A 144,179-nucleotide genomic window follows, 5' to 3' on the forward strand; every position below is an offset into this window, starting at 1 on the left:
ATCAGGAATGGTGGACAGAATGAACAGCACCCTCAAAACCACCCCCCAAAATCACTCTGGACACAGGAGTGGTTTGGCCTGACGGCTGGCCACTGATGCTTCACACAGTAAGTGGACAGGGAAACCGAACGACGGAAATTACACAATTTGAAGTGCTAATGGAACGACCCATGCCCACAGCCATCGGACCCCCAAAACTAGCCAATGACACAGCGCTACTCTTAACACAGGAAACTCTCTTGGATTACGTTCAAGCCATTAGTAGAAGGATCACTGTAAACCAAGATTTGCTAAAAGCTGCGATGAACTTGAGTGCTACTTATCGTCCTGCTGGTGGAAACTGAATAAAGATTCGTGCACCTTGTGTCTTTCACTGTGTCTCAAACCTGCATACACACAACATGGGTGCTGAGGAAACAATAAGCACTACAGCTGTTAGATAATAGTGTGGGGGTACAAAAAAAAGCAAACAAAAATAAAGCTGTCATGTCCACACCACGGCACGAACCACTTCACCCCTTTAAACTGGGCACTATGTAATGAGACAGTCCCTGCCGAAAGATTCTTTCTCCCCAAGATAGAAAGGACCACTCTTGGTCTGTCTCACGATCACGACAGCTGTCACGCTCCAAGGGAGACCAGAATGTGACCCAGTGAAAGAGGGCTCCACCTCCACAGAAGGACAACCAAGCAGAACAGGATGCAGCTCCAGACACCACAGAGGGATCCAGCTGCTTGCTGCAACCATCGGGATCATCACTCTTGGTCTGACCTGCACACCACCACTGATCGGTAACAGGGCACACACAGGGCACTTAATCCACCGTGAGCCATGGGTGAGCATTTTCCTTGACATGACCCACATTTGTGCCCAAAGGAAAACCAGACCAGCTGTTGGGTCTGTGCCCGTATTCTTGAACATTCTCACGGGGGCATTCCCCACGGCGCAGTCCCTTTTAACATCGCAGGGATGGCAGAGTTGTGGCTGAAACTGGACATGTCCCAGGGGACACAACGCTCAGTCTGCTAACCTGACCGGCCATTCATGTGCCCTGCTGGAAATCCACAGGATACCACCTCGACAAATTCACAGGATGGTAACGCGCAGCCCAGAACCTCACACATGAACACCCAACCTTGACCATCACTGACACCACCGCACGGGTGTCATGCAGAGAAACCATGTGCCGAACGAGATGCCAGCCATCTGCATGGGTGGCTGGATGGAGCTGGTGCATTAACTCACTGCTCTTGAGCCCTGCAGCACTCTGGTCTGTAGCAGAGTGCAGCATCCTGGATTTACTTGGCCACAACATTTCTGCCCACAATTCAATTTTCAACAATATTTGGACAGAAACCCAAACCTAAGAACATACAATGGCACTTATTTTATCTGCTGCCACAAGGCATACCCCGGCTGGCGTTGTCATGGGCTGGCACGTGGTATGTGGTACCACTCCATTACCACTCCAAGCCGTCTCCCTTCCAGAAGCTTATTTCCACAGAAAACGCACCCTCACTGCCCTAGACGAGATACCGCCCCCTCCCCCCAGGGTTTTTGTGTCCACTTATGAAACTCTGCGCCTCGACATAGAGGCACATCAGCTGGCCACCACGCCAGAGGAGATAACATGCCACGGCTGAAGTGCTTGCCCAGCTGAATGCAGAGGTTGTCGCCATTTGTACTGTCGCCCTACAAGACAGAATGGCCCTGGAATACTAGCTGGTCACAAAAGGGGCACTAGCGTCTTCATTGGCAGAGACTGCTGTACCTACATCCCTGACCCCAGCGAAAATATAACGGACATGACACACCGCTTTCCACGGGCTGCTGCTGTCCCAAATGAACCGGAGTGCCACTGAGACTTGTGGACCTGGGCAACCTCCTGGCTTGGCTCACGGGGCACTGAACTGCTGGAGGAACTGATATCCCGTATTGCGGTTGTGGGTACCATTATCCTGGTCATGGGCCTCCGTATGAGCTCCTGCCGGTTTTGTACAGCACTGTTATACCTGCCCTCCTCACAACCCAGCTTGTACAAATTCACTGGAGTGAGATCGCCTCCCCTGACAAAAATTACCCTCGGTCAGATTCAGACACTGACTACTACCTCTCTGACATCAAATCCCGACCAACTGATAGCCTCCCCGATCCGGGCTACTTTGCACTTTTTCAAAATGCTCTTAACAAAAGAAGGGCGAACTTTGGGAGAAAATCTGCTACACTGTCCACCCATAGCATAACCACATAAAAAACACAGAAGCATGTCGGCAAAACATAGAAATCATGCCTGCCAACACACATTGAACACACCAACAATGCCTCAGTCTTGACCAAAGAGGCGAATATAGAATCCAGACATTATAATCTACTCCCAGACCGGATAATACACTTCTCAAACAGTCTTCACAGTAAGCTCCTAGCCTCGATCATCACTTCAGTCCGAATACCCGAAGCGCAAGCTCGTTTCCCATATAAACTGATGGCACATAAACAAAGAGGCAGACTGAGAGACCCCGGAAGACTTTGCTCCCAGGAGGAACATAATGGATAGAACTGAAAACCAGGAAAACGAACATGTACACATACTCGTGCAGACAGGCAATACTCGAGAAGACATTCTCACCTATTCAAGCAGATGGCTGAAATATCCAATGTCAATTACAAATGAATTATTACTGCCAGACGTTTGTTTAAATTCCATTCAGTTTATTCTTGTTTTAATCGCTATACAATTTTCACCACTGTACTGTTACTGCTTTACAATTATCACCTTTGTGATGTACCCCTATGAAATCTGTCTGCACCCATTACTTATGGGAGAACATTCTGGCAATCTGTGCGGAGAATCAATTCTGTGTCAGCCTGGTCAATTTCTTTTGCACTTTGTCAATTTGCCAGCTTCGTATCTGGTCTCTGATCCATTGGAATGAATTTCTCTGACACCACGTGATCGTGAATGGCTTATGTATTTACCCTGTTATCAGTCTCCCGTGTGGAATTTCGCTGAAACCCATATACAGTACATTATTTTCACTCCCCTCATTTACAAATCTGATCACTTCCTCAAAACATTTAATCAGATCTGTTAGGCATCACCTCCTCGGACAAAACCATGCTGATTCCTTCATCAAATCTTGCCTGGACAAGTAGCAATTAATTCTCTCCTTCAGAGGTTTCTACAAAAGTTTCCCGACCACTCCTGTGAGACTCACTTGGCTGTGATTCCCTGCTTTGCTTCTATCAGTCTTGATAAAAAGTGGAACCCCATTAGTAGTCCCGCAGTCCTCGACGGAACTCCCCTTTGGCCAAAGAGGAATGTGAAACTTTGGTCCGAACCCCTTAAATTGCTCCTTTTTCTCACAGAGCAACGTGAGGTACAACTTCACTCTGAGCTGGGGATTTGTCCACGTTTAAGATTCTCAAAACCTCCAGTATTGTCTCAGTCCCTAGATGAAACTGATCAAGAACCTCTCAGTGTATCGTCCTGCATTCTATACAGATGTCTTCCCACAACAGGACTGTTCGCGAGCTGAATGTGTAAAGTGATTCATCCAGTTATCCTGTTTACAACTATACTCAACTGCACTGTCACACTGGAGGGAACACATGCACGTATTTTAACTGGAAGACTCTGTTTTCAGCCTTTGCGCCTATAAACCCTTTATCTCTGATACCCAATGGCACATTGTTACAGTGAGAAAGCGTTCAAGCGTTCTCGATCTGTAAAAAAAAAAACAGTCACTTGATTTTATCTCCTGCGTGGACTCCAATCCGTTCACATCTGAAATGAGGAATGTTTTTCTCTCTGCTGTTCATCACATCAAGGAGAGAACTGCGGCAGAAATGATTTCTGTCTTCATTGACCTAAGAAGTTGATGCCGATGGGTCACCTTGTAATGGGAACTACCCACAAGAGAACTTTTCAACAGGAACACAGTTCTGTCTTCTGTGCAGGGGATCATTGCACAAGCACAGTATCACTCTTCTACAGGCCATGCACAGTCATTCTTCCTCGAACATTCACAGTATCCGACTCTAACCAGACCAAAACCAGATGGTGCTGGAAAAACTCAGCAGGTTTAGCAGCATCTAAAAAAAGAAATCAGAGTTAACATTTCGATTCCAGTGACCATTCCGCAGAACTGACGATAGCTTGAAAAATGTTAGTCTATCTGCAGAAGATATAGTGGGATTGGGGGGAGGGAAAGGAGTAAACGATAGGTAGGGATAGAGTTCAAATTAAGAGAAGAACAGTTGGACAAATGAATGGATGATGATGTGGCTGGCAGGGTGAATTGCTGTTGATGGAGACTGTTAGTGGCGATCCATATGTAATGTGTTATGGCAGACTACGTGACAACAAGGCCTGGCGTGTGGGATAGGGGGATAGGACATGGGAGAGTTCAGGCTCCCCCCAAAAAATTAAATTGATATGGGGCCTGGAAGGCCAGAATCCCCAAATAGAAACTGAGGTGGTGTGCTTCCAGCATGCGCTGAGGTTCGCTGTAACTCTTGAAGACAGAACTTGGATGTTCTGCAGTGTGGTCACACAGTCCAAACTTCGTCTCACAAAATAGTGAAAACCACATTGCGAGCAGTGATTGTCATAGAGTGTATTGCGTGAAGTGCAGTTCATGTATCGCTTCACCTGGAAGATGTGTTGGGCCATTGGAAATAGAGGAGAGAAGACGTCAATGGATAGGTGACGAGAGACAAGAAGCAAAAGGAGATATTATTAGAGAAATCATGAGGACAAGAAACCTAACAAAAAGCACTTCACCTGAATGCTCATCACATTTGTAACATGATTGAAGAGCTAATGGCATAAATCAACACGAATGAAAATGATTTAGTAGACATTAGAGAGACACGGCAAAAGGATGGCCACGACTGCGAGTTAAATATCCAGGAGTTTGAGATTACTTGGAAGATCAGACTGCAGTGTAAAAATAGGTGGCGTCTCTCTGTTATACAAGGCCGACATCAGGGCAGTGTGAAGAGACACGATAAGTTCGATGGAGAATGAGTTTGAATTAATTTGCGTGGTATCTAGAAATTCTGTGAAGAAAACGTCACTGATAGGTATAGTCTACAGGCCAGCAAATAATAACATCACATTGGGGAATGCAATAAACAAAGAAATGAGCAATGCCTGTAAAAATGGGTCGGCTGTTATCATTAGGGATTTTAATCTACATGTAGCTTGGTCGAAGCAGCTCAGTCACAGTATATTTGAGGAGGAGTTCTTTGAGTGTACCCGTGATAGTTTTCTTAAACAGTATGCAATGGAACCGACGAGAGAGAAAGCAATCCTCGATCTGGTCCTGTGTAAAGGAACAGAAATAATTAATTACCTCATAGTTCGGGATCACAGTATGGCAGAACTTAGAATTCAGACGGGGAGTGTGAAGATAAAATCCAATACCAGGATCCTGTGCATGTTCAGGGGGGCACAACAATGGAACGAGAGAGCACCTGGCTAAAGTCGACTGGAAACAAAGGTTATATGGTGGGAAAGATATCGAACAGTGGAGGACTTCCAAAAAAGAATTTTTTGTACAAGTGCTCAGTAAAGGTATATTCCGGTGAAAAGGAGGGACTGTCAGAAAAGGGGTAATCTGCCCTGCGTGTCTTAGGAAATAAGGGAGGCGATCAAAGCGAAAAAGAAGGCATACAAAGTGGCCAAGAACAGCATGAAACTGAAAGGTTGGGAAAACATTAAAGATAAACATGAGGAAAAATAACTAGCAAAGATTACAAAGACGGATAGCAAAAGTTTCTATAAAAATATAAAACGAAAAAAGAGTGGCTAAAGTAAAGGTTGGCTCTTTCGAGGATGAGAAAGTACATTTAGTTATGCGATGTGATGAAATGGTCGAGGCATTGAACAAGTATTTTGTGTCAGTCTTCACAGTGGAGGATGCGAATAACATGCCAGTAAGTGGCAAAAGACAAATGTAGGTGAGGTCCTGGAAACAAACATGATGACGGAAGAGGTAGTGTTAGGCAAGCTAATGGAGGTGAGGATGGACAAGTCTCCTGGCCGTGTGGGAATGCATCTCAGGGAATTGAAGGAGATGGCGGGAGAAACAGCAAGTGCACTAGTGGCAATTTTCAAATTCACTAGACTGCCTGGCAGTCCCAGCAGATTGGAAAACAGCTAGTGTGACACCACTGTTTAAAAAGGGAGGTGGATAAAAGATTGAGAGTTATTGATCAGTTAGCTTAATTACTGCAGTGAGGATGATGCTTGTGTGCATTATCAAGGAAGAAATAGCAGGACATCTCGATAGAAATTAGACAGATGTAACGTAGGTTCATGAAGGTTCAAGCAGAGATGTTATGTTGCAGCTGTACAAGGTGCTGGTGATGCTATCCTTGGTTTACTTTTGGTCCCCTTACTTGAGAACGGATGTACTGGCACTGGTGGGGGGAGGGGTGCAGAGGAGGTTCACTGGGTTGATTGCGGAGTTGAGGGGGTTGGCTTATAAATAGAGACTACGTGGATTAGGATTATTTTCTTTGGAATTTAGAAAAATGAGGGGGGAATCTCACTGAAACATGAAACATTGATCGGAATAGATTAGAGAGAATTATAAAAGATGCTTCCACTTGTGGGTGAAACTCGGACAAGAGGGAATAGCCACAGGATTAGAGACAGCAGATTCAGGACTGAGTTCAGAAGGACCTTCTTCACCCAGACGGATGTTCATATATGGAATACCGTGCCCAGCGAAGAAGTTGACGCTAGATCACCATTTTTTTAAGATAAGAGTGATACTTCTTTTGAACAATAAAGAAAAAAGGGATACAGTGGAAGAGTGTGTAAGCGGATTTGAGTCTTTAGAAAGATCAGCAATGATGTCATTCAATGGCAGAGCAGGCTTGAAAGGCCGGACAGCCTACTCCTGCTCGGGCTTTTAGGTTCTATGCATTTATGTGTCACAAAAGCAGCTATGCAGGGGGAAGACTCCATGGGGCGTGTTGGGGGAGGTGTTGGGAGTGATGGCACAGTGCAACAGAGTTTCCTGTAGGGAAACAGAAGGCTAATAACATGCTGGCCTTCATAAAAAGAGGAATTGAGTATAGAAGCAAAGAGGTGCTTCTGCAGCTGTACAGGGCCCTGGTGAGACCACACCTGGAGTACTGTGTGCAGTTCTGATCTCCAAATTTGAGGAAAGACATTCTGGCTATTGAGGGAGTGCAGCATAGGTTCACAAGGTCAATTCCTGGAATGGCAGGATTACCTTACACTGAAAGACTGAAGCGACTGGGCTTGTATACGCTTGAGATTAGAAGACTGAGAGGGGATCTGATTGAGACGTATACGATTATGAAAGGATTGGACACTCTGGCAGCAGGAAACATATTTCCGCTGATGGGGGAATGCCGAAACAGAGGACACAGCTTTATAATACGAGGTAGACCATTTAGGACAGAGATGAGGAGAAACTTCTTCAATCAGAGAGTGGTGGCTGCGTGGAATGCTCTGCCCCAGAGGGCAGTGGTGGCCCAGTCTCTGGATTCATTTAAGAAATCGTTGGATAGAGCTCTCAAAGATAGTGGAATCAAGGGTGATGGAGATAATGCAGGCACAGGATAGTGATTAGGAATGATCAGCCATGATTATATTGAATGGCAATGCAGGCTCGAAGGGCTGAATGGCCTACTCCTGCACCTATAGTCAATTGTCTATTGTCTATTGAATGGTCGCTGTGGATGGTGGACAGGGACGGGAGAGGGATATAAGTCTCATGATGGCATCTCGCTAGAGGTGGTCGAAATTTTTTAAAAATCGATGATCACTTAGTCACCACTGTGAATTCATTAGCCAACTTTTATAGGTGCGTAATTAAGAGCTTTATGTCTGGATGTATCACTACCTGGTATGGCATCTGTACCATTCAAGATCGGAGACCGTTACAGCGAGTGATGAACTCGGCCCAGATAATCACAAAGGCCAACCTATTATATGTTTACATATTATTGATACATCTTTGCTACTTAACACTGCGATCTGCTTGTATTGATCGCAAGATAAAGCTTTTCACTGTGCCTCAGTACACGTGACAATAAATTCAATTCAATTCAATTGTGGAGTGTTGACGAAATGGTTATGAGAGTGGTAATTGAAAAGCACAGGTCGCGTTGATATAAACCAACTCCACAGTCACTGACACCAATCTCTTCCTGTCTGATATAAACCAGCCCCGCAGTCACTGACACCAATCTCCCCTTGTCTGATATAAACCAGCTCCACAGTCACTGACGCCAATCTCCCCCTGTCTGATATAAACCAGCCCCGCAGTCACTGACAACAATCTCCCCTTGTCTGATATAAACCAGATCCACAGTCACTGACGCCAATCTCCCCCTGTCTGAATTAAACCAGCCCCACAATCACTGACACCAATATCCCCCTGTCTGATATAAACCAGCACCACAGTCACTGACACCAATCTCCCCTTGTCTGACATAAACCAACCCACAGTCACTGACGCCAATCTCCCCCTGTCTGATATAAACCAGACCCAAAGTCACTGGCGCCAATCTCCCCCTGTCTGATATAAACCAGGCCCACAGTTACTGACACCAATCTCCCCCTGTCTGACATAAACCAGCACCACAGTCACTGACGCCATTCTCCCCCTGTCTTTATAATCCAGCACCAGTCACTGACACCAATCTCCCCCTGTCTGATATACACGAGCCCCTCATTCACTGACACCAATCTCTCCGGATTTCAACCAGTCCCCCAGAGAGTGATACCAAACTCCCCAAGTCCAATTTAAACCATTCCCACAAAATCTTTCACCAATCTACTTTTGTCTGATACAATCCAGCCCCAGTAACTGACACCAATCTCAGCCTGTCTGATATAAACCAGCCCCACAGTCACTGACACCAATCTCCCCCTATCTGATTTTAACCAACCCACAGGGACTGACACCAATCTCCCCCGTTTGATATAAACCAGCCCCACAGTCATGATACCAATCTCCCCTTGTCTGATATAAACCAGCCCACAGTCACTGACGCCAGTCTCCCCCTGTCTGATGTAAACCAGCCCCACAGATACTGACACCAATCTCCCCTTGTCTGATATAAACCAGACGCTCAGACACTGACACCAATCTCCCCCTGTGTGATATAATCCAGACCCACAGACACTGACACCAATTTCCTCCTATCTGATATAAACCAAACCACAGTCACTGACACCAATCTCGCCTTGTCTGATATTAACCAGCCTCACAGTCACTGACACCAATCTCCCCCTGTCTGATATAAACCAGCCCCACAGTCACTGACGCCAATCTTCCCATGTCTGATATAAACCAGCCCCACAGTCACTGACACCAATCTCTCCCTGTCTGATATAATCCGGCCCCACAGTCACTGACGCCAATCTCCCCCGTCTGATATAAACCAACCCACAGTCACCGACACCAATCTGCCCCTGTCTGATATAAAAAATCGCCTCATTCACTGACACCAATCTCTCCTGATAGAAACCAGTCCCCCAGAGACTGATATCAAACTCCCCAAGTCCAATTTTAACCATTCCCACAAAATCTTTCGCCCGTCTCCTCTTGTCTGGCATAAACCAATCTCACAGACATTGACACCAATTTCCCCCTGTCTGATATAATCCAGCCCAACAGTCACTGACACCAATCTCCCCCTGTCTGATATAAACCAGCCCCACAGTCACTGATATCAATCTCCCCCTGTCTGATATGAACCAGCCCTACAGTCACTGACACCAATCTCCCCTTGTCTGATATAAACTAGCCCCACAGTCACTGACACCAATCTCCCCCTGTCGGATATAATGCAGCCCCACAGTCACTGACGCCAATCTCCCCCTGTCTGATATAAACCAACCCACAGTCACTGATACCAATCTCCCCTTGTCTGATATAAACCAACCCACAGTCACTGACACCAATCTCCCCTTGTCTGATATAAACCAGCCCCACAGTCACTGACACCAATCTCCCCCAGTCTGATTTTAACCAACCCACAGGCACTGACACCAATCTCCCCGTCTCATATAAACCAGCCCCACAGTCACTAACGCCAGTCTCCCCCTGTCTGATATAAACCAGCCCCACAGATACTGACACCAATCTCCCCTTGTCTGATATAAACCAGACCCTCAGACACTGACACGAATCTCACCCTGTCTGATATAAACCAACCCCCAGTCACTGACACCCATCTCCCCCTGTCTGATATAATCCAGCCTCACAGTCACTGACACCAATCTCCCCCTGTCTGATATAATCCAGACCCACAGATACTGACACCAATCTCCCCTTGTCTGATATAAACCAGCCCCACAGTCACTGACGCCAATCTCCCCCTGTATGATATAAACCAGCCCCACAGTCACTGACACCAATCTCCTCGGGTCTGACATAAACTTTGATTCCCATTCTTCCTGGTAGGAAATTAGGGCCATGTCTGCAATGTTCAAGTCAGTTAGAATTGTCAGCAAGGATTCATCAACACTTTCTTATCGGAGATTTTAATGTTGGGGAATTTTTCAGACATCAAATTTCAGTTCTTTGCCCAGGGAGCAAGTTCCATTTGAAGCAGAAATTCAATATTAGTTGCACACTAATTGCCTGTGAATTTTTTCTGAATTTGACAGAATGATCACAGAGAGCTGGTTTTAAAGGGTCGCGATACCCTGAAGAAAGCTGTCAGCTACAATGACAAGAATCTTCAACTCTACTCTCGTGATAAGGAAGTAACTTCAGCAGAAACAAATCCTAACTGTAAGAATGTACTTGATTCAATGCTGGATGTCACGAGCAACAGGAGTAATGGAATATTCCAACCTCTGCAGTTACATGTAGACTTGTTCAAAGTTTGTGCGAAGATTTGTAGCTCGGGTGCTCGTTGTTGTGGTTCTGTTTGCCGAGCGGGGAATTTGTCTTGCAAACGTTTCGTCCCCTGTCTAGGTGACATCCTCCGTGCTTGGGAGCCTCTTGTGAAGCGCTTCTGTGCTGTTTCCTCCGGTATTTATAGTGGTTTGTATCTGCCGCTTCCCGTTGTTTGTTCCAGCTGTCCGCTGCAGTGGCCGGTATATTGGGTCCAGGTCGATATGTTTGTTGATAGAGTCTATGGATGAGTGCCATCCCTTTAGGAATTCCCTGGCTGTTCTCTGTTTGGCTTGCCTATAATGGTAGTGTTGTCCAAGTCGAATTCATGTTGCTTGTCATCTGTGTGTGTGGCTACTAAGGATAGCTGGTCGTGTCATTTCGTGGCGAGTTGGTGTTCCACGAAACGACACGACCAGCTATCCTTAGAAACTACCTCTGACGACCCATTTAACCTTTCTCCTAATAACTTAAAACTATGTCTCCTCGTGCCAGTCAATCCTGCCCTATGGAAAAGTCTCTGGCTATTGACTCTATGTATTACTCTCATTACCTTGTATACCTCGATCAGGTCTCCTCTCTTCCTCCTTCTCTCCAGAGAGAAAAGTCTGAGCTTCGTCAATCTCTCTTCATAAGGCGAGCCCTCCATTCCAGGCTGCCCTGGTAAACATTCTTTGCACCCTCTCCAAAGCCTCTGTATCTTTCCTATAGTCGGCCAACCAGAACCAGACACAATATTCTAAGTGTGGTCTCACGAGGGGCTTGTAGAGCTGTAGCAAAACCTCTCGTCTCTTAAACTTGATTCCCCTGTTAATGAAAGCCAAAACACCAACTGCTTTCCTAATAATCCTATCCACTTGGGTGGCATACTTGCGGGAACTATGTACTTGAACTCTGTTCCTCCACACTGCCAAGAATCCGGTCTTTAATCCTGTATTCAGCATTCTAGTTCAAGCTTTCAAATTGCATCATTTCGCATTTATCCAGGTTTAATTCCATCTGCCATTTTTCAGCGCAGCTCTGCATCCTGTTAATGTTGTGCTTCAGCCTGCAATAGCCCTCGATACTATCAACAGCACCTCCAACCTATGTGCCATCTGCAAATTTACTAATCCACCCCTCAATCTCCTCATCCAAGTCATTTATAAAAACTACAAAGAGCAGAGACCCCACTCAAGACTGACCTCCAGGCAGAACTTGCCATCTACAACCACACTCTGCCTTCTGTCAGCTAGCCAATTGTGAATCCAAATAGCCAAATCTACCAAAACTCATACCTCCTGACTTTATGGATGAGCCTACCATGGGGAACCTTATCGAATGCCTTGCTGAAGTCCTTATACATCACATCCACTAGCTCGATCTTCATCAATCTGTCCTGTCACTTCCTCAAAGAACTCAATAGGATTTATTAGGGATGACCTGCCCCTCACAAAGCCATGCTGACTGCCTTTAATCATACTATGCTTTTCCAAATAGTCATAACTTCTATCACTCAGTATTCTTTCCAAAGCCTTGCTGACCACAGACGGAAGACTGGCTGGTCTGTAATTGCCAGGGATTTCCCTATTACCCTTCGTGAAAAGAGGAACAACATTCGCCTCCTAACAATCCTCCTGTCCGACTCCCGTGGAGAGTGAGGATGCAAAGATCTTCACCAGCGGCTTAGCAACCTCCTTTCTTGCTTCCTGGAATAGCCTGGGATAAATCAGGTCTGATCATGGGGACTTATCAATCTTAATGTTTGCCAAAATTTCCAGCTCATCAACTTCATCAATCCTGATCAGTTCAAGCCTGTATCGCAGCTCCTCAAAGTTCTCAGTCACAACAAGGTTCCCCCCCCCCCCCCCCTCCTTAGTGAAAACCAAAGCAAAAAACCTCATTTAGGGCTTCCCCTATCTGCACAGACTCCACGCACAAGTTCCCTATGCTATCCCTGATTGGCCTAACCTTCTCCCTCCTGATCATTCTCTATTCCTCACGTATGTGTAAAATGCCTTTGGATTCCCCCTAATCCTTCTTGCCAAGCCTTTTTCATGCCCTCTCCTGGCTCTCCTCAATCCATTACTGAGCTCCTTTCTAGCAAACCTGTAATCCTCTAATGCTGTGCTAGATCCTTGCCTCCTCCACCTTACGTAAGCTGCCTTCTTCCTTTTGAGGAGAAGCTCCTCTGTTCTCGTTACCCCTTCTTACCCGTCTCAGAGGAACATATTTGTGCATCACTCGCAACAACTGCCCCACATGGCTGCTGTGCCCTTTCTATGGCACAATTGCTCCCAGTCTGTACGTCCCAACTCCTGTCTGATCGCGTCATAATTTCATTTTCCCCAGTTAAAATATTCACTTTTTAAAATGTTTAATGTTCACTTTTAGGATTAAAGAATAAAATTGATATATTTTTTAAAAATAGTGGTATTTGGGAGTCCTCTGTCCCTTTACCAGATTACGAGGCAAGGTGAGTTTTTCTGCGTTTGGTTTAAATTGCAGAAGGGCTCACGGATCTTTTTTCTGTGCTGTCGATCTCTGTAACTCCATGCTGTCCAGGTCCTGTCTGCTGTGGATGGTGCAAAGCTTTTCCGAGGCTGTGCATCTGGTTGTAACATTCTGCTTCCAAGTTCAAAGACCGATAGCATTCAGTTCCTGATTCATTGTGTTGGATCACATTTTGACTGTTTTTGGTTTGGTTTGAGTTTCCATTCTCTGGCCCTCTCCTGATCCCCTGTAAAAGAAGTTTATAAAAGTGATCACTGTCAGGACAGGAGAGAAGTTCAGACCATTTCCAGTATTGGTGAATTATTTGTCCCTGTCATGTTCCCCCCCCCCCACCCCACCCCGAGCTGTGAATGCCTGTCCCCACCCCCCAGAGCTGTGAATGCCTGTCTCCCCCCACCCCCAGAGCTGTGATTACCTGTCCCCCCACCCCGAGCTGTGAATGCCTGTCCCCCCACCCCCCAGAGCTGTGAATACCTATACCCCCAACCCCAGAGCTGTGAATGCCAGTCCCCACCCTCGAACTGTGAATGCCTCCCCCCCACCCGCCCAGAGCTGTGAAATCTGTCCCCCACCTCCCCAGAGCTGTGAATGCCTGTCCCCCCACCGCCGGAGCTGTGAATGCCTGTCCCCTCCCACCCCTAGAGCTGTGAATGAATATCCCACCTCGCCACGAGAGCTGTTAATGCCTGCCCCCCCAGAGCTGTGAATGCCTGTGCCCCCCACCCCCAGAGCTGTGAATACCTGTCCCCCCACCCCCAGAGTTGTGAATGCCTGTCCCCCCTCCCCCAGAGCTGTGAATGCCTGTTCCCCCACCAGAGCTGTGAATGCCTGTCCCCCCTCCCCCAGAGCTGTGAATGCCTGTTCCCCCACCAGAGCTGTGAATGCCTGTCCCCCCTCCCCCAGAGCTGTGAATGCCTGTTCCTCCACCAGAGCTCTGAATGCCTGTCCCCCCTCCCCCAGAGCTGTGAATGCCTGTCCCTCCCCAGACTGTCAATGCCTGTGTCCCTCCCCCAGAGCTGTGAATTCCTGTACCCCCCAGAGCTGTGAATGCCTGTGCTCCTCCCCCCAGAGCTGTGAATGCCTGTGCCCAACGCCCAGAGCTGTGAATGCCTGTCCCTCCCCAGAGCTGTGAATGCCTGTGCCCCTCCCCCCAGAGCTGTGAATGCCTGTTCCCCCCTCCCCCACTGTTGTGAATGCCTGTCACCCCACCCCCAGAGCTGTGAATGCCTGCCCCCCCAGAGCTGTGAATGCCTGTCCCCCCACCCCCAGAGTTGCGAATGCCTGTCCCCCCAGACCTGTGAATGCCTGTCACCCCCTTCCCCAGAGCTGTGAATGTCTGTCCCCCCCCGCAGAGCTGTGAATGTCTGTCCCGTCCTCCCCCAGAGCTGTGAATGCCTGTCCCCCCACCCCCAGAGCTGTGAATGCCTGCCCCCCCCAGAGCTGTGAATGCCTGTCCCCCCACCCCCAGAGTTGCGAATGCCTGTCCCCCCAGACCTGTGAATGCCTGTCACCCCCTCCCCCAGAGCTGTGAATGTCTGTCCCCCCCCCAGAGCTGTGAATGTCTGTCCCGTCCTCCCCCAGAGCTGTGAATGCCAGTCCCCCCACCCCCAGAGCTGTGAATGCCACCCCCCCCAGAGCTGTGAATGCCTGTCTCCCCCCACCACCGGGCTGTGAATGCCGGCCCCCCTATCCCAGAGCTGTGAATGCCTGTCCGCCCCACCCCCAGAGCTGTGAATGCCTGCCCCCCCAGAGCTGTGAATGCCTGTCCCCCCACCACCAGAGTTGCGAATGCCTGTCCCCCCAGACCTGTGAATGCCTGTCTCCCCCACCCCCAGAGCTGTGAATGCCTGTCTCCCCCACCCCCAGAACTGTGAATGCCTGTCTCCCCCACCCCCAGAGCTGTGAATGCCTGTCTCCCTCCCCCAGAGCTGTGAATGCCTGTCTCCCCCACCCCCAGAGCTGTGAATGCCTGTCTCCCCCACCCCCAGAGCTGTGAATGCCTGTCTCCCTCCCCCAGAGCTGTGAATGCCTGTCTCCCCCACCCCCCGGGTCAGTCCCACAGGCCCCGCCCCATCTCCATAGTCTCCATTGTCTCCGTCACTGGGGCCGTAGGGCCCCCCACTCGTTGTGCGTCACCAGTATGACCGCGCATGCGCCTCGTCCCTAACAAAATGGCGGCCACGGCCCAGGTCCCGGGAATTAAACTCAGGGCTGAAACCGTGGGACCCGCTAATACTTATTCGGTTCGCGGGGCCTTTACTGGATATTACCAAGACGGATTGCACCACCTCTCCCACCGCTGGCTCTGTTATTCCTCCGGAACCACCCCCTCCCCGCCATGATCTGGAGACTGAAAAAGGGGCCTTCAGTCAATGTGCGCATGCTCCAATCTGCTCAATCGGCGCCTGCGCACTTGTGTCCTTTGGAGTAGACATCACGCGCCCTCTTCAGGAATGTCCTAGACCTTCATCCTGCAGCCAGGTCTCAGGGAGGACCATTCAGTCAGACTGTGGGCTTCTCTCACTCACTCTCCTTCTCTTTAATTAGCTTCACAGAATATGTGAAGGGGACAGTCTGTGGTCAGGAAACAGAACCAGGTATCATATTAGAATTCGAAAGATTGACTTTTATTTTATGATTGGAATATTGTTCAACTCTGAACTTGTAAGGAGAAAAGATCAAGTGAGGAGAAACTATGCACCTGTCCTGTGTGTGGATGAAATCATCTGAACTGTCAAGATATAATCACAGTCACGCTGGGAGAAAGGATGGGAATATGAGGAAAGTGAAGGAGGATTCAAATCCCCACCTCAACTGGAAAATCATCAATGCACTCACACTGAAGAAAGGCCATTCATCTGCTCCAAGTGTGGGAAGGGATTCACTCAGTCTTCTCAACTGCAGGCAGACCATAGAGTTCACCCAGATCAAAGAACCTTTAAAATCACAAGACTGTGGAAAATGCCATAGAAATTCTGGGCAAATGATGTGCCATTGATGTATTCGAACAGAGGAGAGACCATTCAGGAGTTCTCACTGTGGCATTAAGTTCAGGCAATCATTTCAACTCACTACACACCAGCGAGATCACAATGGGTAGAGGCTGAGAACCTGCTCTGACTGCGGCAAGGCATTCATTCAGCCATCCAGCTGCAGATATATCGCCAAACCCAGACTGTTCCCCTGAGCCGAATCAGAAGGCATTCTGTAGTATATCCTATGTGCAAGAACCGGTGAGTTCACACAAGGGTGAAACCATTTCGTTGCGCTGTGTTTAGGGAGGGATTTACTCACTCTTCTGCCCTATTGGGAGGCCAGTGAGTTCACACTGAGACCAGGCCTTTTAAATGTCCAGACTGTGGGAAGTGCTTTAAAGGTTCCAGGAAACTGATGTTCACCAACATGTTCACAATGATGAGAAACCTTTCGGGGGCTCTCACTGCAGGACCAGGTTCAGTCAATCATCTGACATTAAACATCAGTGAGGTCACACCAGGGAGAGACTATTCACCTGCTCCGTGTGTAAGAAGGATTTGCTCACTCATTCCACCTGCTGAGACATCGACGTGTTCATAACGAACTCCAGCAATGAGATTGTGCTTTTAACCACATCCAGGCCCAAGCCATGTTCACTGAGTCTGTTTCTGCTCAGGTTAATTAACCTGTGTGAGACAGGTTTAATATTTTGGATAAAAGTCAAATAAATTAGTTTTGCATTAGATATATTGAGCCATTTTAGCATCTCTGATGCAAGTTAGTTCCTTTTTGAAGGGATCACCCCCACTGTGGCATTTCACCATTGGCCCTACTGAAGGTTGAAGGTTCATGGATTCAGAACTCCAGAAATGGACTGGAGGACAGTCAAGTTTCAGTATCTAAAGGAATAGCTGGTGAGAAACAAGAGAAAATCTGACTGAAGTCTGGGCTTTCCTTGACAGTGTACATCTAGGGTGAATGATACCTGACTCCGTGATCTGTCTGACATTCAACCAGGTTGGTACAAGATGCGCTCAGTTTCTTCGAGAATACGGACAAATATTCCTCACAACTGAAGGCATTAAATGTAGCCATTAGAGAAGTGGAAAGGTCTTATAAAAAAAATAGTGAATTATTGTTATAGAACTGAACAAAACCGAAATGTTGCTAAAAGAAAAAACAAAATTAAACATTTCTGCCCTACACTGGTCAGGATTAGAAGACAAGTAAGCAAACTGAAACAGGGAGAACCAATTGATGAGTGATAGGGATTGCCATGCAGATGGAGCAAAAGCTATCAGGATTTGGGTAATCCACGATGGAGGATGGGAAACGCTTTGGCTGTAAGAACTGCTCGCTTTTAGGGTATATTAGATGTTGGAAGTGAATTTATCGAATTCCACAAGCAACGATTACTGATTTTAAGCTGCTGCATTGTTTTGGAAGTTTGGGAGAAAAGATCAAAACAATGACACTTTAAAAAGGAGGAAGTGAACAAAGGTAGTGACCACATGGTCAGGGAGAGAGACAGAGAGGGAGAGAGACAGAGACAGAGACAGAGAGAAAGAAACCTACACTGCTGACTGACACAGCAGTGAATCTGCACATTTACTGCCTTTGCTGTTTGAGTTCAAGTGTTTCCGGACATTGGGGTGCGTTGAAGAAAAATTGACAAACAGCAAAATTCACAGCTGACATCCGAAGAAACTATGTTGGAGAGCACACAGCACAGGAGCAGATAAGTGCATGGTTTTTAAGTGTAATATTGCTGTCATTTTTAATAGTGAATGGAGTTGTTTATTTTTTGTTTTTTTATAGATCTGTACTTTGATTAAAATTAAAAAATATGAAACATAGATATTAAGTGAGACTGGATTAGTGTTTTTTTTTAGTGCATAAGACTATGCTATTTTCTGGAGGTTGGTAAGGTACAAAGATGGCCTTGAGTGGAGTGTTGTGCTCTTCCTGTCAGCTGTTGGGGATTCGGGAGAGCTTCCTTAATACTGATGATTATGTCAGCAGTAAGTGTGTTTGGTTCTGAATCGTATCAGATCACATCGATCAGTTGGAGCGGCAGTTTGAGGCAATGAGGAATTTACAGGAGCTAGGGGCATCTGACGGATGGTAGTTTTAAGGAAGGGAGAAAAACCAGGAAAAGTAGGAGAGGGAGGCAGGTAGTGCAGGTGTCTCCTGTGACTAACCCCATCTCAAACAAGTATGTTGTTTTGGAAAATGTAGGGGGTGATTGCCTTTCAGGAGAAAGCAGCATGAACGGCCAGGTTTCTGGGACCGAGACAGGCTGTACTGTAACGAGGGGTATGTCAGGTACCAAGCGATCGATTGTGAGAGGGGACTCTCTAGTCAGAGGCACAGACAGATGTTTCTGCGGCCGACAGCGAGAAATCAGAATGGTGTGTTGTCTCCCTGTTTCCAGGATCAAGGCAGAATATTCTCAAAGGGCAGTGGGACCAGCAACAGGTCACTGTGCACACTGGAACGAATGACACAGGAAGGAAAAAGTATGAGATGCTGAAGAGAGGAGATAGAAAGTTAGGCAGGAATTTTAAAAGGAGGTCCTCGAGGGTAGTAATATCTGGATTACTCCCGATGCTGTGAGCTAGTGAGGCTAGGAATAGGAGGATCGAGCAGATGAACGTCTAGGAAAAAGTGAAGACTGCAGATGTTGGAGATCAGAGTCGAGAACGTGGTGCTGGAAAAACACAACAGGTCAGGCAGCATTTGAGCAGCAGGAGAATCGACATTTTAGGAAAACGTCCTTCATCAGGAATGAGGCTGTGAGCCAAGGAGGTGGAGAGATAAATGGAAGGGGGGGGGTGGGCCTGGGGTAAGATAGCTGAATGTTCATTAGCTGGATGGAGTTGAGGGGAAAGGTGAAAGGTTGGAGGGGAGGGTGGAGTGGATAGGTGGGAAGGAAAATTGACAGGTAGGACAGGTCATGAGGGTGGTGCCAATTGGAAGGTTGGGGCTGGGATTGGAGGGGGGATGTTGAGGGGGAGGAGAAATGAGGAACCTGGTCCAATCCACATTGATAGTGTGTGGTTGCAATGTCCCAAGGCAGAATGTGAGGCATTCTTTCTCCAGGTGTCGGGTGGTTAGGGTTTAGTGATAGAGGCCCAGGACCTGCATGTCCTCGGCAGAGTGGGAGGGGGAGTTGAGAGGTTTTCAGCCACAGGGTGGGTGGGGTTGATTGGTGCGTGTGTCCCAGAGATTTTCCCTGAAGAGCTCAGCAAGTAGGCGACCTGTATCCCCGATGTAAAGGAGACTGCATCTGGATCAACGGATACAGTAAATGACGTGTGGAAGTGCAGCAAAAGCTCTGATGGATGTGGAAGGCTCCTTTGGGGCATTTGGGAAGTGAGAGGGAATTCGGGGCACAGGTTTTGCAATTCCTGTGGTAACAGAGGAAGTTGCCAGGAGGGGAGGGTGGGTTGGTGGGGTATGGAGTGTGGACCTGACAAGGGAGTTGCGGAGGGAATGGTTTTTACAGAAAGCAAATAAGGGTGTGGAGGGAAATATATCTCTGGTGTTGGGGTCCATTTGTAGGTGGCAGAAATGGCAGAGGGTGATGAAATGTATCCGGAGGTTGGTGAGATGGAAGGTGAAGATCAGAGGGATTCTGTCCTTGTTTAGCTGTGGGAGCCGGTGGGTTTGTAGAAGATGTCTGTGTTGAGTCGGTCACTGTTGATGGAGATGGAGAGTCCCAGGTAGGGGAGGGACGGCAGTGTCCAAATGAATGTATAGCTGTGGAGCTGGTGTATGGGAGAAGGGATCACATTTTAAATCACTAGAAGCCCTTCTCGGGTAGGAGTGACCTATACAAGAAGGATGGATTGCACCTGAATTGGAAGGGAATTAGAGGGAGATTGCTGCAGTTGCTTGGGAGGATTTAAAGTAATAAAGTGGGGGTGTGGGACCTAGGGAGATAGTGAGGAAAGAGATCAATCTGAGACTGGTACAGTTGGGAAGAAAAGCAAGTCAAACAGTCAGGGCAGGCAGGGACAAAGCAGAGAACAAGGTAGGACCGATAAATCAAACTGCATTTACATTAATGCAAGGGGCCTAACAGGGAAGGCAGATGAACTCAGGACATGGTTAGGAACATGGGACTGGAATATGAGAGCATTTACAGAAACATGGCTCAGGGATGGATAGAACTGGCAGCTTAATGTTCGAGGATACAAATGCTACAGGAAGGATAGATAAAGAGGCAAGACAGGAGGGGGGAGTGGAGTTTTTCAGAAGGGATAGCATTACAGCTGTACTGAGGAAGATATTTCTGGGAATACATCCAGGAAGTAATTTGGGTGGAAGTAAGAAATAAGAAAGAGATTATTACCTTTTCGAGACTGTACTATAGAGCTCCACAAAGTCAGCGGGAAATTGAGAAACAAATTTGTCAGGAGATCTCGGTTATCTGTAAGAATAATAGGGTGGTTATGGTCGGGGATTTTAACTTTCTAACTGTAGACTGGGACTGCCGTAGTGTTAAGGGTTTCGATAGAGAGGAATTTGATAAGTGTATATAAGAAGTTTTTCTGATTCAGTATGTGGATGAACCTACAAGAGAAGGTGCAAAACTTGACCGACTCTTGGGAAATAAGGCAGGGAAGGTGAGTGACGTGTCAGTGGGAGAGCACTTTGTGGCCAGCAACCAGAATTCTATTAGTTTGAAAATAGTGATGGAAAAGGATAGACAGGATCTAACTGTTAAAATTCTAAATTGGATAAAGGACAATTTTGGCAGTATTAGGTAAGAACTTTGAAAAGGTGATTGGGTGCGGAGTTTTGCAGGTAAAGGAATGGCTGGAAAATGATTAAGTTTTCAAAAATGTGATAATGAGACAGAGTGTTCCTGTTGGGGTGAAAGGCAAGGCTGGTAGGTGTGGGGAATGCTGGATGACTATAAAAATTGAGGGTTTGTTCAATAAAAAGAAAGAAGCATATGTTAGGTATAGACAGAATAGATCGAGTGAATCCTTAGAGTAGAAAGGCAGTAGGAGTATACTTAAAAGGGAAATCATGAGGGCAAAAAGGGGGCATGAGATAGCTTTGGCAAATGGGGTTAAGGAGAATCCAAAATGATTCTACAAATACATTAATGATAAAGGGGTAACTAGGGAGACAATAGGGCCCTTCAAGGATCAGCAAGGCAGCCTGTGTGTAGAACCGCAAGAGATGGGGGAGATACAAACGAAGTATTTGCATCAATGTTTACTGTGGAGAAGGACATGGAAGAGATAGAATGTGGGGAAATAGATAGTGACATCTTGAAAAATGTCCAGATTACAGAGCAGGAGGTGCTGGATGTCTTAAAATACATAAAGGTGGGTAAATCCTCTTGCTGAGATATTTGTATCATCGATAGTCACAGGTGTGGTGCTGGACGACTGGAGGTTGCCAAACGTGGTGCCACTGTTTAAGAAGGGTGTTAAGGACAAGCCAGGGAACTACAGCCCAGTGAGCCTGACCTCAGCGGTGGGCAAGTTGTTGGAAGGAATCCTGAAGGACAGGATGTACATGTATTTGGAAAGGCAAGGATAGTCAGCATGGCTTTGTGCTTGTGAAATCATGTCTCACAAACTTGATTGAGTTTCTTGAATAAGTAACAAAGAGAATTAGTGAGGCAGAGCGATGGACGTGATTTATTTGAACCAAAGTAAGGCATTCGACAAAGTTCCTCATGGGAGACTGGTTAGCAAGGTTAGATCTCATGGAATAAAGGAAGAACAAGCCACTTGGATACAGAACTGGCTTGAAGTTAGAAGACAGAGGGTGGTGGTGGATGTTTGATTATCGGATGGAGGCCTGTGACCAGTGAAGTGCCACAAGGATCAGTGCTGGATCCACTGCTATAAGATTTGGATGTGAGCATAGAAGGTATATGTAGTAAGTTTGCAGATGACACCAAAATTGTACGTGTAATGGACAGCGAAGAAGGTGACCTCAGAGTATAATGGGATCTTGATCAGATGGGCCAATGGGCCAAAGGTTGGTAGATGGAGTTTAATTTAGATAAATGCAAGGTGCTGCATTTTGGAAAGGCAAATCAGGGCTGGGCTTACACACTAAATGGTCATGTCCTGGGGAGTGTTGTTGATCAAAGAAACCTTGGAGTTCATAGTTCCGTGGAAGTGTAGTCCCAGGAAGACAGCATAGTGAAGAAGGCATTGAGTATGCTTCCCTTTGTTGGTCAGAGCATTGAGTATAGGAGTTGGGAGGTCATGTTGCAGCTATACAGGGCAATGGTTAGGCCACTGTTCGAATATTGCGTGCAATTCTGGTTTCCCTCCTAAAGGAAGGGCGCTGTGAAACTTGAAAGGGTTCGGAAAAGATATACAAAGATGTTGCCAGGGTTGGAGGGTTTGAGCGGCAAGGAAAGGCTGAAGAAGCTGCAGCTGTTTTTCCTGGAGCGTCGGTGTCTGAGGGGTGACCTTATAGAGGTTTGGAAAATCATGAGGGGCATAGTTAGGGCAAATAAGGTTTTCTTTGTTTAAAGGAAATGTAACATTGATGTTCCAGGTGTGATTGTTGGATAAACCACTCTGCATTAAGCCAAACTTATTTAAACACTACGGTTGAAACACAAACAAAAGAATGTGGCATTAAGAATAATTAAACGATTGGAAAACATAACCAAGTACTTGCTATAGTAACTTACTCATTTCCTGATCCAATGTTGTAACATCTAATGAACACACCCCTTGGCAAAAAGGTAAATTCAAACTCGTATTCTTACAGGCGGAGGGAACAACATCCAGAGAAATGCCCGAGTGCTCAGTTAGGAATCATTTACTGAAGCTTGCAACCTTCTGACACTCAAAACATCTTGGAATTGCTGCAGCGAGACCAAAACTAGAAGAACCTGAACTGGCCACTCCTTTTCCATTGTTAAGCTGTTTTTAAGAAAAACCTACAGGCACTCTAGACTCTTTGGCACCTCTGCCTTTACAATCCCTCTTCAAAAAAATACAGGCCAAAATAACCTTTTTAAAGTGACAGCATCCTCACACCACCACACACCCCAGTCCCCCTGCCCCCCTGACACACACTCACAAACACACACACACACACACACAGAGTCTCTGTCTCACACACACACAGTCTCTCTCTCTCTCTCACACACACACACACACACATGGTCTTTCCCTCTGTCATGCACAGACATGGTCTTTGTCTGTCTCTCTCTCACACAGGCATGATTTTTCTCTCTCACACACACACATACACACACACACGCACTTGCGCACACACAGGCATGTGTTTCTCTCTCTTTCTCACTCACTCACTCACTCACTCTCAGGCATAGTGTTTCTCTCTTATACACACACACATACGGTCTTTGTCTGTCTGTCTCTCTCTCACACACACAGAGGCATGGTCTTTTTCTCTCTCTCTTTCTCACTAACTCACATACACACTCTCAGGCATAGTGTTTCTCTCTCTCTTACACACACACAGTCTCTTTCTTTCTCTTTCTCTCTCTCTCTCTCTCTCTCTCTCCCTCACACACGCACTCACACACACACGCATGGTCTTTCCCTCTGTCATGCACAGACATGGTCTTTGTTTGTCTGTCTCTCTTTCTCTCACACACACGCCAGCATGATTTCTCTCCCTTTCATGTACACGCAAACACACACATACACACGGTCTTTCTCTCTCTTGCACACACACACACACAGGCATGGTGATTCTCTATCACTCACTCAGTCACACACACACTCTCAGGCATAGTGTTTCTCTCTTATACACACACACATATGGTCTTTCTCTGTCTGTCACCCTCTCTCACACATACACAGAGGCATGGTCTTTTTCTCTCTCTCTTTCTCACTCACTCACACACACACAAACTCTCAGGCATAGTATTTTTCTCTCTCTAACACACACCCACACACGCACGCACAGAGAGAGAGAGAGAGAGATGGTCTTTCTCTCTCTCTGTCTCTCTCTCTCTCTCGATCTCTCTCTCTCTCTCTCTCTCGTTCTCTCGATCTCTCTATCTCTGTCTCTCTCACACAGAATGAACTATTATCTTTTATTCATTTTATGGGTTGTGGGTGTTGCTGGCTGGCCAGCATTTTATGTGTCTCCCTAGTTGCCCTTGAGAAAGTGGGGGTGAGCTGCCGCCCTGAACTACTGTGGTCCACCTGCTGTGGGTTAACCCAAATGCCATTAGGGAGGGAATTCCAGGACTTTGAACGTGACAGTGATGGGACGGCATTATATTTTCAAGTCAGGATGGTGCATGACTTGGGGGGGGGGGGGGGACTTGAAGGTAGTGCAGTTCCCACACATCTGCTGCCCTTGTTCTTCTAGATGGAAGTGGTTGTGGGTTTGGAAGGTGCTGTCTGAGGATCCTCGATGAATTTATGCAGTGCATCATGTAGATAGTAGCAGCAGTGTGTACTGAGCATGTGTGGTGGAGGGAGTATACACTTGTGGAATTGGGCTGCTTTTCCTGGATGGTGTCAAACTTCTTGAGTGTTGCTGGGGTTGCACCCATCCAGGCAAGTTGGGAGTATTCCATCACACTTCCAACTTGTACATTGTAGATGGTAGATAGGCTGCAGTATTCCTTGCTTCTGACCTGCTACTGTAGCTACTGTGTTTGTGGTAAGTGCAGTTGAGTTTCTGGTCAATGATAACCCGCAGGATGTTGACATTATGGGATTCAGTGATGGTAACACCATTGAAAGCCACGGGGCAGTGGTTGGATTGTCTTTTATTTTTGATGGAAATGTTACTTGCCACTTGTCAGCCCACGCCTTGATATTGTCCAGATCTTGTAGCATTTGAACATGGATACCCGAATCTGAGGAGTCGTGAATGGTGAACATAGTGCAATCATTGGCGAACATTCCCACTTCTGACCTTGTGATGGAGGTGAAGGTCATTGATGAAGCAGCTGAAGATGGTCAGGCCGAGGACACTCCCCTGAGGGTCCCCTGCAGAGACGTCCTGGCCCTGAGGTGAATGACCTCCAACAACCACCACCATCTTCCTATGTGTCAGATATGTCTCCAACCATCAGAGAGTTTGCACCCATTGATTCCCGATTTCCGATGGCTCCTTGAAGCCACATTCAATCGAGAGCAGCCTTGATGTCAAGGACTGTCACTCTCACCTTCCCTGAAGCACCCAGCTTGTCGATATTTGAGTCAAGGCTGTAATTAGGTCAGGAGCTGACTGGCCTTGCCAGAACCCAAACTGGGCATCATTGAGCAGCTTATTGCTGAGCAAGTGCTGCTTTATAGCACTGTTCATGATACTTGCCATCACTTTACTTATGATCGAGAATAGACTGATGGGGCGTTAATTGGCTGGGTGGAATTTGTCCTGTTTTCTTTGTGTGTACAGGACATCCCTGGGCAAGTTTCAGCATTGTTGGTTACGTACCCGTGTTGTAAGTTTACTGCAACATTAATAAGAGACAAAGATTATTTCATTTTCTCACTCCCACAATGACCCACAGGTGACTGATGTGCTACCTGCCACACCTCCTTTGTATAAGTCCCTGGTAATGAATTTCTCCCACGTTCCCATCTGCCTGAATGTCTCATCAAGACATCATGTTTAAGTTAGTCACATTTGGGAATGCACTCAGATTCTTCTTCTGTGTTTGCTTTTCAATGCAATTGCTTCAGTTTTTCATCTTTCTGTTGTAACTGATGTAATTTCTCTGAAAAAAAAATCAATTTGTTCTCCATCTGTTCTTGTTTTGTCTGAGCCATTCAATCAAATGTGGGCTCTGATAATTCTGTTTCAACTTGCTTTTCTGTATTCTTTGATTTCTTCTCCTGTTTCAACTGGTGACTTTATGACCTTGTTATCTCTCCGTTAATGTTTTCCAATTCTTTCATGATTCACATAGCAATGATGTTCATTGTATTTTATTTAGAACATGAGATAATCCATCCACAAGAATATTGAATTATTATGCTCTATTAGAATGATGACTGAGTTATTGATTTTCACTGCCCAATTCCAACAGCCGACCTTGTCCCAACAATAGTCTTCACTCCTGACCGAGAAGTCGGTGTTTTGGGCACAAAACTCCATGAAAGGCTTATGCCCGAAACGTTGACTCTCCTACTCCTTGGATATACTGCCTGACCTGCTGTGCTTTTCCAGCACCACACTTTTTGACTCTGATCTGCAGTCCTCACCTTCTCCTTTTCCCTCGGATGTCTGGTCTGGTCTGAAGTAAGCTGAGAGGTACAGATGCACTTGCAAGGAGTTTTGTGGTCCTGGAACATGCAGAGGGAGGAGTGAAAAGGCTGTTGTATGGAGACTTGCAGGGATTGTTGGGTTTAATTGAGATGTGGGCGAGGGTATCCCAGTTGAAATGCTGAGATTTGGAAGTGACATGACAAATTCTTGAATTCTGTGTCCTCTCAAATGGAGAGTTCCTAACTCATCCAACAAGTGTGTCTTGGACATGTCAACAGAATGGAAGCATGTGACGTGTGAATTTACTTCCTGCATGGTGAGATTCCTACAGCCAGGCAGCTAGTGATGGACCAAATGGTCCGCTTCAGGAATGCTGAAGAATGGTATGACAGCCCTGAACATCGACTAGACATGGAGAGAGACCCTATTGGCTGAGAGAAATGAATGGGAAGATTTCCATTGGTTTGACATGAGCTATCAGAGTGACCGGACATCACCTTAGACGCTAACACTAAAGGCATAAATAGACACTATATGAGTGTTAGTGAGAAATTGGTGATAAAAGCTGTCTGTAATGAATTGGTATCTTCGTCAAGCAGCAAAGTTACATTGCAGAGAGGCACGCAATCTGAAATACATCAGAGCACCTTCCAGCAACTGGAGCATGCTGGTGGCCTCTTACAAAGAAAGCAGTTTCAAGGAAATATGATGTGCTTCAAAATGCCACGGACACAGAAATGTACATCCGCGCGAGCGTGACACACACTCATACTCACATTCACACTCACACACACACACACCTACACAGAGACAGACACATAGCCATGGATATGCACAGACATACACACACACACACAAATACAGACACACACAAGCACTCACAGAACAAAATGACATCTTGTGTTAAGAATGAACAAAGCTGCTCCTCAACCATCACACCTTGACTCTTGGGAGGAGCTGTGTCATTGAAATTTGAGAGGTTACGTCTCCTCATTATTTTTCGGGTGGGGTGATGAGTGATATTTTGAGGTAAATGGGAAAGCACTAATAATGTCCACGGTTTTCTCAGGGCAATATCCTCTTAAACATTGAAGATAGGAGCAGGAGAAGGCCACTCAGCCCTTTGAGCCTGCTCTGCCATTCATCATGATCATGGCTCATCATCCAGCTCCTGTTTACTCCCCATGACCTTTGGTCCTATTTGCTCTAAGTACTACATGTAGCTGCGTCTTCAATATATTCAATGCTTTGGCATTAACAAGTTCCTGTGGTAATGAATTCCACAGGCTCATCACTCTTTAGGTGAAGAAATGTTTCCTCATCTCCATCCTACATGATCCACCCCGAATCCTCAGTCTGTGTCCCCTGATTCTGGACACACCCACTATCAGGAGCATCCTCCAGTCAGGTAAACCTTCGCTGTACTCCCTCCAGAGCAAGAGCATCCTTCCTCAGAAAAGGAGACCAAAACTGCACACAGTGTTTGAGGTGTGGCCTCACCAAGGCCCTGTTTAACTGTAACAACGCATCCCTGCTCCTGTACTCGAAACATCTCTCAATGAAGTCAATATAACATTTGCCTTCTTTACTGCCTGCTGCACCTGCATGCGTACCTTCAGCGACTGGTGCACAAGGACATGTGGCCCCTGCAGCACACTCCCCTCTCCCAATTTGCAGCCAGTCAGGTAGTAATCCACCACCTTCCTTTTGTTTCCAAAGTGAATAACCTGACATTTATCGAAAATAAACTGCATCTGCCATTGATTGGCCCGCTCACCCAATCTGTCCAGATCATGCCGTAGGGTCTCTGCATCCTCGTCACAGTTCACACTCCCACCCAACTTGGTATCATCTGCAAACCTTGAGATGTTACATTTTATTCCTTCATCCAAATCATTAATATATATTGTTAATAGCTGGAGTCCCTGTGGCACACCACTAGTTACTGTCTGCCTATTTGACACGTGCCCCTTCAGCCCTCCTCTGTTCCTTCCCTGCCAATCAGTTTTCTATTTATCTCAGTACACTTACCCCAACCCCATATGCTTTAATCCTGTACAATGACCTCTTAAATGGGGCATTGTCAAACGCTTTCTGCAAGTACAAATATACCATATTGACCAGTTCCCCTTTGTCAACTCTGATAGTTACATCTTCACAGAATTCCAATAGATTTGTCAAGCATGATTTCCCCTCCATAACTCCATGCCGACTCTGTTTGATTTTGCCACGGCTTTCTCAATGCTCTGTCATAAAGGGTAAAGGATTTGAGAATTTTCCCCACTACTGATCTGAAGCTTACTGGTCTCGAATTCCCTTTCTCGGTATCTCTCTTTCTGAGTGTTGGAGTGGCAGTAGCTGCCCTCCAATCTACAGGGACTGTACCAAAATCTGAAGAATCCTGGCAACCAAAGCATCCACTATTTCTAGAACCACTTCCTTAAGTGATCTGGGATGCAGATTTATCAGGCCCTGAGGATTTATCAGATTAAATCCCCTCAATTTCCCAGCACCATTTCTCTACTAATATTGACCTCCCTCAGTTCTTCCCTCTCACTAAATCTTGCATTCTCCAGGATTTCTGGTACTTGATTTGTATCTTCGAGTCAGAGAGTCCTAAAGCACAGAGACATGTCGTTTGGCCCAAAGTGGTCCATACTGACCAAATTGTCCACCCATGCTAACCCCATTTCCCTGCATTTGGTCCACATCCATCTAACTCTTTCCTATCCATGTATTTGTCAAAATGCCGTTAAATGTTGTTAACGTACCCACGTCAACCACTTCCGCTGGCAGCTCATTGCATACACGTGCCAGCCTCTGTGTAAACAAATTGGCCCTCAGGTTCCCTTTTGTACTTTTCCCTGCTAATTTATTGCACTCATCATATATGATGGAGTGTCCGTTCCGAGTTTTAACGTCACTCGTCGTTAAACTAATGCCATCTAGTCCTCGATTCCCCAACCCTGGCAAAAAAGACTGAGTGTATGCCTCTCATAATTTTGTACAGTTCTGTAAGGTCCCCTCTCAGTCTCCTAGACTGCCAAGAAAAGAAGTTCTAGCTTGTTCAGTCTCTCCTTACAACTCAGACCACTGAGTGCGAGCAACATCCTTATAAATTTCTTCTGCACTCTTTCCAGTTTAATAACATCCTTCCTCGAGCAAGGTGCCCAATACTGAACACATGCACCAACTGCAGCCTGACCAACCTCCTGTACAACTGTCCTTTTTTGTGAAGACAGAACTAAAGTATGGATTCAGTTGCTCAGCTGTTCCTTTGTCCTTTGTTATATATTTCCCCATTTCTATCTGTAGGGACCTACATTTGTCTTCACCAATCTATTTCTCTTCACGTTCTGTAGAACCTTGTAGTGTCAGTCTTCATGTTCCCTGCAAGCTTACTTCCTTTTTACTGTGTTTTCCCCATCTTAATCAATCCCTTGGTCCTTCTTTGCTGAATTCGAAACTGCTTTCAAACATCAGACCTATTATTCTTCTTGGCCAATCTCTATGCTTCTTCTTTCAATTGGATACTATCTAATTTCCTTTATAAGCCATGGATTGGCCCTGTTACCCATTTTGCTTTTGTACCAGACAGGAATAAATAGTTGTTGCAGTTCCCTCATGATTTCGTTGAATATTTGCCAATGCCTATCTACTGTCGCACCTTTAAGCAACTTCCACTAATCTATCAACGCCAACTCATGCCTTATATACCTTCATAGTTTCCTTTATTAAAATTCAGCACCCTAGTCTCCAAATCAGCTGGCTCACTCTCCATCCTGATAAAAACGCTGTATCATGTCATGGTCACTCTTCCCCAAGGAGTCACACGCAGCTAGATTGGCAATGATTCCCTTCTCATTACACAGTACCCAGTCTCAGATGGCCTGCTCTCTAGTTCATTCCATCCATATGGTGGTTAAGAAAACCATCCCATATGTAGGCCAGGAATTCCCCCAAGTAGACATTGTGGCTAATTTGATTTGTCCAATCTGGATGCAGATTAAAATCACCCATGATCACAGATGTCTCCATATCATTAGCTTGCCTAATTTCCTGTTTAAGGAGAAAGTGAGGACTGCAGATGCTGGAGATCAGAGCTGAAAATGTGTTGCTGGAAAAGCGCAGCAGGTCAGTCAGCATCCAAGGAGCAGGAGAATCGACGTTTCGGGGATGAGCCCTTCTTCAGGAATGAGGAAAGTGTGTCCAGCAGGCTAAGATAAAAGGTAGGGAGGAGGGACTTGGGGAGGGTCGTTGGAAATGCGATAGGTGGAAGGAGGTCAAGGTGAGGGTGATAGGCCGGGGTGGGGGCGGAGAGGTCAGGAAGAAGATTGCAGGTTAGGAAGGCGGTGCTGATTTCGAGGGTTGGGACTGAGACAATGTGGGGGAGGGGAAATGAGGAAACTGGTGAAATCTGAGTTCATCCCTTGTGCTTGGAGGGTTCCTAGGCGGAAGATGAGGGGTTCTTCCTCCAGCTGTCGTGTTGCTATGATCTGGCGATGGAGGAGTCCAAGGACCTGCATGTCCTTGGTGGAGTGGGAGGGGTAGTTGAAGTGTTGAGCCACGGGGTGGTTGGGTTGGTTGGTCCGGGTGTCCCAGAGGTGTTCTCTGAAACGTTCTGCAAGTAGGCAGCTTGTCTCCCCAATATAGAGGAGGCCACATCGGGTACAGCGGATGCAATAGATGATGTGTGTGGAGGTGCAGGTGAATTTGTGGTGGATATGGAAGTATCCCTTGGGGCCTTGGCGGGAAGTAAGGGGGGAGGTGTGGGCGCAGGTTTTGCATTTCTTGCGGTTGCAGGGGAAGGTGCCGGGAGTGGAGGTTGGGTTGGTGGGGGGCGTGGACCTGACAAGGGAGTCACGGAGGGAGTGGTCTTTTCGGAACGCTGATAGGGGAGAGAAGGGAAATATATCCCTGGTGGTGGGGTCCGTTTGGAGGTGGCGGAAATGACGACGGATGATATGATGTATATGGAGGTTGGTGGGGTGGTAGGCGAGGGCCAGTGGGGTTCTGTCCTGGTGGCGATTGGAGCGGCGGGGCTCACGGGCGGAGGAGCGGGAAGTGGAGGAGATGCGGTGGAGGGCATCGTCGAATTTCCTGTTTGATACTATTCCAACATGACCACTGCAGTCTGGGCGTCTCTGTATGACACCCACTAATGTTTTTGTCCCTTGGTATTTCACAGCTCCGCCCACACAAACTCCACATTGTCGAAGCTAATGTCCTAAAAAGAGATAAGCAAAAATACGTGACCAGGAATTGAGATATTTCTGCTCAAATATTGGTCTTGGTTTGATGCTAATTAGCCTTGTCGACTTTCAATGAGTTGCTTCGTAAAATCTGGGGCCGCCAACAGAAGGTGATGAGCTAGAACATTTGTGGAATTGCTTTCTCAGTAAATGAACATAGATACATTTTGTTGAGATTTTCACAGTAGATGACAGTGCTTCTCCAGCAGTTGGAAGTGAGGGCTGATAGTAGATCCTTCACCCAACACCTTCACTCATAAAACGTTAAGGCACACAAAAGATTGACTGAGGCTACTTAGTTTAACATCATTTATTGAAAAATATGGTCGAGTGTTTAAAAAAGGATGTTACAGCAGAAAACTGAGAATGGCTTTCTAAAATGTAAATCTTGCCTGATAAAAGTATCGGAATTCTTGAAGAAAATGGAGGAAACCGTGATTGTAATATGTTTTAATTTTCTGTAGGTATTTGATAGCACTCATGCATAAGATTACTGAATAAGAAAGGAGCCTTGGCTTTGGAGGTACTGTATTAACATGTAGAGAGGATCTTTGAAATGCCAATCAGAAAAGTTTGATTAAGAGTTTTATTTTACAAAATGTCAATCTGTGGAGTACCACATAAATCTGTTCTGGGGACAAAAAAAAAATACAAAGTATTTTGATGACTTAGATGAGGAAAGTGAGTATATTGTAGGCAAGTTTGCGAATGACTCAAAAATTGGAGCAGAGACAAGTGGTGTGTATGACACAAAAAGAAGTTTGTGGAGGGATACAGATAGGACAAGAGAGTGAACAAGGAGCTTTGCATAATAATGTAATGTGGATTAAATAAATGAGAACAAACGTAAACAGTGAAGTTATGCATTTTAACGGGCAAGATAGAGATTGAATTCAGAAATCCAAAGGGAGTCAGCATCTCCGAACCTCAAAAAGTTAGCTTTTAATTTCAACTGTCAATAAGGATGGCAAATGTCATGTTGGGGTTTATTTAAAAACTAATGGAATATTGATATTAGGAACAGTCAGATAGAGCAGCGAATGTGTGGCTGAGGAGCTGCTGCAGGGATTAGGATTCCCATTTTTCAATCACTGGGATCTCTTCAGGGATAGAAATGACCTGCATAAGAGGGAGCTGAATTGGAAGGGGACCGATATTCTTGTGAGGAAATTTGCTAGCAGTATGCTGAAGGTTTTAAACTAGTAAGGGGGATGGTGGGAACCAACAAGATAGTGAGAAAAGAGAAATGTTTGAGGTGAGATGCGGTGAGCAATTCTAGGGGTCAAGGCAGACAACAGTTTGGCAAGAGCGAGGTAAGGCTGCTAAACTGCATTTACTTTGATGCAAGAGGCCTGACATGTGAGACAGATGAACATGGGGCATAGTTGGGAATGTGGGACAAGGATATCATTACCATTACAGAAACGTGGCTCAGGGATGTACAGGACTGGCAGCTTAATGATTAGGATATAGATGCTGTAGAATGTATAGACAGAGGAGCAAGAGAGGAGATGGAGTGGTGTTTTTGGTTAGAAAGAACATTACAGCTGGATGTAGAGAGGATATTTCTTGGAGACTGCCCAATGAAGTTATATGGATGAAACTTAAAAATAAGAAAGAGGTGATGACTTTGCTGGGATTGTAAAATGGGCCTCCTAATAGTCAGTGGGAAATTTACAAGCAATCATGCTGTCTGTAAGAAAAAAGGATAATGGTAGGGAATTTTAACTTGCCAAACAGAGTTTGGAGTAGTGTTAAGATCTTGGAATGTGGAGAAATTGGTTAAGTATGAACAAGAAACCGTTGTTATTCAATATGTGGATGCACCTACTGGACAGTTCGCAATACTTGACCTTCTGTTGGGAACCAAGGCAGAGCAAGTGACTGAGGTGTCCATAGGGGCAGGCTTCAGGGAAAGTGATCATAATTCTATTGGTTTAATAATAATGATGAGAAAGGATAACATTGATTTAAAAATGAAAGTTTCAAATTAGAGTGTGGCCAGTTTCGATGGTATTAGACTTTGAGAAGTTGGTTGAGGGAGGTTATTCACAGGTAAAGGGACGGCTGACAAGTGGGAGGCCTTTAAGAATGAGACAATGAGAGTTCAGTGATGGTATATTTCTGTCTGTGTGAAGGGCAAGGCATGGGAAAAGCTCAATGATGAGGGAAATTGCAACTCCTGTCCAGAAAAAGAAGGGGGCATTCATCAGATATAGACAGCTGGGATTGAGTGATCCTGAGAAGGGTATAAGGGCAGTAGGAGTATACTTAAACAGGAAATCATGAGGGAGAAAAAAGGACATAAAATTGCTTTGGCAAATAGAATTAAGGAGAATCCGAATATATTCTAAAATTATTTTAAGTTTAAAAGAATAACTAAGGAGAGAATACAGGCCTTAAAGATCAACATGGCTTTCCTGCATGTTCACCACAGGAGATGGCAGAGACACAAAGCAAATATTTTTCATCAATATTTACAGTAGACAGGAGCATGGAAGCTAAGAAACTTGGGAAATAAATAATGTGATCTTAAAATGAGTTTATTTTACAGAAAAGGAGGTGTCGGAGGTCTTAAAGTAGAAAAATGGAAATAAATCCTGGAGACCTGATTAGGTATTTCCCAGAACTTTGTGGGAAGCTAGGGAAGAGATTCCTGGACCCCTTGCTGAGATATTTGTATCGTTGATAATCATAGATGAGATGCCAGAAGACTGGAGAGTGACTAATGTGGCAGCATTACTGAAGAAAGTGGTATGGAAAAGCAAGGGAACCATGAACTGGTGAGCCTTTCACACCAGAGATGCTGCCAGACCTTCTGAGCATTTCCAGCAGTTTCTGCTTTTGTTTCTGATACACAGCATCCACAGTTCTTTCCGTTTTTCTTTAGTAGTTAGAGAGCATTACTTTTTGAATTGGAGGCCTGTTAGAACATAACAACATCCGAACATAAGAAATACGACCAGGAGTAAGCCATCTGACTCCATGAGTCAGCTCTGCCTTTCAATAATATCGGGGATAATCTTTGAATGGACTGAGACTTCACTTACCCACCGCTCACTATAACGCTTCATTCCTTTACTGTTCACAAATCTATCTTCACCTTTAAAACATTCAACAGGTTAGCCTCAGCTGCTTCACTACGCAGGGGATTCCAGAGATTCACAACCCTTTGAGTGAAGACGTTGGCTTGACCAGCTATCCTTAGTAGCCACACATGCAGATGACAAGCAACATGAGTTCGACTGGGACAAAACTACTAGTGGGACAAGCCAAACAGAGAACAGCCAGGGAATTCCTAGAGGCATGGCACTCATCCACAGATTCAATCAATAAGCACATCGACCTGGACCCAATACACCGGCCACTGCAGCGGACAGCTGGAACTGACAACCGGAAGCGGCAGATACAAACCACTATAAATGCCAGAGGAAACATCACAGAAGCGCTTCACAGGAGGCTCCCAAGCACTGAGGATGTCACCTAGACAGGGGACGAAACGTCTGCAACACAAATTACCAGCTCGGTGAACAGAACCACAACAACGAGCACCCGAGCTACAAATCTTCTCACAAACTTTGAGCCTCCCTGCTTCTGTCTTATCTATTGCATTTATAATTTTACAATCCCCTCCCCCATTCTTCTGAATTCCAATGAGTATAATCCCAGTCTGCTCATTACCAACCCCCTCATTTCCAAAATCAACGTAGTCAAACTCCTCAGCAAACCCCACCCCAGTGCCATCTCATGTAAGGCGATGAAAAGTGTACAGAGTACTCCAGGCGTGGCCACGCCAGCGCCCTATACAGCTGCAGCAGAAAGTCCTAATTTTAAACTCTATCCACTGGCAATGAAGGACATTATTCCATTTGTCTTCCTAATGAGTTACTGGACTTGCAAACCAGACTTTTGTGTTTCATGCACAGGAACACCCAGGTCCCCCTGCACAGCAGCATTCTGTAATTTTTCACCATTTTAAAGTCGACCACTTTGTTATTATTCCTACCAAAATGGATGACCTTATGTTTACTAACATTGTACTCCACCTGCCAGATCCTTGCCCACTCTCTTTACCTGTCTACATCCTTCTGCACACTTTGCTCTATCACTCATTTAAGTGGCTTCTGCGAACTACAATACACTACACTTGGTCTCTAACTCGAAGCAATCTCCCTGAATTTTAAACAATTGCAGTCCCAACAATTGTAAACAGTTGCATTCTCAACACTGATCCCTGAGACACATCACTACCCACTGATTGTCAACCAGAAAAACACCATTTATCCTCACTTTTTGGGTTCTGTTAGTTAACCATTCTTCTGTCCATGCTTATGCATTGCCCGTAACACTGTGCATCTTTATCTTATGCAGCAGCCTTTTGTGCAGCACTTTGCTGAATGCCTTTTGGAAATCCAGATACACCACGTTCACCAGTTCCCCATTGTCTACACGCTCATTATAATCTTAAAGAATTCCAATAAATCAGTTAAAGATGACTTGCCTTTCATGAACCAATGCTTCATTAAATAAATGTAGGTGTTGCATTTTTGTAAGGCAAACCAGGGCAGGACTTATACAATTAATGGCTCGGCCTTGGGGAGTGTTGCTGAGCAAAGAAACCAAAGGGTGCAGATGCAGCATTCCTTGAAAGTGGAGTTGCAGGGAGACAGGGTGGGGAAAAAGGTGTTTGGCATGATTTCATTCATTGGTCATAATGTTAAGTGTAGGAGTCGAGATGCCATGTCTCAGCTGTACAGAGCATTTGTGAGGCCACATTTAGAATTATTACAGACAAATCTGGCTAACCGGTTCTGTGAAGGATTTTGTGAAAGTTGAGAGGATGTAGAAAAGATTTCCAAGAATGATGCTGGAACTGGAGTGTTTAAGGTATAAGCTGAGGCTGAATAGGCTGGGGCTTCTCTTTTCCCTGCAGTGAGAGAAAAGGAGGCGAAGGAGTGGCCTGAACAAGACTTATAAAATCATGCAGGGCATTGATATGGTGAATAGCCAAGGTCTTTTTCCACGAGCGGGAGAGTCCAAAACTAGAGGACAGCGGTTTAACTTGAGAGGAGATACGTTTGAAAGGTACCTGAGGGGTAACCTTTTCACGTGTATGTGTGGAAAAAGCTGCCAGCGGTAGTGGTGGAGGCGGGTTCAATTACTGCATTTAAAAGGCACCTGGATGGGTGTATGAACAGGTCACATTTAGAGGAAGATTGGCCAAATGTTTGGCAAATGGTACTCAGTCAGATTGGGATATCTAGTCAGTGCAGTTGGACCGAAGGGTCTGTTTCTGTGCTGGATATCTGTATGAATATAATGTTTGTTAAAACTGAAAAGAAGCTGTATTCTTACCACAGCTGGAATACTGTGACCTGTTCTTGGGACTCATATCACAAAGAAAAGGTACACTGGACAGAGAAACAATCCACATGAGGTTCAGTCGACTGATCCTGAAGATGGAGGGACTGTCTTGAGAGTAGAGATTGAGTCGTTTGGGCCTATACTCATTAGAACATAGAAGATTCAGTACTGACATTCTGAAACATCTATTATTTTCAGGAAATTTGATGGTGTGAATGCAGAAATGTTGTTTCCCCTTGTGGGAGAGTTTCGGACCAGGGAGTAGAATCTCTGAATTAGAGGTCACAAATTTCGGGCAGAAGAGAATTTTGTCTCCCAGAATGTAGAGAATTTGTGGAATTCTTTACCACAGAAGACTGTCGAGGTTGGGTCATTCAGTATTTTGAAGGCAGAAATGGACAGATTTTGATTGGTAATTGAATCAATGCTGACAGTTAAAACGCTGAAAACTGGAGGTGAGGTTGAGCAGCTCAGCCATAATGTCATTGTTTGGAAGACCAAACCCCATTGGCTGAACAGGCTGCTTCTGGTTCTCTATCATTGACCTTTGCTCTAAGTTAGTCTTTTCAGAATTATCTCGGCCTCATTTCAATTAACCTCCATTTCATGATTGAAGCCCGGCTGCTTCAATGCCTCCTCATCATGAAAAAAGACAGGGATCGCCTTTCTCCCTGTTTGATGGCATGGCATTCTGCCTCTAATGCAGTGATTGCATTTAAATTCCTCCAGTTCTGTTGAATATTTGTCAAACACAACCACAGCTATCACAGAAAAGGTTAAAGACAGATCAAAACTACATTTAAACTACCATATCAAACGCATTGTCGGTATGCATTGCATGGAATACACACATTGCATATTAAAGGTCTTTCTGCACTTATCCATTAAACACTGCAAGGGTTGTTCATAGATGATTTGCTTATGTGTGTATGTATGTCTGTGCCTGTAGATGATAATCTACTTGTATAACAAAGTTTCGATGCATCGTGTTGTTCCCTTTTTATTCTGGTATCAAGCATTTCAAAATCAGAAAGACAGTGGGTAGGAGTTCAAGCCCCTTTACACGGCTACATCAAATGTTTTCTGTGATTGTACAGCTCATGTAATGTGCTGGGTAAATCTCCCTCTATATTGTGCTGTCCAATGCAAACATGTCAAATACATTTTGGTTTAGACACAGTATAGATCCGCATCCAGGATTCCCGAAAAAAACCCTCCCAGAGCAGGTACAACACAGAGTCGACACAGAATAAATCTCCCTCTACAATATTAAACATTCCATGAGATGTGCAGTAAAAGTTAATTATAGACTAAATATGCATTGCACTGAACCATTAAACATTCCTCAGCCAAGAATAATACTGCTGAGTTACAATGAAAACACTATCACAGTAAAGTCTTTCCGATCAAGCATTTCCAGATCACTCAATACTCAGACAGATTTTTGAGAAAATCTGGTTCTACTGACTCAAATCTCTCAAAAGAAATGGATGAATTTGGCTGAGAGCATATGTTGGTGAGGTGTTGGCTTCATGTTATTAAGGAAAACGTTGTCCGATTGTGGAGAGGCAAAACAAGGCATCAGATATAAAGGAAAATGGGGGGAGGCAGGAGGGGAAGAGAGAAAAAGAGAGACAGAAATATTAGCTGTGCCAATGTATTACTTAATTATAGTTTTTTTTTACTAAACATGACAATTGATACCTCTGTCATTCAACAATTATACAAATTATGTATTAAAAAGTCCTAACATCAATTAGTATTGGAATCCATTGAGTTATTTGCATTTTTTCCACAATTCGTGTGTTGTGCTTGTGGGGAAATATAAATTGCGGTTTTGTTGTTCTGTAATTTATTCTGAGAATTCTATTTCTGTGTTTATTTACATAAATGCTTAATTGGTTTCAATGAAGTGATGGTGACAGCAAAGCCAGATGAAAGAAGTGATTTGTTGGTAAGATTCAAATCGAAACAAGTTTATTTTAAGAATGGTGACCATTTTCAGAAGTGAATACCAATTTATGAAGACGAATTGCAACAGATTTTATTTATTTCTGAATGATAAACACAATTTAAAACTTTTATTTAGGTTAAATATTCAGTGCTGAAAATTCTGCAATTAAACTTCAATGTTGAACTGGATCTACTCTGAATGTTGCTGCTGAAAATGTGTTGCTTATGCCTGAAATGTCGATTCTCCTGCTCCTTGGATGCTGCCTGACCTGCTGCGCTTTTCCAGCAACACATTTTCAGCTCTGATCTCCAGCATCTGCAGTCCTCACTTTCTCCTACTCTGAATGTCCCACTAATTTATATTGTAGTCCGTTTAGACGGTGCAACATCACTCAAAGTGCATTTTAGAATATTCACATGAAATACTTGAAATGACATCAGGAACTGCGTAACAGTTACATTTAATTGATATAGTTGTTGTGAGGTTTTGTAACACGTATTACTTTCTGGTAAGGGTCAGCAATGAGTCCCTATCCCCAACTGCCCATTCAATCGCTTGCTAAACCCACTTCAGAACACAGTGGGTCTGGAATCTCATGTTGGCCAGACCATGGAAAGGTGACAGATGCCTTGTCATTCGTGAACCAGCTGTTTTTGTATTTTCCCATTGACTCGGGTGACATGGTCACCATTTGGCTTTCTTTCCCATTCCAGGCTTTCTTAGAATTCAAATTTCACTCTGGGCAAACAATGGTATTCCAAACGCCGTCCATTCAGCATCAAACTGGAGTTTGGGAATATTGGTGTCATGGTGTCACCGCTGTGATCCTAATATTGGGAATGCACAGAAAGCGGTCACAAACAGAAATGCAATAAATCTGACACTTTACCTCATGAACAAATATTGGAGTGCAATACTGGCAAGAACTCTCCTGCTGTTCACAGCAACATCACAGGAGACTTTGCATCCAATCATCAATCTAAACTGTGTACCGGACTCTGTCTGAAGAGCCTGACTCACCATAATTTGCATTTTTTGAATTCTTCACTGACTTATGAAAAAGTTAGTCACATATCCCAAGAAGGTGCTCATCAGCTACCTTTTTGAAAGCCTGCTCCTCGGATGCTGCCTGATCTGCTGTGCTTTTCCAGCACTACACTCTCAACTCTGATCTCCAGCACCTGCAGTCCTCACTTTCTCCTGATGGGTTTCTTAGTCAGGTTCGGCACAGGAAAGGACCATCACCTTATTGTTGAACGGGTAGTGCAGGCCTGGTAGGAAGGTCAGACGACCTCCTCTGAAGGACAATACTGAACCATGTAACATGCTTCAAACCTTTGGTAGGTCTGTGATTATCGTTCATTATTCCAGCATTTTCATTTCATACTCTTTTATTAATTGAAGCTACCATGGTAGGGATTAATTCTGGAACTTTACTTCAAACCTTTTGATTGCTTATTACATACTCAGAATGCCTCCTCAACCACTTTATCAAACTGTCATGTTAGCTTCAGTGAGTTTTTTATTGACTCCTGGAACATGGTGGTTGCTTTTAGTTGTCCGTAGTTGTCCTTCAGCAGATGGCAGTAAGCTGCCTTTCTGAAATAACATGTTCCAAAATGGCCTGAGGAAGGGAATTCCAGATTTTGACCCAATTACAGTAAAGGATCGGTGACATATTTCCATGTCAGGATGCTGAGTGTTTTAGAGAGGAACTTACAGTGGTGCTGTTCCCTTGTATCTGTTGCTCCTGTCCTTCGAGATGCAAGTGGTAGTGGGAAGGTACTGTCTCAGGAAGTGGCTAAGTTACTGCAGTGTAGGATTTTAGATAGTGCATATGGCAGGTACTAAGAATCAGATTTGGAGGCAATGGACGCTTGTGGATGTGTTGCTGATCAAGTGGGATGCTTTGTCCTGGACAATGCCAAGCTTCTTGAGTGCAGTTGAAGCTGTTCCTATCCAGGCAAGGGGCGAGCTGTGCTATTAGCCTCCTGACCTCTGTATCTTAGACAGTCAATTGGCTTTGCGAGTCAGGAGGGTGAGTTACTCGCTGCAGTATTCCTAGCCTCCGGCCTGCTCGTACAACCATTGTATTTATATGGAGTGTCCAGCTTAATTTCTAATGAACAATAAAACCCAGGGTGTCGATGGTGCGGGATTCAGTGATGGTAACACTATTGAATGTCAAGGGGTTTTGGTTAGGTTGTCTCTTATTGTCAATGGTCATTGTCTCGCAGCTTTGTGGTGTGAATGCTATGTGCCACTTGTCAGCTCAAGTCTGGAAATTGTCCAAATTTTGCTGTGTTTGAATGTGGACTGAGGAGTCACAAAAAAGTGCGAGATTAATGCAGATTTCACTTCTGACGTTCTGATGGAGGAAAGGTCATTGCAGAAGCAGCTGAACATGATTAGGCCAAGGACACTTTCTTCAGGAACTCCAACAGAGATTTGCTTTGGCTGAGACGACTGCCCTCTAACAAGCAAAGCCATCTTTCAATGTGTGAGGTATGACTGCAGGCAGCAGGGAGGTTGTCACCTGATACCCATTGAACCCAGTTTTGCGAGGCTCCATAATATCACCCTCTGTCGAATGTGACCTTAATGTGAAGGGCTGTCACTCTCCCCTCATTTCTGGAATTCAGTTCTTTGTCCATGTTTAAATCAAGTCTGTAATTCAGACATGAGCTGAGTAGGCCTTGCGTAACCCACATTTACACAGGTTATTGCTGAGCTAGTGCTGCTTGATAGCACCTCCCTACATCTAACTCATGATTGAGCATGGACTGATGAGGCAGTAATTCGCCAGGGTGGTTTGACCTATTTTCTGTGCACAGGACGTGCCTGGCCTATTTTCCACATTGTCCATGCCAGTGTTTAAGCTGTACCGGGATTGCTTGGCTAGCACAAGTCATCAGTATTATTGCCAGAATTTTGTCAGGCTCCATAGCATTTGCAGTAACCCTTCCCCCCCCCCCCCCCCCCCCCCCCCCCCCCCCCCCACCGGCCAATAGTGTCTTGATTTCACATGGAGAGAGGCGAATTCCCTGCTGACAGGTAGCTGTGATATTGGTGATCTATGAAAAATGCCGAGATGGATCACACAATTGGCACTTCTGGCTGAAGATTGCTGTGAATGCTTCAGCCTTAACTTTTGTGCTGATGTGTTGTGCTCTCCAAAGCAGAGCAAGGAAATATCTGTGGAGCTTATTTCTTCAATGAGTTGTTTAACTATCAACTTTAATTCATGTCTTGATGTGGCAGCACTGTGGGCTCAGACCCCTGTTTCCTGAAAGAATGGTCTAGGCACAATATCTCCAGACTATAATTCCAACCCCCACACAATAATGTGGATATTCACAACAGAAGATTGCTTATCTTTTGTATTGTGTAGATTCCAACAATGCATCGTATATTCGCTTAAATTGTTAGTCTCGAAAATGCTTTACTTCACAGACTTTAGGATATAATGTTCTGTTTTCAATTCTTCTCTCCGACAGACAAGGTCATCGATGTCACACTGGCTTTCCTCCTCACTAATTGCAAAACCAAACGTTTTTCACCTCATCTTTGAACTTTTTGATGAAAATTGCTACATTCTTGACTAGACCGTTCATATACGCTGCAAACATCAAAGGATCCAGCAACCAGTCATGTAGTAAGCCACGGGACACAAGATGTCTTCACAATGACTACCTTCGACCATTACCTTCTGCCAACAAATAAATCTTCGAATCATTTGCCAAACTGCACCAGCTCCCATGAACCCTTACCATATTAAAGATGCAAGATCTGGTCAAAAACCTGATTGAAGTCTAGAAGCATTACATCCACTTTTTACACCCGATGTTACATCTCATTGCCTCTCCGGAAAACAGAATCAACCACTTCCGATATGATATCACTTCCACCAAAGCCATGCTGAACTTTATTGCTTAAACCTTACAATTCCAACTTTTCCTGAATGCTGTCTCTTAGATTTACTTATTAACTTCCCTCAAGCTTTCTACTTTTAAACATAGGTTTATGAGTGAAACGACACATTGTCACTTAGCTCCTTTCACCCGATGACAACTCTTCTTATCTCTCTGACAGATAATTTACTCTAGCTGAAATAATCTTGTCTCTCTTCTGTTTCATTCTGGGAAATGGGAATGGAATTGAATACAGTGTTGAAATCAACAGCAATCTATCCGTTTGTTCTTGACACTGTCAGTGTGTGTTCCCCCTCAGAGGCAGGAAGACTTTGTGCTGATAATACGGAAAGTAACGCCTGATGTATCATTCTCAGCTGGCACACAACTTCCTGTTTCTATGTGCCAGCAGTAAGCCACACATCTCCGTTCTGATCAGAAAATAAACCCGGGGGATGCAATCTAGCGGAAACATCTGCCAATGTGGCCTATATCAGGACACAGAGTGTGAAGTGATTACATTGAAGTGACATTTGCAAATTGACCTTTTGATCTCTGTTTCGCGGTCTGATTCCAGGACATCATTGGACGAGTCTCTCGACCATCTAACAAGCTCATTCGATTCACTAACGTCTGGGACATATCGACATGCACCTTGTCATGTCTTTGATCTTGTACTACTTGTTACTCTCTTTTCAGATTTAATGTTCCCAGTTTTTGATTCTGTCTTCTGTATCCATCACCTTCCCAGCCGAATACATTCTGTTTGATCTGTTTCCTAAATTTTGATCAACTAAACAAATAATACAGTTTTGTACAGACAGGTATGTTGGTGTGTCAGATTAACAGAACCAATATATGGAGAGATCACCTGGGCTGTATCGAACTCTGACCGACATTGAATTCAAATAAAGCACAGCACTGTATGGTTTCAATCTTTGCAAATCCTCTCTCTTTGAAAGAGCTTGTTCTAACGGTTAATTCTTTTCTTGATTATTTCAGAAACTATGACTAAAAATCCCTATTTTTAACAAAGTTTCAAACATTATTAAAAGTTGCAGCCCAGGCATTTCCTACAGTGAGCTTTGTGGTGTTTAAATGTTCTGGTCAAAATGTGCTTCAAGCAGAAGAGTTAAACATTGGTTTCTCCGAGTTCCCAGCCATTGCACTTTCAGTTCCATAATAACTGCAACCTATTGATAAGCCCCAGAGAGAACAGAATGTCCAGGCCCCGTACACATCCAAACGCCATGATGTCGGCCTCGAAGCCCTCCGTTTCTTCCTGTCACGCCAAACCAAGCAGTACATGCTCAACCTCAACTACATTTCCTTTCAATCCTCCCACTTCCTCCAAACCAAAGGGGTAGCCATGGACACCTGTATGGACCCCAGCTATGCCTGCCCCTTCGTCAGATATGTGGAACAGTCAATCTTCCACAGCTACACCGGTATCATTGCCCATCTTTACCACCGCTACATTGATGACTGTATCAACGCCACCTCATGCTAGCACAAGGAGATTGAACAGTTCATCAACTTTACTAAAGCCTTCCACCCTGACCTAAACTTCACAGGGACCATCTTGGACACCTCCCTCCCTTTCCTAGACCTCTCCACCTCTATCTCCAGTGACCGACTAAACATTTACTGCAAGCCCACTGACTCCCACAGCTACCTGGGCTACACTCCTCCCACCCAACCTCCTGTAAAAATGCCATCCCTTATTGTCAATACCTCTGCCTCCACTGCACCTGCTCCCAGGAGGACCAGTTCCACCATAAAACATCCCGGATAACCTCCTTTTTCAAAGACTGCAATTTCCCCTCCCATGTGGTCGACGATGCCCTTGAACCCCAACCCTCCAATCGCAACAGGGAGCCCTCCTGGCCCTCATCTTCCATCGCACCAACCTTGCATGCATCATATCATCCTCCACTGCTTCCACCACCTGTAAACAGACCCCATCACTCGGGGTATATTTCCCTCCCTACCCCTATCTGCATTCCGGAGACACCATTCCCTCCGTGACTCCCTCATCAGGTCCATGCCACTCCACCAGCCCACACCTCCCCCCTCACCTCCGACAAGGCCCCAAATGATCCTACCACATCCCGGAGCAATTTGTCTATACTTCCACAAATGTCATCCACTGTGTCTGTTCCACCTGCTGTGGTCTCCTCTACATCAGGGAGACAGAACACTAACTTGCGGATCATTTCAGAGAACATCTCTGGGACACCCGTGCCAACCAACCCCACGGCCCCGTGGCTGACCACTTTAACTCCCTCTCCCACTCCACCAAGAACAGGCTGGTCATATTCTGTTCATTTCCAATGAATAAATTCAAAATAACCGAGCCTGAATTTGGGATGATATTAACAGGATTTATTTTGATCTAAGCATGAACAGATTATTTTGACAAAACAGGTGGAGAGATTCACTTCCTGAAAAAGCAGCTCAAGTGGTATAAGCTGGCACCAAACCGAGTTTGGTCAATACTGAGGCAAAAATACAGCATACAGTCTTGAGTGAAATAAATAAAGAAACTGTGTTAGCTCCGGAACAAGATAGAGTGTATTAAATATGAACAAAGACACAAGTATTTTAGGATATAATAGAAAAGTAATTTATAGTATATTGAAATGCAAACAGAGATGTGAATTTGTGTCTCGACATTCTTCCTAGCTAAATTAATCATTTCAGAAATGCCTTTGTTAAATTTCATGAATCATTTGTTGGTCCATTCCACGAACCTTGCGAGGTCCTTGTTAAATTCTGAACCATCGCCTTCCAGATTCACAGTGGTTGCGAGTTTCATGTTACAGCAAATTGTGAAGTTGTGCACTGTATGCCAATGTCTTAGTTCAAAATGTAAAGCAATCACAGCTCCAAACATTTACAAAATATCACTATGGATCTTCCTGGAATCCAAAAAAAAATGTCCCTTTGATCAATGATTTCTAAAATTTACTAACATATCTGTTGTGAAGGACGTTTTCAAATAACTTGAAGTGCAAATGGTTCACATCAGTCGGAATACAGTAACATTTCATGTGTTACCCCACACAAAAAGAAATCAAGCAATATTCACGTGTTGCTCTCAGCAAGTCTATGATGGACTGTTTTATCAAACAAAATCATTTCCAATGTTGTGAGGGCTCGTCTATCTTCTGTGCAATGGTCTGAATTTTGTGTCTGACTGCAGATGAAACTGGCTGATCTGGGTAAAAGTACAGTTTGTGCCTTTCACGTTGTTAATGTATATTGCTGACTTTAGTTGAATAACGTGATGTTGTCCCAGGCATCGTCTGGCACCATTAATTAGACCATTAATTTCCACATCACTAGCCAGACTATCAGGTGGGGTGTATTGATCTCATTGAAACGAATGCTTGGAATATTTCCGGTATGAATCATGTGAAGTGGAGCCTCTGAACGAGACATAGAACATAGAACAATACAGCACAGAACAGGCCCTTCGGCCCACAATGTTGTGCCGAACATTTGTCCTAGCTTAAGCACCTATCCATGTACCTATCCAATTGCCACTTAAAGGTCACCAATGATTCTGACTCTGCCACTCCCACAGGCAGCACATTCCATGCCCCCACCACTCTCTGGGTAAAGAACATACCCCTCACATCCCCCCTATACCTTCCACCCTTCACCTTAAATTTATGTCCCCTTGTAACACTCTGTTGTACTCGGGGAAAAACTCTCTGACTGTCTACTCTATCTATTCCCCTGATCATCTTATAAACCTCTATCAAGTCACCCCTCTTCCTTCGCCTTTCCAATGAGAAAAGGCCTAGCACTCTCAACCTATCCTCGTGCGACCTATTCTCCATTCCAGGCAACATCCTGGAGACAAAGTAGGAAAGATGAATTTCGAGTAGTAGGATGTTTTCACGACAGAGAGATCACTTCGCCCATCGCACCTGTATCACGTGAAGATAGAGCCTTCCAGCCAACACCCCATTTATAGCATGTTGTCCATAACCCTGCAGGTGATAGCACTGTAAACATTCGGGAACATTGTGTAGGGTCTCATCCATTATCAACATCGATATGATCTCCAATGCTGTAAATCCTGTCTTATGGGGAAAACGTAGGGAGAACTGTATCAATATTCAAACAGTTGGTCCAGCCCTGAGGAGCTAATAGGCCCATTTCTAAACGTTGTTCCTCAGGACATTTTGACTATTCTTGACTTAATATCATTGTAAACTGACATGAAAAAAATGCAGACATGTTCCCCAGAAATGCTGACAGCAACATACCTTTATTCAGCCAAGATCAGCAACATGAATTAAGAAAGTTTTTTCAAAACTTTCTTTTAACTGATTATTGACAACACGGATTTCACAAAGTGCAAAGTACAGAGGGGAAGGGTGGAGGGGTGGGGGTGGGCGATGTTCACTATTCCCTGATGTCTGGTTGCGTTTGTGTGCAACAGGTGAATCTGCGAACCAGATTCAGGATGGTACTACAGGTATTTCAGCAGATACTGTGTACACGGAATTCTCCCAAAAATCAACAATGACATGAACATTTATTTCTGATAGTGTTTGAAGCCAACTAAAATTGAACAATATGGTAGGAGAAGTTACTTTCATTTCTTTGAACTAGTAACAAGGGATACTGTCTGTGGACCTGGGGTGGCAGGAGGATCTTTCACAGCAGAATGTGAGGGAACAGAATCATGTTGGAAATCCAGATAGACTGTAACTTGTTTCACTGGAGGGTGAGAGTTCGGGGTCGGGGGGGGGACTTCATATAAGTTTATAAAGCCACGAGTGGAAAGGTGAATGGCTCTAATTGACATGATTCGTACTGGAAATGTGCGAAGCTTTCGTTTCAAAAATATCACAAATCAATAAACCCCACCTGACCCTACGGTTAGTGATGTGGAAATTAATGGTCTAATTAATGGTGCCAGACGATGCTGGAACAACATCTCTTTATTCAACTAAAGTCAGCAATATACATTCACAATGCGAAAGGCACAAACTGTACTTTTACCCACTTCAGCCAATTTCATCTGCAGTCAGACACAACTTAAAATTCAGACCATTGCACAGAAGATAGACGAGCGCTCACAACATTGGAAATGATTTTATTGTTTGATAAAAGAATCCATCGTAGACTTCCTCAGAGCAATTCGTGTCAACAAACTTGTTTTTTTGTGTGTGGGGGTAACGCACGAAATGTTACTTTAATCCGATTGATCTGAAAAAAATTTGCACCTAAGAAGTTATTTGAAAACGTCTCTCACAGTAGATACGCGAGTAAATTTTATAAATCATTGATCAAAGGGGACAATCGTTTTTGGATTCGAGGAAGATCCATAGAGATATTTTGTAAATGTTTGGAGCTGGGATTGTTTTCAATTTTTGACCCAGACATTGGTGTATTTTCCCTATGGTGGGGGATTTCAACAATAGGGAACATGTTTTTCCAATGAGAGGAGAAAAATTTTAAAAAGAGACACAGAGAATGGTTTGTGTGTGGGATGATCTGGCGGTGGATACTTACAAGCTTTAGAAGACATTTGGATAAGTAAATGAATATCAAATGTTTGGATGGATATGGGCCAAGTACACACAGGTGGGATTAGTTTAGTTTGGGATTAGGACTGGCATGGACTGGGTGGACCGAAGGGTCTGTAACCATGCTGTATCACTACATGACTCTCTGACTATTTATCAATTTTTCTCAATACTAAACAGTGCTGTAGTGATTCTTGAATGAACTGTTGATGTTAAGGTTGTGTCTGAGACTCTGCGAATATTTCCTTCAATGAGAGGAGTGACTAGTTCTCCAAGTTACACAACTGAAAATAAACTTTTCTCCAGCATTGTTGCTGAGTCGTTTTGTTTCTGCGGAGGCGGTGGTATAGTTTGCAGTTGGCTTTCCACCAACTGGTCAACCGTGAGACAAAATATCTTTGATCCACTGCAGAAACTCCACCTGCTTCCAGTAAATGAAACTGGGAACTCAAGGACCTTTTCTGCAGTCAGCTTAATTGCTGCCAACTCTTGGATCCGGCCGATTAAAGGGAAAATGAATCAACTAAAGTAAAATCCTACCAAACAAACTATATTTTCCCATTTACTCACAATGGATGCATTTCACTTGGCATTTCTCCCTTTAAAAGGAAAGTCGCTGAATACAGCATTCACTGTATGACTATCAGAAAACAGAACATTGAATGCAATGACGTTCTGGTTAGTTCAGCCTGTTTATTGAGTATCTTTAAAGCTCCTGAAAATGAAGTTAATGGATCCAAAATCCCACATTGCAGTAACATTTATTATCATCTCAAAGTAAATTAACAAAATTGAATTGGTTCAAACTCACATCACTTGTTACACCATTCTCTGATTCATGTATCTCATTAAAACTGAGTGGGCCCTTTATACATGGTTAATACTGGTGTAGTGTAACCGTGAATTTTTGCTGATTTTTATGAGTTAACTGCCCTGTCAGAGCTATCAGTGAGCAGAGAAATGTACTGTTTATAACCTACATTCGTGGTAATTATTACTGTAATACTCTCTAACTTAACCAAACATTCCTGATGTACCCAGACTGTTACATGCAATGGTTTAGACGTTGAGGATTTTAAAAAAAAGTTATGGACTGTCTTGTTCTAGTTCATTTGATGCTCTTTCAAAAGTTTACCTCGGTGTTATGTATCACTGCGGACTCACATTTTGTTTCTCAAGCACACAGCTTTCCTTTACTGTGCATTTTAGTGTCGGAGCAATTTGAAAAAAAAAATGCAGGGAGAAACATTTTGCAATGTAAGGAGGTGCTTCTCATCTCCGGGTCCAAACTGTTTAGTGACATACACTCACATTCTGAACATAATCACTTTAGACATGCTCCATATTAGATTGCCGAAACTGAATTTAGAAACGCAGATTAGAAATGGTATGTTATTTTGTAATGTGAGAGAGACTTTGAGTGACAGCAAAAATAAAGTCATTCATTTTGTTGGCTAATAATATTATTGAAGTTCTTTTTAGCTTTATCTGCTTGTGGTGGAATGTGGGATTAAAGGGAGTTAACTTCTAATTGAATATTCTTAATATAATCACTTTGAACACGCTCTGTATTCAGTTGCCTAAATTAAATTTTGAAATGTTTAGAATGAATTACATGTTATTTTGAGTGCGACAGAGACTTGCAGTATCCAGGGAAGAAAAGCTCAACTGTTTTATTAGCTAGTTATATGTTTGAACTTTAATTTTAATTTTATCTGCTTGTGAATGAATGTAGAAATAAAGGGAGCTAACTTCCAGTTGAATTTGTTTTTATTTTAAACAAAATACATGGAACTATCATGTGAAACAGACCTGAAGCTACTCAAATTTACTTCCAAAGAAGCTATTCAGCAAAAGAAATATCCCAAGATGTGTATGTGTCCATGTTTAAGCAAAACCTCATGTAAAGACATGATCCCATGTGTTCGGGCTGTGCAAGCTGATACCAGGATCCAGTCTGAGCCTCCAGCAGGAAACCAACATGTGGAAGCTGCAAGCCTGCCCCTTCCGATGGCCATATAAATCCTGGGTACTGGACCGTAATTCAACACTCCTGGGTCGGATCTGTTTAGAAAGATCTTAGCAGAACCGCTTCCCACAAGTTATCAGAATGATTGTGTTGACACTTTTTCTCAGTTTATTACTGACTTTCTTATCATGTGAGTGTTTGTTGTTCAAGTCTCTCTTTGTGACTGTCTCAATGTTAGTCTACGACAGGAATGTAAAAGACTCAGCTATCAATTCACCAACATTAATGCTCATGGTTTATTTGTTTTCTTTTTTAAAAGTGTCCAGTCGGAGGTTGTTTTGACCCAGCCAGAGGCAGAGACTGGCCGTCCCGCAGGCAGCCTGAAACTGACCTGTAAAACCAGCGGGTTCAATCTTGGCAGCTACACCATGCACTGGGTCCGACAGGTTTCCGGACAGGGTCTGGAGTGGCTGCTGTACTACTATAATTCAAACAGCAATAACTATGCACCAGCGATTAAGGGTCGATTTACTGCGTCCAAAGACACTTCAAACAACATTTTCGCGTTGGACATGGAGAACCTGAAGATCGAAGACACCGCCATCTATTACTGTGCAAGAGATTACAGTGGGTCACAGTGTTGTGCACAGCGACATCCTCATACAATAACCACTGACAAGTGTTTATCTCAAATCGGTGATTTCTACCATGGCAGGAGCGAGAAATAATGTGAGATGCAATTTAAACGCAATCCAGTAGTGCTAGTTTGTACAAATGTATAATTTTTTCTACCTTCTTCGTGTGATTGTCAAGTTAAATGCAGACCAAACCTGGAAAAGTATTCCAAGCTTTCAAAATACAATGAATAGTAAAAGCTGGAATAATGCACCGAATCATTTTTAGAGGAGTCTGAATCACTGCTTTCTAGGAAGTGAAGAAATTCTCTGCATTTTACAGTTTACAGTCTGTCATAGTATTTGACACAACGTGTCTCACAGTGATATAACTGGGGTCTTGATTACTGGGGCCAAGGGACCATGGTGACAGTGACTTCAGGTAAGACCCTTGAACTTTCTTAGTGACTTTTTAAAAAATTTCTATTCATGTAACTAATTTCTGAATTAAATGAAACTCAGATTTTGTGCTGAGTTTGGTTTGGTTCGGATTGATGTTTGTTCAGACTGATTACAGACTTCAGTTAAGGCTCAGCAAATAGTTACAGTGGGGATGATGGAGTCAGTTGCTCGGTGTATCTGTTTTTTTGATCAGATGGGCATTCTGTGTGGCTGGGTCACTTGAAACACCTAATGTCTCTTAATCAGTCAGCTATAAATAATGTTTAATGTCAGTGACACCCTGACCGTGAGTTTTATTATCAACAACAAACGCTAAGAAATCAAAGATGTTCGAGACATTACTAAACATGATTAAAATATGCTAAAATATCATTATTAATTTCTTGAATACATGTTCTTACCCTGATTATATTTTCGCATTTACTTTGTTAATTAGTTGATGACAAGCAGGTTAGAAACTGTCATAAAATTTTCTTGCGGTGCTATATTGTATTCTGTTGATTAGATTCTGAGTTTGTTTTACTTGATTCTGTTGAATTGAGTTGATTGGATTTTGGCTTTGTTTTAGTTGATTCGGTTTGAACTGTGTTGATTGGATTCTGACTTTGTTTTTACTTGGTTTTGGTGAATTGTGTTGATTGGCTTTTGAAATTGTTTTATTTGATTCTGTTGAATTGAATTGTTTGGATTCTGATTATGTTTCATTCAAATCTGTTGTTTTGAGTTGATTGGATTCTGATTTTATTTTCTTTGATTCTATTGAATTGAGTTGATTGGATCTTATTCAGTTTGTGAAATTGATCAGTGTTTTTATGCTTTCTGTAATCGGTGTTTTCTTTCTGGTGAGGAGATTGACTCTCTGGATTACTTTTCATTACCAATATTTGTGAAGTTCTTTGGTTTTTCATGAATCATTTCTGCATTTGTTAAACTTATATGACACATTTTTCTCTGCTTGATTGAAAACATTACATCCATTTGTAACGGTCTGAAAAACAACTTAAGGCAGAAACCCGGAAGTGTGAGAAATGAAAAAAAACGAGTTTTTAATGCATTGACTTTTTAAAAAAAAAATCAGTTCTAATTGTAAACTAACTGAATTTTGTTTTGAGTCGCCTCATTCAGAATAAAATTTGGGACTAAAATCTGAAACTGCAGAATTGATCATATTATGTAATTTAAACTAACTTAAAATTATAATGTGGTAATATTTGTCCATTCAGTAATTTTGTTTTGACCATGAAGTGATTAATCAATATATGCCTTCAACCGCTCTACTGTGCGCTGCACAAGATTGTCATGATCAGGAAGGGTGTACAGGTTGGAAATAAATTGAACTGTTGCCAGAAAAGTTACAGCTTTAAGTGTTAAGTCCCCTCACAAACAAGGCTGCTGTTATGACTTGTTATTTCTATTCAATTTAATCATTAGTTTGCTGGATTTTGAGCAGGTTTGTTAGATTTCAATTTGTTTCTTTTTTGTGAGGTTACATCATGTTCTTGGTTCTGTTGAAAATGTTTGCAGAGCTAGTTCTGCTGCAAACACACCGTGTTGTGATCTGGTGATCGTTGATCTGTTGAGGAGGGACTGTGCTTGGGTAACATTAAATATGTTATATTTGGGAAACTGTTTTTGGTTTCTACATTGTTTTTGCAATGTTAACACAGTTGGTGACAGTGAACCGCTCCTGGTTCCTCATTCAATGCAATCATCATGCGAGGTGACATTTCATAAAGCCTGTTATTAAGTGAAAGACAAATCGCAAAGGTTTTAGAAATGAAGGGAAAACAGATACCTTCGTGCGCTATTTTTACTTAAAAGTAATAATTAAGGATTAATCTAATCCATGCTTTACAATCCAAATTCAGAACTCCACTATCTGGTTCAATCACAAGGTCTGTCTTTAAACAGTTTACAAGTCATAGAGAAATATTAATTAGAATTTGAAAAGTCTAATGTTCCAATAGTTCTTGCTCTTGAGCAAAAATGCCATGACTGTGTTATAATTGATCAAGAAACACCTTTCAATTCCGCTGCACACTACATACATATTTTTCTGGCTGGAAAAGATCATTGGCAAAGACCATTTGGAAATTCTGCTCAATTCTATGAAGAACAGGTCAGTTTCACTGCTTTGATCAGTTTCACACGTAACTTGAGTTAATTAATTGTTATGTCCCTGATTAAACTGGATTTACAGGATAAAAATAAAACATTAACTGAATTATTTTATCTGCACAGTACTTTAGGTGTTCCCAATCTGTGCATTTTAAATAAATAGTTACATTTTCCAACAAAATATCAACTGAGGAGTCATTCTTTCGAAACAACTGCTGTAGTGAATTATGTGACCAAGGCCAAATTTCGAATGAATTAAAATAATCCACTCATGACCTCGCAGGGCAGCATGGTGGCTCAGTGGGTGGCACTGCTGCCTCACAGTGCCAGGGTCCCAAATTCGATTCCACCCTCGGTGACTGCTTGTGTGGAGTTTGCACATTCTCCCTGTGTCTGCGTGGGTTTCCTTAGGGCGCTCTGGTTTCCTCCCACAGTCCAAAAGATGTGCAGGTCAGGTGATTGGCTGTGCTAAATTGCACACAGTGTTCAGGGATGTGTCGGTTAGGGTGCATTAGTCAGGGGTAAATATACATTAGGGGGAATGGGTCTGGGTGAGCTACTTACTGTTCAGAGGGTCAGTGTGGAATTGTTGGGCCAAATGGCCTGTTTCTATACTGTAGGAACCCTACTTTTAAAACCATGGGAGTGCTTGCTGAAAACGCAGAGAATTCATATTACATCGATGTGTTCAGACGGATGCAGAGTTCACAAATTTGCAAAAGACATGAACTAGAGGATAACAGAGCACATTGTTTATTCAGACACTGAAAATAGAGTAATATTTATTTTAATTAATATACTTGACCGATTTATTGCAATGTAGTGAACGGAAGGAATCTGCTCACATTAGTTAAGTGTGACAATCATTTAGATTAGATTTCCTGCAGTATGTATCGGGCCATTTGGCCCAACAAGTCCACACCGACCCTCTGAAGAGTAACCCACCCAGACCCATTCCCCTACCCTATATTTACCCCTGACTAATGCACCTAACACGATGGACGATACAGCATGACCAGTTCGCCTGACATGCACATCTTTGGATTGTGGGAGGAAACCCACACAGACACAGGGGAGATTGTGAAAACTCCACATAGGCAGTCACCCGAGGCTGGAACCGAGCCTGGGTACCTGGATCTGTGAGGCAGCAGTGCCCACATTTACTTAGACATCCGCTAAAGCGGGCAACTCCAGACAGAAGCATGTTTTCAATTCATACCTTTTTAAACAGTTTCGTTCATTAAAAGCAGTTAACAAGAAAATGACCTTGCCCTAATTCCTTCAACAGAAATGCTTTCCACACTGGAATGCAGTATTGACTTTATGCAGTGCATGCAAAATCTCCACAGTTCAAGGAACGTTTTAAGAATATGTAAAAATAATTTAGAGAATAATCCATTTCCTCCGGATCTGTGCTTTAATTGGCGATATTTCCCACCTCAATAATTTTGTTAAATACAATGACTTATTAAGTTTATTAACTCAGTGGTTATTTATGTTCATTGTGAACACATTCTTGTTCACATTAATCCTCTGGTTAATTCCTCTGATGAATGTTCAATTACAGTGAATATATTTGACGTGAGGAGTTGAGCAATGTATCCTCTAGGATTAAGTCTGTTGTGCAGTTTGTTTCAATGCTGTGTCTGACTAACTTGTCAATGGTCCTGACCATTTGTAAATTGTCCAGTTCGGATACCTGAATCTCAGACAGTTCAATTTCATCTCGCGCTTCAAAACCACTTTTTTCAGCCAGAAATACAATATTCGATTAGGTGCCTCAGAATTGAGAGCCCTGACTAAATTGTTCCAATCAGAACGAACGTTTCAGGAACAAAAGGCAGATAGCAAGAGTTTTGAAATTGGTTGTTGGCAACAAGAGATATTTGATTGAGTGAGGCAGAGGGAAATATGCTGCATATTTTCTTTGTGCCTCAGTTATGCAGGACATGTTCCGTGACACAATGTAGAATCAGAATTTTTTTGCATCTTATTGTTTGAAAACCTATTATCAGCTTTTAATGTCACTGGCAACGGTCATATTACACTTCAAAACATTTTAATCTTTTCCAAACTAAGTAGACCGTCTGGTACAGCAACATTCACAGGGGAAAGAGGAAGGGAGTTCGAGGTTGGAATCCAGTGACAGTGAATTGATGGCAATGCAATTCCTAGATTTATTCCTCTGTAGTTCCCATAGAGTTTGAACAATTTGCAGCTGCTGTCAAAGCATTCTTCGATAAATGTTGAAATGTTACTTTCATTGTACAAACATTCTGGAACAATCCCTGGTTGTTGGAAGGTGATAATAACTAACATGTTTTATGTATTGTCAAAACAGGTGGGCTGTGTTCTCCGTGATAGTGCCAAGCTCATTGTGTTCAAGTCTGTTGTGACGTTGTATTAGAGTCCCTGATTCTGTGCCAGGTGGCCTGTGTTCACTTACAACCTGTTAGAGAGGTATGTAACACAATCTCTTATCAGGTTACGTCAGTGCAAGAAAGCAGATTGACATGTCTGGGTGTTTGTTGGAATTCCACTCACAGAGGCCAGTGAAATCTATTCAATCGCTGTCCTGACTTGTGTCTCTTAGATATTAAACAGAACTTTGGTGGTTAGCAGCTTTTTCCAAATCAATATTTGTTCACAAGCTTTTGGGCATCGCTAGATGGGGTTAATGGAGTAAGTGCTCAAAGAAATCCCAGCTTTTGACTTGCTGTTCTAACAATATCATTTATAACTAATCCAGAATGAATCATTTTCGAAGCATATTTGATGAGGTTATGCTTAGGCTGTTTTACTTTATATTAAACCAGTGCTGGGGCTGAATTTGATTGTTCAGTATGGTGGGAGTTCCGCTGAATCTAACACTTGCTGCAGACGGTGAAAGCTTTTCAGTTGGTCTTCAATTGCTATCTCAGACCATCCAGTACCTCTGCTAAGAATTATTTTTCCAACAGGAGTCAAGCCAACGTAATCACTGTTTATCTCAACAGGTGTGAGCTCTTGTGCCAAATCATGAAAACAATTTGGTGAAGAGGGGGTCTCTGGATGCGAAAGGTTAACCTTGCCTTCTCTCCCCAGGAGCTGCTAGACCTGCTGAGATTCTTCAGAAATTTCTGTCTTTATTTTGGTTTTCTAGCATTTAAAGATTGTTGTTTCATTGAAAAAAGTTCTGTTCGATGAAACACGTTCTTCAGAGAAAAGATGCATTTGAACAAATTGCGAATGTTCAGAGATATTAAATATCAGAGAATCATTGAATTGGAGCGCCCTGATCTCGAGTTGTAGTTTCACAAGAAACTATTATGAAGTAACAACACACTCCAGAGCGCAGTGGCTGCTGTAATTGGGTGGAAGTTATTTTGATCACTCAGATAGAGAATGTCAATGATCCCGTTCCAAATAATCAACAGAAGGTTTTTTCTAAAGCATGTGTGAAACAATTAATTTGTTGAAATATTTTAATAAAAAGTGTTCACCGCCAGTGCTAGCTTAATGAATGACACAATGATAGGAAGGTCGGAGCAAGAGGAGGGCACTCAGCCCCTCGAGCTGTTCCACCACTTACTTAGATCATGGAGCATCTGTGAGCTAAATCCACAGGTCACCCTTTGGCTAAAACTCTTCAACACCTTTTATTAACAAGCAAAAACTATCCCAGATTTACTGATTCCACTGCCCGTAACAAAGGGAGACACCATTTCTGAAAGACAGTCCTGTGAGTACTGTGACACAATGAGGCTGGAATTAATTGCTCATGAAAGTAAAATTTAAATCTCTGACAATTTCTAATTGAAACATCCCAATCATCATATTTCTTTAATTTAACACTATACTTCCCTGGAATAAAGAAATATAATGTGTGATTGCCTTGCTAAAAATGAGGGAAGCTTCATTCCTATTATATAATTAAGAAATAGCTCTGTTCATTCAGTGAAAACACAGTCAAATCACACAAAAGAAAACCACGTCATCTTGTGCAGACACACAAGTGCCTCAAATAATTTTCAATTCTTCCAGTGGTTGTTTGAATCTCTAGACAGGTGTGGAAGTGTCAGACTTTTTATATCGCATTGAGAAACCAGTTATCATCAGTCTATTTGAATTGCTGAAGTTTGTGTGGTATTAGCACATTCACAGCGCTGTTAGGAAGTGAGTCCCATGGCTGTGATTGAGGAAGAGGAAACGAGCAGGGAAATAGTTGAGAGTCAAGTTAAAGTCTAATTTGGAGGAGAGCTTTCAGGTGAAGCATTTACATGCATGTGCGCCCTTATCCTCAAGGATCACAGCTTTGGAACATGCTGCCGAAGGGACATGTCAGCATGCAAACTGGAAGCTGAAGAAGGCCCCTCGGCCCCTCTAGAATGCTATTCCATTCATGGGATCATCATTAATCTAGCTGCTCATCAGTCTTCCCAACACACCGATAACATTGAACCTGATTGTTTACTGTTCAGCAAAAGAATGGTGAACCTTTGGAATTCTCCACCACAGAAATTGATTGAGGACAAAACATTAAATGATTTCAATAAGGAGATAGATTCCTTCAATCCTTAAAAAAAATGCTCCGGATATGTGGGAGAAAGGCAAACAGGGTACAATATTGGTTGAAAGCCATGAAAACATTGAATGGGACATGGTTTGTAAGTTTGCACGTAACACCAACATTGGTAGTATAATTGGCAGTGAAAGTTATCTAAACGTACAATGAGATCTTGATCAGCTGGGCCAATGGGCTGAGGAGTGGCAGATTGAGTGTAATTTAAATGAATACGACGTGTTGCTTTTTGAGAAGACAAATCAGGTCACAACTTACAGAGTTAATGGTAGGGCACTGGATAGTGATGTTGAACACAGGGCCCTGAGGGTCCAGACTCATAGAGTCTTACAGAGTTCATGGTAAGGCACTAGGTAGTGATATTGAACACTGAGGACCCTGAGGGTTCAGACTCAAAGATTCTTGAAAGCGTTGTCTCAAGTAGCTAGTGTGTTGAAGGCGTTTGGCACATGTACCTTCATTGGTCAGAGCACTGAGTGCAGGAGTTGGGGCTTCATGTTGTAACTGTCCAAAACATTGGAATGTACTGCCAGAGGAAGTGGTAAATGCAGAGATAGGTCCAACATTTAGAAGACATTTGAACAGCTCCAGGAACTGGATCGGTCTGGATGGATATGGGCCAAAGGCGGGCAAGTGGAATTAGTTTAATTTGGGAACTCTGGTCAGCATTGATGAGCTGGACCAAAGGAACTGTTTCTGTGCTGTACGACTTTATGACTCACTGACTTTATGGTGGAGTAGGCTCAAAGTTGGAAGGTGGTGAGCAAGTGAGGGGTAGATTAGGCATGTGGGAGAGTTTGAGTTGATAGGCTGTGAAAAGTTGGCTGGCTGCTGGGTAAGCTTGCATGCATTCTGTCTGGCAAGGTGGCATCAAGGTAAATGGTAATGATCACAGGATAATTTGGTCGAATTGTGCTTGGTAGGTGTGGGGTAGTTTGAGCTGAAATGCAGGAGGTCTGTCTTTGCCAGGCTGGTTTATGGAGAGGTGAGCAGGATGCCAGGCTGGTTAGTGTAGAGGTGGGCAGTGTGCCGGGCTGGTTAGTGCAGAGGTGGGCAATGTGCCAGGCTGGTTAGTGTAGAGGTGGGCAGAGTGCCAGGATGTTTCGGGGGTGGAAGGTCACTGTAATGAAGTGACAGGGGGACGTGTTGTCCAAATGCAAAGCTCGGAGTCTGGCAAAATGGTGGGTGGTAAAGGACAGATGTGAAAGGAGCTGGGATGCAATGTGCTCAGGTTGACTTGGGTAAGGTGAGAGGTCAGTGATCAAGGGCTGAGGTCATGTCTTGGGTAGTGGGCTTTTGACAGAGGTTGTGAAAATGATGGTGCCAGGTCCAGTCAGGGCCAGATTCACCATGGGCCAGGTGCAGGGCGGCAGGAGTGTAAATGAGTGAAAGGAATTGAGATCATATGTCCATCTGGAATATAGAATATAGAACATTACGGTGCAGTACAGGCCCTTCAGCCCTCGATGTTGCGCTGACCTGTGGAACCAATCTGAAGCCTATCTATCTTACACGATTCCATTTTTATCCATATGTTTATCCAATGACCTTTTCAATGCCCTTAAAGTTGGCGAGTGTACTACTGTTGCAGGCAGTTCGTTCCATGGCCCTACTACTCTCTGAGTAAAGAAACAACCTCTGACATCTGTCATCTATGTCCTCCCCCGCCAGCTATCACTATTCAAGGAAAAAAACTTTCACTGTCCACCCTCTGTTTATCTTTTATGTCTCAATTAAGTAACCTCTCAACCTTCTTCTCTCAAATAAAAACAGCCTCAAGACCCTCATCCTTTCCTAATTAAACCTTCCCGCCATACCAATCAACATCCTGGTAAACCTCCTCTCAACTCTTCCAAAGCTTCCACATTCTTTCTATTCTGTGCTGACCAGAACAGTACACAATACTTCCAAGTGCGGCCCACGAGAGTTTTGTACAGCCGCAGCCTAACCTCGTGGTTCTGAAACTCAGTTCCTCTATCGATGAAAGCCAACACAAAGTATACCTTCTTAACAACTCTGTCAAACTGGCTGGCAACTTTTAGGGATCTATGTACATGGACACCGAGATCTCTCTGCTCAGCTACACTACCAACATGGATTGCCTTGGATGTGATCCGTGTGATAGGGGTTGTGTGTTCCGGGCATGAATGGGTGTATAGCAGGGTAGGGTTTGTCAATGTGAGTGGGAATTTAGGTCTAGACAGAGTAAGTGCAGTGGTTAGTCTGAAAGATGAGGTTTGCTGGTGAACTGTGTGTCAGTTTGATAGCTTTTAAAATTAAAGATTACTTGTTCATTTCTCAAATCATATTTACGCAAATACTCAGCTGTAACACTCCAAAGTCTCTGAACCTTTATGGTCCTCAATTTTTCAGAGGCCTCCAGAATTCAGATAATTGTAAATGATATGTTTCAACTTCCAGACAATTGGCATGAGTTCAGCCGTGACAGCCATCCTCCCCGTCCCAGTGCTCAGCTCCTGCCTGTGCTGCTGCTGCAGTGACCTCCCTCCCAGAGAGAACATTCTGCCTTGCATTGATAAGTGAGGAAGGCTCACTGGGCCTGATTTCCAAGTATGGGGACGGCAAACACGAGGGGACACAACTTTAAAGTGAGGGGAGATAGGTATAAGACAGATGTCAGAGGTAGTTTCTTTACTCATTGAGTAGTAAGGGTATGGAATGCTTTGCCTGAAACGGTAGTAGATTCGCCAAGTTTAAGTACATTTAAGTCGTCATTGGACAAACATATGGACGTACATGGGTCAGTGTAGGTGGGATGGGCTTCAGATAAATATGACAGGGCAGCGCAACATCGAGGGCCGAAGGGCCTGTACTGCGCTGTTATGTTCTATGTTCTATGATTCACTCTGATTTCTCTCCGGGGGTACTGCCAGCTGTTGGGTATTTCCAGCAGCACGACACCAAGTGGGGCAGCACGCTGGTTCCGTGGTTAGTGCTGATGCCTCACAGTGCTAGGGACTCGGCTTCCATTCCAGGGGAGACCCCACCACCAAGGATATATTTCCCTCCCCTCCCCTATCAGCATTCCGTAAAGACCACTCCCTCCGTGACTCCCTCGTCAGATCCACACCCCCCACCAACCCAACCTCCACTCCCGGCACCTTCCCCTGCAACCGCAGGAGGTGCAAGACTTGCACCCACACCTCCCCCCTCACCTCCCTCCAAGGCCCCAAAGGAAACTTCCATATCCGCCACAGATTCACCTGTACCTCCACACATATCATCTATTGCATCCTTTGCACCCGATGTTGCCTCCTCTATATTGGGGAGACAGGCCGCCTACTTGCGGAGCGTTTCAGAGAACACCTCTGGGACACCCGGACCAACCAACCCAACCACCCTGTAGCTCAACATTTCAATTCCCCCTCCCACTCCACCAAGGATATGCAGGTCATTGGACTCCTCCATCGTCAGACCACAGCGAAACGACGGTTGGAGGAAGAACGCCTCATCTTCCGGCTAGGAACCCTCCAACCACAAGGGATGAACTCGGATTTCACCAGTTTCCTCATTTCCCCTCCCCCCAGCCTGTCTCAGTCAAATCCATCAAATTCAGCACCGCCTTCCTAACCTGCAATCTTCTTCCCGACCTCTCCGCCCCCACCACAGTCTGACCTATCACCCTCACCATGATCCATTGCCTTGTGTGACTTGCCCTTGCAAGGATACTTCATACTTATTATGAGGCGCTCAGTCTCTACATGACTTATAGGTGCTGAGCTCCAGGCTAACACCACCCTCTGTTTGATTTTGTTTTCTCCTGAGATCCACTTGGAAGCTCCTGGCCTTACCTTCACCCTGTGCCCCTGAGGCATTGATCTCTCCAACAAGGGGAAAGGTTTCATCCAGTTTACCCTGTCTATGCCTAAAATAATTCTAGACATCATGGGATAATCTTCTCCCTAATTCTCCTCTGCTCCAAGGAAAACCCCTGTCTATCTAATCTAGTTTCCTAACTAAAACCCTCCAACCCAGGCAAGATCCTGGCAAATCTCATCAATACTGCCTTCAGTGTAATCACATTCCTTCGATAACATGCACACAACGCTTCAGTATGGCCTAACCAGTGTTTTATTAAGTTCCAGTATCATCTCACCATTCTTCATTGTCAATGTCGAGGCTAATAAAAGCAAATATCCTCCCACTTTCTTAGCCCCTTTATCCAGACGACACAGTACTATAGGGGATCGGTGGGTACATGCACCAAAGATCCTCAGGCCTTTCCAGGGTTCCACCATTCAAAACGTCATACCTCACAGATTCTTCTGCCGAATTACATCACCTTACATTTATTCAGAATAATTTCCATTTGCAACTTTTCTCTTCACATACAACCAACCCTTTTATATCCTCCTGCAATCTAAAGCCATTATGCTCATGACTTACCAACATGACAGTTTTCATTTCATCTGTGAATTCACTGGTTCATCCTCCTAAAGTTGAGTCTCAATCATTGGTATGTAAGAGAAATAGCACGGAAATCAACACCAATCCCTACAGAACACCAGGAGACATAGATTTCCAGTCACGCAGACACCCGATGACTATCATCGCCTGCTCCCATCACTCAGCCAGTTCTAGATCCAATCTGTCAAATTAACTCGGATCCCATTGGCTCTGATTATTGCTATCATCTGGACATCGAGTTATCTCTATGAAAACTACTATCAAATTGTTACACATGACTTCCTCTCAATAAAACTGTGCTGAAAATTGTTGATGTATCTTGCAAATGAAGACTAATTTCACTTCTCAATAGTTTCCTTACCACTGAGACTAGCTTGACAGATCTGTGCTTTCATTATTTATCTCTTCCTTCGTCCTGCATAACAGTGCAACGTTGGCTGATCTACACTCACTTGGCACAACTGCTGTGGTCAGACAGGAATTCTAAATTATTGTCAGCGACCCAACTATTTCATCATTTGCATCGCTCAACCGCTCGGTATACTTTTCATCTGCCCTGGAAATAAAACCACTTTTCATTCAGCAAGACAACACAGAACATCACGTCATGTGTCCTAATTTCTGAAAGTACATCACAACACCCCACATTGTCCCTCTTCCTAGTGAACACTGACACAACACATTCGTTTTGACCACAACCTAATCCTCCGGCTCCACTCCAATAATAACACTTAATGGGCATTACTGTTTCCCGAACAATTCTTTTATTATGAATGAGCCTGTAACTTTTAAAAATATTTTCCTTCATTTTGACTGCTATTATTTTTTCATGGTCCTTTTTGCTCTTCTAATTCCTTTGTCTTTCAAACTCCCCGTTGCACGTACTGTACTCCATATTAGTTTCTATTGTTTTGAGATTTCAGTATAGACCGGAAGCCTCCCTTGTTTCTCTTTATCTCCCCCTCCATGCACTTTGGTGTCCAGAGCCCGCTGCATTCTTGGTCCCACGCAGTGGCTTCCTGGGAAATGTCCTCCCTGTGATTTTCCTATCTCTTTCTTAAATGTGTCACACTGCTCTAACTCAGATTTACCAATAAGTGTCAGCTTCCAGTCCTCTCTGGTCAAGTCATTACCTGATCTTACTAAAATTGTCCTTCCCCTTTTCAGAACTTTGGGCCAATTTCTATTCCTTTGCAGTACAATCTGAAATCCAACTGATTTACCATCACTGTCTGCAAAGTGCTCCACCATTGGTGTTTTACCCACTGGGTCGACTTCATTCCCTAAAGTTAAGTTCCAGTTCACCCCTCTCTTGCAAGGTCTGGATTAAAATTCTCTGTATTAAACACATACTTTGTTCAAATATTCTCCAGGGGGCATTTTCAGAATTGTGCTCCCTCTAAATTTTTGACAAAGTGAATATCCAAGCCTATGCTGAGGAAGTGAAAAACCTCTTCTCTCATTCCCCTATTTAATTTACATGTCTCTGAAATTTGCCCATGTATTTGCACTTGGTCTTTTGGACCAATAGTAAGGTCTATCGTGCTCTCCCAATAGTTATGTTTGTTGTGTTTTGCTTTGAAGTACTGTCCATTTGCCTTTGTTCAAGGAGGTATCCATGATTTCATTTCTCTTTACAGCCTAAAATATTCTTGTCAGAATTGCAACAGAAACAACATTCTGTACCGCACATCCCCGCCCCCATCATTTTCCATCTTTCCCTGTCTCGCCTGAAGGCACCAAATCCTGGAATATTGAATAGCCACTCCTGCCTGGCTCTCAATATGTCTCCGTGATAGCAACTGCGTCATTTCCTCATTTATGCCGGTAATTAATCTGTCTTGTTCATCAGACTCTGTCATTAAAACGAATACCATCCAACGTTGCTATCTCCCTTCTGATTCAACCGGCCGATAGTTTCGAGACCTCTTTGACTCACTTGCAGTGCCCTATAATTTTAGCCTTTCACATTGTCCTGCTGATCTTTCTGTGTGGATCCCAGCTTCTCCAGCACTCTGCACAATTATGATTCTTGTATCCATTAACCATAAGAAACCTTGATATATGAGAACTGATTATATTTGTTATGAAATTCATCAGATAATTTATGCGATGTGTTTCCTAAAGGTACAAGTCCTCTCCCACCAACCCTTCTCCTAACTGTGAGCTCCAGTGAAGAAATCGCAAGCAGCAAGTTTGCAACCGTCGTCTGTTCAATCATCGATTTCCATCCGAAGTCAATCTCCGTGAGTTGGTTGAAAAATGGCCGACCCTTGGATTCTGGCTTCTTCACGTCTCCCGTGTGTGAGGCGAACGGGACTTCTCGGTGACGAGTCGGCTGATGGTCCCTTATGGTGAATGGTTCAACAGCGCAGTCTATACCTGCCAGGTCACTCATGGAGAGAACACTCAAAGTAAAAACATCACCGCACTCCAGGGTCAGAGACACAGACTGAGAGAGCTACAAATCACTCTGAACTCTGATGTGAATCAAACACACGAATTTATCAGGCGTAGTAAACAGCACAGTACAGCTTCTCGTTTCCCAACATGCCACGTATCTCATTTAAGTTTGAGTGTTACATTAGCATTGCTCATAATTCAACATTTTGGCAAGTCAGAAAAGCATGTTTCCTCTCTGTTGAAGATAGATATATAGACAGTGAGCTTTGTTAAATAGTTTGTTGCCTGACCATGCTGGGAGAGGCATTCAGAGTGCTGAATCCTTGCCTGGTAGCCGCTTCAAGGATAAGTTTGGAGGTGGAGGGGGGATATTGGAGAGATATGTGATTGAAACATAGAAAATACTGAGAGACTGAGGTCGAGTGAATGTGGAATAGATGCTTTGACTGGTAGGCGAGACTAGGACCCAAAGGCACAATCTCAGGGCCAAAGGGGCACCGTTTAGAACTGAGATGGGGAGGAATTTCTTCAGCCAGGGGGTGATGAGTCTGTGGAACATGTTGCTGCAGAAAGCTTTGGAGGCCAGGCCATTGTGTGTATTCAAGCCAGAGATAGATCACTCTTGTTTAGTACGGGGAGAAGGCAGGAGAATGGCTTTAGCCCGAAACGTCGATTTTCCTGCTCGTCGGATGCTGCCTGATCTGCTGTGCTTTTCCAGCATCATTCTGATCTAAACTTTGGATTGGCCGAACAGCCTTATTCTGATCCTCTATCAAATTGACGTGGTGAAAATATGCAGTGACCCTTACTTGAGAATAAATCAAAATGCGTTCAATGCTTCATTCCCTGCTCAGGAATGACCTGTTGGTTGGACATTGTACGACATCGATTTTTATCTGGTACTGAGCCCTTTAACTTCATTTTTGGGATCAGACCACAGACCAAGTGGGTATCACATTTGATGAACTGGGATAAACATGATCTCACTGAGCTGCTTTAAGATGCTTTCTGTAATTAGTGGATGAGGCAGGAGAATAGATTCTGGTGGGAATGCGACAATAGGAATATAGGGATGAATGAACTAGGAACTCGAGACAGGCTGATTTAGCCTGGTTTGGGGTGATGATGTTTACACAGTGAGTCGTGGATGTCTACAAAATTAGTGCACATTTCCATCGAGTTTGTAGATTAATTTAAGACGCTTTTGTTTGTTTGTTTTTTTCTCCCCTGCTCTATGAAGAAATTAAAAAATGCAGCTTGGTAAATAAAGTGAAAGTACAGACCAGTTATGAACTAACTGAATAGAGCGAAAGACTTAAGGAGATGGGTGTCCTTCTCGATATACAATGCTGTACTCAATGTCTTGTTTTCAGATCTACTCCAAACACAGCCCACGAGGAACAATGACATAAATTAGAGAATGACATCACACCAATAACGCAAAGTATTTTTGATCACATTAAATATAATGAACAGAATTTCCATGGCTGTTCACCGCTCCTGTAACACTTTAGAACTCTGCAAAGAGAATAATTATTATTTATTACAATTTGTCCAAAATTTGGGATGTGATTCGGCAGTCAGTGTGACCAGCAGCACTTGTACCAAAAGGTTATGAACATGGAAATGAGCTCATTATATTCAGATTACTCTTGTCACAAGTATCAATAGATGGTCTTAAGTGAGAGACAAACTCTGAAAGAAAGGTCATTCCATGGGTTACATGATGGTATCTTCGATGATTTTACTTTTTTCACAGCTTTCACTTGTTACAAAGCCAGTGTTCATTCGGAATAATTACACAGGGTATGTTATAGGTAATCACAAATGTTTCACAGATCAAAATACATCAACAATAGTAAGCATCGTTTCAGAATAGTTGGAGTTGCCATTTTGAAGGTGGTGTCTTCACCCTGTGAAGGAGTAATCTGAAGATTGGCGGTTTGTATCAGAAAGGGGCATTTTTCATTGACTTTGATTTTTGTTTCATAGAAGATACGAGAGCCACCCTAACACCGTTAAAATCCTCCCACCGCCAGTATAACAAGTCTTACTGGAGGCGACGGTGACGTTAACCTGCGTTGTGTCCAATCTTCCTTCTGGAGTCAACGTGACCTGGAGACAAGAAAAGAAGCCTCTGAAATCAGAGATTGCTGAGCAGCCTGAACAGAATCCCGACAGCGTGATCAGCAAATTAGACATTTCTACTGAAGCCTGGCTGAGTGGCGTTACTTTTGAATGTGTGGTGTACCATCAGAATCTACCGACTCTGCTGAGAGACTCCATCCACAAGGAGAAAGGTGAGCGGTGAGATTAAAGCACAAAGGATCCCATGTGTAATCCAGATCCAGTTACATCAATGGCAGGTTTTGATTGGTAATGAACCAACACCGTTGGGAGCATTAATGATGCATCTGAAGGCAGGATAGCTAAGTAGCTGATTCAGAAAAAGATGGACCAAAGGATATTGTATTCTGATTAAGTCAGATAAGGTGGGAAGAAGCCTGGGTTGTGACGCCACCATCAGCAATGACAAATGGACAGAATGCCCTTGTTGTGGGCTGGAAACATGGAGGCAACATTCACATTAAACTTTCCTTGTTTTACTGGACAGTATGCGTACCATTCTGCTCCTTTAGAAAACGAGAGTGAATAAATCCCAAATTAAACATGGCGTATTTTAATATTTAGTGAAATTGTGATATTGGTTCAGGATTTTTTTGGTTGATTTATATTTGTCTCAAATATTCTGCAGTGATTAATCCGCTGGACCCATCAGTGTCGGTCCTCCTGCCACCAACAGAAGAAATGTTCTCTCAGAGGTTTCTCTCCCTCACCTGTTTAGTGAGAGGTTTCTCCCCTCGAGAGATCTTCGTCAAGTGGACAAACAATGACAAGCCAGTGAATCCCAGTAACTACAAGAACACCGAGGTGATGGCGGAGAGTGACAACACCTCCTTCTTCATGTACAGCCTGTTATCCATTACAGCGGAGGAGTGGGCCAGCGGTGCTTCTTACTCCTGTGTGGTGGGACATGAAGCGATTCCATTGAAGATCATCAACAGAACAGTCGATAAATCCAGCGGTAAACCGAGTTTTGTAAACATTTCACTTGCACTGATGGACACTGTTAATTCATGTCAATAAAAATCTCAAAGTTGCATTTAATAATTCAACAGAAGTAATGAAGTGGTTTTTTTCCTCCAGTTGTGAGTTAAATACTGAATTAGTTGTTTCTCACTCTGACTTACATTCCATCTGTGTAGTTAAAGTGGATTATTAACAGGTCTAGAGTGAGTGTCTTGTGCAGTTAATGTTCCCTGCTCAGATACACCCTGGGTCAGAGATAGAGTAAAGCTCACTCATTGCAGGATTCCGCCAAGGACGTTATTCATCCTAAATCCCTCTGTGACAAAATCTGACAATGTCCATTTTATGTCAAGAGTAGGGCACGAGTTTTGAACTTGGTGTTTTCGATTCCCCCCATTTACATTCTTACAAAATTCATGTCAGTTTTAAACTGCCAAATTGCACCAATTGGAAATGTAAATTTAAGACACTTTAAAATTAAATTTGATTGGAACATACCAATCGTAAAGAGTGCAGAACAGTTTGCATGTAGCCTTTGTTTCTGGGGAACTGCCAGGGATTTTGCGCCAGCGCATGAGTTGACAGAATGTATCTTCACTTTCACACCAAAGAGAATCAACAGACAAGTTGTTGTGGAGCAGAGGGGAGGGGAACGATGAATGGGCTGTCCTCTTGCTCCCTGTGCAGAGTTTTCATGGTAGATGTCCTCTGTAATGTAACCCAGTTGCTAACAGGATTAGTCAGCTTCTTGCTTACTGTCCAAAGATTTAACATTTCCATGCAAAACAATACCTTTGAAGCATGTTAGACACACTTGGCTCTGTTAACAAATGATTAACATTGATTCCCATAATCCAAAACTGGTGTTTGCATCGTCCCAGTTTGAATTCCATAGTTTTGTCTCAGTTTTCTGGAGCACATGGGATCAATTCTGGTATTCGAATACCTGATATCATTTTGTTTCACATACGGAACACAAGTAGACATTTTCTAATAAACATATTCAGAAATGTTATCTCTGGGGCAGTGGGGATTTGAACTCACGCCTTTTCTCTCAGAGACAGAAGTTCTATCACTGCAACAGAAGAGTTGCTCATAAAACGCTTATCTCTGCACGACGATGGGAAATGTTTCCTGTAACACCAAGGTCAAATCGAATTATGGGCAATCCATTAAAATTAGAACAATAAATTAGAATAATGAAAATTGCAGTCTGGTATAAGAACAGATGCAGAGAGATGATCGCAAATACACACGTATTGACACATATTTATGTGCATACTCAAATGTGCATATAGATAAGATGTCACACACGCATACTCGCACCGAGCCACACATGCAAATGGTACTTGAACACCCACCTAAGCTCATACAGAAACTCACATACACCAAAAGAAAATCATTTGCACAAACGAACAGGAGTACTCACATATAACCATGAGAAACATCGACACACGGTAATACACAAATGGGCATGAATACATATACATTCATACAGCACAATGCGTACAGACATACACACATGAACACACAGATACAAATTCCGAAAAATGTCCTCCCACATGTCAACTCAGACAGGCACGTAAGTGCACAGAGATAAACATTAACATCATTATTTTCCCATTTTCCGAATCACAAACATACGATGACAGAAGCAGCTTAATTAGTTATTTTTAAACCACATTGATCAGCATGGACACAATATCACACGCACACACAAATTCAGAGTCTCACATGCAGACACACAAGTGCATAGATGAACAAATAGAGGGGCATTTATTAAATAAGGATAATGGGCACAAGCATCAGCAAGCATACACAAACAATAGCACAAACAAGCTTATCAGGAGATGGTTTGGGAAAGATTGCCACACAAGCAATCATCATCATATAAATATAAACATCCATAAAAACATAACATTGCATGCTAACATTTATTAAGCATAAACATGAAAATAACCTAGTTTAGGTAGGATCTGAAACAGACACATAAGCACACATTTTAGATAGCACTAATGAAAAGTGAACACTCACAAAGGCATTACAAGATAAGCATAGGCAGCAACGAAGTGGCATATTAGCATGATGATGCTTACACAATGTGAAAAGACAAAAAATTAGGTGCACAAACACATGAGCACACCAGCAGTAAAGGAACAAGAATATGTTTATTCATTCACAGACTCCAACATGGGCAAGAGTGAAGTAAGAGACTCTCATAACCACATACACAAACATGAAAGGAAAACCAAACACACCAAGCAGTAGATCAAATAAATTAAGGGACAAACGTACAAAAACTTATTCCTAAATATACAGATCCTACAAACAAAAATATGAAGCAATGTCCTGACTGTGATGTCACTTATATTCATGATTTGCCAAGCAATTGGTCACCAATATAAAAGATGAGAATCACATTTGAACTTTTGTTCAGTGATGGCCACAATTTTCAACTAAAGTGCTGTCACAGCCTATATTTAAAATATAATGATATAATTAAAATCATCATTCGTAATAAGCATTCCTCAAATAATAATATCCTTAAATAATAGATGAAAAGAAAAATAATTTAAAACGTTCTGACATGGACAATGAAGAAAGAACATGTGCAGTTAGTATTTGTAAATTCTTGCTGAGAGTCAATAATGCACTAATAGATACAGATAAGAGTCACACTTGAGAAATACCTGACGGCTTTATGAAGATGTAATGGTCTCCAATTACATGACTTGGATGCAGATAGATCGATCTGGATCAATAAACAATCTAAATGCGTTCTCTCGGCTTTATATTCATATATTCAATAGATCGCACTTGGATTGAAGACTATGAGGATGATAACAGCAACATTTGGACAACTGCTTCCATGTTCATCACCTTGTTCTCCCTGAGTATTTTCTACAGCGCTGCCGTCACTCTGGTGAAGGTGAGAATAATCACATCTTTCTCACGCCAAGCAGCCCAATATGTTTTGTGAAATCTCTAAGTGTGCCATTGAATAAACATTATATTTGAAAGTCCCTGATCATAAATATCTGTTTCATTGCTTTCTCTCTCTTTTTCAGGTTAAGTGAATGAGTTGTGGGCCACTTTGATTTTCCTGATCTGCTTATCAAGGTCTCTGAATTCCCAATCTCCAAACTGTCCTGTTGCTGACTCTAACAGTGAGATTATTTCAGTGTATTAGCGTGTAACTGAGACAATTATTGATGGATTTTCCTTTTTACTTTGATATCTTTGAGATGGTTGTAGTTGGAAGAATTTGTAGCTTCCCAGTTGTTTGAAGCCCGTTTGTTTTGTTTTTATTTGTTCCTTACTCAGAATGGTTGCCTACCCTTTCTGATGAGCCGTTGTATTCCCTTTCTTGTGACTGTTACTGATGTACAGAAAATTCCCAGCTCACAGCGCATGTGTTCTCGTCTCAATGTGGCATCCAGCCATTATATTCACTTCTATTAGCTTTTACATCAACCTTTTGGATACAAATGTTTTCTGAAATGGTTAATAAATCTCGAATGAATATGCACTAACCTTGAGTTTGCTCAATTCTTTATCCAAGGCCAGTCAGTAATAATACATTTTCCCACATCCTACTCCTTTCCCAGCCAAATACTTTCACTTGTTCTGTTTGGTTGTGTTTCATCCAGTCATTTAGTTTAATGCTGCGCTACCATGCAGCCCACTAATGTTAATACATCTTTCACACGATATGCCTGATGGAACACTCCAGAGGCAGAATGATTAGAGAACATTTCCGCTTATGCAGCAAGGGTCACGACCTCGGGTCACCTAATGATACAAATTAGGAGCTTTGCTCCACCAGAAGCCGAAAAAAGGCAGACAACGGAGTTTGAAAATTTACTCTACACTCTCTAAACTAAAAGTACTCCCAATGTCAGGGCAGCCTGGGTTAATAATGCAGAAATCGCCACCGAAATCGCCCAACGAAACATTCATCACCCAAAAATGTCAACGTTCAGTCAGGTATTCAGACAACAACACGTGCACAATCCAAGGGCAGATTCTCAGAACTGGAGTTTTTCTCACACATAAATCTCATGGAGCACAATTCCTGGGATCTACTTGACAAACCACACCTGTCAAATCCCAGGGAATGAGACTGAGATCTGTCTGATAAAGAGATATTGCTGAACAGCAACCCTCAAAAATAATAAATCAGAGGTCGATGTTGATCAGGCAAGGCACAGCTCATGAGTACTTGAAATATTCAGCCATTGAGATCCATATGACGCAAGACGGAATTGAGAACCAATCATAGCAACTGTTCACAGAGTCTGGAAACTATCAGCAGAGGAGAACATTCTCAATTTCTCAGAGTTGGTGAGGTGTATCATCCCGGGAATAGTGTTGTGAATCAGTCACGCACCCAATCTCATAACTTTGCATTTCTTTTCAAAAACGTGGCACCTGAAACTAGATGCAACATTCCAGGTGAGACAAGAGACTGTTTTATTTCAGTTTAACATAATTGCTTTGTGTTTGTTCTCTCCAGCGTAGGGTGATGAAGTCGGGTTTATTTGCTCTTCTGTCCATGTGTCATGGTACATTTCCTGATTTGTGCTCATATACACGGGGGATCTTCTGCTCCTTCACCCCTTTGGGTTTACCCCCTTACTATTGTATGTTCCCCTGAGTTCATCACAAAACAAAGAAGCACGTTACACCTCCCTGAGACTGAGATCTATCTGACACACCGATATTAATGAATAACAATCCTCAACAATTATAAATCACAGGTTGATTTCGATCAGGGAAGGCAGAGATTAGAAGTTCTGGAAACCCTGCTGCTTTCCATGTCCTTTCCCACAAGCCGTCTGTCAAGATCTGAAGCTCTTAGCTGTTCTTCCAATATCCAAACATTTTATTTTAAATTGCTATTAATATTTTTCTGTAATTTTGCATTATAGACCAAAGCACAGGTTGAACCAAAAAGGACTCCAAACACTGAACTCTGAGAAAGTACACGATAAGGCAATCTACATTCTGAAACAGCAAACACCCGTTCACAAATGGTTAACAAGTACAAAACAGCGGATGAGATTAACTTGAACTCATCAAAATAAAAGGAAAGTACTCTGGAGGTAGAGCGGTGTAGGCAAGACCTGGGCAGACAGAATGGAGTTCGTTTTTAAAATTCTTGTTTCTATCCAGAATTTTCCTTCCACACAATGTTACCTTTTATTTCCCAGCACCTAAGTCACCCATAGTATCTTTATTTTCAGCTACTAACCATCACTAGTAAATTGAATAATTTATGTTCAAAGCCCCTACCACCATCAAAGGTACAGCAGAAGTAGGAAGAGCTAGAAGGAAATTGGAGTCAATTTTTCTTGTGGTGAAACATTACTACTGTTCTAACACAAGGTATTTCTGAGGGATGGTCGAGTGAAGCTATGTGGATGGAACTCAGAAATAAGAAAAGCATGATTACTTTGATTCGATTGTAATAGTCCCCCCGGTAGTCAGAGTGAAATTGAGTAGCAAATATGTCGAAAGATCTTATTTATACGTAAGAATAATAGGATTGTAATAATAGCAAATTTTAACCTTCCAAACATAAAGTGGGACAGCCATGGTTTTAAGAGCTTGGATGGTGAGGAATTTGGTAAGTGCTAAAGTCAATTTTCTTCATTAATATGCAGATGTAACTACCACAGAAGGAGCAAACCTGACCTACTCTTGTGATATAAGGCAGGGCAAGTGACTGAATGGTTAGTAGGGGAGCTTTTTGGGGCCGGGGTCATAATTCGATTAGTTGTAAAATATTTATGGAAAGGATTGGCATTATATATAAGTTAAAGTTCTTAATTGGACGAGGGCAAATTTTGATAGTATGAGACAAAAACCTTCAAGGGTTGATTGGAGTAGACTGTTTGCAGCTCAAGGGGCGGCACAGTGGCACAGTGGTTAGCACTGCTGCCTCACAGCGCCAGAGACCCTGGTTCAATTCCCGCCTCAGGTCATAGTGTTAGGTGAGGGGTAAATGTAGGGGTATGGGTGGGTTGCGTTTCGGCGGGTCGGTGTGGACTTGTTGGGCCGAAGGGCCTGTTTCCACACTGTAATGTAATCTAATCTAAACGAGAGTTAGGAGGCGTGATGTTTCTGTTAGTGTGAAGATAAGGCTGGTAAGAGGAGGGAACGCTGGAGGAATAAAGATATTGAGGCTCTGGTTCAGATTAAGAATGATTCGTATATTCGATATAGAGAACTGAGATCAAGTGAATCCCGAAGAGTACAAGAGGTGCAGGGACATTGTAAAGAGGGAACTGAGGAGGGCAAGAAAGGAAAATGAGATAACCTTGGGAGATAATGTTAAAGATAATCCAAAGAGATTCGACTAGTACATTAAGAGCAAAGAGGTGAATCATAGAGTCATAGAGTTGTACAACTTGGAAACAGATCTTTCAGTCTCACTCGCCCATGCTGACCAGATATCCTAAACTAATCTAGTCTCTTTTGCCAGTACTTGGCCCAACCCCTCTAAACCCTCCTATTCGTCTACACACTCAGATGCCTTTTAAATGTTGAAATTGCACCAGCCTCCACTGCTTCCTGTGTCAGTTCATTCCATACACACCATCCCCTACATGAAAAAGTAACTCCTTAGCTACTTTCAACTTATTCCCCTCTCACTCTAAACCTATACTCACGAGTATAGGTTCAGACGAGATTCCACCCACCCCAGGGAAAAAGACCTTGTCTATTCACTGTATCCATGCCTCTGATGATTTTATAAACCTTTATAAAGTCACCCCTCAGCCTCCAACGCTCAAGGGAAATCAGCCGCAGCTCATTCAGCCTCTCCCTATATAACTCTACATGGCTGTGAATATGTATAAGCCTAGAGGGATGGTTTCATAAATCATGTTACATTTTATATAAACGCTGTTTTTTTTATTATCATTTAGTTTAAAATGGAGGACGGGTGCCTTTTCAATTTCATACCAGTAGCACAGAAAGACCTGGGGAAATAAACTGCAACAAAAAAGAAATGGACAAAAGTGATTGCACTACGGATAATCTCACCATATCATTCGTGTAAAAAATAATTCCCTGCTTTGACCTTGAAGTTAATAGAGTCTATTAATTAGTCCTGTGTGTGTAATAATTTTCATCTATCTGTCATTCTACATTTAGTTGTTATAGTTACCGTGTGGATTACTGCACCTCTCTAAAAATTCAAAACAAAATAAAGTAAAACTGCAAATTAATATTGTATCTAATTACGAGAAAAAAATTTAGCAATTCAATGACACCAAATTGGAAAGGAATGTTGAAATGTAGCCAATTCTGAGGACTACAAGAAGTTGCAAGAGATCATTAATTAATTTACGGTATGTTCAAATAATTAGCAAATGAAGATCCACACAGATAAACGTAAGGTGTTACATCTTGGTATGAATAATGTGCAGGTCATTTATTCAAAGATGCACGTCTAAGTGAGGGAGACAAACAAAGGGATTTCAGACAATTACATCAGTCACTAACAATTTCACCATAGGTTCCAAAGGCCATAAAAATGCAAACAAGGCTCTAAGCTTTATCTCGAAAGGGATAGATTTGAAAGTAGGGTCACTATAGAAATTTGGTTGACAATAATTAAGAGTATAGTCTGCAGTTCGAGTTGACATATTATAGAATGTATGAGAGAGAGTGAAGAGAAGATTTATAAGAATGCTACACAAGTTTCTGGTTGTGAGTATCAAGGAAGAATTGTTGTGCTGTTCACTTCTCTCTTGAAAAGAAGGATGACAGTTCTAAAATTATGAAAGGTTTTGAAAAGAGAAGGTACAGAGAAAACATTTCACTATGGTGTAGAACATAACTAGAGGTTGTCAATATAAGACGGTACCTCAAGAAATCCAAAAGGGAATTCAGAAGAAACCTCTTCACTGAAAGAATGATGAGAATGGAGAATATGTGACCAGACGGAATAGTTGAAATCGAAAGGTGAGATGTATTTCAAGGAAACGAGGCAAGCACTTGGAAGGGATGGGAATAGAGAATTACAATGGGCGATGTAGATGAGAAAAGATGTGAAACACCTTGAGTGGAACATAAGCGCTGGCATGAACTGATTGTGCCAAATGGTCTGTATTTCCTCTGTAATCCTATGTAGAAAATCACCATTGTATGAAACAAAAAGTGTATTAAGAACATCGAGAAGAATTATAAAGTTTCTCACAAAAAAGTCTCAAGTATTCAGCACTGAATGTAAATGATTTTATCACATGGCCACACTTCACTATTTGCTTGCTAGCACTGAAACAGCAGTAATCACAGTACTCTTACTAGGAGTAGGAGTAACCCAGTGTCCATGCACCAATTGGGGGATTTTAATGACTTATTAATGGTCTCAGGCGGACGTGCCAACCTGGACCTGGGAATCTTGTGAACACTGTAGCCCTCACGGATTCTTTCACTTACTTACTCTGATTTCCAGTTCCCGTAATGATCGCCACCATGGACAGAAGACTGTTCCAGTATGCAGATGGGATACCCTGTTATGAGCCATAAGGTACTTCATTAGGAGGGACATCCTGCAGGCGTGTTTCTAGGATGCAGGAGGAGGTCTCCCACACAATGGAGGACCCACCTACTGCTAACAAACTGCCAGCATTGGCGGGAACAGACTCTACATTGACCACCTGAGTGGCCATCCTTTCCCTAATTTGGGATCAATAAAATACTGCGGAGGTGGAAATATGAGAGCCACTGAAACTCCTTCCTTCCCTTATTATTATCCACCTAATGACCTTGCAGCCTGTCCCTAGAGGGCTGATAGAACCCAGTCCCATTCCAATACTCAAGAACATGAAAAGCTGGCAAACTGGTCAAAATTGATAAAGCTTAACACAAACAGTCTTGGCCTGAGTGTTAAATTCTAAAGTGTAACTTGAGATGAGTTCAATAAAAATGGCAGAAGTACCGAAACAACCACTTCCATCCATCAGAAACAAATTTCTATGAATGGGAACGGGTGGTCCGCTATTTGGAATGGAGCAGCGCATTTGAAAAGTTAATGTGGAGCAGCAATGTTATATGATGGATGTGTGCACAGTTTGAAGCTGTTTGCTGATTCAGTTTTGCTAAAGCTTTGGCAGATACATTCCAATTAGAATCAATTAAATCTGCCAAAGTGGACATTAAATACTCACATTTATGAGATGCTTTAACATAGAACATAGAAACGTACAGCACAGAACAGGCCCTTTGGCCAAGGTTTAATCCTAATGTAAAATATAATAACAACCTACACACCCCTCAACTCACTGCTAAACATGTGCATGTCCAGCAGTCGCTTAAAAGTCCCTAATGACTCTGCTTCCACCACCACCACTGGCAATGCATTCCATGCATTCACAACTCTCTGTGGAAAGAACCTACCTCTGACGTCTCCTCTATACCTTTCTACTAATATCTTAAAAATATGACCCCTTGTACCAGCCAATCCTGCCCTGGGGAAAAGTGTCTAGCTATTGACTTTATCAAATCCTCTCATTATCTTGTATACCTCAATCAGGTCTCCTCTTTTCCTCCTTCTCTCCAGAGAGAAACGTCTGAGCTTATTCCACCTTTCTTCATAAGGCAAGCCCTCCAGTCTAGGCAGCATCCTGGTAAACTTTCTTTGCATGCTCTCCAAAGCCAATACATCTTTCTTATAGTAGGGCGACCAGAACTGGACACAATATTCCAAGTGTGGTCTCACCAGGGACTTGTAGAGCTGTCGCAAAACCTCACGGCTCTCAAACTCGATCCCCCTGATAATGAAAGCCAAAACACCAAATGCTTTCTTAACAACCCTATCCATTTGGGTGGTAAATTTGAGGGATATATGTACTGCACACCCAGATCCCTCGGTTCCCCCACACTGCCAAGAATCCTATCTTTAACCCTATATTTATTCGAGTTCGACCTTCCAAACTAGAAAAGGATGGATCAAATGCCAAACAGGAGAAGTTTATTGGCATGTATCAGAAGAGTTAGGACCAAGACCAAAAACATGAAACTGGCTTTTAAGCAAGCTTTTAAAGAGGGAATCAGTACCAGATGGCATCTGAGGACGTTTATCAGTAAAGTACAGCTAATTAAGGGGGCTCGGCCATACTCATGGACAAAAAGATATGAAGCAATCAGAGAACCAAAGAACAGAGTGTGTATATAAGGGGTACAAGAGACAGCGTGGATCAAGGCTTTGAAGAATTTAGAGATCGACATAAGTTTAAACTCAATACATTAGATGATAATGAGCCTGTTAAGATCTCAGTCCTTTCTCTATGAGCACAAGTTTAAGTTTACCAGTCTTGTCCAGGCCAGCAGTAAATGGGATTTTTATTTGCACTGTGCACATCTCCTGTTTTTCACAAGATGTCTTAGTTTTGTAAATGCAATAGAATGCATTTTGCACCATCTCAGCAATTCATTAAATAGAAATTGACCAAAGTAAACAACTTTCAAAAGCTGTCTTTCAACAGCCAGACTGATACAATATTCAAAGAGGATCTTCATGAACAAAGTGGGCTTGTCAGGGGGTTAAATCATTTCAAATTCGAAAACTAGATTCCATTTTAATCATATCAGCTGGATGCTGGATACTCCATTAACAAAAGGTTCCCAACATCAAGCAATTGTTTGCAAATACAGAAATATTTTGACAAAAAGGGAAACAACATTTTATACTGAACAAGAAAAGAGTTCTGATGCTTTGGAAAGTGCACAATGATTGATCGAGATGTTCCCAATGGAAAAATGGCCTGGTCAGATGGTGATGGACATTGATAACTGAACTTTGTTATGTTTTCAATTGGCAGGTTGCCTAAGTGGTCAAGGTATTGTCATGCGAAATGAGGCAGAGAATGGCCATCACCAATTTAGTCGAATCACAACAAGCATTGGCAGTTAACTGCCAACCATTACCTGGTCCACTCTCCATGCCTTTATCAATCAGCACTCATTACCCAGACAAATTAAATGCTTTCTCCCTTTCTATTGGAATTCTTGAGAGTGTCCTGCTAAGTACAATATTAAAGACTTAAATAAAAAACGTTATTTTCATCAATACTCAAATTTCCATGTTGTACCAGCTGGCAGAGGTGAAACTTAACTATAATGTATCAGGCCTACAATAAACTGGTAAAGTTCTGCACTGGTCCCAGAGGAAAACCAGCAACAATGTCCTTGTGGAGACATTACTTTGCCTTTTATACTATACAACAACAATTTCAAAGCCATTGAGGAACAGAAATAAATAGAAACAAACCACATGCACATACACATAGCACACTATTATTTAAAGTAATAGAGAGAAATTCTGCACTAACAGAAAACCTAATTGTCATTCTGAATACTGAATGTGGCACCAAAAGCACCTTTGTGATAATGACAGTTTGAAAATCTAGCCCATATTGGTTTGCAGCAGTTGAAGAATTAGTCATTCTATTATGAACCTCGGTTAGTTCCGACACCAGTTTGTGACCATAGATTCAGATTGTTTTTAAAGGCAGATATCAATATGAAGTTGGCAGGAGCACAGCTCTCCTATGGACAGCACTAAAGAGATTTAACACCCATTGGCCCTTTAATAAAGAAATAGGGCAAACCTCAGAGATAGGGAAATGTAAATAAAGGAATCACTATCAAGATTTCATCCAATTTGATAGTAACTGATACCTGATCACCAAATTCAGCTGCCACTTGAAAGGATGAAAGAAGCCCCATAAGGAGAACTCCAAATTTCACTTGGTTCTGTGTCACATTATCGTAAGAGAGCTTTGTAGTTGTCTTCTAGCAGATATCTTTTTTTTCCACAAACCACAGAGATCAGAACCGAATAGTGCAGAACCACATCATAATTCATCTTGAGAAACTGTGTCAATGGGTGTTTGGGTTTGCAGTGCCTCTGTATTCTGAGCTTCGGCCCCAACCTCTCACTGATCCCTAGTTTTCTTGATAAGTTGCAGTTCCAGTCAGTTTCTATTTCATCATTGTCCCATATTATAGAGGTTTCAGTATCAGTGAGTTCACCAGTATAGCGCATTGGTTAAATCAGCAGTGGCTCCACTGAAAAGGCTTTTAAATCTTGAGGTTCCTCGAACAGCACATAGTTATCCATGTTAAAAGATGTAATAAAAATTAACAACATTATATTTGATCTGCTCTCTTTCCCATTACTGACTACAATGAATCTATCTCATGGGATACAGAAACTCACCAATGTGAGTAAAAACCCCTTAAACTTTGGGCAAAGCCCAGGCTATTGACTGAAGAGAGTAAACTCCATACAATAATGCAACAAAGAAAAGCAGATTGAAGTCAAATGATGCACAGGTTTGATAGAGAGCAAAATCCTCTCTACCCTAGCCGAGTAGAAAAGTTGTGCATTTATATAACATCTTAATAACATCTTTGTGGGCGGCACGGTGGCACAGTGGTTAGCACTGTTGCCTCACAGCGCTAGAGACCCGGGTTCATTTCCCGCCTCAGGCGACTGACTGTGTGGAGTTTGCACGTTCTCCCCGTGTCTGCGTAGGTTTCCTCCGGGTGCTCCGGTTTCCTCCCAAAGTCCAAAGATGTGTAGGTCAGTTGAATTGGCCATGCTAAATTGCCCGTAGTGTTAGGTATAGGGGTAAATATAGGGGTATGGGTGGGTTGCGCTTCGGCGGGTCGGTGTGGACTTGTTGGGCCGAAGGGCCTGTTTCCATACTGTAATGTAATCTAAACTAATCTTAATGCCACCTCAGAGTATTCTAAACATCTCTTTCCAGATCTCTGAAACAAGTGCAGAACCCCTGTGGCCACTGTCAACTACATACTATCAAACCCAGGGAATCATAGACGGAAATATCAGCATGTGCCCATGTAACAGTTTAAAATGTGTTTAATACCTCCGCTCGAATAACTAACAAAATTTTTTCGAGGTATGAACAGTAAATGAGAATATGTCACTTGGCCCTTCGAGCCTGCTCCACCATTCAATAAGATCCTGACTGACCCGATATTAACAAGCTTATAAAACATTCCGCTGACAATATCCCACTTTAGCTTCTCTCATTCTATCATTTTAGTATATTCCACTACATATCTATTCTAATCTGAAGAATAATTTTCCTGCTGTTAGTCACTGTTCCACAATGTATTCCTTTCCTCATTCTCGAATTTAAAGAGCCTGCAATGCTCTTCCTCAGCCTATTCTGTAGACAAGATAAAATAGATTGCAACAGACTCCACTGTTTGCTTGTACTTGACACAATGAGAACTATTGAAATATTTCAATACACTCCTTTGGTGAAAAATATAATTTGTTTTAATCCTTTAAAACCGGTTCAGTTCGTTTTATATTTGCATTGAATGGTATTTCAGTTTGATCCAGATGTTAGTATGAAATGAAATATTACAGCACTAAGCTTTGTCTCATTCTCCTTTGGTGGAACTTGGAAAGGAGTGCTTTCTTACAACAGAGGGTCAAGAGAGTGAAAAATGAACGGCCAAGCTGAGTAATAATACATGCAGGTTCTGACAAAGCCAATTTTCAATCAGAGATGTTCGATACAACAAGTGAAGTACTTTTGATCATGTCGTCACATGTCAGAAATGTGATATCTAATTTGTGTACCGTGAGAAAAGCAGGAAGGAGATGATGACCAGATCGTCTGCTCATCGGGATTGAGCGATAAATATTGGCCGGGACACCAGATATAATCTCACTTTAATTCAAAATAATAAGGGTCCCTTTAGAGTGCAGAGTGGCTTTGGTTTAATGCCTCATACACGTCTGATGTGCAGGATTGTCTCAGGATTGCACTGCCGTGGCAGTATCAATTAGTGTATTCTAACCCCGAGGGTAGATCTTGAACCCTCCGACTCAACGATCAGCATTATACTCAGTGGCACCTGAGCAACACACAATGCTCTGACAAGTGGCTTATTATTTACATCCCCAGGGATCAATGAAGCAATTAAGGGCAATTGCATCAATTCTGTATGAGATACAAAACAGACCTCTGATGATAGAATGATAGTCTCCCTACCCTTGGTCAGTAGGCTTAAGTTCCTAAATTAGATTTAGTAGACTTGGATTCCTGTCCCACCTACTCCAGAGGTGTGTCATACATCGCTGAACATTTTAATTTTAAAAAAAGGAAAACCTCTCAACCAATGGGCTGTTGTCATTTGGAAAATGCAATATGTGTAATTAGGAACCAGCACTTTGGGTCACCTTTGCTGATCCCCAGTGTGTTCTACGGGAGAAGGTAATTTCTGTCAGTGTCCACCGTTAAAGCTACAAAAAGTTCTCTAATATCTCTCCTCAGATTCTTCCCTTTTGAATATGGGCAGTGAGCACTCAGTCCTATCTCTTTTTTTAGCAACAAATGGCTACCTTGCTTCCAGCTTGCTATCAGCAAGAGGTTAACTTGCACTGTCAAAGTGTGGCAATACAGAGAACAACCCTCCCCATACATGACCCAGGTGAAGATCACAAGATGCATCACAAGCCAGTGTTTATGTCCAGAATTAGATAAACAGGAAGGATGTTCTCCACTGTGGAGTCCCGAACCAGGCCTCACGGTCTAAGGAGACTGACTCGGGCATTTTGGACTGAGATGAGGAAACTTTTCTTCACCCTGACAGTGGTGACTCTTTGGAATTCACTGTCATAGAAATTGATTGAGTCCAAAACATAATAGATTTTTTTTCGGACTAAAGGGATCAAAGAATGATGGAACAGAGTACTGAGTTGGTTAATCAGCCATCATCATTTTGAACAGCAGCGCATGCGTAAGGTGCTGAATGGCTTACTGCTCCACCTATTTCTGTGACCATTCTGTGGCTTGAAGAGATGTATTTTTTTCAAAAGTTAATCAAGATGATTGTGAATTAGACATTCCTCAAATTAAGTTGAACAATGAGGACGTTCTGGAAAACTGGGATAAACTGCTGAGTTACTTCCAGATGAAAATCGAAATGACCTGAAAGAGTTAGTATAATCACATGGGGAGATATGTGGGAATAACCTGGGAATTACTAATCTCACTACACATAATATTGATTGAGGAAATGCTGTTCCAATCAAGCAACATCCTGCAGACTTAAACTTTGAAGGGTGGCACAGGTTCAGAAAGAGACTGAACACATGCTGAAGCATAACATGGTCGTACATTGGATCAAACTTACTTTTTGACTGTCACTTTCTTTTCTCGTGAATTTAAATTGTCAACTTCCTCAGAATTTGGACAGAGTTTGGACTCCATGTTTGTTTCTCAGCTTCAATTGAACGTAAGGACAAATTAAGACACTTCAAGGAAGCACTTTCAACTACAATTAAAGAGGCAGCTTGATAGAGCACTTGGGGCAAATGGGATCGACTGTTATGTGGAGAAAGCATGATTAGGCTATTGAGTTGGACAATCAGCCATGATCGTGATGAATGGCAGAGCAAGCTCGAAAGATTGTATGGCCTCCTCCTGCTCCTATTTTCTACGTTTCTAAACCGGCTTAAATACCCAAGAAAACTGAAGATTCAGAATTATAAGCCGTCATCAGATGATTTAGGTAAACAGGTTACACATTAGATTTTCTAGTCAGCATATAAAGTTAGTCCATATGATTTCCCAGTATTGTTGCTTGAGGCTGAGATTACAGTTCATTAGAAGCTTTCCCACCACTAAGATGAATCTGGTTGCTGGATTTATCCAGACAATTTTGAACAAAAATATTTTAAATGTTGTGATTCTCCAGTCTCTGATTCCATGCCTGTATTTGAACAGGATTAGGTTGTTGTGGATATTACCGCTGCAGCTTCAATCCTCCTCTTCTCTGTATCCTCAGGTGTCTCCAATTCAGTTGTTATCAGTTACCAACACTCAATGACAATCAGCCTTTCTAAATGAAGCAGAAATAGCTGGAGATGCTCAAGTGTCACAGGACTCAAAAACATTAACTCTGCTTTCCCGCCACAGATGCTGCCAAACCTGCTGAGATTCTCCAGCAGTTTCATTTTTGTTTCAGATTTCCAGCATCTGCAATTTTGATTTATTTTAGTCTTTCTAAAATTCTGTCAAACGTCATCTCATCCAAGTCTCAACTACTTTTTTTCACCCTGAACTGGGCATGAACTTCCTCTTCATAATATTACAACCAGGCCCCTGCCCCTGTGAATTTTAAACAGGGGATTCATGATCATTGGCCCCACTCATTCTTTTGCTACCCTTTCACTGTTTGTGACTAATGATGACTTTTAGATTCTGTTTTAAAGTTAGCTGTCAGTCTCCCTTAATCTTTATTTCCCCTCTGAACTGCTTATATTTAGTATGGTTCTCACTGGGGTTAACAATAATCCCATATCCTTTGCAACATCATGCAGGGAATTAGAGTATTGTTTTTGCCACCATTTCCTGCTTGTGGAAATGTTCAGCTGTACTGTACAGCTGAAGCTGAACATTGCCCAGATTTGTGCTCAAATGCCCTCTTGGCCCATTGAATTCAGCCCTCCTCCAACTCAGAACTTTTCTGGATTGTTCCTTGTTCATTTTATACACAAGCTAAATTCTTTTGATACAAGTTTCAATGCTTCCTTAAATGACCCCAGTCTAATATGTAATGCATTTTATACATATTGCGTGTATGCACACAAATTATGAAGTTGGCAGTGCAGATTGAAGATATCATTAGGATTCTGAACATTATAAATAGGACCGTGGCATGCAAAATAAGGAAATTATGACAAATGGTTATAAACAGTCCTGCTTTTCCCTCATGTCTAGTATTTATGCAGCACACTTCAGGAAGGGATTTGAGATGGTGCACAAAAGGTACACAAAATTGGTACCAGAGTTGAGTAACTGGACAACTATGTGGATAGTTTGAAGAAGCTCGGGCTGCTCTTTTTGGAGAACTGAAGATAAATAAGACATTTTACAAGTGTTAAAAATCATGAGGGATTAGGATAGAGTAGAGTAAAAGGGTAGGAGAATGCATCTAGATTGGTTACTCTGTGGAGGGTTGGTGTGGACTTATTGGGCCAAGTGGCCTGTTTCTATACTGTGCGGATTATATTTTAAAACGGCTTGAGAAGAAAAGGACACTGATTTAAGATGATCAGCAAAATAAATCAATGGTGACAAGGAATACTTTAAAAAAAAAGCATAGTTCGGAAACTGGAATGTTCTGCCTAATAGTATAGTGGAGGAGGCAGCTTCAACTGAGGTCTTCAAAAGGAATCTACAAATTTCATAAGGAGAGGTTTTACAGTATCACATAGTAAAAGGACATAGGATTGAACATAGGCAAGTTCCTCTTTGAGAGCTGATCAAATCATTGCGTCCAATCTGTTACCATTGATCGTTGTATAACATTGCACAAACTACCAGCTCACCAGTTATTTCCTAATGGTTTGTCATATTCTGATATAATGACTAACTTAGTCATGCCTGCAACTAAACTTACTTTGCAATTACGTCACTTGATGCAGGAGAACCTGCATTCCCATTTCCCTCACTGTTTGCACTGACAATGTTTCCAGAACTGCAATTCATCAAAGAGCACAAATTCAGTCATTTAACATCAGTAACCTTATCCAGAATTAAGTCCAAAGCAATTTAACAACAAAAAATAATCGCAGACTTGAGATTCAATATTCCAAGCCTGATCGACTAGTTTTCTTAAGTTAGTCAATGACTGCAATTTTAATAAATCGCATTATTTTGCCATAGTGATAATAAAAGAACAGAGATATCCATGCAAAGTGAGAATCAGGTGTAACAGGCCTTTAGGTGATCGTTGTTCTGTTCAGAAATTGTGATTATAGGCAGGAACGATCCTTTCAGTGTAAGTGTAATGAGATGCTGTAGTCCATTCCGTGGAGTGTCAGTGCGAGGTAACCCAACATCGTAGCTCAGTGATGGTGAAGGGAGTGGAAATTAGGTACGTTAGTTCTTTTGGCAGGCAATCAAACTGCTCTCTCTTTGATCAAATTGAGTTTCTTGACTATTGTTGCAATTAAACCAATCACCAGGTGAGCAGTGAAGATTCCAATGCTCCCGATTTTAGCCTTGTAATGGTAAAGTTAATGAGGGGGTAATGACAAAGCAGTATACCTTGAATCCTAGTCTTGTAATCTTGCTAATGTTATTAGTTATTGTTGCTATCACCACCCATCCCCCTGGAGTGTATTGGAAATGCTGTCCTATGATCTGGAAAATGTTGCTCTAACTTTATTTGTTTTCAAGATGCATCATGAACTATTGTGGTCGTGTTGGTATGTGGTTCCTTTGACTTCCACAGGATGTCTACAGTACACCACACTGAGGGAATGCTGGGGTTGGGATGTGGAACAGACAGTACAGGGTGAAAAGAAGAGAAAATCATTTATTTAGTATGTCACCATTGTTTATAGCCATTTCTGGGCTATGCAAGACCTTCATACTAAGAAACAAGCTAAATTCAACCGACCATTGAAAAACTTTGGATGTTTTATGCTGATTCAAGATTGGTCTCTCAAAATAAGCCAAGCATTTCTGAACCAGTCAAGCAGTTGTTTTCTGTGATTGTTCTCATCTCTGTTAGTGTTCACCACACTGCCATTGGATGCCTTCGTGAGGCAACCCTGACATGATCTTACAACAACTGCCAGCACTTCCCTTTCACAATATTGGATCCCTAACATAGCAGATTTAAATCTGACATTATACCAGACTTACTTGCCAATCTGTTTCCTTTTGTTTCTGACAAACTTAGGTTTCCACCTAATTCACAGTGTGAGTAGTCAACATTTTCACAGCTGCAACTCATCATAAAGTACCAGTTAGATCATTTTAAATATGTGCATGATCACCAAGTTAATATTTGGCACTGCTTATCAACATCGAGAGTTTTGGCTGTGAGTGCAGGAGCTGGTAGTTGGGGAGTAAAGAGGTCAAATAAAGACTTTCTGCACTGGGACAGAGGGAAAACATCCCAAATGCAAGGATTTAAGTTTAACTTCCAGATCTTAGAAAAAGAAACTCAAGCTCTTCACATACTATTGCTAATTTAACCCTTACAAGCACAATTTGTAACTCAATGTTTGATTCAGAATCCGAATATAGTAATTTCTCATTTTTCCAATTCACTGAAGGTTCATGTCATATTAGTCAGTATTGGCTGTATTGTTGAAAAAAAATATTCCTTTCCTTTCCTGCTCCTACATCCATTCGGAGTTTACTGCAAGATCTGACCACAATAAACCCAGACGTAATTACAGGTCTCTGACCCAGAATAGTGTAATGACCTCAGTATTTAGGCTTCGATGAATTGATGACATCAGTGAAACGGTGTGGATGTGATGCTGCCTGTATTGAATTCACCATGAAAGCACTTTATAAGTTTGATTCAAACAAATAACTATTACTAGGGAATGTGCCTGACTCTGTGGATACACATGGCCTCTGGTCAACTTAAATTAGAAAAAGTGCGAAGCATTTAATGGCGACATTGTATGGGAGATAGACAAGGCGAGGAGACCAGGAGCTGTTCCCAATCCATAGCCATATTTCATCAAATGTCACCAAAGTCTGGAGACCATGGCAATGATTTTGGAGGGAGTGTGGAAAGGTGGGTGGGGGAGTGAGGATGAGCAGGAAAGAGAAACAAAGAGAAGCGATTAGGTGGGGTGAAGGAGAGGAACCCAATTCTTCAGTATTTTCACTATAGCTCCAAAGGCCAGAAACAGAACCTCAATATTGATCAGCAAGGAATTTCCCGTCTCAGCATTTAGGTTGGTGGTACTACTGTTTAAGACAACTCTGTCACTAATATTAAATTCCTTGGGAGGCAGTCTAGCAGCCTCTTTAATGTAGCTGCTGTTGTCTGAACTGGCATTTGTCGCATTGCACAAAACATTTTAAAGGAATCAGTGGTTCTCCAACACTCCCTTTTCACATTGTTGTATTCCAAATGAAGCATAATTAAACCACATCAAAATCAGATCAAATCAAACTTGCTTCCTCAGGGTTGCCCTCACGTCTGGCAAACTTTGATTCCCATCCTCCTGACAATCCGGTCTGTCAAAACATCCCCAGTCACAAGTCATCATGAAGCACAAATTAAGCAAAAGGCTTACACCTATAAACAACTTGCAAACATTTGGAAATAAACCCTGAAGATCAAAAGGCTCTATTGAGCTGATACAACATGTTTTTCAAAAAAAGAGGAATCACTCTACTCACCAGGAGTAATGCAAATATTGGGAGGGGCTGTGGTCTGTGGGCTGTGGTGTTTGCTATAGCACTGGGAGATGTTGTCAAGAGGAATCTTACAGAAATTCCTGCTTTCCAGAAATTCCTGTTCACATTACATTCTGTTAAAAAGGCCACTTCCAAAAGCTATGACTGCAATATATGTTGCCTTTTTTTCAACTTGCACAGAGGTTTGCAGGACACCATGGTCAGTTCTTTTTGAAGAGATGGGGTGAGGGGAGGTGGCCGATATAATAGTATTGGGAAGCAGAGAGTTAGGTAGTCAATATGTTTTCAATATATTTAGCCTCATTGCACAGTCCAGTGCTTTGAAGTGAACAACTGAAGGCCTGAACATTGAAGGTCTGGAAATGATTATTGAAAGAGTTTGTGTTAATGCATGCTCAATTATTCACTGGCTTTTAACTGGGAGGTGGTAGGATTTGGAAAATGGCAGGTAGGGACTCTGGCACCTTCTCAATTCTAAGCAATGCTGACATAGACATGTTCTCTTTGACATCTTGACTCTCCATGATCTTTCAAGCCTGCCTCCCTCATTTCCCTGATTGTGCCCACCTTTGCAGCCTCAGCAAAGATCAGTATGAACAGTAGGGCTCAGAAATGTGTTGATCTGTCCTCCCTCTTACTGGAGTAGTAACTCTTGAAACTAAGCTGCGCTGTCAACTGATGAGTAACCCTGGCAAGAATCTCTTCGTTTTAGATTAGAATGGAGCTGGAAAAGCACATCAGGTCAGGCAGCATCTGAGGAGCAGGAAAATCGCCGTTTCGGGCAAAAGCCCTTCATCAATGAATAATCTCTTCATTGGTCACTGCTGGCAATATACCATCCTTAGCATACGCCAAAACCTCCAGATTTCAGTCCCAGCATCAGGTCTGCAGCATTCACTGCAAGCTTCCACCTAAAATGTCTTTTTACAAGACAAACGATAGAGCAAAGATTATATGCCAGTCAATATTTTTTTTAATGTAAAATAACAAACTGTGGAAGTTGACAATCTGAAAGAAATACAGAAGTTGCTGGAGAAACTCAATAGATTTTGCAGCATCTGTGGAGAGAAAACAGAGTTCACCTGGAGTCAAGTGACCCTTCTTCAGAGAGATCTGAAGTTGTGAACATGAGTCATTCAACGAAAAACATTAACTCTGCTTTGACTCCACAAATGGAGCCAGATCTGCTAGCTGTTAGTAGACAGTCACACATTGTGTTCAGCTTACTTTTCAATGACCTTCTTAGTTTCTGGAGAAGCAGAAAGACCAGCTCCCTTGCACTTTCAGCAGTTGATGTTTTCAGAGCTGCAAATGGTCATCAAGTGCCATTAAGTCAATTGAAGCAAACATTTACGTTCAGAATAAAAACACTTTTAGAAACTTGAATAGGAGTGTCAGGATTTCAAGCCACTGACAGTCAGGCTGGAACATGGAAATAAAGGATGTGACAAACTCATTTCTTCAATACTTTACACGTGTTGCACAGTCTAGAAAAGTTTCAAATAAGGAGATTAGGGCAATTAGAGAAGGGCAACTAACTGTCCAATTTCTCCATTGAAGAGTTTTGGATTCTGGCTCTGCATACAGGATTGACTTTTCCTCATCAATGGGTATTGACTCAGCAATTGCAAACATTAATAGTGGCACAGAAAGGTTTGCCACTCTGCTATTGCTTCAATTGATCCATCAGCTCTTTAGATTTGGCCGTTTCCTTCTTGGGATAGTGACCCAGCAACAGCTACTTGATCAGTCCACATCAGCAGCATGCCAACATTCGTGGTACCATCATTCACAGCAGCGCTGGGTCCAGCTCTCAGTCCAAGCAGCAGGGCTCCACCACAATTCACAACATTATTACTGCAAATGGCTTGTTTTTAAGAAAAACCACCACAATCTAACTTCTAGAAAAAATACACACTTGGGAGGCAGAGCCCAGCAGTTTCCGTCATGTGCTAACAATGGCCTGGATTAGCGTACTTGACATTGTTCTCGGATGTATCTACATAGGATCTACAGGAGGAAATATCTACATAGCTTCACAGGAATTGCTGGTTCTCCAGCAATAACCTTTATTCCAAATACAATATTAATCAGGAATTAAATTGCACTTTGGATCAAACTGACTCTTTAATTTCTTCAGTTGTTCCTGACGGACTATATGTTTCATTTCCATCGCAGTTTGGATTGTCGCACTTACCATGCCTGAAATTGGTCATAAAAGATAAATGAAGTTATTTAAATAAGCATTTGGCTCCATCCCACAATTGTGTGCCAGCTGTTTGAAAGACTGAAGATTCTGGATTCAGGACTGCAGCCTGCATTCAGCCGTTTGAGTGAAACTGGTCACTGCAATAGATGGTGAATTTGTTCTTCAAAACCTTTGTTGCTGGTGATAACGATTAGCGACAGAAAGGGGATATCAAGTTCTTGAATGTATTCATATTCAGAGTTTAGAAACTTCAATAACAAAATGCAAGCAAACTTACAATGAAGTGTCTTTGATGTCCTCTCCTAATACAGTACTTTTGAACCAAAATTCTGAAGCCCTCATTCTAATGCAGATAACAGAGAGACAGTAATGCAAATGCTCTTGCCTGGAGTGGTGTTCCCTGCGCTGCTGTGTGATGTTTCCTGAAAAGTACCTAGAAAGTAATTTCCCTTCTATTTTCTGTACTCTGAATGAAACAAAACATTAATCACATATTGTTTTCAAACTTACTTTTTTCATGATGGATTTTGGAGTGTACAGTTTTCCATCGATCTTGTACTATGGACTGTCAGGTGGTCTGCTAATAGTCAGAAAAGTGCTATTCAGTCATTTTAAGCATACATCTACATCCACAATAAAATTATCACTATTAACCTGAAACATTGAGCAAGTATTTCAAGCCATGGACAGCTAGTTTTGTAAATCTAGTTCAAGGCACAATTACAGTAGATGGAGATTTATTACCCCCAAACCCTCATTGGCTGTTTGCAAGACAAGGTAATGAGGCTGGAGTGTGGGAGCAAAGAAAGGGAGATAAGATGCAACCAATTCATTTCCTCAATACTTTATACTTGTTGAAACGTCTCAATATATCTCAACTAAAGAGCTCCAGGCCCAAATGGAAACGAGGCAACCAATTTTCCAATGTCTCCAATGAGGACCTTTGGCACTGTATCGACATACAGGGCTGAATTTTCCACATCAACTTGCTCTTGCTCAGATTCTGATGAGTCAGGCCAAGTGGAAGGGGAGTTCAGGAGCAAAGCCCAATCCCTTCTGCACCATTATATTATCGTGTCAGTGGTGGGCAAATGAAGGCACCATTTGAGAGCCACTTATGTCTGTCTGTGTTGTGAACAATAGAGCTCCTCAACTCCCACAGTGAGCTTTTGCCTGCAAATCTCTTTAGTACAGGCTCAGCAATACCCATCACTAATGGCAGCAAAGGAAACGTCGTTGCCCTGCGTTCACTCTGTTATTGCTGTTAGCTCCGGGGATCATGCCATTTCAATAATGGTTTGTGACCAGGCAGCAACTTCTGTATTAGCTACTGTCAGTACCATGCCACCCTTGGCACTGCCAACCATCGCGTTATAATCCTGCTCTCAGTTCAACCAGCAGGCTTCACCAGAATTCATAAAATTATGATTGCAAAGGTCTTGTGTAAGAAAGAACACCATCTTCCAACTTCTGGATGTAATACATATTTTGCGGGTTAAGCTGAGTGTGGTAACTAGGGCCTGGATGCAGAAGGAAACATCTACATAACTTCACAGGAACTGCTTGTTCTCCAGTAATTGACTTGGAGAATATAATATCAAATGAAACACAAATTACATAAAAGATCAAACTTATTTTGTAGTTATTGCAAACAATCATGGAGAACTATATTTTCCATATCCCAAGCAGTTTGGATTGTCAAACTTGCCATGCCTGTAACTGGTCAGGCAAGATAAATTAAATCCTTATGTTAGCATTTGCCTCCAGCTACTATTGAGTGCCAGCTATTGAGTATTATTGATGTGCGGAACGTGGCACAGTGGTGAGCACTGCTGCCACACAGCGCCAGAGACCCGGGTTCAATTCTCCGCCTCAGGCGACTGACTGTGTGGAGTTTGCACTTTCTCCCCGTGTCTGCGTGGGTTTCCTCCCACAGTCCAAAGATGTGCAGGTCAGGTGAATTGGCCATGCTAAATTGCCCGTAGTGTTAGGTTAGGGGTATGGGTGGGTTGCGCTTCAGCGGGGCAGTGTGGACTTGTTGGGCGGAAGGGCCTGTTTCCACACTGTTAGTAATCTAATCTAGCTGCTTGAATGGCTGAAGACTCTGGATTCAATCGTGCAGCTTGAGTTCAGCTGCTTTTGTTAAACTTCTTACAATCCCGACGGATTGCAATCAATACTGATTTTATTCTTCAACCCCTTTCATAGGACACTATAGCTGGTGATAAGGGTGAGTGTGTGATGGGAAACATATTTCTTGAATATATTCATTTTAAGAGACTAAAATGATCAGGAATAAGTAACCCAAATTTGCAAGCAATTTTGAATTCAAGCTTCCTTGATGTCCTCTCCTAAAACTGTTTGTTTTGAAAAGAACTCTCTGACCCAAAGAACAATGTGGATAATGGAGAGGTAGTATGTGATTGCTATGATCGGGAATGGTAATCTCTGCACTGCTGTGTGGTGTTTTCATGAGGGGTCTGTACGTTATCTTACCATAACTGCCTGCCCACCAGCAACTTACTTTCACTTTCTTGTACTCTGAATGAAGCAAAATCATGGTCACATATCGTATCAAACATCTTTTTTCGAGACTGCCTTAGATTTGGAAGGCACGGTTTCCCATCTCCATCACAGTTTAGGCTGTCACGTTTACCAGGCTTGCAATTGAAAAGGCAAGTTTAGTCACTGAAATCAGCATTTGTCTGCATATACAATTGTTTGCCAGCTGCTGGAATGGCTGAAGGATCTGGATTCAGTATTACAGCACTTATTCAGATGTTTTTTTTAAAAAAAAAAAACTGCTCACAGTGCAGAAGGATGACTGCATGAGTTGGTGATTTTTTTTGTCAAACTTACATAACTGGTTTGCAAGAAGTCAGAGCACAGGTAAGGGGAGAGGCAGAGAATGTCGGGGAGATGGAATTTTTCCTTGCAATATAGACCAGAGAGGTCAATGGGAGGTAAAACGTTCAGGACCGGGATGATGAAGGGGAAACGTTTCACTGAAGAGATTTGGATGTTGTAAAGCAATGGCTTTTCCAGCAACTCTGTTTTTCTTTCTGATTTACAGCATTTGCAGTTCTTTCGGGTTTTATTTGGATGCTTTCTGTTGTTCTAGTTAAATAAGAGCATCAATCAGTAGGAACAAAGCAAGCATTAGAGATGCAAATTTAGTGCGATTGCTGTGGTCTGGTCTGCAAAGGTGGTTGTTGTACTGCTCTCACATGCTTTCAAGCGGCAGCCCCTGAACAATCTAAACAACAACTCTCCAGCAATTGCCTTTCACGTCTTTGAATTCTGAATCAAGGATCATTTATACACAAACTGGAGCAAACTTATTTTCTGCAACTGTTCCTGGAGAAATTAGATTTCCCGGTTCTTCACAGTGTAAGCAGCTGAAATTAGTCATGAAAGATAACATTGTCAGCTAGGTCTTGTATGCATAATTGGCTGATGGCTGGTATAAAATTGCTGGATGCTCAGGGATTCAGTATTATATTCTTGCATCAACTGTATTTATTAAGTAGATCAACTTCCAGAAGTAGTGGGACAATGGAAAAAAGTAGGTTCTTTCTTTAAAACTTTCATAGGGGCTTTGAAAGACATCACAGGCAGAATGAGGGGAGCAGAGGATATAGGAAACCTAATTGTTCAATATATTTATTCTTTCTTCAGAGTTCAGCTATCTAAATGTTCGAATACAAATTGAAATCTGAATATTGTATGGGCAAGCAATTTTCCACTGACCACTTTTGAAGGTTTTGTATTAATGCAACTATTTTTTAAGCAAACAAAATCTCTAATCTCTCAGAAAAATGCAAACATTATAGACATATTAAAGTAACGTTGTTAATGTGACTGCCGTAGGTTGGTGTTTGCTGCATTACTCAGACAGAAGCCCCTCCATAGAACTTACAGGAAATGGCACTAATTTTCTTTCACATTGTTGTGTTCTAGATGAATCTGAATTAAGTCACACATTGGACTAAAACTTTCTTTGTGATCACTGCATTCATTACTGGAATCTCTTCTGCCTTGGAAGTGTCACAGTTTCCATATCGGCAATTAATGTTACAGCACAAATTAAGTGATTTTAAACAAACACTTGAAAAATGCAACCATTGAAAAAGCTCTGAAGATGGAGGATTTCAGCATTATAAACTTGTTTGTTGGATCTTTACATTGAATCTCCAATTTATCAGTTTAATCAACCTGCCACATCCCATACAAACAGGGATGAGTTAGATATTCAACATGAATATGTCTCATTAATTGTAACTTGAAATCCACCTTCCTGCCTACCCTGAAAACCTTTCGCCATCTCTCTCTCAACAATAAACTGTTTATGTTTGCCTTTAAAATATTCTATAAATCTGCTTTAATAGCGTGCCAGAGTTTCTACATTTTGAGAGAAAACAAATCATCTGGATGTGTTTTAAATGGGCAACCACTGACATTTAGACAGCAATCCTTCATTCCCGTCTCTTCTGTCAGAGGGAACATCTTGTTTCAATTAATTTGCCTCTTCCTCTCCTAACCACAAACTGAGAAAAAGTCTAGACTATCCCAATTCCCGTGTATGGCAAGTCATTCTGTAAGTATTATTCTGGTAAGCATTCTCCGAATTGCCTCCAACGTATATACTTCCTTCCATAAACAGGGTGACCGATAATAATTAGTGCATTCAAGATACAAGCTCAACAGTGCTCTCTACTTTTGTGTTTAAATTCCCCCATGATAAAAGGAAAACATTTATTCACTGTCCTAATTACGTACTGCTAGCACTTTGTGATTCAGGTAATGTTACACTCTCATCCCACTGCATCTCAGAGCTATGGAATCTCCGCTCTAACAAAACAAAATGCTTTTCTTCCAGTCAAAATGGACAACTTCACTTTTATCCACGTAAAGCTCTATTTGTCAGGCCTTTGACTACTCACTTAACCTATATTTCTCTATAGCGCCCCAATGTCCTCTGAAGTTACTTTTTAACCTTTCGTTGTCATGTCAGCTTGATATTAATTCCTTCGTGAGTCATGGACTGTGAGTCAATACTTGGAAAATTTGAGCAGATACAGATTTGTTTTAAGTAGCTGCTCAAGTTATATGATCCTAACCATTCTGAACTCCGGTTAATTCTCAGTTCCAAGCAAACACCGAAGTAAACGCGAACATTCATGTAAAAAAGGCTGAACCCCTGAATGTAATTAGAGTATACCAAAATAACAATAGGATTCTTGTCAGCCCCCCTCTTTCTCTGTCACTCTCTCTCTCTCTCTCTCACACACACACACACTCACGCACACACACACACACACACCATGGATAAGTCAAAATCATGAAATGTAAGATGTCTGTAAGGCAAATGGATACTATAAACTTCCACTGTTCTATGTCAACCTTTTCGCAAAACAACAATGGTTGACTCAGACCCGTGGCCTGTGCCTCTTGCTTGATGTGGGAGCTTAGGAACGTGGCTGACGTTCCTGACTCTTACACTTGCAAGAAGTGTGTCCAGCTGCAGCTCTTGTTTGACCGCATGACGACTCTGGAGCTGCAGATTGACTCACTGTGAAGCTTCCGTAATGCTGAGGATGCCGTGGATAGCACGTTTAGTGAGCTGGTCACAACACAGTTGAGAATTGCTGAGGGAGACAGTGAATGGGTAACCAAAAGAAACAGAGTAGGAAGGCAGTGCAGGTGTCCCCTGCCGTCATCTCCTTCCAAAAGAGGTATACCGTTTTGCATACTGTTGGGGGAGATTACTTACCAGGGGAGGGCAGCAGTTACATGGTTCATGGCATCGTGGCTGGCACTGCTGTTCAGAAGGGCGGTAAAACGACTCGTAGGATCATTGTCACAGGGAATTTTCTTGTGAAGGGAGTAGAGAGGTGGTTATGTAGCCGAATGGGACTTCTGGATGGTATGTTGCCTCACAGGTGCTCAGGTCAGGTATGCCACCGATCAGCTGCAGAGCGTTCTAAAAGGGGAGGGTGAACAGCCAGTTGTCTTGGTGCTTATGGACACCAACGATATAAGTAGAAAATGAGATGAGGTTCTCAAAGAAGAATTCAGGGAGCTAGGAGGGAAGTTAAAGAGGAGGACCTCAAAGGTAGTGATCTCGGGATTATGACCAGTGCCACGTGCTAGCCAACGTAGAAATAAAAAAAAAAGACAGGTTGAACACATGGCTTGAGAGATGGTGTAGAAGGGGGGGGGGGGGGCTCAATTTGTTGGACATTGGGACCGGTTCTGGGGCAGGTGGGACTATTACAAAATGGACGGTGTACATCTGAACCAGACTGGAACCAATGTCCTTAGTGGGTTTTTTGCTACTGCATTTGTGAATATTTAAACTAATGTGGCAGGAGACTGGGAACCAGAAGAGAAAACAAGTAGGCAGTGATGTGGAGACTGGAGACTGTAAGAATTATGAAGATAACATTCATAAAGGGAAGAGTAGACAGAGAGTAGATGAGCACAAAAAAAACTGGGAGCCTAAAATGCGTCTACTTTAATTCAAGGAGTATAGTGTGAAAGGCAGATGAACTTAGGGCTTGGATTGGTGCCTGGGAGTATCATGTCATTGCAATCACAGAGGCTTGGTTGAAGGAAGGGCATGAAGATTGGCAATTAAACATCCCTGGATATAGACGCATCAGACAGGACAGGGAGGGAAGTAAAAGGGACGGGTGGAGTTGCATTGCTGGTCAAGGACGATATCAAGGCTGTGCTAAAGGAGCACACTATGGAGGCCTTGGGTAGTGAGGCATTATGGGTGGAGCAGAGAAATTAGAAGAGTGCAGTTTCACTGTTTGGGCTGTATTACAGTCCTCCCAACAGTGAGCATGTGGTAGAAGAAAAAATAGGTAAACAGATTTTGGTAATATGTAGAGGCAACAGGGTAGTGGTGATGAGAGATTTTAATTTTCCCAACATTGACTGGGATACACTTAGCGTCAGAGGTCTGGATGGGGTGGAATTTGTAAGAAATGTCCAGGAGAGTTTTCTACTGCAGTATGTCAATAGTCCGACGAGGGAAGGGTCATATTGGACCTGGTACTGGGGAACAAGCCAGGACAGGTGGTAGAAGTTGCGGTGGGGGATTTCTTTGGGAACAGTGACCACAATTCTGTAAGTTTTAGAATACTCATGGATAAAGAAGAGAGTGGTCCTAAGGGAAGAGTACTAAACTGAGCCAAGACCAATTATATCAAAATTCGGCAGAAGCTGGGAAATGTGGAATGGACACAGCTATTTGAAGGGAAGTCCACATTTGAGACGTGGGAGGCTTTGAAAGGTAGGTTAAAGATAGTGCAGGATAGGCATGTCCGTTGAAGGCAAAGGATAGGAAGTGCAAATTCGTGAACCGTGGATGATAGGAGAAATTCTACGACTAGCCAAGAGGAAAAGGGAAGCATACATAAGGTCTAGGCAGCAAAGAACAGAACGGGCCCTGGAAGAATATCGGAAAGGTAGGACAAGTCTTAAACGAGGAATCAAGCGGCTTAAACGGGTTATGAAATATCTTTAGCGAGCAGAATTAAGGAGAATCATTAAGCATTTTATTCTTATACAAGAAGCAAGAGAGTAACTAGAGAAAGGATTGGACCACTAAAGGATAACGAAGGAAGATTGTGTGTCGAACCTGAGAGAATGGGTGAGATTCTGAATTATTACTTTGCATCAGTGTTCACTTAGGAGAGGAACATGATGAATGCTGAGATTAGAGATAGAAGTTTGATTAGTCTTGATCACGCTGACATAAGTAGCGAAGATGTGGTGGGTAGGCTAGTGGTTATTAAGGTGGACAAATCCCCAGGACCGGATGGGATCTATCCCAAGTTGCTAAGGGACGCGAGAGGGGAAATAGCTGGGGTCCTGACACATATCTTTGTGGAATCCTTAAATACAGGTGAGGTGCCGGAGGATTGGAGGGTAGCTTATGTTGTCCCCCTGTACAAGAAGGGTAGTAGGGATATTCTGGGTAACCAAAGACGAGTGTGCATGATGTCAGTGGTGGGAAAGCTGCTGGAGAAGGTACTGAGGGATAGGATCTAATTATATTTAGAAAATAATGGGTTTACAGTGACAGGCAAAATGGTTTTGTGCAGGGGAGATCGTGCCTTACCAACTTAATTGAGTTTTTTGAGGAAGCGAGTAATTTGCTAGATGAAAGAAGGCTGTACATGTCATATACATGTAAGGTGTTTGATAAGAATTCCCATGATAGACTAATGGAGAAATTGAAGTCATATGGTGTGCAGGGTATTCTAGCAAGGTGGATAAAGAACTGGTTGCGAAATAGGAGACAGAGAGGAGTATTTGAAGGGAGTTTCTCGAAATGGTGAAAGGTGACCAGTGGTGATCCACAGGGGTCAGTGTTGGGGCAACTGTTTTTTGTAATATAAATAAATGATCTGGAAGAGGACACTATTGGTATGATAAGCAAGTTTGTCGATGACACGAAGATCGGTGGAGTAGCAGAAAGCATAAGGGACTGTCAAAGAATGCAGGAGGATATAGAGGGACTAGAGATTTGGGAGGAAAGTGGCAAATGGTTTTCAATCCAGACAAATGTGAGGTAATGCATGTAGGCAAGACTAATTCTAGAGCGAATTATACAATGAACGTAAGAGCCTTGAGAAACGTTATTGGCCAGAGAGATCTGGGAGTGCAGGTCCATTGTACCCTGAAGGTTGCTGCACAGGTGGATAGAGTATTCAAGAAGGCATATGGTTTGCTTGCCTTCATTGGAAGTCGTATTGAGTATATGAGCTGGCAAGTCATGTTAAAATTGTACAAGACATTGGTTCAGCCGCATTTAGAATACTGTATACAGTTCTGGTCGCTACATTATGAAAAGGATATGGATGCCTTTTGGAGGGTACAAAGAATGTTTACGAGGATGGAAGGTGCTAGCTATGAAGAAAGATTGAGTAGGTTAGGTTTATTTTCATTAATAAAAAGGAGATTGAGGGGGGACCCGATTGAGGTTTACAAAATCGTGAAGGGTTGAGACAGGGTGGATAGAGACAAGCTTTTTCCAAGTGTGAAGGATTCAATAACGAGAAATCATTCTTTCAAGGTGAGAGGTGGAAAGATTAAGGGGGATACAAGCGGCAAGTACTTCACACTGAGAGTGGTGGCCGTTTGGAACGCGTTGCCAGCAGAGGTAGTAGAGGCAGGCACGGTAGATTCATTTAAGATGCTTATGCACAGATGCAGTAGATGGAGAGCAGAGGGATACAGATGCTTAGGAATTGACCGACAGGTTTAGACAGTATATTTGGATCGGCTCAGACTTGGAGGCCGAAGGGCCTGTTCCCGGGCTGCAAATTTCCTTTGTTCTTTTTTGTTAACTTATACATTCCTTTTCATGTTGTATTTATTAGAAGGTGAGAGGTTGGGAAGTGCTTTTGCCAAAAAGGACCCGAATGTCCTTGGTCACACATCATGAACAGAATTCATTTCGAGCATCCATTCACCAGGACAAGAAATGAAATGTCAGCCTTCATTACAAAATGAATCATGTGTAGGAGTTGTGGAGTGTTGTTGAGGCAGTATTTGAGCTATTGTAGACAGAATTTCTGACCGTTATAAATCAATGGTCTCCTTGTCACAGAGGCAGTGCAAAGCTGTTTTATCAGAATAATCTCTGGGATGATGGTAAAATGAAGAGAGTGTGAAGGAAATGAATGTGTAATTTGTAGCACGGTGAGAGAATAAGAGGTGTCTGCATTGAAACTCGAAGATTATGGACGAACACACATTATGTTCAGAGATAGACATTCATGGCATAAGAAATACATGTTCCCCAAGATACGTGCTTCTTGGTAATTTATGTACCTCTGTGAAGCGCCTATGTTGGTTGGGAGAGAGCTTCAGGCTCTGAATGAACTCTCATTGCCTCAATACGCGGTTGGTATGTGACCCTGCACTGAAAATCACTTTGTTCACTAATCTGTCAGCAGCTGCAATACCTAACACCCGAAAATGTTAGCCGTTCCCAACAGCTTCTGACCTCCATAGGGAATATCGGTCTGCCTTCTCGGAGATATCCTCCCTCCTCACCGTCAACAAACCACATTAATGTATCTATTGTGTACCATTAGCAATGGAGCCAGGAGGAACGGCATGGAGCAGTCTATCGGTGCAGTCTCTGTTTCATTGGTTTGTCATGTTCGGTCGTAGATAACATTCTCCTATATCTATACAAGGGATTTGAGCGGCTGAATGGCCACCTCCTGATGTCATGGGAGACGCTCAAGAACCTGACTGGGCAACCAACCCGTGGTTCCTGTTTAGCAGCTCAATGTGTTTGACTGGGCTCCTTATCTTCCTGTGTAATAGTCAGGAGAGAATGAATGGGCTATCCCTATTCTTATCCAATAGCACTGATGGGCGTAATGACCTCCTCATATTCCTGTGAAGAATTAGCACCTCTCTTTACTCTGGTAACGCACAGTGTCCAGCAGGACTGTTACATGCATATTACCGACACTTCAACAGCACAAGCCTGAATGCAGTGCGGGTTTTCCTGCACATGGGCACAGGCTGCTTCAGGAGCTGAGGGGGGCACATTGTTCTGAACATTACATGATTTTCAGTCAACATCACCACTTCTGAGATTCTGATGGGAGGAAGATACCGAGGCGCAAATGAGGATGTTTGTGCTGTGGATCTCCCGCAGAGATGTCCCGAGACTGAGGTGGTACATGTCAAAAAACCACAAACGTCTTCTTTGTGCTGAATCACTCCAATCTGTGGGGAGGTTACCCTTGATTTCCATTAAGTTCTATTTTGTTCACGTTCCTTGATACCATCGTCAGTTAAACACTGCCTTGTTGTCAGGGCCAATCACTATTACCTGGTTTTTATATATTTTGTTCATGTCAATAGGTCACGGTGTATGTGTCCGGCGTTTTTCCTTCTCACATAGGGTGTGACCATCGGGACTTCTCTATCCCAGAGAGATTGGGGAGGTAGATCATTGAGATAGTTGGAAGACAGGGATGGATAGATGATTGACACGGCAGGCACTCCAGGAGTTGGGGCATAGAGCAGATCAGCCATGATTTTATTGAAGGGAAAGGCAGGCAGCAAGGGCTATTCTGCTTCTCATGTTCTTGAATTTTGTTATTGGAAGGTTAATCGTTGTTAGTTTCCTGGCTGTCCTGTGACGGAATGCTGCAGTCAAAGAGAGCAGAGGATTTTATGAGCAATATTTATGAGCAGTATGGGGTCATTAGTCACTGTGAATCTGAATCAACAACATGACAAATAAATGGAGACAGGGGAAGTTCTGTAAAGAGAGAGGAGGGGACTGTTTCACAGTAACACCAACTCTTTTTCCCAAGAACGTTTTCCAATCCACACCAAATCATGTTTGACTGTATTCAGGGGCTGAATGGTCACCTCAGTTTCTGTGCATCAACTGCTTCTGAGTAGCAGATTGAGGGCGAAATATGACTGAGGAAAAGGAATGGGTCCCTGCCCAACCAGGCACTAAGGCTGTTGCTGATCAGATTGTGGTCACAGCCCCTCGGTCCTATCTGCAGTTCTTTATCCCTGAGTCACTTTCCCGTCAAATATTTAACTAACACACCTTTGAATAAATGCAAACACACAGATTTGTGCAAACACACAAACCTGTGGGCAGAGAATTCCCACTCAAATGGCCTTTTGAGAATTTTTCCTTATCCCTGTTCCTACCGAGGTTAGAGAGTCATTGCTTCTTTTTCTAATCCCACTCCTCGAGACGTCACGACAAATTGTCAGTGTCACTAAATGTGTGATATGATAAATTATATCCGTCTCAGACTGGGTCAGGTTCAGTGTTAGGAACAAGTCAGACAGGTTTCTTAAATTTGCAAACAATCGAAAACCAAAGCAAAGTTACTTGAAATACATAAATGATATAGAGTTTGAACATTGACAATATATACATCAACATTTATTTTTCTATAATTCTAAGACACAGAAATATGCACACAAATATATACACACAGACACACACACACACACACGTCTGAAGGCAAACAGAAAAAAATGAAACTCTGCAGAATATTAATTTGGAAGAGCTTTGTCCAAATAACAGTTAATTTCTTGTCAATAGCAAAATTGAGATAGTTTCAATTGTTATTCTGCCTCTGAAGTGGTTCTGCCTCACAGAAGCTGCTAACACTGGGGTTTCTTCCTGGAATGTTGGATTTGGCTGAATTCCCTTTGCTGCAGGCAGTGGAGAGATTCTAATGAATCCTCAACAGGAACCCTCAAAGAGTGCTTAAGATGGCTGATTGGTTTTCAGCTCTCATATGTGCTGGACAGAAGTACAAGTAGAGATGGAGAAATGGCCTTTGCTTCTACGACATGTTGCATTTCTCTGATCGGAAACATGCAATAATGTGACCCAAACACCAACCTGGACTAGGTAAGGTCTGGTTGAACATTCTCCTGATTGAATTACTCCATCCCTGTTACCTGTTTCATTTATAAATGATTTGTAATTCATAATTTGAAGGTATATTTATATGTGCCTGCATAACTTTTGTACAATAAATTCATGTCTTCATAGCATCTGTCTTAAAATGAGTATGCTGTTTTCTAAAACTAAATCCTTAGTTTTATTCTCTAGTCCTCAGCTCCGCCCCAATACACTCTCCTCAGGGTCTTATAAGGTTCAGTATGATCAGCTCTCATTCTCAGGCCTGAAGTATTCTGACCTTGTAGAGGCCATGAGGGGCATGGATGCGGGATCGGCCACGCTTATTTTCCAAGGCTGGAGGAGTCCAAACCAGAGGGAAAAGATTTAAAGTGAGAGGGGAAAATTAAAAAGATACCTGCGTGGTATCTTTTTCATACAAAGTGTAGTGTGTGTATGGAGCGAGCTGGCAGCGAAAGTGATGGAGGCTGGTAGTTACAACATTTAAGAGGCAAAGGATGGGTATATACAAAAAAAAATTTAGAGAGTTATGGGTTATTGTTGGCAAATAAGTTTACATCAGATTGGAATATCTGGTCGGTGCAAATGAGCTGGACTGAAGGGTCTGTTTCCGTGCTGTATGACACTATGATTCTATCAGGCCTTCATTCTAGCAAGGAGTAAAGTGAAACATCTGTGAAAAGTTTCGAAAACAATTGCATATCTTTTCTTTCCATTTCAGGGTTCATTACTACATACACTACATTCGATGTAGCCTCAGCATTGTCATGTACAGATACAGTAAAACATCCCGATGATTATACCCGATAGCCTTTGTATGAAACAGCATCATTCGATACACTTCCCTAATCACTTGCGGAATCTGCTGACTGGGTTTATACGGCTCATATACAGAGACACACACATCCCTCCGGACCAATGCGTTCTGTGATGTTCTCTCCATTTAAGTAGGTTACTGTTATTTTGTCTGTTCTGAGCACTGACTTCCCTGAGCCCTTGTTATACTGTTTTCTGCCAAAGCTTTGCTCAATAATTTCCCCTGTCAGTATCCCATTGCAGAGTCTCCATATGCTGTTAAATGACTATCTTGGTAAATGAAGTAATTGAGCTCCAATCCAATCAATCACCTCATCCAAGTCATTGGTATAGATTGTAAATTGTTGATAATATCATACTGATCTCTGAGGCATTCCACCAAGTTACAACTTTACAACCTGAATATAAACATTTATCCTGAATGTTTATGCCTGATAGTTTACCTGGTTTCCCCTGTTGCTGGGCAACAAGCTGGAAAGCTAGGATGGCCGCATCCTACACTGTGTGATGTACTTAGTGGGCTAAATGACTTCCATCTATTCCTGTGTAAATCCTTCGAGGGCAGAATGGTCTCCGCCTGTCTCATTATAACGATGTTGACAGGCTGAATGGGATCTTTCTTTACCTCTGTAACAGTAGTGAGTGGTTGAGAGAACAACATATGGGTTAGTAGCAGCAGCTGGCCATTCAGTCCCTTGAGCCTGCTGCACCATTCGGAATGTGCATTGTTGATGTGATTGTTACTAAACATCACTTTCCTGTCTGTTCCCAATAAACATGGATTCTCTAGTTCATCAAAGTTCTATGGAACTCAAACTTGAGTGTTTTCAGTAACCCAGTCTTCACTGCTCCCTCGGGATGAGAACATCACAGATCGTGCAACCCTAAAGAGAAATGAACATCCCTGTCTCAGTCTGAAATGGAACGTCCTTATTCTCAAAATGTGTTCCCCTCAAACCAACCACCACTCTTTTGATATATAAGGAGTCAACAATTAGAAACAGATATCGACCACTCAGCCCCTCAAACCTGTCCACATCCCCATTAACTCTCCTAAACAAAACAGTTATCAAATTCAGTCTCCACTGACCTCGTGGAAAGACAATTCCAGGAAAGATCATATTAGCAATGAACACTGAAGCAGAATGAGGCCATTCAGCCCGTCTTTTCTGCCATGACATTTGATCACGGCTAAAATATTTCTGAAACCCATTCTCCTGCTTTTTCTGATGAACCAATGATAACTTATTAATTTAAAAAATGTATATATATATATCTTTGTATTAAAGACTGTGTATTCCTGTATGTTGGGCTTTGTTTGTGCGTTTGTGTGTAAATGTCCATATCTACGTGTGTATCTCTGTGGGCCTGTGTTGTGTGTGTTAATGTCAGTATCTCAGTTTGTGTGTACCTCTGTCTGCATCTCTGTGCAAAGTTGTTTTTGAACTAAATAGATTGAACTTGGAATCAAAGTGTCCCTCCTCCTCTCTCTCCGTCTGTCCCTGTTGTTCATAGAGTTCATAAAATCGCTACAATGTGGAAACAGACCCTTCTACCCAACAGGTCCACACTGACCCTTCGAAGAGTAACCCACCCCCAGACCCGTTCAAATGCTATCCTACGCTTACCCATGACTAATGCCCCTAACCTATACATCACTCGGCACTATGGACAATTTAGCATGTTCAATTCACCTAACATCCACATTGTTGGACTGTGGGTGGAAACCAGAGCATCCAGTGGAAACCCACGCAGACACGGCGAGACTGTGAAACTCCACACAGACAGTCGCCTGAGGGTGGATACGAGCGCGGGTGCCTGGTGCTGTAAGGCAGCAGTGCTGGCCTCTGAGTTTTGTGATTAGATTCATGCAATACCTCCCTCTACTGGACTACCCACGCCGCTGCATCGGTGGCACATTTTTTTTAACTCTGAGAAGATAATAAGTCCTTTGCTGTGAATCTGTCAAATAGCATGGCCGTTTAATTTTTCAAATAAAATCTTTGGAAGCACAGAGCAGTTTTGTCTGATACTAAACAATGTTGTTCCTGTGTCATTAACAACATTACTGGACCTTTTATTGGGACTTTTCAATACTTTCTCACATAATTTTTAAGCATTGCAAGTCACAGAATGAGAAGTCAATTCATCTAATCTCCTGACAAAATGATTCACTCGGAGGCGAGCATTTCTATTCTGATAGGCCTAAGTATATTTGCAACCCTCCACCTACCAGCATTGTGTATGTGTGTGTGTGTGTGTGTGTGTCTGGGTGGGTAGAGGGGGTTGGGGGAACGTGTACGTGTTGATGGAGTTGTCAGTTTGGATGGCGCTGTGAGCTGCTGCCCTCTCTCCCTCCCAGACTGAATCCTCGAAGGTTTTCACCCTCTGCCGCTGTCACTGCAGTACAGTGAGGAGGCTAGCGAATGTAGAGATTGTGTCGTTTTAAACACCACAGAGACTGTCAGACCTGCACCCACGTATAGATACCCACAGAGTCAAATACAGGCACACAGGTAAATGGGTGGGGTGGGGGAAATGGATATCGGGCACTCCACCACCCAGCTTCACTCTTTGTGTCCTATTCCAAGCTGTTTGTCCTGGAATAGGAGACGGTGAAGGATGCTGTTAGTGCTGATTTATGTGGGGGGGTGAGGGGCGGTGTGGGGAGATGGTGGTGTGTCCAAAGGAAGTCAGTTAACAGTGTTGTATCCATCCAGTGCTATAAGTGAGGGAGATATAGTAGAGAGGAAAGAAAAAGAGAGAGAGAGAGAGAGAGATGGTGCTGCATGCTGGGTGGTGAGCCCAGACCATGCTCGCTGTGTCTGCTGGTGTGGCCCCCGCTGGGAAGAGAATGGTCCCCCTCTGTACTAGCCCATCCACCAGAACCTCCGTGCCCCTGTCAACAAACCATGGTGTAATTCCCCCTTATCTGTCATGGTTGGGATAAATTCTACAGGGCAGTGCCAACCTGAGAAAAGCTCAACCATGTACCCATTGGCCTTTTAAAGATGGCACCAGTGCCAAAGATCACCGAATACCAAGGGGCATGCGGGTGATGGTGATTACCTCCAACTTTGAGGGGTGGGAGAATCGGGTTGGTATTGAATGAGAGGGACACCATGGGATGGGGTGGGTAGGGAGGGTGACACCGATAAGATAGCACGAGGAATCTAACTCAGCATTGTGCAGACAATCCCTCTGTCACACTCAATGAAAATGGCATTGAGACAAATAATTGTTCGATTCAAACCAATTAGTCGAAAACTCTGCTGACCCCAACCCCAGTTACAACGCTGCACCTGCTTGACCAATGCTCACCATCACAGAGAAGGAGCGAAACGTCACCTTACCCTTGGGAAATAAGGCAACGGTGAGGGGATGGTTTTGGTATCAGTGGGGAAGCACTTTATAGCAATTCTATTAGTTTTAAAATAGAGATGGAAACGGATGAACCAGGTCTAAAACTTATAGTTCGAAATTGTTGAAACCCAATTTTGATGATATTAACTAAACATTTTCCAAATTCGATTGGCACAGATATTCTCAGAAAAGGGGGGTCAGTTGGGAAGTGGGAAGCCTTCAAAAATGAGATGTCAGGAGTACAGAGACAATATCGTCCTGTTAGGGTGAAGGGTAAGGATGATATTCGTAAGGAGTGCTGAAGGATTGGAGAAGTTGAGGTTCTGGTCACGGATAAAAGGGAAGCGTGTGTCAGGGAGAGACAGCAGGAATTGAGGGTTGTTTTCTTAATTTATTCACGGAATGAAGGCGTCCCTGGCTAGGCAAGCATCAATTACCCATCCCTAATTTCCGAAAGCGCAGTTAGCAGTCAACCACATTGCTGTGAGTCTGGAGTCACTTGTAGGCCAGACCAGGTAAGAATAGCATTTTGTTTCCTTAAAGCGTGTCAGTGAACCAGATCGGTTTTTCCATCAATCGGAATGGTCATCATTAGCCTCTTAATTCCTGATTTAAAGTGAATCACCAGAAGAGTTGGAAGGCAACAAGAGTATACTTAAGAGAAATTTGGACCATAAAAAGTGGACATGTGATAGCTTTGGCAATTAGAGTTAAGAAGATTCCAAAGGAATTCTACAAATACGTCAACGACAAAATAGTAACTGTGGCGAGAATAGGACGTCCTTAAAGATCAGCAAAACTGCCCATGTGAAGAACCACAGGAAATGGGGGAGGTACTGAACAAATATTTTGTATCAGTATTTACTGTGCAGGAGGATATGGAAGCTAGAGAAATTGGGAAATAAGTAGTGACATCTAGGAAAGTGTCTGTATTACAGAGGAGCTGCTGGAGGTCTTAAAACATGCAAAGGCAGGAAAATATCCTGGCTTTTATTAGATGTACGCTCGAACTCTGTGGGAAGCTAGGGAAGTGCTTGCTGGGCACATTGCTATCATTAATAGCCACAGGTAAATTGTCGGAAGACTGGAGGGTGGCTACGTGGTGCCATTACTTAAATGATTTAAGAAGGGTAATAAGGAAAAGTTAGTGAGTCTGACATCAGTGGTGGGAAAATTGATGGAGGGAATTATGAGTCATTGGATTTTCACACATTTTGAAAGGTAACGACTAATTAGGGATAGTCAACGTGACTTTGTGCAAGCAATATTGTGTCTCACTGACTTGACTGAGAGTTTTTTGAACAAGCGACTAAAATATTGAGATAGAGTGGTGTATATTGTCAATACAGACTTCATTTATGAATTGAATAACATTGTGTATGGTCATCTGTTTACCAAGGTTGGTTCATATGAAAGCCATTTGGATACAAAACTGGCTCAAAGGTAGGAGGCAGAGGGTCGTGGTAGAGTGTTGCAATATCCTGGCAAAGGTTTTCAATGGTCCCCCTGCTGGGCAGATAGTCCAGTTTATTGAGTAATCCGCTAGCACGGCCTGTACAGCTCTCCATCTTAGCCAAATTTACGGTGTCTGGGCTGGTTCTGTGAAGCAGATTCAGAATTTGAGACAATGGAGCATTCTAGCGGATATGGCAATGTCTCTATTCAATGTTTGCTTTCTTGTGATTGGACCGACTATTTTGTCACTTATCCCGTTATTCCAATCCCCCCATCTCCTTATCCATATTTTCAGCAAGTTATCAGTTAATAAATTATTTGTTTTTTTCTGTATCTTTCCCTGGCCGTAGATTTTGACTTCCTCCTGTATCGATTGCTGGCATTGTGAAGCTCAGAACCATTGAAATGGTGTGTGTCAGGCTGTTGTTCAGTTCACATTGTGTCCCATGTCGTGTTCCATGTACAGGAGTGTTCCAGTAAGCTCTGAGTCACGCGTTGAAACTTGGTTTGCGCCTGCCCATGGAACGCCTCTGTTTGTCTCTCTCAGTTGATCGTGCATCTGGAACATGAGGGAAGTCCTAGAGTACAATTGTTAAGGAACAGACATCTAACTTGTAGCTGAAAGCTTGTGACTAACTCTTGTTATTGAAAAGTTAGTGGCGGGGCTGAGGATGGTTTGCTGGAGGTTGAGCTGTGAGCTGCGTCAGACATCCAGGGAGACCTGAGGATTTGCTGACCCAACTCTGGATGGAGCATGGGGACTGTAGTTACTGCATCTGGGTCTGTAACGTGAACACCAAATGGAGCAGAGACTGCATAGAGGTGACACTCTGAAAACACGGAGTGAGTGTGTGAGGGGAAAGGGATTTGCTGTATGTGTATGTGTTTTCATCTGGACAAGCACATACTCTCACTCTCCCCCTTACATACACTGATGCACACTTTCCCTATCCGTTCCACACACACATTCTCACTCTCCGTCTCTCACATGCGGATACGGGCACTCCACTCTGTCACACGCACGCATGCACACACAGCCTCTCTCTCTCTAACTCCTGCACTCACACACACATACACACCCTCTCACTCTCTCTCACGTACACACAGTGTCTCTCTCTCTCTCTCCCTCTCTCTCCCCCCTTCACACAGACACGCCCCTCTCTTCTACTTACGCACACACATGTATGCACATATAAATCTGCGGGTTGAACTTGCATTTGACCATTTGTATTTGCAAATGCATTTTATTTTTTTCCAAATACGTACAATTTGTAGACAGTCAGTCAATGTGATATGTTATAAACTCCTACGTTGTAAATAAAACCAGTCTGACTCCAGGTGAAGACACAGACAGCGTCCAAACAAGGCCTCACGCTTAGAATACATTGTCTGACCGCGTGTTACTTCATTTACCTGAAATTATCTCCAGGCAGTGACTTGAAATAAATTCTGCGATTTGCATAATAATCAATCAAACTTGCACCTCCATTCTAACTGATTAAGTATTTAAGAGCCATCTTACGTGTGTCCAATTCATGTGCATAGAACTTCTGTATTTAATGTCCTCCTCTCTCTTACACCTATGAAGGAACAGCGCAATAAAATATTGTGTTTATATATAAACCCATTGGACTCTAAACTGGTATCGTTTGTTTTTTGATCTTGTCCCACTCAGTCCAAAACCAGCGGCTCCATATCATGGCTTTTACTGGCTAGCTAATCCTCTCCTCTAGCAAGTAAATTGTTCCTAACACCATGTGGTCTTGTCTTGCATATTAATCTTTTGCGAAACACGTTATGCACTGATGTCTGGAAGTCCAGATATAATACATCTATAGGATCCCCATTATCCACCTTTTTTGTTACGTTTTATTTAAGGAAAGTTAGTCAAAACATTCAAACATGATTTATCCTTCATAAAACTATGTTGACTGTGCTGGATTGTGGCTTGACTTTGGAAATCTCCTGTTATTCATACCTTCATAACGGATTCTAATAATGTGTCTTCAATCCCAAAAGTTTTCACACTACTTGTCATTGCCCAGTGAAGCTGGTTATTCGAAGTCCTTCCCTTTCTATAACCTCTATGTTTCCTTTCACAATTCCTGTGTAACGGGCACAAGGCTGTAAAAGATCTGCTCCAATTGCTGCGTAAGAGGCATAAGTGTCTTATTCGGCTCATTCTGTTCCTGCTTTACACTTCCTGGTATTCTTACATTGTAGTCTCAGTGGACGTGCGTGTCCTGCTCCTGTTCCTGACCAAACCGCTGAAGATCTCAATGTCCACCTCCTGTTGCTCAATGACAGGTTTGGCGACTTATGAAATCTCCCTGTTTAAATGTCACTTTTCAAGGGCTGAACTATGCAGGCAAGTTGTGTTGCCCACACCGGGTAGCTCAGAGGTTAGCACTGCTGCCTCACGGCACCAGAGATCCTAGTACAATTTCATTATTCAGTTTCCTCCCACAGTCCCAAGATGTGCAGATAAGGGGGATTGGCCAAGCTAAATTATCCATGTCGTTCGAGGATGTGGAGGCCAGGTGCATCAGTCATGTAAAATGCCAGGTTACAAGATTGGGTGAGGTGGGTGGTGGGATTAGATGGGATGGTCTTCGGAGGATCAGTGTGGAGTCGATGAGTCAAATGGCCACACTGCAGGGACTTTATGATTTACACCTTCGTTGCAGAAATCAACTGAGGGAACATTCTTTGAGTTCATTCCAACATCCATTCATTGCAACACTGTGGAAACCCAGTGAGGAGATTAAATCTGCGTGCACTACTCCAGATGTGATCTCACTAAAACCCTGTACAGCAGCAGGAACACTTTACCACACTGCTGTAAAGTTCCCACCAGGTTAGAGCAGTCTCAGCTGTCTGGGGAATACACAGCTTTCCTAAAAGATCATTGTCCTTTTCTATTCCACCAGCATAACGGGAGATCTGGAGAAAATCTCAGAATGACGCTTGAGAAGAACGGGAAAGATGTGGTGAGATAATAACCATGTTGAGATATGCCTCGCCAAACATCTTGTCTGAATCTACCATTAACCTCGTCAGACCCCACGTCACTCAGGTTCCACAGAAACAGCAAGGAGAAACAAACCTTCATGAGAGTTATGTATCAAAGTGGAAGCTGCAATACAAAGGTTGCGTATGCTATAAAACAGGAAATTAGACATCCAGATTTGTGAGTACTGCAGTAATAATGGACAGCTTCAAGTTACATCTCACCAGTGTTTACCCAAGTGAATGTTAATGCTGGGAAAACGGATTTCATGAGCATGTCTGAGACGGGTTGCTTTAGTAGTATCTTGAGCACTCAGCTGTTGATCGGGTAATTTTAGAATTGGTGTTGTGAGATCAGAAGAGCAAATCGAAGACTTTGCTGCAGAAGAGCTTTGGGGAATAGTGATCTTAATATATTGAAATTTCCATGACGGCTGAATACAAGCAATTTTTTTCTTATATTAAGAGCATACACCTGAATCGTGCAAGCCATTAAGATGCGAGAATAAACTTGGCTTTAGTGAATTTGAAAAGTACATTAAAGTGACTTAATGAAAGACAGGAAATGTCTGCTTTTTACAGAAACACTGTAAGGTCTACAATATCCAAGGCATAAATCGCAAAAGTGAAAGGTGACTCAACGATGGTGAAAAAAAGAAGTTAAGAATTGCATTAGATCGATGGAAGTGCGTTAGAGAAGGGTCATCTATAGTGGAATCCTTGAAATTGTGGACGCAACAAAAGGGGGCTGATAAACAGATAAGTAACTTATAAAGAGAGCAGCAATACAAACTAACCAGAAACAAAAAGACTGACGAAAAACCTCTGAATATTTGAAAGGAAAATAAAAGCAAGGTCAAATATGGAAGAGTGAATGTGTGGACAGGATAATTCATTGTGGAGAACAGAAAAATGATAGGGAAACTAACCAGTTACTTTATATCTGTCTTCACGGAGGCCACTTGAATATCAAGTGACTTGTGTAACTAAAGACTAAAATCATTCATATCAGTGACAAGGTACAGTTTGAAAACTGTCCTTGAGTATTGATATTGATAAGTCTGACAGACCAAATGTACTTCATACCAGAATTTCAGAGAAAGCAGAAATAGACATAATAATTGCATTGGGAATCACTGTATCTTTACATATTCAATTTGGAAGGTTATAAATGCATTCTAAGGATTTACAAAGTGAAGAAGAGGGAGACCAGTAAACTTAGTGTTCACAGTGGGGAATCTGTCGGAATTTATTTTAAAGAATGTGATATTGGACACTTGGAATGTTATAGCAAACGTCGAGAGAATGATGCTAGATTTCTGAAAGGGAAGGCAACATTTACAAAACGTTTGCTTGAAATGTCCCTTGTCGATCTAAACAATGGAGAACAAGTGGATGTGGTATAGTTGGATATCAGGAGGACTTTTAAAGAATTCATACAGTAAGTTAGCCCTACAACAATAAAGTAAATTGTATTGGGAGGAACATACACGAACGGGGGAAGGTAAAACTTCAGTTTGCTTTGTTTGAAGGAAATCAGAATATAGACGATGAAAGGCTCTGTGCTTTCTCTCCAGATGATGTCTGAGTCACTGTGATCTCCAGCATGTGTTGGTTTCAGTACAGATTCCAGCATCTGTAACACACTCTCACCATTCCCCCAACCTCCCTCCCCACCCCCCCACCCCACCCCCTCAACATTCTCATCTACATCATTTCTAAATACCACAAATAATAAGGGACACAGCCCTGGTCCTTGTGATACGCAGGGGAGACTGGTCACCAATCACACAAACAGCTTTCTACCAGTACTCTCTGTCTTCTGCCAGAGCACAGAGATTGTCCAGGTGGTTGACAGTGAGGAGAATGGTTTTAAGTTACAGGAAGATACAGATGGAATGATCAGATGGGCAGAGCAATGGCCGATGGAATAATTATGAGGTGATGCACTTTGGAAGAAGGAACCAGGTAGGGGAGGACTCAATGAATGTCAGCACACTAGGAAGCTCATAGGGTGCTTCTCCACACATCCCTGAATGTCACTAGATAGAGTAATAAGTTAGTTCAGAAGTCACATGCGACTGTCGGCATAGCCTTTAATCATTCAGACATAGATTATAACAGTTACACAAAACTTTGATTCGGCCACAGATGGAATACTGTGAGCAGTTCTGGGAACCTCTTTACAGGAAGGATGTGATTGCACTGGAGGGGTGCAGATGAAATTCACCAGGATGTTCCCTGGGTTAGAGCATATCAGCTATGGAGAGAGGCTGGATAAGATCGGGTTGTTTACACTGGAACAGAGAAGGCTGAGGGGGACTTGATTCAGAAGGGTAACATTACGAGAGGCATGGACAGGGTGGCTATACAGCAGCTGCTCCTTTTAGTCAAAGGGACAAGAACAAGAGAGCACACTTTTAAAGTGAAGGGGTTGAGGTTTAGAGAAGATATGAGGATTGTTTTTCACTCAGAGGGTATTAGAGTCAGGATTAAACGTTCTGAGAAGATAGTTGTGATGCGTAATCGCACAACCATTAAAACCTGCTTGAAGGATCATAACATTTATGGTTTCTGATCTCATGTAAGAAAGTGGTACTAATGTAGATCATACTGCTTTTCTGACAGTACAGATTATATTCTTCTGTGATTGTTTGATTATGGATGGTGACAGCAGTTAAGAAGATAAGTGGTGCGTTGACCATTATTTCAGGGGGATTTAAGTACAGGAGTAAGGGCGTCTTACTGTAGCTGTACAGGGCCTTGGTGAGACCCCATCTCAAACATTGTGCAGAATTGTGTGCAGGTTTAGTGTCCTTACCTAATAAAGGACAAAGCTGACATTGAGGGAGAGCAGTGAAGGATGACCAGACTGATCTCTGGGAGACAGGCTTGTTGTGGGATCAGAGTTTGGGGCGAGTGGACCCGTATTCCATGAGCTGTAGGAAAATGAGTGAAATATATAAAACTCTGATGGGGGAGACAGCATGGAAGCATGGATGATGATTCCCCAGTCTGGGACGTTTGAAACAAGGGCCCACAGTATTAGGTACAGGCAGATCACTCTGCATTGAGATGCGAAAAAGTGTCTGCACTCAGAGACTGGTGAACCTGGGGAATTCTCTCCCAGATCAGGTTGTGGAAGACAAGGCACTGAATATAAATAATGATTGTTAGACAAGAAGGGGATGGGAAGAGAGCAGGAATATGGTGTGCAGATAGAGGATCAGCGATCATTACAGGTTGTTCTCTGATAATGCGGCTGCTGTGTTCCTGAATTATACAAAGAGGTGCAATATAAATAATAGGGGCTATGGGTAAAAGAGAATAAGGGGCGAAGACCCAATAATGTCAGGAAAAATCAAAACATAAAAATTACTCAGCCGAACACAAACAACAGCACAGTCTATGGAAATCTTTAAACCATATATTGTAATGTAATAGTGCTGTAAATGTAACACTTCCACACAGCCGTTACTGACTACAGCACTCTACCTTTCACCAGCTCTTCACCATAAAGCACGCGAACGGACTGACCACATGACGCTACTGCGGGATTCCAGTTACAATGGATTCTCGACAGTAAGGAAAGATGCCCTTCAGCAAAACAAGTCCATACCACCCAGACCCATTCCTCAACCTATATTTATCCCTGACTAACAAACCTAACACAATGGCCAATTCACCTGACCAGCACATCTTTGGACGGTGGGAGGAAACTGGAGCACCTGGAGGAAACCCATGCAGACACAAGGAGAACGTGCAAACTCCACGCATAAATTAACCCAATGTGGAAATTGCACCCGGGTCCGTGGTGCTAACCACTGAGCCACTCTGTCGTCCCAAGATTTGTCCCCAAGATTATTTCCCTGGTTTGAAAGAAGTTCCTTCTAAATGTCGGCTACAATTCCCAGTTCTGGATGTAGATTTGCATGCTGAGCTGGAAGGTTCATACATCCATAATCTCAACCTGAGCTACAAATCTTCTCAAACCTCGCTAACATTTCCCAGTTTCAGGCTCACTTGCAAAATGTGCAGAGCGGATTACATTCCGGGTTGAGCTGAACACATTGAGGGTGCATTTTGTAGGCAGAGGACCCTGAAGTTGGGTTTTGCTGTTCAGCTGGTGCCGGGGAATGAATGATGTCACAGTGAACGGGAGCTCCCTTTATAAAGAATGGTGCACAATTCATGAATCGTGTTGCAGCCAAATCGTGTTTGATAAGCATACATTATTGGAGAACTGCTTGTATATTGAATGGAGGAGCAAAATTAATGGGCCGAAGGGACTGCACTAATTTTTATTTTATATGTCCCAATGTTTAAACATACAAAGTGATATGAATCTTGTGTGGGGAAAACTGCATTGAGGAGATTTTCTCTATGAACTAGAATGGGGAATGCTCAATGTGTTTAAAGACCTCCGCCTTTCCCGATGTTTCTGTGCAGTCTGTGGGAAAGCTCTGTAAATGTTGTCACAAGCCCTCAGATGTTAGGAAGGATATCTCTGCATGGTGACAGGACTGTGTTTCCAATTCCCTTTTCCAATGCCAAGACTGGTGCTGGGTGTTCTGTCTGGGTTTATCCTTAAAGACTTCGGAGCTATTTGGTATAATTGAGTGTCTTGATTGGCTGTTTCCGAAAGCATTGAAAGGTTTATCACATGACTTTCTGTCTGCAGTCACTTTTAGCCCAGACCATTAATACAGGGGAGATTCACTTCTTGAAAGTACATTGGGAAAGCAAATTGGTGTTTACAATTGACATTGGCTTTAACGTCACTGTTACTGACGCCAGATTTTACATCTTTATATTTCATTAATTATTGCTAACTTCCACCAGCTGCCAGAGCATTATCCTGGTCTGGATTAGTAATCCAGTGCCATTTCCACAACAGCACCATCTCCACCTATCGGAAAGCACACTGAGCAGGTTATTTATGTGTTGCTTGACAGCTCTGTCAAAAAGAACTCCCACCAATATGACTATCGTGATGGGGTTGAGGGCATAGCAAATGGTCAGACTGTAGTCATTCCCTTGTTATGGGACTGAATATGCGACTGTGCAGGACATTGTTTAGGCCACTGTTGGAATGTTGCGTGCAATTCTGGTCTCCTTCCTATCGGAAAGATGTTGTGAAACTTGAAAGGGTTCAGAAAAGATTCACAAGGATGTTGCCAGGGTTAGAGGATTGGCGCTACAGGGAGAGGCTGAACAGGCTGGGGCTGTTTTCCCTGGAGCGTCAGAGGCTGAGGGATGACCTTATAGAGGTTTACAAAATTATGAGAGGCATGGATAGGATAAATGGACAAAGTCCTTTCCCTGGGGTGGGGGAGTCCGGAACTAGAGGGCATAGGTTTAGGGTGAGAGAGTAAAAACAAGGACGCAGATGCTGGAAACCAGAGTCTAGATTAGAGTGGTGCTGAAAAAGCACATCAGTTCAGGCAGCATCCGAGGAGCAGTAAAATCGACGTTTCGGGCAAAAACCCTTCATCAGGAATACAGGCAGAGAGCCTGAAGGGTGGAGGGCAAAGATATAAAAGAGACCTAAGGGCCATTTTTTTCATGCAGACGGTGTTAGGTGTATGGAATGAGCTGACAGAGGATGTGGTGGAGGCTTGTACAGTTGCAACAGTTAAGAGGCATTTGGATGGGTATATGAATAGGAAGAGTTTGGAGGGATATAGGCCGGGTGCTGGCAGGTGGGACTAGATTTGGTTAGGATATCTGGCTGGCATGGACAGGCTTGACCGAAGGGTCTGTTTCCATGCTGTACATCTCAATGACTCTCTGACTCAATGGATATAGCTGAGTGATTTTCCACGTGGCCAGGCAGATCTCCGAGTTGGAGTCTCCCCAAGGGCACGGTTTGTTATGCAACACAAGTCTTCAGTCATATTGCAGGAATGGTGTCAGGGCCCATTGACTTTGTCGTATCTACTGTGTTCAGCTGTTTCTTCATGGCACGTGCAGCGAATCGAATTGGTTGAAGACTGGCATCTATGAAAGTGTGAGTATTATGAGGAGGGTGAGGTGGATTATCGACTCAACACTTCTGGCTGAGAATAGTGCAGATACCACATCCTTGTCTGTTACACTGATGTTCAGGGCTGTTCCGTTATTTAGGATGGGGATATTTGTGGAGTCACCTCCTCCAGTAAGTTGTTTAATAGTCCATCGACATTGATGACTGAATGAGGGAAGAATGCAGAGCTTCGAGCCTATCTGTTAGTCTTGGGCTGACTTCCCCCTTCTCTATCAGATGGTAGTTTTGCTATTTGGAATGTATCCAGTCAAGTGCGGTAGCTTTAATGGGTTGTCATCAGGTTTAGATACACAAGGTTCTGACTCTGGTATGTTCACCTACACTCGTCACTGAACCACCACTCGGCTTGATGATAATGGTAGACTGATGGATTATCTTGGGGGAATAGTTATGAATTGTGATTGAATGCAATTCTGCTGCGACTGCTGCTGTGATCTACAGCATCACTGATAACCCAGTGTGAGCTGCAATATCTGCAAACCAATTCTACTGACTTTCCCCCAGTTCACACCGAGACCCATTCACCCATCAGCCCTGTACTCAGTGACCTAACCTGGTTTCTGATAAGCGAACACATCCAGTTTCATATTTTCATTCTGCTGAGGGCCTCTCCCTGATATCACGCCTCCAATTTGTTATATTACTCAGATACTTTAACATATTCATCTGAATCATTTTCTTTCCAGTAATGCCATCTTCAGTGTTTGAAGGGAATGTTTTGCCTTCTGTTTATCTCCCTGACGATGATTAAGAGGTCTGTCGTGGCAGTGATGCCAGCCTTATGTCGTTTCAGAGCCAATGAACTTGTGCACTTTGCATTATCATTCACTTCCCAATGTACCACGCTCCGTGCTGGACAGGGCATTTGAGCAGATTTGACGTACGTCTTTGGAACTTGTTCAAAAACAGAAATTTCTGAAGAAACTAAGCAGGTCTGGCTGCATCTTGTGACGTGAAAGTAGAGTTCATCTTTCAGACCCAGTGACCCTTCCCATGTCCTCCAGAAATATTTGCGTTTTTATTTCCAGTATCCATAGATATTTGTTTAATTGAATTGTTTTTCTCTGCCTATTCATTTCTGGAGAAACTCAGCAAGTTTGGCAGCAACTGCAGATATAGGGAAAAAGAGTTAGCATTTCAAGTCAAGTGTAACACTTCGTCAGAACTGAAAACGATTGGAAAATGGGCATTTTAGTCCCTTGGCATATGTGCGGGGTAGGTGACAGGGAAAAGAGGGTGTGAGAACAGATGAACAGGCTTTTAGCAATGGTGAACGAGAAGATGACATAAAATGACTCTAAATTAAGATGTGACTGGGGAAAAGGGGTTCGCTCTATTGAGTGAAAGATAAAGAAGAAACAACCACACAAGGTCATAGGGAGGCCAGAAGGGAGAATGTTGAACATGTAGTATTATATCGATCTGGCCAGAGATATATTTTCACTCTAGAGATCATCACTGCCATCAGACAAAGGAACGCGGGAGCTAGACGTCTTATTGGCACTAGTAAAATTTTCATGCTGCTTTAGTATTGTAACATATAGACAAACAAATAACACAATGACGTTTGGGCTGAGTGCTGTTTACCAGTCGCTTTTAATATTGTTTCAAATTTGCCGTGCTTATTTTAAAATGCTTGTTCTTGAAGTTAGTATCAGATGGGGTTTAGGAGTTTGAGGGGTGACATTGTAGAAATTTATAATATCATGGGAGGCATGGGTAGGATGAAAAGCCAAGATCTTTTCCACAGGACAGGAAAATTTAATCATAGAGTGCATAGATTTAAGAGTGAAGATTTAAAAGGGAGGAAGAGCGAACTTCTTTCACACAGAGAGTGAAGTTTATGGAATGAGCCAGAGGAAGACTGGCAGATGCAAGTATAGCTTCAACATTTAAAAGACATTTGGACAGACATATGAATGGGAACCTTTTTGAGGCATTTGGGCCAAATGGAAGCAGATGGGACTAGTTTATATTGGAAAACCTGGCCGGCATGGACAAGTTGGACCAAAAATTGTGTTTGTGCGCGATATAACTGTATGAATATAGAAAGCAAACAAAAGGAAAGAAAAGATGTGATGAAAACAAATTGGCAAGAAATATAAAAACAAGCAGCACAAGCTTTTCCATTTATATAAGAATAGTTCAATAGGTGTGTGTGATCTTTGGTAGAAAGAAAGTCAGGAAAGTGTATTGAGGACATTTGGAGGATGTGACTGGGGAACTGGCTACAGGGAACAGACAGATCATTTCCACCAGTATTTTACATCGTTCCTCACAGGTGAAGGTGTTGTAAATATTTCAATGATACAAACAAAATGTTAATAGGAGGTAAGTTCTTGAACTGTCTCTAACAAAAGGAACAAGGCATTTCTCAAATATATAAGACCAAGGGTAAACAGATCATAAACAATTCATAGATGGTTTTGAAAGAAGTGGTCACAGAGTGGCTGGTGGCTCTATGTGAATATATTCCATAACTCACTGGATTAAAGGAGCGACCCAATGAAACTGGAGACCATCCAATGTGGTGTCTTGCTGCAAGAAAGGAGCGAGACTGAAAGCAGGAACTATTTAGCCTCAACATTATTGTTGGGAATCTATGAGAGTCTGCTATTAAGGAAGGAACTGCAGGGCAATTAGAAAAGCATCACACAGAGTCAATTTGGTCTTGTTAAGGGGAAGTATATTTTGTCTGTAAAATCATGCAAAGCTTTTCTGGAGATCCATGAGAATGTATCAAGCGATCTTGATGAAGGGGGACTGATATACACGAGGCATTCCAGAGGTTTTGCACAAGCTATCATAAAATAAAGGATCTTACACAAGACAGAAGTTCATAGTATGACGGATGATGCATTAGCATGGGATGACACTTGGTAAACACTTAGAAATCGGTGAGTCGGGATTCATCGATCTTTATGAAAAAATGTATCTACTGGAGTACCAGAAATATCAGTCTGATGGCAAGAGCTGCTTACAATCTATACCGATAGCCTGACGGCGGGAGTTGAGTGCAATATACACCCGAGTTTGTGAATGACACTGAGAACCAAAAGGCAGGCTGTTATTTAATGGAGAGGACTCCCAATAAAAGAGCAGTACAACGGATTGAGGTGTTCATCTGAATGAAACATAATGTCAGCATGCTGATGCAGAAATGTTGGTTTATTAGACTGGTTCCTGGGATGAAAGTGTTGATTAATTGAATACATCAAAAATGCTGAGGCGATTATTCATTGTGGTTTAAATGAATGAGGGTGGCATGACTGAAATGGACAAAATACAGAGGGGGCTTGGCAAAGTAAATGTTGAGAATGCGGTTCCACACCTGGGCAGAGTGTCTCAATCCGGGACATAGATATAGAAGAAAGAATATCGATTTCAAACTGAGATGTAAAGAATTGTCTTCTTTCAGAAGGCTGGAATTCGCTAACCCAGAGAGTTGTGGAGGCTGGGTCACTGATTGTATTTACAGACGGTGTGGATTGGTTTTTGACATATCAACGAGTTGAGGGATACAAGAGGTTAGCAGGAAAGTGGAGCTCAGCCCTGGAGTAGATCAGCCATTGTCTTATTGAATGATAGTGCAAGTTTGAGGCGCCGAATAGCCAGTCTCCGTTACTATTTCTTACGTTCTTATTTATATTTTTGGTAAATAACTGGTTATTTTCCCGGAAGTCATGATGCAAAATGTTAAATCAGGGAGAGCAGAGGATTTGTCAGAGTTGACCTAATGTGGGGTATGGGGGCTATATTCACAGCGAAGCTGGGTCTCTAACACGACCTGCACCTGGAGCAGAAGTTACAGAGAAGGGAAGCCTGGAAAGAGGGATTTGGTGGGGGTCACTTCCTGACCCAGCCTGGATTTTCCAAAACTATGCCTAACCATCGGACTGGCCTTGATCTGCTCCTGTACTGCAGTACCAAAGGGCTGGATGGAACATCAGAACATAGCGCTGAAGGACACGAGGGGGTCATTCGACCCTTTGATACTATTCCACCAGTCAATAAGATCATGGCTCATCTCATTGTGTTCCCAGCTGCATTTTTCTCTCATTGCAATATTATCCCTGATTCACCTGACGATGGAAATACAGACAAAGTCAGCCTCGATTTAATATAAAGATTCAGCCATCCCAAACTTCTGCGAAAGAGATTTCCCATTTGAATGAATTCCCACTTTGTGAATTTCTCTTCACTCCGGTTCTGACTGGGGTTGGAGGGTGTCACTGTTTCCTTCTCTCGTTCCTCTCCTCCACTCCTCGCAACATATTTTAAATGAAACCAGATATGGCCGATGATAAAGATCTAAGACTGGATCAGGATCAGTTATCAGAACAAGTCAGTTAGATTTCTTTAATCAGCTGCAAGTAATTAATAGAACCAACTGAGGAGTATGATGGATATGTGGCTAGCACTGCTGCCTCACATCACCAAGGAGCTGGGTTCAATTCCAACCTCAGGTGACCCTCTATGTGGAGTTTGAACATTCTCCATGTATCTTTGCGCGTCCCCCCCCCCCTCCCCCCCTCCCCCGATGCTCCAGTTTCCTCCCAGAGTATAAAGATGTGCAGCCTAGAGTGGATTGACCATGCTAGTTTGCCCATTGTTAAAAGAGGGTCCCCTTCATGGTCAGCTCTGTCAGTGTGAGGAATTGAACCTGCGCTGCTGGTCTCCCTCTGCATCACAAACCAGCCGTCCAGCCAACTGAGTAGGAGATTGTGTAACTGTTAGAGACAGAAACAGTCACAGAAAAAGGGCAAAAGGAACGTTCATAACAAGGAAAGTGGTACTATTCAGATAACGGTCAAGAAAACGGCTGAGGATAAAAAGTTAACTGCTCAAATTGTATTTCATAACCGTCCTGAAGAAGAGCTTATGCCCGAAACTTCGATTCTCCTGCTCCTCGGATGCTGCCTGGCCTGCTGTGTTTTTCCAGCATCACATTTTTCAACGCTGGTCTCCAGCATCTGCAGTCCTCACTTTCTCCAAATGTTTAGAAGCAGTGTTTAGATGAGTACAATAAAGTGAGACAAAGTGAAATAGCCAGAAAACTAATTATGATTGGATATAGAATATGTGCATATGTATATATATATATATATATATATATATAGAGAGAGAGAGAGAGAGAGAGAGATTGTGAGAGTGAGATGTAGAGAGATGAAAAGTCGTCGTGTTAGTTCCCCTTATCTGCCATGCCCGGGGTCAACTGTGCAATGTCGCTCCAAACTGGGAAAGTTCAACAGTGTGATCGTTGACCATTGCAAAATGGCACCGATGTCAGTGATCACGGAATATCCAGGGGCATCAGTGCGATGGTGAGTACCTCCAGTCATGATGGGTTGAAGAATCGGGCTGGCATTGAATGAGAGGAACACTATGAGATTGGGTGGTTAGCTAATGAGGTGAGCTCGATAAGATAGAACCAGGAAACTAGCTCAGCCTCGTACAGACAATGCCTTTGTCACACTCAATGAAAATGGCGCTGAGATTATTTATTGCTAGATTCAGACCAATGTGTTGAAGACTCTGCTAACCCCACACCCAGTTACAAGGTTGCAGAACAAATGCTCATCCAAAACTCTCCATCATCTGTACTTACACCAATTTCCCCTTCACCTATCATTCCTGGGAATACTGGCTCATGCTGCAGAATGCAGTCGAACAGTCTTCATTTCAGCATTCTCAAACCTGTGACCTTACATGAAATTGTCTCTCAATCTCCCTTTCACTTCTTTCCCAAAATCCTTTTGATTGTTGGTAGTTAAACTGACTTCCCCGCCATTTCTCTCTCTCTGGCAGGGACTGGGAAATACCGTCTAGGGAATGAAGACTCTTTATTAGAGTGATAATGCAACTTGATGGTAATTCAGAGGCATGGGCTGTGACTCCAAGGTAGTGTTTAAAATCCTACCACAGCCGATGTCAGAGATTAAATTCGAATGACAAAAATTGGAATGAAACCTAATTTCACTCATGGAAACCAGAAACCATCAGGATTTATTCTTATTATTTCACTGATATTCCTTGGTAAAGGAACTAAACATTATTGCCCAGTCTGAACTCAGTGTGACTTCAGACCCACAACAAAATTGTTGGCTCCATTTTCTCTTGACAAATGGCCGCGTGGTCAAGGACAATTACTGATGGACAACAAGTGCTGCCCTTGCTGTGATGCTGGCATCCCGTGAAACAACTGCATTCAAGTTGAAATAAACCAAGGAACGGTGGGTGCTAGAGATCGAAAATAAAATTCTCCAGCATCTGCAAGTGTTGGAGAATCTCAGCATGCAGGGCAGCCTCTGTCAGGAGCAACCCAGATAACAGTTTGAGTCCGGTGACACTGTTTCACAACTGAATGCAAACCGGGAAATAATATTCTTTATCATGGAAACAGGGATGGTTAGGTTGGAGAGAGAGGTGGGGGCCAGTTTTAAATAGAATGGATGGAGAAATGGCCAAGAAAGAGAGGAAAAGAAATGAAAAGTGATCAGATGGATTGCTGATGACGAACTGAAAGGAAAACAAAATGGTAAGTTATTCTCACATTTCCCCATTTCCCATATTCTTGAATATCACGTCCGTTTAGATATGTCCCTGTTTATAGTGAGTTAGGTTCCCTCTGTCTCTCTTCTCTGAGTGTCATGATCAAATCCATCGGCAATATTGGTGCTGCCCTTATAGTTGCTGAGATACATAGAAACGTAATGTTACATTGTCAACTGCGTCTTTGAGGAGAGAAACTGTTACTGTGGGACTGTGCAGAGATGCAACGGCTTTCTCAGCCAGGTAGAGAAACTCAGGAGTGGAGACAGTTTTCAACACTGAACCCGTGCACCATGCGTGTGGGGAATTCATTTGTTCCTGTCATTAGAAAATCAGTGGAGTTTCTGTGGATGATTATCTCGGGTTTGCATCGTCAGCTGCTGTGTCTGGTGACCCCACTCTATACACTGCATTTACAGAGTGTCTGGGTTCATGGTAACAAATGGAGATGAGGCTCCACAGAAGGGAAGCTCTATAAATAGGGAGGTGCAGGACAGTGCATTATCTTTCCTGGGATTTCCTGGGACATTTGTCGAAGCTGGATCAGGTGTCAGGTATGAAACCAGTTTGTTTCAAAATTGAGGCTGTTACTGAGCTGTGCCCCCTGTTCAGTATACGGTGTAGCCTCACACCAGTGACAGGACTGTGCTGATGCTCACCATGAATTAAACTGGATTAATTCTGGAACTTTCCAGGCAAGAGTGAGTAACATATCCATCATCACCGGAGTGCAGTCCTCCGATATATTCACTGGCTGACAGAACCCATCTGTCCGCTGAGAGCAATATATTGTGTCCATCTCCCTGAGGAAGGTACAGAAAGTAACTTCCAGAAATACAAGGGAACAGAGTGACTGGTGAAAATGGGGAACAGCAGGAAATTAGAATGAATAAAAGGTACGTCTTTCAAAATCTCACTGAATTTATGGTTTGTATATTGCTGCATTTGATGAGCTACATCCCAGAGTATTGAGGAGTGGCAGTAGAGCTAGTGAAAAAATTACTGATTATTCTTCAAAGCTGGTGAGATTCTGGATGGAATCCTCCAGATTGGAAAGCAGCGATTGTAAACCTAAATATTTAAAACAGGACGGAGAGAGCAAACAGCAAACTAAACAATGGTTAGCTTGATGTAAGCTGTGAGAAAAATATTGGAACCTTTTCTGAGGAATGTGATAACTAGACACTTGGAAAGTAATGACATGATTCGGTAGAGTCAATCTCGATTCAGGAAGGGGAAATGATCTTGATCTTTGATAAACCTGCTGGATTTTGTAAAGGTTTTCCGTTGTGAAATCGACATTTGAGAACCAGTGGGAATGAAGTATTTGAATTTTCAGCAGACGTTTTACATGGTTGATTACAGGTGAGTAGAGCATGTGAGAGTCCATGGGCATGTTGGGGTGGAATACACGAATGTATTAAAAGTTGGATAATCGAGAGAATGAACAGAGTAGTATAATTATCTGGAGTGAAGACTTTGGGGTATCAGAAGAATCAGTGTTTGGGCAATAGCTCTTCACAAGATATAAAATGTTTCAGATATGAACAACAAATATCATCATTCACATATATGTTCATTAAATAGTGAGAGGTTGGGAAGTGCTGTTGTTGAAACAGACCTGGATGTGCTTGGTCATAAGTCACAAACAGAATTTTTACGCAGCATGAAGTAAATGATATGTGGGTCTTCATGCAAAATGATTAAAGTAACAGAGTAAATGTATCTTTCCAAATGATAGAGTTTTGTTGAGAGACTGTTAGGTGTATTATGTACGGGTTGAATCAGCTTTATAAATAATGATCTTGTGAGTGATTCAGTCCAAAGGGGTTTCACCAGACTAAACCCTGGCATGATGTTGCCATGAGGAGAAAGTGAAGAAACTTGTGCTTAATAAAGCGTGTCAAGGTGTTTGTGAGTTTATATTAAAAAAAATGCTGAAACACATTGAGTGTTGAAGATACAAAATTGCCTTATTAGATCAATTAAAGGAATGCCCAGGCAAATTCACATTTCCTATGTATTGGAGTGCAAATATATCCACTGTAAATATATTGGCTGGTGCCTGTTCTAGTCTAGGAGAGATCTGCACGGTAACAGCATGTAGATTGTGGTTTTTGAGGTGGTGGTGGTGGGAGGTTCAGTCGGTTACAGTATTGCAAACAGACAACGCAGCAGAATCATTTAGCCTGCGATAAGGAAACATGCATCTTTCTCCCTCACTACTAACTTCACGAGAGCAATGCCTGATGCGAGATGTGATCAATAGCCAGCGGTGCCAACATTCAATCCAGTCCAGTAGTTCTTGTGAACTGAAGGAACCATATTGAAAGGGGTTAAATGGAGCTGTTTGTTCAGTGACTGTGATTGATGCCAGTCTCCATGGATCCTAGTTGTGTCACTGGATGTTTTCCGTCTCCTATTAGGAAGGGGCCACTTGCAATGGTTTATGCCATTGTAGCAGCAAATGCATCAACTCCGACGCTCAAAGGGACACAGCTGCAGAGACACAAAAAGGAGATTTAAACATCTGAGAATAGTCTGGAATGATCCATTAATGGATCAGAATCTGAGAACATTAGACTGGAATGTTGCAACAAGGGACAGGAGTTTATCCTGGGGTCTTTTCTATTTTTCCTGGTCTTGGTCAACATTACCATATCGGATATGGGGTGCACTGATGATTATCCAGTCGGGTTACTATCCTATCCTCGCTATTGTTGGTGTTCCTGGTAAATTTCTTCAGCTCTATCCATTTATTAATCTCGTCAACCATGGGGAACTTCTTTGCTATTTCTGTTATCCACGTTTGACAAAGACGGAAACTATTGTCTTCAGTTTCAAATGCAAATTCCATTAATTACCCACAACTTTCAGAACCGCCCACACTCCCGCCCTCACAAACATCTGAGAACAAGACTGTTCACAATACCGAAGTACATTTCTTCCCTGAATTCATTTATGTCTCGGTATTCTGTCCATCACCAAACCAACCCACTACCAGCTCGATTATAAGCCCAATCACCATCTTGGCTTCAATGCTGATGCTTAATTATCCATTATCTATGCTTCGGTAAAATTCAGACGTTATGGTTCCACCTCTCTTCTAAGCACTCTTTCAGTTGCAAATATTTCGATCACATCTTTGTTCTTGTCTCTAAAATAACTTAATGACAGGAATACTCTCTCAGAGCAGTAATGTCGGAAGAAATGTAATTCTGATGCACAGGTTATTACACAGAAAGACACTGTTCCACATCCTACCACAGACGATGCCAGAAATTAAATACACAAGACAGGAATTGGGGAAAAAAAGCAAGTTTTACTAATAACAACCATAACATCTCCAGAATTTTGTCTATACATTTATCTATTTCACTGATGTCCTTTGGTAAATAGATCTTGCGTTACTATCTGGTCTGGCTTAAGATTGATGTGAGACCCACAGCAAGGTGCTTGGTTCTGTACTGCCTGAAAGAATGACCTCGCAGTAAATTACATTTGGTTAGGTCAACAAATGCTGCCCCTGTCATCGATACAGACATTCCAAGTAATAACAAAATTAAAGGTTACATAAAGCAAAGAATGATGCAATAGTTCAGAAACAATAAAGAAGGAGAAAGTGCCAGACAAACTGAGCAGATTTGACAGCCCTCTCGGGTCGAGAGAAAAATAGAATTGGCAATTCGATTCATACATCAGAACTGAACACAGTTGGGAAATAGCGTGATTGATGTTGTTGACACCGACATCTGTTATGAAGGGGAGAAGGACTGAGTTGAATAGATGGAAAAAGAGAGAGATAGAGAGAAAGAAGCAAACAAAGAGTTTATTGATGATCAGCTGGGATGGAAATAAAAACTGAAATTAAACATTACTTATGTTTGTCCTGTTCCCATATTACTGATAATCATGACCATGTAAGGTATATGTCAAAGTCCCTGTTAAAGTTATTTATGTCTGTTTTTCTCTCTTCCCTGAGTGTGATCATCGTCTTTTATTCATTAATGGGATGCTGGCCCAGTATTTAATTCCCTTTCCTCATTGAGAATGTTTTGAGAAGGTTTTGGTGAGCTGCCTTCCTGACCCACTGCAGTCTGTGGGAAGTAAGTAGTCAGTGCTGAGGTTCATGCGGTTTCATTTCTTTGAGGTTTTGAAATGACTGATATAACTGAGTGGCAGGCTTGGCTGTTTCAAACTGCAACTGTGAGTTAACCACTTTGCTGTGGAGTAACATGTAAGCCCGACAAGCTGAAGATGGTAGATTTCCTTTCCTGAAGGGCATGAAGGTGCAAGGTAGGACAATCGACATTGGTTTAATTGTTTCAGTTGATTCTTAATTCCTGATATTTTATTGAATTTAATTTCCAACCTTTGCCGTTGTGGGATTCGGATCCGGTGTCTGGGTCATTACCTGATTCCCTGGATTCATATTCAGAGATAATACAGCTAGATCATCGCCTCGTCACTATCTCCCATCAACTCCAATGACAACAGTGATGTTGTTGTTGGTGTGACTTTGCTTCATAAGGCAAATAAATGATTGGCAAAAAATGCCATCCTTCTCATTTTGTATTTATGAGAAGACGAGATGATGGGAAGTGTTGTTTGTGAAAAGGAGCTGGATGTCCTTGATCATGAGGCACTAACAGAATTCATGCAGAGCAGTGGTGAACTGGCAGGTGGGACTAGATTGGGTTGGGATATCTGGTCGGCATGGACAGATCAGACCGAAGTATCTGTTTCCATGCTGTGCATCTCTATGACTCTATGACTCAGCAAGTAATCAGCACAATAACTGAGTAGTATCGTTCTTTACAAAATGATGGAAGAATTAGAATGAAGACACCGTTCTGCAGTTGTGGAGTATACTTGAGACAGTATTTTCTTTCATTTATAATCAGTGATCTCCTTGGTACAGAGAGACGGTGTAATGGAGTTTCACCAGACTAATCCCTGCGGTGATGGTACCATGAGGAGAGTGTGAAGGAATTTGGCTGCCCTTTCCTTACCTCTCGCCGTTAGCTCAAGATGTTTCATTTGCAACTGAATTCTTGCCATCTCTGATTCTGTTGGTTTCTCCAGCAAGTTTAATTGACGAGATACCACTGTAATTATCTCTCCTTTCCTCACAGAAGCAGTCAGTTCCAATTCCAGCTTCTCTGCTAATTCTTGCAACTTGGTCTTATTCATTTTTCGTAAAATTTCCAAAGTCACTGTATACACATACAGAAAACGTTTGGCGACTGAAATAGCCGTTACTATACTAAGTCTTCTCAACCCAATCAAACTAATACCCAAAATTAAACATTTGACTTTCGATAAAATGCAGAAGAGGGGGAAAAATGAAAGCAGCAGAACAGAGAGTAAAAAGAAAGAATGGCAAAAGAGAGAGCTTTTGAAGAACAAAAACTGACAATCAAAAAGAAAAGTCAGTGTAAAATGCTGGAGATAACGGCTGAGGGTGTGCTTAGTAAGGATGAGAGTGGGTATGAGCACGCCCCTGATAGTCAGAAGCCTAGTGAGAATTTGTTTGAGTATGTTCAAGGATCGCCTCAATTTGATGAGAAGAGTGTGATGCCCTTTTCAACTCATTTGAAAAGTTGGCTAAACAAATGCAGTGGCCAGAGGCAATGTGGGTTTTGTTGATCAAAACGAACCTTGTAGGTAGGACTGGTGAGGTATTCACATCCCTGTCAGAGGAGGTATCTGGGGAGTATAAGGAGGTTAAAAAAACATTTTGTCTGCATAGGCAATCTTTCAGGAATTTAATGAGGGATCCTGGTGAAACCTACTCTGAATTTGTAAGGATCAAACAGACTAATTTCGATAGTTGGATAAGAGCTTTAAATTTCAAGCAAAGCTATGATGACCTTAAAGAGGTTAGCACTTGGAGGAATTCAAAAATTTACTGCCTGAAGTAATACAAACTCAGGTGGAAGAGCAAAGAGTGTAAGCAGCAAGGTTAGCTGCTGAAATGGCTGATGATTATGAACTGGCCCATAAACTTGGTTTGGCTTCCAGAACCAGTTCTGGTCTCTGAGGGACAGAAATTGGAGCAAACAGATATCCTCACGTGCAAAGGGAAAGGTAGATCACAGCGTAGATCATAAGGATAATTTACCACAGTAATAAAGGAAACCTTGAGGGGGACAAAGAAGTTAAAAACCTGTCGTGTTTTCATTGTAAAAAAGAGGGCCTCACAAAATCCCAGTGTTGATGGGCTGGGAGAAAACCAGATGTAGGATAATCAGACAAGCCTGGAAGTTTTGTTGGACTCGTAACAAAAAGCATAGTGGAAGTGAGGCAATTGCCTCAGAGTGTACAAGATGATCAGTGGACGTACTAAATCTGCAAACAAAACTTACATGAAAGGGTAAAGTTTATTCACATAGGCCAGGAGTAATTGGTAAGAAGGTTTCAATATTAATTGACACAGGATATTTGCAGTCTGTAATGCTGAGGGGTGAGGCTTTATGCACCTTGAGAGACTATTTCCAGAAAATGTGCTGGTAACAGGAATTCACAGTGAGGCAAAAAGTGGTCAGTTACGTAAAGTGAGGCGAGAGTGTCCAGAGAAGATTGGAGCATGTGCGGTAGGTGTACTAGACCCCTAACTCTCAGCTCAAGGAATAAAATTTGTCCTTGCAAATAATATAGCTGCTTCACTGGTAGGCGTGCTGCCTACTTTAGTTGAAAAGCCAGTGGAGATGCGGGCAACTGAAGACCTGGAGAAGGTTTATCCAGGAACTTCCCCTGATTACATCACCAGAAGATCACAGAAGCACAAGTTTAAGCAGGATAAAGGCACAGATAACGAAGCTGACTTAGAGTTATCCGAAAGTTTCTTTTTGATCAGATAAGTGGAAAACAGAAGGAGCAAGTAGGAAAACATGAACGTATTTTTAGCTCTGCTAAGCTGATTGAATTACAGCAGAAAGATGTGAAGTGACAGAAGTTATATCAAAAGATATTTAGCAAGAAAGAGAATGAATGCATTCCTGTGTGTTATTACTTAACAAATGATGTTTTAATGCAGATATGGAGATCACCACACATTGAAGCAGATCAGACGTGGGCAGAAATTCATCAAATTCTTTTGTCTGTTGGATATAGAAAGAAGGTGCTGCGAGTGGCACATGAGCTACAGCTTGGAGATCATTTCAGGGTGAGGACATTACAGGCTGAAATACAAAGTTATTTTCACTGGCCTGGACTGCACAAAGATGTAGTGAATATTGCCAAATGTCTCAAACATGTCACACAGGCAGTAATAAAACCTGCAATTTTAATACGAATTCCAGCATTTGAGAAACCTTTCACAAGAGTCTGATAGATTGTTTAGGTCCCCTATCACAAAGACTAAGTGAGAATAAGTATTTATAAACAATAATGGATGTGTCGACTGGATTTCCAGAGGCAAACCCATTATGCAGCATCACAGCTAAAAGAGTTGCAGAAAAAAATACTTATTTTTTTATGTAGGTACGGACTACCAATAGAGATCCAGACAGATCAAACCTCACATCCGAACTATTCAAGCAGGTGATGGATAATTTGGGAATAAAGCAATTCAAATTTCCTACGTAGTATTCGGAATCACAGTGAGCATGAGCGAGATGGCATCAAACAGTGAAAACCATGTTGAGGGTTTATGGTCAGGAAAATCCAGTTGCAATAAGGAAATTACTTTTGAACTATTTGTGATCAGAGACGCACAGAATGAATCGACCAAATTCAGACTATTTGAATTAATTTTGGGGCATGAAGTAAAAGGACTGTTAACATTGGTTAAGGAGAAATTAATAAGGCAGAATTCAGAGACCACCCATTTGGACAATGTGTCAAATTTTAGGGAACGATTAAATAGAGCTGGAGAGTTGGCTAGACAGCATTTAAAAGTATCGCAGCATACAATGAAACAGGAAGTGGATCAGAAATCACAAATTCGCAATTTTGCAATTGGGAATAAGGTATTGGTGTTAATTCAAGTAACAGTGGAGCCTTGAAAAGCAAGTGTTAGTGTATCTTATCAAATTGGGAAGAAATTGAATGAGGTGAACTACTTGGTACGGACTCCAGACAGGAAGAAATCTCACAGAGTGTGTCATGTGAATATGCTCAACAGGTATTTTGATAGGGAAGGAAAGCAAGAGGAGAAGGGATTAATGATTAAAGCACAGAAGGAAGACTCACGATCAGAGGATTCTGAATTGGACATTCCTAATATCAAATTGAACAATGAGAAAGTTGTCAAAAATTGGGATAAATTATTGAGTTACCTTCCATGAGAAAAGCATAGTGACCTGAAAGAGTTATTACGATATCTTGGAGAGATACGCAGAAATAAACTGGGAAGTACGAACATAATTGTGCATGATGTAGACACAGGAGATGTTGTTCTGACTAAATAACATCCTTAAAGGCATTATCCTCTAAAGTTGGCACAGGTTCAGAAGGAAATAGAGCACATGCTCCAAATGGCACAATCGAAATGCTTGGAGCTCATTAATAGTCATGGCGCCAAAGCCAAATGTTACCCAGTGGACATGTGAGGACTGTCACAAACTCAACTTCGTTACAAAGCCTGATGCATATCCTATTCCATGTTTGAGAACTATGTTGAAAAACTGGGAGAAGCTACTTACATTTCTAAGTTGGACTTTCTCAGAGGCTACTGGTAAGGACCTCTGTCAGAGAGAGCAAAGGCAATTTCGGCTTTTGTAACTCTAAATGGATTGTATCAGTTCAAAGTTGTGGCATTTGATATATAAAACGATCCAGTCACATTTCAGAGACTGATAACGAGGTCATTGTCGGATTACCCAACTATGTGGTGCACATTGATGACCTGGTGGTTTTTAGTCACTCATGAAAGGAACATTTACAGCATTTATCGGACTTGTTTGATTGACTTCAGAAGGCAGGCTTGCTGGTAAACCTAGCTAAAAGTGAATTTGAGAAAGCCAAGTCACGTTCCTGGGTCATGTTATTGGACATGGGCCAATGGCCCCATGAGATACAAAAACGAAAGTTGTTGGGGAATGTTGCACACCGTCGACAAAAAGAAATATGTAATACTACGTTTCCTGGGATTGACTGGATTTTACTGAAAGTTTGTGCCAAACTTTAAGCAGTGTGGCTGCTCCACTCACCGAATTGTCAAGGGCAAGAACTCTCAGTGGACAGAGGACTGTCAAAAGCATTTTACAGCTTAAAAACTGTGTTAGACACTGCCCCAATATTAGCTACACTAGATTACACGGAGACTTTCAAGGTGGCTATCGATGCCAGTGATGTGGGTATTGGTCCGATGTTCCTGCAGGAGGATGATGAGGGAAGAGAAAGACCTATCGGGTGTTTTTCTGGGAAGTCGAACGTACATCAACAGAAATGTTCAACGGTGGAGAAAGAGACTTTAAACTTGGTGTTGGCATTACACCATACTGTGTTTATATTACCAGCAATGCATCTGAGACAATCGTATACACTGATCACAACACATTGACATTTGTGGAAAAAATTAAAGACAAAAATGCCAGACTGTTTAGATGGAGCTTGTTGTTGCAGCCATTCAATCTGACCATTGTGCATGTGGCAGGTCGTGAAAACGTGAAAGCTGATGAGTTACTGAGACTACAATGAGATACGGAGGTGTTTGATGGTGGGTATACAGCAGCCTGGTTTTGCATGTGTTTGTGCATGTTTGAATGTATACAATTAGTACAGTATATCTGTCAGTTTTAAGACTACTAACTGGGTTTGAAGGGTTAAAAATGCAGTCACCTTCTAGCATTGATGTTTTTTTTTAAGGGGGGAGAGATGTGTCTCAAAGCAATTCCCTTTTTGTCTAAAAGCTGTTCCTTGGCTCAAGGAGATTCTGTCCTTGGTTTTTTTCAGAGGAACAATAAAATGGGGCCAAGCTCCGATCAGAGCTGAAAAATGTGTTGCTGGAAAGCGCAGCAGGTCAGGCAGCAACCAATGTGCAGGAGAATCGACTTTTCGGGCATAAGCCCTTCCTCACTTTCTCCAAGCTCCAATCAGTCTGGTTTGGCACAGAGATGAAAAGTACTTTCAGAGGTCTTTTGTTTATATGGAAACAGATGAGTCTTCAGGCCAAAGTGGTCATGCTTTATAAGTGACCAGTATAATGAACGGGGAATGGTGAGATATTTTAGCTGAACTAGCTGAGCTGAGCAGTTTTCATTTGAGTCTTGAACTGGAAAGTTCAACTGGGAGCTGTGTGGAAACTCTCTCTCTTTTCTGACCTTCAACTTCAACCTGGAAGTTTGTGTTCCATTTATACTGTTTTCTTTATTATTGGGAGTTTGCGTATTGGGCCAGTTGTGTGTATTCGGAATAGCATTCTTAAGTCTAGCTGAATAGGTTGAATTCTGTCGTGATTTTTTTCTGTTTTTTGTGTTTCATTGTGTAATTTTATGAATAAAGTTTTTGTCTGTTCAAAATCTAGTAATCAACCCTACTAAATTACCCACGGTACTTTTCAGTGTACACTTACCGAAACAAATTGCAAAGGTATGCACTGGGCTGCCTGCTAAAAAGTGTTTTGAGTGGTCTAGCCTAGTCCATAACATCTCGGAGATGGAAGATGCCTCCTTGCGACTTGGCACAAACCATTCACTTTCCCTCCTCATGGTCAGCAAACCACGTTAACGTAGCACGTGTGTACCATTAGCAATGGGGCCAGGAGAAACAACATGGATTAGTCTGTCTGTGCAGTCTATGCCTCATTGGTTTGTCGTGTTGCAGCAACAAGGACATCCTCCTATTTCAGTCTAACAGTTTGGAGGGGCTGAATGGCCTCTTCTGTTCATGTGTCAGTGTCTGGAGGAACTGAATATCTACCTCCTGGCCCGAGGGCAGAGGTTCAAGGACTTCAGTGGGCAACCCGTGGTTCCTGCCTAACAGCACGCTGTGCAGACTAGACTCTAACTTCCTGATTTATAGGAGACAAACAGAAAACTGGAAGAACACTACAAGCCAGGCAGCATTATGAGCTGGGAAAGTCAACATTTCAGGTATAACCGTTCTTCAGAACGGGGGAGGGGGGTAGGGGGAGCTGCAGATAAAGAGGGAAGGGAGTGGTTGGGGTGGGGAGATTGGAGGGATGGTGAGTTACGGCTATGTGGACACAAGTGGTGGGTACAACCTGGTTAGGCGATGGCAGTGAGGAATCCGGTTGGCAGCTGAAAGGTAGGGTCGTTAGGTGGAATGGAAGACCTCCCATTCACTTCCTATTTCAATTCTATTTCCCAATCCCTTTCCGACATAGCCATCCTTGGCCTCCTCCATTGTCACAATGAACCAAACCATAATCTGGAGGAACAAGATCTCATCTGTCACCTGTGCAGCCAACACCCTGGGGACTCAACATTGAATTCTCCAATTTCAAATAACCTCCCTTCCAATCCCCCGACTCCCTTCCCAAGCCCTCCCCTCCCTTCCATTCCTCTGAGCAAGCTTTTGTCCAGCTACCAATTGGATTCAGCCCTCCCATCAACAACTCGCTAATACCCTTTACCTGTGTTCACTTATCCCCCACTTCGCCACTCTGCCTCCTCCTCCCTCACCCGCCACTTTATCTATAGACCCCCTTACTTCCATCCACAGTCCTGACGAAGGGTTATATCCAAGGCGTTCACTTCTCAAAGTCTTGATGCTGCCTTGCTTATTCTGTTCTTCCAGCTTCCTGCGTGCGTATTTTGGATTCCAACACCTGCTTTTATTTTAAGTTGTCTTCTTGGATAATAGGCAGGAGTGAGTGAATGCATTGCACCTCTTGTTATCCAGTAGATCAGATGGGTGAAATGGCTTTCTTATATTACTGTGAAACCAGCTAGAGTTGCTGAAGGGGTCCCTCTTTCTTTTAACCGTGGAAATGTTTAGTGTCCAGCAGTGCTTTTGATTCATGTTACCTTTACATTAACAGCACAAGCTTGAATGTTGTTAAGATTTGATACTTTCGTACCTTAGGAGGTTACTTATTGTTCTGAACATTGTATAATCTTCAAAGAACATCTCCATCTCTGAGTGTGTGACAGAGCGAAAGACATTGATGAAGCAGCTGAAGATGTTTATGCCAAAGAAGGTACCCTGAGGATTGCCCACAGAGATATCTAGGGACTGAGAGGATTTCTGTCCACCAGCCCCATTGTGCTCTGAATGATCCAACCAGTGGGGAGTTTACAACTGATTATCATCAAGTTCAATTTTGTTCAGTCTCCTTGACATCTCGCTCAATGAAATACTGCCGTGATATCAGGGCCAGTCACTTTACGCTGTGTTCATATCTTCTATCCATGTCAATTGACCAAGGTATATGTGTGGGGAGTGTTTCCTTCTCTTAGGGCGTAGTGATGGTTGAGACCAGATAGTTAGGGGAGGCTACATCACTGAAATGTTTGGGGAGTGCGAGTGGGTTTCAATGGGTTTTGACCCGTCAGAGAGTCGAGGGCTACAAAGAATTGGGCATTAATGAGAAATTGTGGCCGAGTGCAAATCAGCCTTGACTTACTGAACGGATGGGCAGGTCTGAGGGGCTAGCCTGGTTTTATTCCAGTATACCCGATATTCCAGTCACTTTATGGCCTCTTCCATTTCCTGTGTTACTGACTTCAAGTAACTGAATAGATTGATCCTGTTGCTGTGCAACTGGATACTGGTGCTGCATGATATGGTTACCGTTTTATAGGCCCGAGGGGCTTATTGGCCTCCTCCTGTAATTCTATATATCAGGCTCCAGGGGCTCAAAATCATCATTCTGTTCTGGTGTAATTGAAATCCATAATGACTGAATCTACCTCCCGTGGAGAAAGTGAGCATGGCAGTTGCTGGAGATCATTGTCGAAAAGTGTGGCACAAAAACATGGCTGGTCAGGCAGCATCAGAGGAGCAGGAGAATCCATGTTTTGGCCGTTTCTGATGAATACTGCCTGACCTGCTGTGCTTTTCCAACACCACATGTTTTGAAGTCTACTGCCCCACCTAAGTCAATTTTCCCAGTCACATCATCCAATTCCTTTAAGAGAATTGTCAGGTACAAACTTCCTCGCACAAAGCCACATTTACTATTCCTAATCAAAGCCTGTCTTTCTAAATGCAAGTAAATCTTATCCCTCAGAAACTTACTGGTCTTTAGTCCCAAGGCTTTTTGCATTCAGTTCTTCTTGAATAAGGGCACAACATTTGCTATCCTCCAGTCTTCCGGGACATTACTGTGGTTAATGATGATCAACATTATAAGCTAGGGTTCCCGCAAATTCTTCTGGAGCCCCTTGAGGTGTTCTTGGATATATCGGGTAAGGACCGTGAGATTTATCCACTTTCAAACATTCCAGTACTTCCAAAATCTCCTCTACTATGATATGGATTGTCTCTAAGATATCATCACTAACTTCCTCAAGTTCTCAAGTCAACATGTCTTTCTCCACGGTAAACATAGAGTAGAAATATTCGTTGAGGACTTCACCCGTCTCTTATAGTTCCACACATACTTGTCCACATTGGTCTTTGAGGAGACCTATTTTCTATCCAGTTATTGATTTTTCTTTTAACATATTTAAAGGAGCTTTTTGGATTCATCCTAATCTTCTCAGCCAAGGCTCTTTCTTGCCCTCTTTTCACCCTACTGATTTCCTTCTTCAGTAAACTTCGTTATCTCTTATATACCTCCAGGGATTCCCTTGATCCCAGCTGCCTGGACCTGAGCCACGCCCCAAGTTCGAACATGAACCAGTGGACCAGTTGTGTCCCTCTCCATAACCATTTGAAAATTAATAGAACTATGGTTACTGGTTCCACAGTGCTCCCCCACTGTTAACTCAGTCACCTGTCCTGCCCTATTTCCTAAGGAAATTTCGAGTTTTGCCCCTTCCCGAGTAGGACACTCTGTACACTGCTTGAGGAAGCTTTCCTGACGCTTTTATCAGATTCTATGTCATCAAATCCCTTAGCTCTGTCCATTCCAGTGTGGATTTAAAAATTAAAATCCCCTATTATGATAACCATATTGCTCCTGCAGGTCTCCCCTTTCTTCCAGCATATTTGTTACTGTCATTCCTGTTGACTAATTGGAGGCCTATATTACATCCCCAGTCACCTCACCAACCCCTTCCTATTTCTTAACTCCACCTTGGAAACTTCACTGGGTGATCCATCAGTTATTTTATCTCTGATTACTGCTGTGGTAATCAGAAATGCAACTCCCCCTCCCCTCCTTCCACCATCTCTGTCTCACCTAAAACACCTGTACCCTGGCACATTAAGCTGTCAGTCCTATCCATCACTTAGCCATATTTATGTAATGGCTATAATATCGAAGTCCCACCTACCTATCCACGCCCTGAGTTTATCGGCCTTACCTGTCGGCCTTCTTGCATTGAAATAGATGCAATTTAATCCAAAAGGCATTTCGCTGTCGTTTTCCAGCCTAATCGTACTATTTCTGATTACTGTATCTCATTCCAGCCTCGCACTTGCCTCCCTGCTCTGGAGGATACCACCCCTTTCCAATCTAGTTTAAACCCACCCTTGTAATACTAGCAAAACTGGCCGCCAAGATATTGCTGCCCCTCCAGTGCAAGTCTCTGATGGTAATCTCCCTCTCATGAGATTACCACTGTCAAGGTTTTTTTTAAAAAAATGTTTCTCCTAGCGCTCTGCAATCACGCTGCAGGAACTCGTCCATGTTGCTACGGGTATCATTCGTGCTAACGTGCATAATGATTTATGGCTGCTCACCCAACTCCTTGAGAATGTTCTGCAGCCACTTGGAGAAATCCTGGACCCTAGCAGCGGGGAGGTAACCCACCATCCTGGATTCCCGTTTGTGGCCACAGAATCTCTGATCTGTCCCAACAACAATCGACCCTCCTATCTTTCCCGTCCTGTTTACCTTTACCCTTTCCCGCTGTGCGCCAGAGCCAGTGTAGTACCACCAACCTGGCTACTGCTGCTTTCCCCTGAACGGGCATCGCCCCCAAAAATCCAAAATGGTCTACTTGTTATCGAGGGGAATGGCCACAGGGGATTTCTGTACTCTCTGACTACTCCCTTTGCCATTCCTGGTGGTCGCACAGCTACTCTCTACCTGGAACATGACAGGAAGCAAGGTACGCCTGTTGGATTAAAGTGTGTTTATTTAAATACAACAGGACTGACAGGTAATGCTAATGAACTGAGGACGATGAACATTGGACTGGAATATTACAGTCATTAAAGGAACATAACTAGGGGCGTGTCTTGGGTGTGGCCACCACACTAAAGCACTTATCTATGAAGTTCTCAGTATCTCAGATGACCCTGAGTGCATCCTGAGTTAGATTACCTACAGTGTGTAAACAGGCCCTTCGGCCCAACAAATCCACATCGACCCACCGAAGACCAGCCCACCCAGACCCACTGCCCTACACCTAACACTACGGCCAATTTAGCATGACCAATGCACCTAACCTACACGTCTTTGAACTGTGGGAGGAAACCGCATCACCCAGAGGAAACACATGCAGACACGGGCAGAACGTGCAAACTCCACGCAGACAATTGCCCGAGCCAGGATTTGAACCCTGGTCCCGAGTGCTATGAGGCAGCAGTGTTAACCACTGAACCACCGTGCCACCCAGCTCCAGCTCCCTAATACGGTCTCCCAGGAGCTGAAACTGGGTGCACAGTCCACACGTGTAGCCATCAGGACGGTGGAAATCTCCGTGAGCTCCCACATCCCATACGAGGAACGTGCGACTGCCCTAACTGCCATCTCGACTGCTGTAGCAATAAAGTTAAAAGGACTTTATTTCAGTTTCCCTGTACATTTTGCTGAGCTGGAGCTGTCCGAAGCCCCTCGTGTGAAAGCCTTCCTGCTAACTCCGCTACAATGGTATATCTCCCTACCCTTCCACACATAGTTTTGGTCAGGGAAGGAAGGAGACACGATAGTGATGTAGTCATTAGGCCTTCAGCACTCCTTGACACCTGGCCCCTGACTATCTGCTCCCCAGTGCAAGTCACTGCTTGGCCTTGGAGGGTGTTTTGCTGAGGTCTTCCTTCTGGTAGTGGAGACTATGTCGATGCAGATCCTCACCCCGACAGGAAATCCGTGTTGTCGCAGTCCTCTCGTACTTTCTGTCTATTGCTATCCTTGAATCCCTCGTTTGCATTCTAAACTGTGTCTCACTCCATAGTGAGAGAGGTTGATGTTCTTGTGAATACAGGGCTATTGGAAAAGAACTCCATTAGACAAAGGGGCAACAATATATCTATCCTCTCACTGAGTCTGCTTTTCCTTCAATTAGGTTATATTTATTTTGTTAATCCACCATTCCACTTTCCTATGATTTCCCCTAACACTTGTATAAAAATCTGTCTGTCTCAGCCTTGAAGATATTTAGTGATCCAGCCTCAACAGCCCTCCGAATTTTCTACAATTGTTTCCCTCTCACTGATGTGAGACTTGGTGGTCTTTAATCTGGTCATTTGCCCACTCTATCTTGCATAAACTTTCAATTCTTTCTCAGCTCCTATGTCAATTTGCTCAATAGTCAAACGGTCAGTCTCCCTGAATCCAGAAACTGCTTCTCCAAACTAAAGACCGATTCGTAGAATGTATTTAACATATTCTCTGGCTCTATGAACAGGCTGTCCATTGAGACCCTAACACTCTCATTCTTTCCCACGTTATCGTCTTCCCCTTAATAAACCAAGATAAAAATGACTGTGGATTCTTGCTAATCTTACCTGCTAAAGTTTTATCAACACTCCTTCTGCTCTTCCATTGACTTTTTAAGTTTAGCCCTCCACTTGCGAAATTCTTTGAGGACCTTCATTGGCCTGCTGACTTGGTATCTTCTTTAAGCTTCTCTTTCTTTTTTCATCCTGTTCGGAATTTGTGTCGACATCTGAGGTTCTCTGGGCTTGTTTTCCTAAATTTTATCTTCGGTGTAACATGCTGGGCCGACACTCTCATCAATTCCATTTTAATCAAATTATCCCTCCACCCCCGCCCCATCTTGTTCTGCAACAGTTTCACCCAGAAGCAACTGCACTTTGGCCAGATCCTGTCATTTTTTTTTCATAACATCTGTCTACCCAATCCAAAAAGCTTTTATGTTTCAAACAGTTTTAGGGTCTTTTCCTTAGCAAAGTCAAAACGTGTGATATCACGGTCACTGTTGCTATAATGCTCTCCCACTTCTGCCTGGAACAGCTGACTGGCTTCGTTCCCCACAGTGAGGCCAAGCACTGCACTGCCCATTGTTGTATCTGCTCTATGTTGACAGAAGAAGCTGTTTGGAATAAATTTCAAAGCACCTGCCCCCGCTTAAGAAGTTATCACTGCCGTATTTGAATGTTTGGAATTGAAATGCCTGAATATAATGAGCCTATTATTGTTTTTACACATTTCAATAACTTGGTTATATACCTGCTCCCATACTTCCCTTTATCTGGGGGTCTACCATATATCCCTAGCAGTGTTTCTGTCATGGTTCTGATCCTGAGCTCCAACCACCAAGCCTCATTAGAAGATCCTTTCAAGATATCGTCCCTTCTTACTCCAGTAACTGACTCCATCATTAATAAGGTACCACTACCTCCTCTTTTACCCTCTTTCCTGTCCTGACAAAAGTTCTGGTACCACGGAATATTGAGTTGTTAGCCATGCCCTCCCTGAAACACATCTCTGTAATGGCAAAAATGTCACACTTCCACATGTCACCTCGTTTCCTTATCATATTTGTCTGTCTGATAATATTAGCAGCATTGAGGTAAAGCACATCCGACCTGGAATATATCACCTGGAATACTGTGTACTTCGGAGTTCTTCAGTCATTCACTGCTCGTTATCAAGCTGTCCAATTCATGAACCAAAACTGTAACTCTGGGACTGAATGAAAATTTGTTGAATTGTAATTTCGTTTTTAGTAAAAGTGTTCATCAAATGCAGCTTTCCAGAACTGAACAGTCAACTCTAAATACAACGGGTTTCTGCTGATTAATTGCCTGCTCAGTGTGCAGAGGGGACAGCCCTAGTAATGGAGAACGTGAGGACTGCAGATCCTGGTGATCAGAGTCGAAAAGTGTGGCGCTGGCAAAGCACAGCCATTCAGGCAGCATCAGAAGAACAGCAGAGTCAAAGTTATGGCATCTGCCCTTCATGAAAAAGGCATTCCCATGTTTTCCATTACATAATACACAATATAATGGGAACCATACTTGCTTAGGAAGGCAGCACTGTACAGAGCCCTGAAATGGAAAGCAGTCAATCAGTTGGTTGGACAGTGAGTAAACAAGTTGAGGTGAAATACAGACTGATTGAAGTACAAACATAAGGATAGATAAATCCCACGGCCAGACGGGAAACACGCTAGGTTACTATAGGAAGAGAGGAAAGAGATTTCTGTGCTTTTGGCGATGGTCTTTGCGTCTTCACTCTCCATTGGAGTAGCGACTGTTGATTGGAGGGTGGCAAATATTACTCCCTTGTTCAGGCAAGGGAATGAGAATGACAGACCAGTCAGTCTTACATCAGTATTGGCCAAGAGTATTGGAGAGGATTCTGAAAAATCATAGTTTGATTAGAAATAGTCAGCATGGCTTTGTGAGGGGCAGATCATACCTCAAAACTCTTATTGGATTCTTTGAGGATGGGATTAAACGCACTGAGGAAGGTAGAGCAGTGAATGCGGAGTGCATGGATTTTAACAAGATGTTTGATAAGCTTCCCCGTGGTAGTTTCATTCAGAAAGTAAGGAGGCATGGCCATACAGGGAGATCTATCTGTCTGGATACAGAATTGGCTAGCCCATAGAAGAGGGTGGTGGTAAATGGGAAGTATTCAGTATGGAATTAGGTGACCAGTGGTGTTCCATAAGGATCGGTTCTGGGACCTCTGCTGTTTGTGATTCTGATAAATGACTTGGATGACGAAGTGGAAGGGTAAGTTGCTAAGTTTGATGATGTAACACCGGTTGGTGGAATTGTGGATAGTGTGGAGGGCTGTTGTAGTTTGCAAAAGGACATTGACATTATGCAGGACTCAACTGCTGAGTGGCAGATGGTGTTCAATATGGAAAGTGGGATACGATTCATTTTGGAAGGTCAAAGTTCAATGAAGAATACAGGGTTTGAGGCAGGATTCTTACATTGTGGAGGAATGGAGGATCATATGGGCCATAGCACAGCTCCCACAAAGTTTCTACCTAGGTTTGTAAGGTTGTTAAGAAGGTGTTTGATGTGTTCAAAGGGAGAGATTGAGTTTAAGAGCTGGAAGGTTATGCTTCAACTATATGGAGCCCTGGTGAGACCACACTTAGAATATTGTGATCAGTTCTGGTTGCCTCGTTATAGGAAAGGTGTGGAAGCTTTGATGAGAATGCTGAGGAAATTTATCAAGATGCTGCTTGGACTGGAGGACATGTCTTGCAAAGAAAATTTGAGGGAGCTAGTGTGTTTTCCTCATTGTAACGAAGAGGAATGGAGCGTGATTAACAGCGGTATACAAGATGATGAGAGGCAAAGATACAGTGGATAGCCAGAGACTTTCTCCCAGGGTGGAAATGGCTATCTCGAGGGTATATGATTTTAAGGTAATTGGAGGAAGGTTTAGGGGAGATGTCAGAGGTAGGTTCTTTACACAGACAGTGGTGGGTGTGTGCAATGAACAGCCAATAGTTGTAGTAAAATCAGCTATATTAGGGATATTTAAATGGATAGGTACATGAATGATAGTATAATGAAAGCTATGTAGTTTAGTCTGATGTTAGAGTAGGATAAAAGGTCGACAGAACGT

At 42.7% G+C, this 144,179-nt stretch overlaps 1 pseudogene across 1 annotated transcript; it reads left to right on the top strand.

The window, feature by feature from the left end:
• The first annotated feature begins 17,683 nt into the window (after nucleotides 1–17,683).
• On the top strand, nucleotides 17,684–68,315 carry LOC148138513 (Ig heavy chain C region pseudogene; annotated as a pseudogene). Its single transcript, XR_015753994.1, has 3 exons — nucleotides 17,684–17,730; nucleotides 67,137–67,444; nucleotides 67,900–68,315. The product of XR_015753994.1 is annotated as an Ig heavy chain C region pseudogene (transcript).
• Nucleotides 68,316–144,179: the final 75,864 nt, after the last annotated feature.

Source organism: Chiloscyllium plagiosum, unplaced genomic scaffold (genome assembly GCF_037043375.1).
Source record: "Chiloscyllium plagiosum isolate Xiang-an unplaced genomic scaffold, Cpla_swu_hap1 HiC_scaffold_40, whole genome shotgun sequence".
Lineage (NCBI taxonomy): Eukaryota > Metazoa > Chordata > Chondrichthyes > Orectolobiformes > Hemiscylliidae > Chiloscyllium > Chiloscyllium plagiosum.